At 39.3% G+C, this 144,179-nt stretch overlaps 4 protein-coding genes across 4 annotated transcripts; 1 reads left to right on the forward strand and 3 right to left on the reverse strand.

Moving 5' to 3' along the window:
* The first annotated feature begins 8,370 nt into the window (after positions 1-8,370).
* On the forward strand, positions 8,371-66,021 carry LOC137287655 (uncharacterized). Its single transcript, XM_067820035.1, has 4 exons — positions 8,371-8,977; positions 36,473-36,514; positions 53,667-53,899; positions 64,675-66,021. The coding sequence occupies exons 1-4, from the start codon at positions 8,902-8,904 to the stop codon at positions 64,717-64,719; spliced, it is 396 nt and encodes a 131-aa protein (XP_067676136.1). The 5' UTR covers positions 8,371-8,901; the 3' UTR covers positions 64,720-66,021.
* A 15,212-nt stretch (positions 66,022-81,233) lies between these two features.
* Positions 81,234-88,490, reverse strand: LOC137286732 (uncharacterized). Its single transcript, XM_067818714.1, has 6 exons — positions 88,436-88,490; positions 87,262-87,630; positions 86,410-86,772; positions 83,448-83,537; positions 82,411-82,507; positions 81,234-81,624 (listed from the first exon to the last, which is right to left on the reverse strand). The coding sequence occupies exons 1-6, from the start codon at positions 88,488-88,490 to the stop codon at positions 81,234-81,236; spliced, it is 1,365 nt and encodes a 454-aa protein (XP_067674815.1).
* Positions 88,491-104,674: 16,184 nt separating this feature from the next.
* Positions 104,675-109,888, reverse strand: LOC137286361 (uncharacterized). The gene is made up of 4 exons (XM_067818171.1): positions 109,785-109,888; positions 108,038-108,119; positions 106,463-106,599; positions 104,675-105,104 (listed from the first exon to the last, which is right to left on the reverse strand). The coding sequence occupies exons 1-4, from the start codon at positions 109,813-109,815 to the stop codon at positions 105,028-105,030; spliced, it is 327 nt and encodes a 108-aa protein (XP_067674272.1). The 5' UTR covers positions 109,816-109,888; the 3' UTR covers positions 104,675-105,027.
* A 6,708-nt stretch (positions 109,889-116,596) lies between these two features.
* On the reverse strand, positions 116,597-128,269 carry LOC137288266 (uncharacterized). The gene is made up of 6 exons (XM_067820737.1): positions 128,181-128,269; positions 127,346-127,427; positions 126,462-126,598; positions 119,470-119,551; positions 118,764-118,900; positions 116,597-116,762 (listed from the first exon to the last, which is right to left on the reverse strand). The coding sequence occupies exons 1-6, from the start codon at positions 128,209-128,211 to the stop codon at positions 116,683-116,685; spliced, it is 549 nt and encodes a 182-aa protein (XP_067676838.1). The 5' UTR covers positions 128,212-128,269; the 3' UTR covers positions 116,597-116,682.
* Between the last annotated feature and the right edge of the window lie 15,910 nt (positions 128,270-144,179).

A 144,179-nucleotide genomic window follows, 5' to 3' on the forward strand; every position in this document is an offset into this window, starting at 1 on the left:
TTTTGTAAAATACTTTCACAGTTTTCATTGTTTCTTGTTCTTAATGTAGTCATTAAATTACATCGTCAGTTGACAATAACTATCCTTAACGTATCATACCTTTTGTGTGAAAGTATTGACTCCCCAACTGAAACATCGACCATCCAAACACCTACTTTAAGAACTGGCTAGCCATAATATGAGAACCGGGCGTTATAGAGATCCCCTGATTCGTTTCACGTCTGGAATAATAATTGATCATCACGAAAACTACTAACAGAAGAGAGATATGTCTAGTGCAACAGATACCAGCCGACGTGTAGTATATTTCTGTCTAAACAAATCATTAGACATTTAACTCCAGTAAATCAAAAAGTGGGCGATGAATATCATATGCACCATGCGATTGACATCGCTAATCTCCCGTAGACAGACAATGACCTTCTCAGATAAAATGAAACGGTCGTTTCGCTTCAGATAAGTGCGTGTATATTATATCTGTGTACGATTACTGTGACCCTGGGGTATCTTATGAATACATTCCACCTTCCGTTAGTATTGTATGTTAGTGTTGGTGTTAGGTATACTCAGGTGGACTTGCCGTTAATACAAGTTGTTTAAATTGTCGACATTGTATGTTAGTGCTGGTGTTAGGTATACTCAGGTGGACTTGCTGTTAATACAAGTTGTTTAAGTTGTCGACATTGTATGTTACTGTTGGTGTTAGGTATACACAGGTGAACTTGCCGTTAATACAGGTTGTTTAAGTTGTCGACATTGTATGTTAGTGTTGGTGTTAGGTATACTCAGGTGGACTTGCCGTTAATACAGGTTGTTTAAGTTGTCGACATTGTATGTTAGTGCTGGTGTAAGGTAAACTCAGGTGAATTTGACGTTAATACAAGTTGTTTAAGTTGTCGACATTGTATGTTAGTGTTGGTGTTAGGTATACACAGGTGAATGTGACGTTAATACAAGTTGTTTAAGTTGTCGACATTGTATGTTAGTGTTGGTGTTAGGTATACACAGGTGAACTTGCCGTTAATACAGGTTGTTTAAGTTGTCGACATTGTATGTTAGTGCTGGTGTTAGGTATACTCAGGTGAACTTGCCGTTAATACAGGTTGTTTAAGTTGTCGACATTGTATGTTAGTGTTGGTGTTAGGTATACTCAGGTGAACTTGCCGTTAATACAGGTTGTTTAAGTTGTCGACATTGTATGTTAGTGCTGGTGTTAGGTATACTCAGGTGGACTTGCCGTTAATACAAGTTGTTTAAGTTGTCGACATTGTATGTTAGTGTTGGTGTTAGGTATACTCAGGTGAACTTGCTGTTAATACAAGTTGTTTAAGTTGTCGACATTGTATGTTAGTGTTGGTGTTAGGTATACTCAGGTGAACTTGCCGTTAATACAGGTTGTTTAAGTTGTCGACATTGTATGTTAGTGCTGGTGTTAGGTATACTCAGGTGGACTTGCCGTTAATACAAGTTGTTTAAGTTGTCGACATTGTATGTTAGTGTTGGTGTTAGGTATACTCAGGTGAACTTGCTGTTAATACAAGTTGTTTAAGTTGTCGACATTGTATGTTAGTGTTGGTGTTAGGTATACTCAGGTGAACTTGCCGTTAATACAGGTTGTTTAAGTTGTCGACATTGTATGTTAGTGCTGGTGTTAGGTATACTCAGGTGGACTTGCCGTTAATACAAGTTGTTTAAGTTGTCGACATTGTATGTTAGTGTTGGTGTTAGGTATACTCAGGTGAACTTGCTGTTAATACAAGTTGTTTAAGTTGTCGACATTGTATGTTAGTGTTGGTGTTAGGTATACTCAGGTGAACTTGCCGTTAATACAGGTTGTTTAAGTTGTCGACATTGTATGTTAGTGCTGGTGTTAGGTATACTCAGGTGGACTTGCCGTTAATACAAGTTGTTTAAGTTGTCGACATTGTATGTTAGTGTTGGTGTTAGGTATACTCAGGTGAACTTGCTGTTAATACAAGTTGTTTAAGTTGTCGACATTGTATGTTAGTGTTGGTGTTAGGTATACTCAGGTGAACTTGCCGTTAATACAGGTTGTTTAAGTTGTCGACATTGTATGTTAGTGCTGGTGTTAGGTATACTCAGGTGGACTTGCCGTTAATACAAGTTGTTTAAGTTGTCGACATTGTATGTTAGTGTTGGTGTTAGGTATACTCAGGTGAACTTGCTGTTAATACAAGTTGTTTAAGTTGTCGACATTGTATGTTAGTGTTGGTGTTAGGTATACTCAGGTGGACTTGCCGTTAATACAGGTTGTTTAAGTTGTCGACATTGTATGTTAGTGTTGGTGTTAGGTATACTCAGGTGAACTTGCCGTTAATACAGGTTGTTTAAATTGTCGACATTGTATGTTAGTGTTGGTGTTAGGTATACTCAGGTGAACTTGCTGTTAATACAGGTTGTTTAAGTTGTCGACATTGTATGTTAGTGTTGGTGTTAGGTATACTCAGGTGAACTTGCCGTTAATACAGGTTGTTTAAGTTGTCGACATTGTATGTTAGTGTTGGTGTTAGGTATACTCAGGTGAACTTGCCGTTAATACAGGTTGTTTAAGTTGTCGACATTGTATGTTAGTGTTGGTGTTAGGTATACTCAGGTGAACTTGCTGTTAATACAGGTTGTTTAAGTTGTCGACATTGTATGTTAGTGTTGGTGTTAGGTATACTCAGGTGAACTTGCCGTTAATACAGGTTGTTTAAGTTGTCGACATTGTATGTTAGTGCTGGTGTTCGGTATACTCAGTTGGACTTGCCGTTAATACAAGTTGTTTAAGTTGTCGACATTGTATGTTAGTGTTGGTGTTAGGTATACTCAGGTGAACTTGCTGTTAATACAAGTTGTTTAAGTTGTCGACATTGTATGTTAGTGGTGGTGTTAGGTATACTCAGGTGGACTTGCCGTTAATACAAGTTATTTAAGTTGTCGACATTGTATGTTATGAGTTAACTTACATCAAACCATTCGCTAGAAAAAAATGACACGTTTTAATAGTAAAACTGAGGGGTTAAATCATTTCCATGAACAGTGAGTGAGTGCAGGCTTACACCGCTGTTAGCAATATTCCAGCAATATCACGGCGGGGGACAGCAGAAATTGGCTTCACATTTAACCCCTTTGGGAATCGAACCAGGGTCTTCGGCGTGAAGAGCGAACGCTTTAACCACTGGGCTATCCCCCCACCCCCTCATTTTATGATCATTCTCTTGTAATCATGAATCACTACCACAGAGCGAGTTCTGAAATCAGGTTTTCGCGAAGAGATGTGCGCATTCTGTATATTGTGTCACCTGCGATAGTTGACATCGTATTGTCACCGATGGGTTCGCAACATGTTCACCATAACACGGTGTGAACGGTTCACACCAAAACCTATTTCGCGCAACTCGAGGAGGTCATTGAAGTCAGCACTAGTGTCATACAATCTTGCGGATCCGAAATAGAACTGGTCTTCAGTAATCCATGTTTTGTCGTAAGAGGCGACTGGCTGACTTGGTTGACTTATGTCATTGTATCCCATTCGCGTAGATCGATGCTCACGTTGTTTGGTCCAGACACGAGAATGTAGAGACCACCGACATACAGCTGGAATATAACTGAAAGCGCATTAGATACCCAACCATCCAACGAGCCAACCAACGAGCCAACCAACCAATCAACCAACCAACCAACCAACCAACCAACCAACCAACCAGCCAATCGTGTGGATAGTTGTGCTAGAAATGATGCACCCGTCTCTTTTATTCACCTGAATAAATCCGTCGAATGGTTTTCGTCCGTCGAGGCCAAAATTCTTGTCCAAATTCACTTTCAGTTCATTTTAGCAATCCAGCATGACAGGACAGACCAGTACATTGGGTATCCATTGGGTACCCACTTCATGCTTTAATGTCCGTAGGCCATGCATTTCATGTACTGTTTTCTTTGTAAACTTCAAATGTCATTTGCTTTCTTTTACTGGCAAATCGCCTCCTCCTTTGTAGAAAGAGATGTAGTCATAATGTGCTGACGCGTACCCATAATGGTTACTATGTTTCTTGAGGTGTTACAAGTGAACAAATACAATCTACATATATGGGTCAAGCAGACAGGGTGATTGCTGCATGGAAAGGTAACAATTCTGCCGACCCATTTTAATTCATTTTTGTATTCGACAAATCATTTCTTCCAAGCGACAGAATAATTACTCGCTTGATGGAGTGGCTCACACGCGGGTGGTAGAGTATGTGCGTGCGTGTGTGCGCGCGTGTGTGCGCGCGTGTGTGATTATTTGTTTTGGGAAGTGATATTGATCCTTACGTGTGATTGACATACATAAACTGTCTATATTATATTTTCATCGCTCGATCTACATTACACTTAAGAGGTCAGATAACAAATATTCTTATGAAAACATGCTTTGTGTTGTTTCGTCCACACACTTCTGTTAGCCACGACTATAAATTATATCTCAACAATAGGTAAATCGTCATGGCAAAAAAATTATCTCTCTGAGTGAGGTTAGTTTTACGCTGTTAGGGTGTAAAGCAATGCAAATCAATGGTAACCTTGAAGTGTAATACACATTTAGTGCTGCAGAAAAGAACTGTTATTTAACTGTTTACAGCAAATTGGGTGTTTGAATCTCTTACTTTCTGTTAAATTCTATACCCTGAAAATGTGTCGCAGTTTGAAGACGGTTTGATAAATGTCAAACGCACATCGAGTTTGATCAGTCTGTTGTGATCACCGCCTCGAGGTGTCGAATTGATATCTTGGATTTCTTAGTTGCTGCATGGGCAAGTTAACAGAAAAGACTTAACATAAAGTTTCAAGGAGAGTACTGACACTATCGATACAATTTAGCAAAACATTCTGGTATATTTAAACATTTGAAAAGTAGAGAATTCGTGGCGGGCATTTTCCCCGTCACATTTTAATGTCAAGCCAGCATTAGATATATCGTCACGTCTAGACCCCATAAGTGCCGTTAGACGTATCACGATATGTTCAGGTTACATAAAATGGGGCACACGTAATACGACACACGTTATGTCGACTTTCGCCTGGCATTCTTATAAATTATTGCAATACACAACATCGTCAACCTACATGGTTGCTCTCTTCCCGAATCAGACCGTTAAAGTCCCCTCAGCAGGAATACAGTGAGTCGTATCTCTTCTGTAACCACTGACTCACGATCATGCATATTCCCCTTCAAACACAGAGACCACTCCTTTTTCCAAAGGAAATGCTTCCTTTAAATGCTTGATACTACGCAAGACAGAGACAGGGATTAAGCAGAACAAAAGTAGGGTCTGAGTAAAACAGAGGCAGGATAAAGCAGAGCAAAAGTGTGGACTAAGCAAGACAGAGAAAGGGATTAAGCAGAGCAAAGGTAGGGTCTGAGTAAGACAGACGCAGGATAAAGCAGAGCGAGGTGTAGTCTAAGCAAGACAGAGACAGGGATTAAGCAGAACAAAAGTAGGGTCTGAGTAAGACAGAGGCAGGATAAAGCAGAGCAAAGGTATGGACTAAGCAAGACAGAGACAGGGATTAAGCAGAACAAAAGTAGGGTCTGAGTAAAACAGAGGCAGGATAAAGCAGAGCAAAAGTGTGGACTAAGCAAGACAGAGACAGGGATTAAGCAGAGCAAAGGTAGGGTCTGAGTAAGACAGACGCAGGATAAAGCAGAGCGAGGTGTAGTCTAAGCAAGACAGAGACAGGGATTAAGCAGAACAAAAGTAGGGTCTGAGTAAGACAGAGGCAGGATAAAGCAGAGCAAAGGTATGGACTAAGCAAGACAGAGACAGGGATTAAGCAGAACAAAAGTAGGGTCTGAGTAAGACAGAGGCAGGATAAAGCAGAGCAAAGGTATGGACTAAGCAAGACAGAGACAGGGATTAAGCAGAACAAAAGTAGGGTCTGAGTAAAACAGAGGCAGGATAAAGCAGAGCAAAAGTGTGGACTAAGCAAGACAGAGACAGGGATTAAGCAGAGCAAAGGTAGGGTCTGAGTAAGACAGAGACAGGGATTAAGCAGAGCAAAAGTAGGGTCTGAGTAACACAGAGGCAGGATAAAGCAGAGCAAAGGTATGGACTAAGCAAGACAGAGACAGGGATTAAGCAGAACAAAAGTAGGGACTGAGTAAGTCAGATATGGGGGTAAAACAGGCAGAGCAAAAGTAGGGACTAGGCAAAACAAAAAGAGACTAAGCAAGACTGAGACGAGGAATAAGCAAGATAAAGGCAGGGAGCAAGCAGTACTGACTAAGACAGGGCCGCTATGAAGCAGAGCAAACGTGGGTACTAAACAAGACAGGGATTCAGCAGAGCAAAAGTCGGGACCGGGCAAGACGATAACGGAGATTAAGCAGAGCAAAAGTGGAGACTAAGCAAGACAAAAACAGGGACTAAGCACGAGAGACGAGGAATAAGCAAGACGAAGCAGGGACTAAGCAAGGTTGAGGCTTGGATAAAACAAGGAGTAAGCATGGATAATTCAGGAAAAAGTGACAACTTGGAATGAACAGTTTTCCCTGACACGAACGTACAAAGTACAAGTGCAGACACTGGAGCTGGCTAATTTAAGTTCTGTTATTCAATATTTATTCGTTAACTTTGAAAAAAAGAGAATGAAATGCGCACACGCCGTAATGTCTCCACCGACGCTTTCCTCAGTGTGAACAAAACAAAACACAATATAATTTTATTTATATTGTCAATTTTGCAAAAAATAAACATTTATGCCTTTACGTTTTTATCCCGAGAAGGGTAAAACGGACCAACCTTTAAGTACTGGTCATGATAGTGAACACCGGTTCTTTGAAATAAATTAGTATGATAAATTTTGAAATACGATTGAAACATCGTACAGCGTACAAATCTGATTGAATGGCCTCTTAGTGATCTAGACGAGTTTGTAAACGAGATGCAAGAAATGTCTGAGACGCCAGAATCAATTGCATATGCTACATTTAACTCATAACAAACAATTGTCACGAAGATGGTATTTTTTCGTGTAGGCTGAAACGAATATGGTTACAAAAGTAGTCTGATTTACTTTTAACGTTGTTAGACAGTTGAGTGCGTGACTTCCAAGTGTTAATTTGTAGTCACTGTGTGTCACATTCCAACAGTATAATGTTACCCAGCCTTTCTTCGCATTTCATCAAACTTTGTTTCTCACGAATTTGTATTGAGGATCGATATATGTATGTAATGAATATAATGGCCACTGCGTACGGTTAGAATTAAGTGTACGGCAGTACATTAGTTCCCAGGGGTATGAAAACAACCTGTGAAGACAAAACGTGTGAAAGACAAAGTGCATTCTCCTGAGGACGTTGTTCATGAGAATGCAAATTATATAATATTTCTATCAATAACGGTTGGGCATGTATGATTTGAGTTTAGGACGATTGGAATCGAATCTCGTTTATGCCAAATATTCCCTGTACTAACGTTGCTGCTACACAACTCATACAAAACGACAGAATAATTACACCCAAGTGTATCTTATCCACGAAAGCTCATCATAGCCCAGATTAAAAAAACAGTTTCACCAATAATCAATATTTCTTGGCCATAATGTTGCATTACAAAACATCAAAAGCGGACATCTCTGTTGGTCAGACAATATACACTTCAACATATACCGTTGTAATAAATATAGTTCCATACGGCCTCGTCCAATCTCCAGCTCAATGAGTTTTCTGGGAACATCACTTTGGCCACCATGCCTCGACTACGTGTACTTGTTTCAATTTGCACCATGTGTGTAAAATATAAACTATAACATTTAAATAGCAGACATACATGGTGGAGAAAACACGAGGCCTTTCAGAAAGTGGCCAAATATGACATATGTTGAATAACGGGAAAGTCTAGCATGACGTATGTTATCATATACAAGGAAGTATTTGAAAGATGTCAGTCTAACTTACTGGGACTACCAATTAACGTGAACATACTTGCCCATTATGAAACTTCGTTGGGGTGGAATTTAATATGTACAAAAACAGGGGTTATTTATTTCGAATGAAATGGTAGTACCATCGTAATCAGAGAGTTTGAGTTCCCGGTAATGGCTCGCTTCTCAGTATGACACATTGGTTGAAGTCCATGCGCTTCGGGGTAATATGTTATGAGATGCTTAAAAGCCGACAGTTTTACCTTCCGGCACCCCGGGTGTCCCCGACCTGTCTCTTCTGTACTATCGATCTTATGTTCGTGTTATCAGCCTTGAAGTAAGCGCCAGAGTGACTTTGAAGCGTTACAATACGTCGCTGGACGATAAAGAATGAGAAATGACAATTTGGTGACCGGTGCTAACGTCAGGCAGTAACAAAGTCCAATCAGGTAATCTCCACCGAGTAAACACTTCAATATTGTACAGTAGAGGGCGGAATACGAACAGTACCTTTTTGAAAACTAGTCGCTTTATTGAACAGTTTGATAAAACGCCATCATTTGGAAGTATCGATAGATTCATCAGCGGGTGTTTGAGACGGGCGTTCTTGATGACGCAACGCGCCGGCTGGACATTGCCGGGCGGCCAATAAGCTGGCTGTGAGTGGGAAGTGTGGGCTGGCCTAGTCTTAAAGGAAGGCACTCCAGCTTCCGAGAGTTGTGCTAAGCCTATGCTGTGTTATGGACTTGCTCGCCCGCTCTTAACACTGCATCAATACTATCGCACAGACCGGGGGCGGCCGTGTTAAACAACCCAGCTTGGGTGCCTTGCTCAGTGACGGAACGATAAGGCTTGAACGAACCTTGTAAGAGCTGGGCTGGCACATATATATAATAAAGTCGGAAAAAACTTAAAGACGTATTAGGCAGTTCTGTGATAGCGAACAAGGAGTTTAAGTGAAAAGACAGTAAAGATCAAAGAAACTTGATTACAGGTATGGATTCTCAACATTCGTGGTGCATCTCCTTCACAGCATTGATCTACCTGGCGCTCCTCCTTCAACCTGCAACAGGTAAGACTTGTATTCTTGTAACCATAAAGTAGGCTGATACCTGACAGTGTTAAAACTTTGCATAGATGTTACTGCAAAACATAAAGGAATGAACCTTTCCGATAGAGGTTCTTGACATATTTTGTTAGACTTGGTATGTACTACATCAGGAACTAACTTTGAGCTTTAAATAAAGTATGTTTCATTTAAAAAATAAAAAAAACCCCAAAACAAATACACCTATATGTTAAAAAAGGGGCTGAATATTTTTGTTGAGCACATTATCTCATAGGCCCATTGATCAGCCCATGGATACATTCTCTGTTTTACTGTCAAGGAATGTACTAAATACCACCAAGTCGCGATTGTCTCATCACCTTGAGGGGATATTGTGCTGTTCGCGTTACCAGATTAGTTCCTTGTAAAGTCCCGACTGAAAACATTCAACCAATGCAAATTACCTTGGTGAAATGTATATTTCTATTTATTGATTTCTTCTAAGTACCCCGAAACGGAGTAAGTAAAACGGTGTATAAACTATTTTGAAGATATATTCCGATATATTCATAAAGTTATACATGGTTGCAATATGATCTCAGTAGCAAAACTAATGCAAAATCCTAAAAAAATAACAATGAGTAATAGGCAGAGTCATAATGCCAAGCACGTCTTCAGCGACGTGATGACTGACAGGTTCGTGAAACTCATGCCATTTCTCATGTATTTCCACAAACTGACCCTGGAAGGATTTTTAATAGATGCTTCAAAGATGTATAATCTCTATCTGACATTGCAGTCACCAACAACACCATTTTGATACACACGGGATGGTATTAGTATAAGATAATACCCACAAATCTACGTACATAGCACTTGCAGGTATGCTAATCTAGGTATAAACAAAGCAAACTATAGAAGATGTCACTTAAAATACTACGCGTATACTTCAGAAAAACGTTTGTAACAAGAATTCATTAAACGAGAACGTTTTTAACACATAAAGCCGGAAAACGTCACAGCCAAACCGTTTTCGTGTTTAAATGATGGTAACAGGTAACTGATTTTACGTAAGTAGGTAATATGCAACGTGTGCATCAAATCGTATTTACATTGAGAGCTCCTGAATCCGTTTCTATGGACACGTGGTCCATACTGAGGTCAAATATAGTAATGAGGCATTTTTTTAAACAAAATATATTTGATTTTACAATCTGTTAATGAAAATTATTTTCGGATTACCTTGATCTGCTAATGTCGCTGATATTGGGCCATTGAGATTTGAACGTTTCACGAACGTATTTCACTACGACCGGAATCCTTGCTCAGCATTCGTATCATGGTTTCAAAGATACGTGTGTATTTCGGTGTCGGCAAAATTCCAGTGGTACTATAGCAATATAGCTTCAATTAAACCGTCAGTAAACTACTGTGAGGTTTTGTTTAATGAAACATTAGAAAGCACCATTTAATTGGATAGGCAGATTATTGCCTAATGCTGGTGTTATTTGAAAACATCATTATGAAATCAACTGAAATCATAAACACGAGCAAAAAATGCTCTTGGGTTTTCACGATGTAGTTTAAATTGACAGATTGGTTTATCCACTTGTCAGGTTGTCTAAGGAGGGGATTGACTTGTGGATTTTACAATTAAAGGACACTTCCAGTTTGGTGTGTAACGCCAACACGTTCACTAATATTACGAAGTTCTCTTCTTTCGCTTTCCCATATACAGTCAAGTCCTTCAGCACGACGTTTGATGTAAAATGACATCCAAAATTATAAGCATGCTCGAAATAGTTAATTTATCATATGACCATATGATCAATGTCACAGAATATGATCAACGTCACAGAGTGACCAGCCTTGCTTTTCCGCTTGAAAAAATGCCTTTGGATGTAAAATGCAGGACACGACTCAAAAGTTCATGAACAGATGATTGAAAATCAGTGATGTCACATGGGTAAACAGACACACAAACACACAGTCACACACAGACACACGCACACAACCACATATAAAATGATTTAATGAAATTTACAACTCTGTCTAGTTATACGTCATCAGGGCAGGACGGATTAGTGTCAAGGATCGAGTATTTGACGAGAAGGTTAATGACTTAGAGAAGGTTCCTGAAGGGATAGAATAATGACAAATACGTCATATCACGTCAAAATGATGACACGAATGTCTCTTCATGATAACATGGAAACTGACGACACAGAGTAACGACATGTGGACAACTTCATGATGGGTTAGGGTAATGACATGTCTACTGGCCGTCAGACCGTCTTCCGCATGCAGCATAACAGAGACTGACACGGTACGTTCAAATCCTCCGAGGTATGAAACAACACACTTTCTGACCACATGTGTCATGGCTGAGACGTAATCAACATGATATCGTCTTTGTCAGCGGCCTTATATCCTACTAATGGCCATTTGGCCATTCCGGAGTCACACCAGGACATGCCCCAGACAACAATGATTGCCCACTTGGGGAACATCTCGGACACTCTGTTTTGAATATATCTCATTTCACGCATGTGTTACCCGTCATCGAATTGCGACGTTAAGCCTGTCCGATAATAATATAGCGGGCCACTCATTCATCAACCATGGACAAACACACAGACTTAGGTTGCACTTTGTGACGTTTGTGTTTGACATCATCAGATGTGTTTTTTGCCATCTGAGCAGATCATGTCATAATAGTCACGATCATATCCTTAAGGTTCTGTTTAAAGGAGAAGGTTGTCTCCTTCAGTTGACCCACCATTAGGCACTATCCCTTTAAGATCTCGATCTGCTTTAGCAAAATGGAACTGTCAAAGTGTAAAACGGTATGGCAAGCTTCCAGTCTCATTGCGAGCACTCCTCCTTCCAGCGTATCTATGTTCCACAGGGGAGATTCACACGCAGAGAGACCATGTCTATTTAACAAACACTGGAACAAACCATGCTACTCTATTATGCTGGCTAACTTTCACAGCTTGTTGAACACACGGATGGAGACTCTGGTATGAGAATAACTGACACACTGATTGAATTTTTGATTGTCTTTCATCACTCCATTATTGTTGTTTCATGGTATAACTCCATTCAACCATGAAGTGCTTTCTTTTCCACGCCTATCAATGTGTTTCTATGTTTAAAACAGAATAATGGCAATCAATAGTCAATTTCCAGTTTGAATACAACCCCTCCCCATTAGCTTTAGCCCATCCCGTTTGTCAAATACATGTAACCGTTCCAGACCCGACCCAGCGGGGGTACTAGGTGCACGGGGCGCCAGTACTAAAGGTCATCAGATAGAGCATAGGTCCAGTTGGTTGCAACAGTCAAATGAGTCTGCTGTCGTGGGCGATAGGTCTATTGAGTAGTAGTGGAATGTCAAAGACATTTTCAGTATATCAAATCTTCAGACAATGATTTATTTATTACATATTTAAATCCTTTAGGCCTTTAACTTATTCCTTTCAAACATCCTGTCGTTGCATCAAATAATTATCAAAACGTCGTCAAGTCTTCATCTACTCACTACCTGTACGCTACCAGTGTCACTATCTACTGACTACCCATACGTCGTCACGAAATCATGTACTTACTACACGTGTATCGTCACGTCATCATCTACTGACTACCCGTACATCGTCACATCATCATCTAATTACTACCCGTACATCGTCACGTCATCATCTACTGACTACCCGTACATCGTCACGTCATCATCTACTTACTACCCGTATATCATCACGTTATTATCTACTGACTATCTATGCATCGTCACGTCCTTATTCACTGACTACCCGTACATCGTCATGTCATCATCTACTGCCAAAATGCGCCGTCACGTCACCATCCACTGACTATCCGTACATTGCCACATCATCATCCACTGACTATCCGTACATCGTCACGTCATCATTTACTGATTATCCCCACATCGAAACGTCATGATCTACTGATTATCCGCACGTCTTCACGCCATCATCTACTGACTACACATACGTCATAACGTCATCATCTACTTTCTACTACCCATACATTGCCACGTCATCATCTATTGACTACGAGTGCATCGCCACGTCATCATATATCGTCCCACGTGGACACGTCATTATGTACTGACTATTCGTACGTCTTCGGGTCATTTTCAACTGAATATGTCGCCACTATCTTCCTCTACGGTATATACGTGTTTTGTCACTGTGCTCTAGCAGATATCCGTACGACGTCACTGTCGTCATCCGCTGCCTACTCATACGTGGTCATTGTTTACCATCCAGTATACGACGGCATTACCAGCCTGACAATAGATCATCATCACATCAGTCCTAATAAAGCGCTAACAGTGAAAAGTGCCTCTATACCGTGACGATAACTTCGTAAACCCACCACAAATACAGTCTCTTCAGTGCATTTTAGATAATCAATATTAACAGTTCGATTGGAGGTAATCAACTGTGTTTTGCTATAATCAATCACATGCGCATTGATGTAAGATTAGATACGTCAACAGATCTGCCTTGTGACAAGATGACAAGGTCTCCAGACCGTACGAGGTTGCCTAAGAGATTAGCGGTCTTTACGCGAGATTACTGACACAGTCAAATCCCAGTTGCATGCCTGTCTGATGAAATGTCAGCATCGCGAGGGAGGCGATATTCTCTCAGAAGATTAAATACAATTTTGAGGACATGTGAAACGCATTACCGCATTCCTTATTCCATTTCATTTTGCGCAAATCCTGGTATGAGCCCATCACAAAGGTAGACATCGACCCATACCACAAGACTGGAAGTCCCGAAGTAGTACGTGGTCTAAATACGTAACAATGGCATCCTCTTTAAGCATTCATCATCAGCACATTGCTTTAAACTTGTCGCGCAACTATTCAGCGTCAGTGCTAAAGTGAGCGACTACGCTTTCAGCGATATTCCAGCAACATCACGGTCTTCACGGTCTTCACGGTCATGGGCTTCACATATTGCACCCATGTGGGGAATCGAACCCGGTGTTTCAGCGTGATTAGCGAACTCATTGACCATTAATCTGCCCCACCACCTTTCAGTGATAAAGAATATTCCACATTGACGACATCAGAACAGATGACTGTTGGTGCACACAGCAAATGAGCTGTGCCAATAGCATGAACAGACCGTGCGTTGTTGTGATAGCGAAGTTGTTAAAGAGCTTGTCACACCAAAGACCCCGGTTCGATTCTCCAGTTGGGTACAATGTGTGAAGCCTATTTATGGCGCCCCCTTCGTGATATTGCTGGAACATTGCGAAACGGCGCAAAACCATACTCACTCACCCGGATGTTCGTGAAAAGGTCAAGCATACGCTGCCCTATTGGTGGCTGTCACTACTCACACAATTTGCCATGAATGTAAGTATTTACAGTCCCGCCCCACATAGTACTCCTGTCATGCAAAAGGTGACCCGTAAACAAACCAAAGAAGTGATGGTCCAGTAATGTTGAATTACAATACCAAACAAAAAACACGCATTCTTGTATTTTTGTCCTTACTTTCGTGCCAAGCTATAACCTTCAGAATTCCTTTCTCACAGGAAGTAATAAACTCACTGTATACTTCTTGTTCCTTTGGGTGGCATTGTATTTACTACGTGAGACGGTCATTTCATTAATATATGATGTTTTTTGAAAGATGACTTGTTAACACCCACATTCCTGCCAAGTTATCAATCAATACGTTCTTCTATCAATAATTGCAATGTCATGGTGACAGGTACTTGATACAGCATTTACAATTAAATTTTCAAAAGTTGCCCGTGATCTGAATATATAAAACAGTGCTCAGTATTGTCCTTTTTTACAGCGAGATTAACTATTAGAATGGAACAATGGACATTCGAGCAGCAAATCAAAGTCGCTTAACCTTATCTTTCGAAAAGCTGCTACAACGCATGGCATTATAACGAGATTCTTCCTCTGTCTCACACTGACTCATTACACAATTCCACGGTTTCAAATTAAATTTAAGCTTCAGCGCACAAACTGCAAACGTATCACATGATAACATATTTGGCGAAATCTTGAGGGAGAGATTTGTCTCCCTTTATTTCTTCCCTTGCATAAAACTAAGCTGGCAGCAGCGCGATATCAGATGAAATGCTCAAATTTGAGAGGTTGTAACCCTTTATGACGCGTGATCATCAGAAGTAAAGGTTTTCATTTTTTGTCAGTGAGGCGTTTCTTGGCTTTCATTTTATCTTTCTCGTTTTTATCAATCTAATTTATCCGAAATTAAAACCAGTCATCCAGTGGAGAGGGGGTTGATGAAAGAAGAGAACATTTGTCACAATGAACAGTCCTTTCCAGTTTGTGGTTCCACCCTTTTCGCAGAACCGGACGCTTGTGTATGACGAAGAATTGTTCATTAAGCTCTTCAAGGAGACGTTTGTTTCACTGGGTTGTTTTACTGGTGTCTGCACAGGACGTCGACATTTGTGTGAAATATCACGGTTCAGGTAAGTAAAAAAGGTCGACGTCCTGTCTATTTGACATGATACCAATTAACATGGAATTAAAACTGGACAGAGCAATAATCCAGTGTTTACACAAAGTGATAACCCGGATTATGTGGTTGAAAGCACAGACAACAGAAAAATACTATATTTCGTCCATTTCATCCCACATAAAGCAGGTGAGTCTGCAGAATCTATTGTGTTGATGTGTCCGTTCCTAAGATCATGTCTTTGGACGCGCAGGCGACGTTCTAAATCCCTGTACTTCTTTTTCTGTAAGGGCCATTTTGGCCACCACCGAACTGCAATGGTCGGACTTCAGTGTGGGTTTGCTCCTTTGTTGATTCGTTTGGCAGTTCCGTCGTTGCCCAGGAGGAAATCCTCACCAGGATCGGTCGTCTGGAAATCTTCTTGCAGTTCCGTCGTTGCCCAGGAGGAAATCCTCACCAGGTTCGGTCGTCTGGAAATCTTCTTGGATGACAATGTCGTCTCGTCTGATGGGAAGTCGAGGCAGGACGGGACTCTCCTGACACGGTAGAGGAGGTTTCTGCTACTATCAAATGTTGGCATTGGTGAAATTAGGGCTTTGGTGTCATCAGTCCAGGAACCTTTCCTTAAAATGCCTATTTCTTCTTCAGAACGGGAAGGCATCGCGGCGAGAGTGCATGCTGCTTTCACTTGCAATTTTGCAAGGCTTTCCTTCACCTGTGAACAAATATCAAATGCTAGATATGCAAAACATGGCTTAGATCAAATGTATTTTCTTTTTCTTTTTGATATTAGGCATTGGCGAAATGTTAACCTGTATGTTTACTTCGACAATGAGATGACTATGGTCACCTTTTACCTTCGTGATTGTGTTATTGACGCAGTCGAGTTACAGTGCTTCTTTGTAATTGTGCACTTCCACGATATCCATTCTCGCTTTCTCTTATTCACACGGTACCTGACACCACCAACACGCACATAGGAAGAAATCGCTGATTCAACTGTGCATTGGTTATTTCGAAACTGAACTTAATCTACCTCAAGTTCAAAATTGAATGAAATGTGTTCATGAAAATGAAAATTGAAATGAAAATCACTCTCATACGATAACCTTGATGATATTGATGACTTTGATGACATTGGACAACGTGTGAACTATGTGCACGCCTTAATGTGATGACCAAGTTATCGACAATCTTCAGCGTGACTCTAAAACCACCTTTGAGATCAAAGTTCGACTTCGTGTCCATAGCAAAATGTCAAAAGGTCGACTTTGTGTCCACAAACCGGTTTATTACACCACAGTCAACGTTGTTTCTACACGTGTTTAGATTACCCTTTGAAAGGACAGATTACAGCTGTATCATGAGCAGGTAGTCACTATGATATTGTGATAATGAAGTCTGGATATTGCCCTGATTCTCATTTTGCTATATATTGAAATAATGTAAGAGATATTGCAATACATATTGTGATATACTGACTGGAAGGTTTCTGCCCAAGTACACAATAAATTTACAACAGCTCTTTGTATGCCACATCATATTCTTAGTGACTATTCCATCATACTTTCAGACTCCCCGTCCCCATTGTGTTTGACTTTATTCCAGTGGTTTACATATGAATAACATGATATTGAGCCTTAATTTGGAATACCTAACTGAAGTTTTGCAAACATAATGATACATAGTGTTGTTTGCTTCAACAGAATGCACTTCATTACAGTATGTAATTGTTGCTATTGCATGTCCATGATTCATTCGGATTCAGCTTCAATATAAACATTTGTTAAAATGAACTATTGCAAACGTGTAATCTCATGTAACCTCCAGTAACTAAGGTGACTGACTAAAGTACTCACAGAAATTGAAATAAAACGGTTAGGGGCGTTTATTGGATTACTTCATGAAAATAGGTAGTATTTTTAAAAACTTTATAATAACTATGTTTTTCCGAACTCGGCCTTTTAATGTGATCTTCTAATCGCCACCCAAAATACTATTTTACAGGTAAAGACAACACAAAGTTGCATGTTTTCAGCAAATTTAGAATTATGTTATATACTACATCTCAATCAACAATGGTGGTTACACTTACCTGCTGCTCTCTTTAGACGGGAAGATGCATTTGCACGATTGTGCAAATGACAATCAAAGCAGGGAATAGTTTGCTTTTACGAAGAGTACATGCATGAAAAATGTACTGAGAAAATCCTCATATCAACTATTTTGTATGCCAATAATGGTAAAAGAAATATAGGATGAATGGTATATGCGTTTTCATTAAACATATTATGCACGAAAACCTCATTTACATATAATTTGCATTGCATACTATATCTTGCAGTATAAACTACGTTTTCATTGAAGAAATTTCAAGGGGTAAAATGACACTATTTGTACCCCCGTAAATTTACCAATTTCGGATGATTAACAAAATGTGTTAAAAATAAAATTTGGGAAGAGCGATAGTCATAGAATGTTGAACAATCAAACTTTATCTGTCTTCAGAACTGCGAATTAAAACCATTTTATTCTATTTTCACTGAGTACTTTAGAATGACTTAAGCCTTTATGTGAAATTGATAACATATATCCCATTATGAAACAAATAAAATTACGAAATAATATGAATTGTTAAATGGTCACTCAGAACCTGAGGTTCTACAAATATGTCCAAACAGAAACTTGTTCCATTTCAGGTCACTTAGTTCCTCCAAATGTTACATATGAACCATTCGAACGCAGGCAAGTAGGATCTATATATTTATAACCAAATTATGTATTCCGGTGAAGCAACGGTTTGATACAGGTTCTTGTATCGTTAGGCAAATAAGCGACGGATAACCCGAATAAAGAAACATCCATAATGTTTCTCCTTATCCGATTTACCATCTTCTGCATATGTCACTCAAAGAAGGCATTCAGACCCACAAAATTGAAAGCATTCAGTAGTAAATTTGGCACTTTGGGAGCCATTTGTAAAGATACTTCCACTTGTAACATGTTACATGAAACGAACAGAAGTAAAAGTATCGTGGGGTCTTTCAGATGACATGTTGTTGCTATGGAAATCGGTCGGCAGATAATTCGAAGGGAGCTAACTCAGGATGACCCAATATATTGCAGAGTTTGTTCCATCCCGCTATATTCGTATCGCGAGACACTGTACACGGTTGTATTGCACAGCCCTAATGATTATGGCACGAGTTCGTGAAAAAAGGAGCATATCCTGACACACTTGTGGCATCTGAGGGCGGTCGGATAGCTGCGTTGGTAAAGCGTTCGCTCGTCCGGGTTCGATGGGTGTGAAAGCTTTTCTGCTGTCTCCGTGATATTGCTAAAAGCGACGTAAAATCATACTCACTCACTCACTCACCAGTCACAAACACGATCACAAAGACATGTCAATTGTTCACCTAAAACAAAAACGACACCTGGTGCAGTGAAATGGGATGGTTAAGGAGAATGTTCTTCACGAAACATTTTGATAATCATGTAAATTGTTATGAGCAAAACGAGAACATCCCAGAAACACTGTAGCTTCTGGGCGAATAAATAAGATCCTATGTAAATCCTAAGCTTGGCAAAAAGTCAAGTCCGAGCTGCAGCAGTAGCGATAATGTGTATTACCTGTTGAAAGACCAGGGAAGGTCCCGGGGTAGAATAGGCCTTCAGCAACCCATGCTTGCCATAAAAGGCGACTGTGCTTGTCGTAAGAGGCGAGTAATGGGATCAGGCTCGATGACTTGGTTGACACATGTCATCGGTTCCCAACTGCGCAGATCGATGCTCGTGGTGTTGATCACTGGATTGTCTGGTCCAGACTCGATTATTTACAGACCGCCGCCATATAGCTGGAATATTGCTGAGTGCGGCGTAAAACTAAACTCACTCCCTCACCTTTTGAAAAACCAAAGGCTCGCGACACTAATGGAAACTGGACACAATACATTTGGCTGCAGATTTCCAATCTACCCTCAATAGGTATGTAAGTAACAAGATACAATAAGTATCTCGTGGACTGGAAATAGGGGTTTTTGCCTATACGCTGTTCTCATATTGCCCAGACAGAAACCATGATCACACATTTTCCCGTCTTTAGACATGATGATAATGCTCTTATTAGTTAGTCCAATGTCAGCTGTTTATTGTCTCTGGTAGCCCTGTGGTTAAAGCGTGCGCTAGTCATTACCTACATATGTTTCATAGGGGTGTATTGTGTGAAGCTGGTGTTGTCACCAGCCGTGATATTGGTGGATTATTGCTAACATCCAACACATTTGTCTCCAGCAGTTATAGTCAAACCAAGGAAAGTAGGGTGGAATGTCCTGCCAGCGTTTGCTGACAGTTGCTGGTGTGTCATATTCTGCCAGACTTCGTAATACTCCGACTTCATGAATCCAGTCTGTAAATAATCAACCCAAGATACGACATTCCTGTGATTGACGTCATGAGCACCGACCTAAGGGAAATGTTTGAACCAGACCGTAGCCCCCGTTCATCCAATCCCATTAGTCGATTAAGAAGTGTATATGCCTGGTGTCCATGATATTGCTGGAATATTGCTAAAAGCGACGCAAAACGAAACTCAGTCACTTACTCTGAGCAGATTAGTGATTGGGACTGAACAAAGACCGTGTGTATACGAGTGTGTGTGTGTGTGTGTGTGTGTGTGTGTGTGTGTTGTGAGAGAGAGAGAGAGAGAGTGAGTGTGTGTGTGTGTGTGTGTGCGCGCACATACAAGTGTGTGTTTGTGCGTCCATGGCTTCATAACAATGCTTTTCATGATGACACTATGAAGTAACTTCCCCACATGATAAAAATTTCTTCAGGAAGTCATTCTGTTATCAGTAGTCGTAAGAGCTTCTGGTCATCTCCTATTAAGCACCTCTATTTTCATCAGAAAATAACTCCACATACCGTCTCAATTAGCTAGAAACTAGAACAGGGACATTATTCATTACATTTATACCATAAACTGCATTTATGTCTGGCTCATCATCACTACGAACTCAGGGCGAAGCTCCAGTTTACAAAGTAATTACGAGACTTTGGACATAAATCTGTAAACCCTGTCCATGTAAATACACATCTCCAGTCTGTATAATAAGTTGGAATCGCAGTCATACTGGTCATTTAGATATGGAGGTGGAGGGCTGGAGGCGGGGTAAGGTTCCAGTGCTATCACAGGAGTCATGCAAAATGCCTCAGAAAGGGTGATGTAGAAAAAGTTATAGTCTCAGCTATGAAGTAGGGGTGGAGGAGGACAATTGGCAGACCTCCTTGATTGTTTTCCAACTTTATATTTGATCACTAAGTCTTTTGGAACTGGTAATTTAGTAGAAGGGCGTCGTTGACATGTTCCATGAGGAAGCGAAAAATATGGGGGTCGGTAAAATATGGTACATCTACATGTAAAACCGCTCACCAGGAACATAAACAAACTGGGCCAGATATCCAGACGTTTTCACATTCATGGTAACAAGACAGTAACAAGACATAAAAGGACGTACTTTCACTGATATCTTGTTTTTGCGCCTAATTAAATTTCTTTTGTAGCATATACGAGACTGGCTATTCTCTGGCGTTGACTCTTCATGTGACAATTATATCTATGTTCTACATTTTCGCTTTCATAGTTAAGGAATAATATGTGTATACTGAAGTTCTGATTGACATGTATTCCCGGCCGGGACTTAACAGGTTTTTAAACTTCGTGCATCAACACATATTCTCACTTGGAACAACAGTGACGCGACAGGGGATTAGATGAACGAGACTTAGTTTTGTACTTTGATGTTTTGTACTTTTTGGCAGGCGAGAGGTCGTAAGAAATCTTGACTTAACACAGTGTTCATGATGTAATACCGAATAAACCATGAGCATGCATGCATTGAATAAAACCCTGAGCATACATCCACTGAATACACCCTGAGCATGCATGTATTGAATAAAACCCTGAGCATACATCCACTGAATACACCCTGAGCATGCATGTATGGAATAGTGATGACACCTGGTGGTCATGGAAAGGTGAGCATATCCTGGTGTTGATTATCTACCGTCATCGGTTTCATTGGAAATGACAGATAAAATAGCACTCAATATCAAAAAGATGGTGGAATAGTGCTCGACATAAACCCGACGATGACATTTTGGAAAGTTGAGTAAGTGAGTGAGTAAGAGAGTGATTGTTGTTTCGACAGTTATGAAACTGAAACAGGTGATATGAGAAACATGGTGTACCATGGCATCCCATTTAACATTAGTGCGTAGCCTTTGACTGAATGTTGTTAATGTGATCCCCGCAAATGCATTTCTTCTAGTAAACAAGAAAATGATCACTTTGCTATAGAAGCGACGAATACTACTGACTTATGTTGTTTATCCCGTCACCATGGTTTGTTTCTAGTAGAAAAGAGCAATAGATAAAACAGCATTCTAACGTATCCACTGCTACCATATGATTACTTTGGGATTATTTTCAGATTCTGGGCAGACGAGAAGGTCACGCAGAAATCAGATTTTGAGAAAACGATGATGATTCATATAAGTTGACTTTATTGGCAAATGGTATTTGTGCAGATTTATCAACACATTGATCAATATTGCAATATATCTAATACAAGACAAATTTCGATATTCTGTCTTGTAAATGAGAACATTCAGTCATGTTTGTCGGGAATTAATGGAACTACGCAACTAAAAATATAGACATCTGCCGCCAAGTTATATATATATTTCATCTCGATGAATTACGAATGACCTATGCTATTTGGTCGGTACTTTGACTGGAAGATTTGATTGCTTTTAAACCGTGAACAACTCCAGCAACAGTGATTTGTAATCTGGCTCGTTATAGAAATTGCATCGATCTGCTTGTACACACATGCTTTATAAAGCGGGATACAAAACAATCAATGGTCAATTGATTACTGCTAATCTGGATTTGGATCGTACCAGTGTTGGTGGAACAAACATATAATATCCCGCTGTTCCTACTAAGCATGTAGACAAAAGGAAATTAAGTTAAATAGTGCAAATGTGTATTTAAAAGGGAACTGTGACTACAAAAGGGAGACTTGGCGATTTCTGTAATGGATTGCTCGCGTATGAAAATATTGATAGCGTTCCCTAATGGGGGTGCTGCTATATCTCCATCAATATATAGCCCGGCTTAGATTTGACACTCTTTTCGTCTTTCATTGACTATTAAGGCCCAGTGATGTGGTCAATAACTTAATCCTTTATTGAACATGGGTTTTGAACAAGCATAACATGTTTTTCATTCCTGATTCTCCATACGGTGTTGGGATAATTTTCCGAAGGTCGACATTAATGAAAGTTATCAGGATAAACGGAATGTAGTGTCTAAAATCTGGTGCTTTTAGGTGTCCTAATGCATTGTCTTCATCATTTGCTGTGTCCGTTTATTGGTGAGATGAATGAAAGCAAACGCAAAGAGGAGATGAAGTGCTGTGGCATTTAATGTCATGTTCAAGACTATTGCACTAATATATTTGTGTGTGTGTGTGTGTGTGTGTGTGTGTGTGTGTGTGTGTTTGTGTATTTGCGTGGGAACAAAAACAAGAATAAAGGTGAAATCAAGACTTAGTGCTTCTGATGAGTGCCGGGATGAGGTATATTCCACTTATGTACACGTGTAAGTATGTCGTTTGTTTGTTTTTTGCGTGTGTGATTGTTGTTTGTTTGCGTATGTGTGTGCTTGTTTGTGTGTGTGTTGCTTGTTCACATGTGTGAGCATGTTTGTTGACTGCTTGTACTAATACGGACTGTGAGCACCGAACTGTATTCAGTATACTTACCAACCAAGAGTAAGGCAATAACAAGTAGCAAAAAGGACCATCATTTAACCTCTTTTTGTATGACGCGTCCCTCCGCAACCAAAGCAAAAGACGTGTACCACGGCTGTGTCGAAGGAAAGAGAGCGCGTAAATACTACGCGACGACTATGCCACCTAATTTCTAAAATTAATCAGGTTTTACAGTCACGCAAGAAAAATACCCCATGTAATCAGATGAAGACGACTGCCAGTTAGATAAATATTGCTAACGAAAGGAATGACATGCCTTGTCACCTTTGTCTGATTTGAACGTTCATAATACTTAAGTACAGAAATACATTAAGTGTTCCAGATAATGCTGAGATGACTCCCCAGGGCGTCTCTCGGCACACAGGTACTTATTTACTGAGAAATGATTTGCCGTTTACAGTGCTCATACCGTTGACCAGAATGGGAAAGCGCCATACCAGAGTAAATTGACTTTAGATAATTTAACTTGTGATTTTCTCTTTAATGAGAGTACGAGTCTCATGGGTATGTTTCTCATGTTGAACATGTGTTAACTTTCAACTGCGTTTTCGGCTTTAAACTTCTCGAGCTCGCAAGTCTGTTGGTAATAACATTACAAGGACATACGTCTGTCCGGCATACGCGGCTTTAAGAATAGGAAAATAGGCAGAATATAACCAGAAATAGATTTTATACGTTGTACTCATGTAAGGAATGTGTGTGTGCGTGTGTGTGTGTGTGTGTGTGTGTGTGTGTGTGTGTGTGATAGAGAGAGAGAGAGAGAGAGAGACAGAGTGTGTGGAAGAGTGTGCATGTATGTATGTACGTATGTATGTGTGTGTGTTGCGTGTTAGTGAATAACTATTTATGAGGTTAATAGGTTAACCTCGACATATTATTAATTCGTGTTATATATGGACAGTGTTATGATGGGATATCTCGTTTCACTTATTTCAAGGAACTAGTGCTGTGTATTTTATGTCAGGCATTAGAAACTCTTAGTGCCCACATATCTCGTGCCATGTGCACGAGCTACAAACGTGTTTCCTGATTATATCAACTCTCCCAAGCCAGGACTGATGTGTTTCACAAATGTATTTCTCTGACACTGATGTTTCAAACTAATTACTCATGTGTCCAAAACACGTGTGGCAATGTCAGTTTGCGACTCATCTGAAACATGAACAACAATATCATGTTCATGGTGTGATCGTATCATTCTGTCCATAGATAGGACTAACTACCATTAGTGCCTCGACAATGCTCTCTAGATTTCCTATCTGGGACAAAGAGACTTCTGGAACGGACCGGTTTCAATATTCAAGCGGCAGTTGCCTCATAAATATGATCCCTAAAGACATCCGTTCCACTTTTTGCAGAGTTGTGTCATACATTTAAAATCTCGAGTATATTGTCCTGTGGCTGTGGATCTATAATGCATGAATACATGATATGTCTCACTATACCGAATGTCCTGGTATCTCGACATTATATATGGTGGATGTTGTTCCACAGTAAGTCAGTTCTACATGTTTTAGAGATATTTACATAATACACACATATCTGTCTTCTGCTGTTTTGCAATAATGCACAGAAAAGGATATATTTTATTTCAATATCCAACTTCCTGAATTGATACATCCTGTATTCGATTTAATAAATCATATTTGATAATATCCTCAATCCTAACAAGTAAACAACTCTATCACACTTCTGCCATTATGTATTTTATTTAAAGTGTTATCTAAAATGTTATCTTTACAACTCAGACTGAGAAGTTAAGGCTTCTGTTGCTTTCCTGTGTCACGAAAATTGGTTGACATATTGGATTACGATATAAGGCTACCTTTGACCTGTTAGATGACAATGGTCTCCACTGAAACAGACACATTTCATACAATGGCCCCGAGTATAAAACGTCATCACATTACCAATGCAGAATCCCATTTCTCATGCAATGGTATGGCTTATAGGACATAAGAAGGTGGGGAAGGTTACCTGTATGGCGCGAAGCAATGTATGAAGCAATATACTGTAGCTAGTATGAGTGTATTTGTTTTTACTGAATTGTTTCACATGTTTAACATGTTGCTGAGCATGAGCTTTATCTAGGTGTGTCTAAGATGACATTTTGAATTATCTATAGTTTGATCCGAGAGGCGTTTCAAAACGAAGCCATATTCTTATCAACGTACAGGTAGGCTGCCCTAAAAGATATATCCAGTAAATAGAGTTTCTAGTGGTGTGGCCGTACTGCATGTCAGTGTGAAGTGGATCTTATATGTAAATATGGATTGACATGTTTCAGTGTGTCGTTGATTGAGTACCAGGACATGCGAACTATAGCTTACCTCGCAATAAGCTTCTACATATGTACAGGTTACAGCTATAATTGACAGGGAAGTTTTAAGACGTCTAGCTCTGATGACAAGCATTCTGCTGGTGCTTTCGTTACACTTCAATAGGCACCTGCTGATGATATATTGAGTTCACTGAAAGACTAAATGCTGTTTGATTGATAACACATATGTCGTCCACATGGGATGAAAGGTATACAAGGAAAAATGTTCTGATTTATTCATTTTTTTGCTGATGAGACGATCAGGGTAGGATAAAAGATGAATACCCATATGGCTGCTTGATAACTTGCAGTAGATCAGCTCCCCCGTTCACCATGACTACCAGTAAATATACCTCTTAGATGTACAATGATGTTCTTAAGGGTTGTGCAAGAAACGTGACATTAAGCTTACACAGCTGCTGAATATAACTACACGTACACTATGCAAGTTAAGCACGGATGGAAGGATCAATCTGTGTACATGACTCCATTACATTGTCCAGACTTCAGACTTCATCATCATGGCATCAGCACGCCTCTGCAGCCTCAGCTTCAATCCAAGTCTCCGGATAATGCTGGTCGTTAATACCAATCTACTCGGCGAGTGTAATGTATAACTTAGATATCTGTGCTCAGTGAGGCTGTAACTTCCTAAAGGAAACAATAGATATATAGATGGTGATTGGTGTCCTGGGAGCGGTTCGAAGAAACACTGCACCTACTAAGCTCGGGAGATTGAAAAGTAAAATGTTGAAAGTGACTTATATTTTCTCGCCTGACGGATTCATCACCATGGCAATCCATCACTTCACTCAACCGATTGACACCACACAACAGTGATGCTTAATTTTCACAAACCAACTGACGAACGTACACCTGTTTTTGCTCTTTTTATTGTTGCTTAATGATTAGTTATTAAGTAAAAATACAAATATTGAAATATGCGACGGTGGCCTTATCCCTTAAGGGGTCTGTAGAATGTATATTCTAGGTTAACGTTTGCATATTCCCTCAAGGGAATGACGAATACGGAACTTTAGACGTTCTTTATTCATCCTGGTGTATGCTTTGTGATCTGAATATAGGGAACGGCGAGTTTAAAGTTCAGCAATTCAATGGTTCCGTTGACAATAATTGTGTTTTCATTTCTGTTGAAGGCAATAATTATGTTTAGGTGGTTATCGTTGCACAGTAATATGCAAGTGTAATGACGAGTGTGGCCAAGAAAAGAAAAGACTCACTGATATTATTACATGACATATGAACATGATATTTTCACATTAATATGCACATAAATATACAAGAAACAGGCACTGTGAACGTCTTATATTTCTTTGAACACTGATTTAATCACACTGGTGCAGAAAGTATTAAAGTGACCATTTGGGAAAAGGCAATAAAAGCGTAATGCTGCAAAATCAAAGTTTCAATTCAATTTGTTTTCTAATGAGTTCCAGTTGATATGAGGAACAATTTCCCAAATGGATTATTTTTTTCCCGTGTCTTGTACGGTGCACTGGACATTAAACCGAAGAGTAATCTTAAACGGGCTGTTAGCATGTAAGATCCATCGAAATAGATGAAAAATGAAGTCTTCATTGAAGATTGTAACACACTGTGACATGATACTGCTTGAAACTTTGCAATACGATGAAAGAATTCACAATCAGTGGTATCCGTGATGTTATCTATCAGGGTAGGCCTGCTTATCGTCGTTTTACTGCAACTCTGTACTTTCTTATCTCTGTATTACTATATAAGGATGCATGGCTTATTATGATCACGTTTTCATTGATACAGGTAAAATCAATTTCATGTGTCATACGCATGACAAATAGATATTTCAAGTATTAACGCTAATAATATTTGACACGATTCAAGAACAGCTTGGTCAATATGCAGGCCTCGCGTTTGAAATGTCTCGTTTTCATCCCTAGTACACTGTCGTCAGGCTCCTAATTGTTCTCGGTTCTCTTGGTTTGGTACCTCCTGATCTTATGGCGCAGATCAGGAGAGGGTCTAGCTTCTCCACCGGGAGCGTATCCCATCCGACACTCTGTGTAATGCAGAAGGCTGCAGTGTTGTGGAGCCTACATATTCTCCGGAAAGTTCTTGGTGGGTTCGACTAGGCAGACTGTGCTCTCTAGCATACTATCTTTGATCTGTAATTCATCATGATACTAATACTATGCGTATTTCTAACGAGCTGGAGTTCATGCAAAAGTGTATGCTCCAAGTCCTGCACATGAAGGTGATTTGAGTGCTACAAGACATATAACATTTGACATAAAACGGTTGAAAACTTTAGTATTTTTTCACGAGAAATGTCAGTCATTAAATAAATAAACTTCCATTAAGACATAAAGATTTTGCACAGTATCTATGTTAAGGTGACGTGTTCTAATATCTTGACTAGTAGTTATGGGGGAGAAGAATCACCAGGATGGATATCAACAGTAATATGATGCTACCGATTGATATTTTTGATTGATATTGAGATGAAAAGTAAGCACGGTTTTAATGTACCTTCATCTTTGTCAAGGTTTTAGTATCAGTGGATTTTGCGTGGGTAATATAGAATAGGTTTTTAGGCTGGTAATGACAAAGGAGGCTACTTGTGAGTCCTAACGAGATTGAGAACACATTAAGAATATCATCTTTCAAAGTAAAAACTAAACACTGGTATGATTTACGTTTTCTTTCAAACCGTACTACTATTTTTGACGTTTGTTATTGTTGTACACCTGTATGAAGATGTGTTTCCTCCCTGACATTTTGGAGGGTATCAAGTTTCTGCTACTAGTGAGTGAGTGAAGTGGGGTTTACGTCGAGCTTAGCAATATACTAGTAATGTCATGGCGCGAGGCACCAAAAATTGTCTTCACTCAATGTACTTATGAAAGTATTCGAACCTGTGTCTTTGAGGTGACGACCGAAAGTCTTAGCCACTGAGACCATCTCACCGCCCCTCTGCTACTAGTAGTATAAAGCGATACCAAACGTAAATGTTTCATGATCGTGTTTCTGAAGTTATATAACTCATACACCTGTAAATGACACCCCTGAGGAGAAAACGGTTATTGCCAACCAGTTTATAGAGCTTACAGTTACATTGTCCATTGTGGCTCTGAAACCAAACAACTCACACACAGTGAAATACAAACTAGTATCTTGACAACTGATTCTTCCAATGGACAGATCTCAGCTGGATCGGTATAAACTTTCAAAGTGACCTGCTTTCTGTCCGGTGTCGTGTGTCGACTTGCAGTGATCGATAAGCTGCATCTGACAAATATGAAGGTTCTACCGTTACTAGGGCTTCTGTTTAGTCTGTGATATGTGCCCACAATGAAAGTCTTCATCATGTATTTGCCGCGACAGAGGTGGATAGACAATGTTCTGCTTGTCCTTTGCTGCAATGAAACTAGTTAATTTGAACTGTACTGTTCAAAACATGCCCTTTCATACATGATGTGAACACATTTTCATCTTAAAATTCGAAATAATTCAATTTGGCTAATGCAGAAGATGAAATGGATAATAAAGGGTGGCATAAAAGGTTGAATGATGGATTACGAAGCATACTTTCGTATGACTGAAATTCTCTCCTTTACGCATGGCCATAGCGAGGACGCAACTTCCTGGTTTAAGAAAAGGCTCTCCGGGAGATTCATATTGATGTTAGTCAATGTAGACATTCTTATTAAGGGCAAAACCATTCCTTTCATCTTTGTGGTTTGCTTTATCAAGTGATCAATGTTCCAATAAAACTGTCCGAGAATCTTCTCTCGTGATGAAAAGTCATGTTGAGGCTATCCCTCATGACAGTAAATTTGCTTTGCGAACATTTCCTATATATCATGCAAACTACATGTATATCGATACATAAACATGATTAGAACAGTTCGGAAATAGATAAAACATCGTTACAGTTTTCAAAATGTATTACATGTTACTGTTGCCGTATGTTCTTGATAGAGTTATAAATTTCACCTTGTACTCGAACCTATTTTCTCCATGGATTTCCATACATTTTCAGCAATACACTGTTTTGAAAAAGAAGTGGTGAGTTTTAGTATTTGGTAATGAGTGACTGTTCTGTAACATGGTGTTAGATTCGTAGGAAATAGAACACAGAGCAGAGCAAATTGCAACGCTATTGGATGCCATGGATATTGGAAAATAAGACAAGGTAACGTTAAACAAATAAGTAATTTAAATTCAGTTTAACGTCATACAAAGACAAGACAGTTTAACGTTATAAAAAGGTAACGGGTTAACGTGATACAAAAGATCACAGGTTAACTTCATACAAGACCAACATAGGTTAACATCATAAAAGAGCAACACAATTTAACGTCATACAAAAATAACAATATAACGTCAATCACGAGCAACACAGTTTCACACCGTACAAAGGTACTACAGTATAACGTCATACAACAGCAACACGTGTTAACGTCATACCAACATAACACTGTATAAACGTCATACAAGAGCACCACAGTTTAACGTCTTGCAGTAACAATATAACGCCATGCGAGGGTAACACGTCGAACAATAGAAATGTAACGTCATACAAAGGCAACCAACACAGATTCAGGTTGTACAACAGAAATACATGTATAACGGCATACAAAGGCAACACAGTTTAACGTCGTACAACAGTAATATAATATAACGTCGTGGAAACGCAACAAAAGTAACGCATTGTTTCATGACATCTCACAGGGTAATTGCCCAAGGTCTTACACAGGTATCACACTATAGTAATCCAGCTAGCGCCTGGCAAAGGAAACACAGTGTGTTGTATGCAAAGTTAAGGCAGTTTGATGTTACATGGAAAGGCGTTCAATGTCGTGATTTGTTAGGTCGTGCAGTGTGTAAGATATTCGCATCAGTGTGGCCACACTTAACGTAGACCGTGCAAAACGTTAAAGGCATGTTGCACGTACACATTTACATACATGTTTATAACAGACACGATACAGATCGTACTACTGCACAGTATCAAGCTGTGTTCCCATAGAATCACGTTACATATTGTAGCCTTTTTTCCACGTTAACTGTTCAACGTAATACCGTGTTATTTTGTGTGAGATGTTACACCTGTAGAATGTTAACTTTCTGTCGTACATTGGTACATTGCATTCTTTTGTTCATGTACCATGTTCATCTCACGGCCGATGCAGATAGATCAAGATAAAAATCTGTGGATACCCGAGCTGGAATACATGACATCGTTCACGAATCAATGTAGTTCTTTTTCGAATTCTCGCCTCAAAAGAAGCTGTTTCTGCAGCAACAATATGGCCGCTCAATACACGTCTCTTGATCCCTGGAGCTATCACTCGATCTGGCCTGTGGCAGCATGTTCTTTGTGTGCAAACATGATGAATTACTCAAGTACACACACGTGACTCTAATAATGAGATACTGAAGATCGGTAGCTATTAAGCATGGCACAAGTTCCGTTCTTTGATAAAATAATTTGAGTTCTGTAATCACGTTCAGCTTTTCACCTGAAAGTGAAAATTCTTTTTCACAACCATCATTTTTATATTGCTGAAACGATTACTCTATTACGTAGTAGGAGTCACTAATGCAGACATTATCAATGCATCTGCGAATATAGCTTATAGTAATGGAAGCGACAGAGCATTGGCCTATTGCATGTATTATCACGTATACACCCCCGCATACTTGACAACTGCCTCTGACAAAGGGTACCAGGAAGAAAGGAATTTTCAAGTGTTTCGCATCATTTATTTCTGATGGTTATGTAAATGATATGGAATATGAGAGTACCTCTATCGAAATATCAGATGACATACCAAATTGCAAACACTCTTTGTTTCAGACCTTACTTGAATTTTAGAGGTTTGGTCTAACCGACCATATGTTAAATCTGGGATTACACCTTTTGTGTAAAACACAGAATCAATGCCTTCTTTGGGCTATGTTCAAAATGTGTAATTTCAACTATAACATACGCTACATTTCACCACTTACTGAATGACATTGAGTAATCAAGGTTTTTGTCGCTTGCATTCATCTGAACATCTTACGAGACTCTATAAATGAGTGAACACTTTCAGGGGCACAATGGGATCGTGGTAGAAGGCACAGAGCTTGCAACATAAGACAAGACAATCTGTTATCGTGTTTCACATCACTTGATTTGGCTCATATACTTTTACGCCTGGAGTCGTAGGAAAGAAGCATTAATCCTCGATCAATCTTCTTGAGTTGGCAGAACTTCTGCTAGTTTAACTGACACCGTATGTGTAGAGGTCTGAGCCAGGCAACGAGGCTCTACTTTGTAACATGTCTTAAAACAATTAATTTCAATGAAAACCCTGACATGAAAGATTATTTCTTCTTCGACGATAATTCTGCAGCAATTTATTGGTGAAATACTCCACAGAGACGAAAGAATGTTGCTGTCACGAAAGGGCGAACGTGAGGCGGAACTGCGAACAATGATTGTGCCTCCCAAGGTAGTGAGTGCTTTTCTCCATTAGGCTGATTTATCTTCCTGATATCAACACCGCAATATATGACACTAATACTAAAGGGGAGTGTTTCTATGTGATAAATGACGCCAAAACTGATTACGAGGGTCAATTTGTTTGTTCCGATAATTACAGATCATGGCAAGCGGCTGTCTTTTTCTGCCACAACTAGGCATAGCCTAGAATTCCCAAGATAGCGAGTGCTTCTATCCATCTGACACTTTCATCTTACTGACATCAACGCCGCGAAATATGAAAATCCCTAAGTGATACAGGTGTTGTAAATGATTTCGTTGGTAGATTCATTTGTGTTGAAAACTCAAAATCCATTCCAGCGATTAACTGCATTTCTCTCGCAACTAAGGACACTAAGCCGGTCAATTATAAATGATATGTAGACCTTGTATGAAATTCGAACTGATTAATGCCTAAAGAGAGGAATGTGGAATATTGTGGAATATTCATCTTATTCTGGCAGTATCAGGAACGGCAGCTAACTCACGTGAACGTGAATTCTAGCTTAATAGAAGAAAACATCATGTAGTCAGATATAAAAGACATCATTAGGTCTGACATAACGGAGTCAGATATAAACAATGCATATGGTGTACTTTAATAATGTCGTTTATCGATGTCATTAGAACTGTAAGATACATACAATTAGGCGGGTTATATCAAAGATAAATTATACAGACATCATAAGCCCTGCATAACGAAGTGGATGTGATTTAGTGGCTATAATGAAGTCCTATATAATGGATGTGGAATAACGAGGTGAGATATAATTTCATGGATGTAATGACGTTCTATATAATGGGTGAGGTATAAAAAAGTGAGATATAGTGTAGTAGATATAACGACGTCCTATAATGGTGAGGTTATAACCAGGTAAGATATAATATCATGAATGTAACGACATCCTGTATTCTGGATGGGGTATAACAGAGTGAAATATGATGTAGAGGGTGTAACTACGGCCGTTCATCCCCGTTCATCTCAAAGCTAATATAGGAAAAATTAACACTGTAAGTAAAATCTCTGGAGTCAAATTTGGATGTTTGTTATCATCAATATGTGAACGGCGAATCGTGAATCAAGTTGTCAAAATTATATCTTTCCCAACCCGTTGCTTAAATTTGGAATACAATCTCCTCCCCTCAGGGAACACAATCTCCTCCCCTCAGGGAACACAATCTCCTCCCTTCAGGGAATACAATCTCATCCCCTCAGGGAACACAATCTCCTCCCCTCAGGGAACACAATCTCCTCCCTTCAGGGAATACAATTTCTTTTCTTAAGGCCGCCGCTACAAAGTTCCAAGTGTGAAAATTACATAGTCCATTCCAAGTACCATTTTTCTTTAAAACAAATATGAGGATGTGTAAATCAATGAAATTATGTAAATACATTAGGTATAAATTGTATTTCTCTGATGTGTCAGTAGCTCTGGTGATGTAACACAAGTTTCTGAAAAGGCAGTAAAGTATATTTTATTCTATTCTGTTCTAAAGAGATAATAGAAGCCAAATGTTAAGAATCGTCGGCTATCGCATCATCCAGCATCCTTTACCAGGAATGGATGATAATATTGACGTCAGCAACGTCCTTGGGACATTTGTGTTGGTTTGGCAAAAATGTGTCCTTCCCGAGAGACAAGATCCGTGTTTCATTCACTGTTCTCTAGTACTACACCTTATATCATGTAGGGAGTAATCATTATATCTCTCGTCACACGAATGATATAGCGCCTAAAGGTTCTATATTGCAAACTATAAATTCCACATGCCCTTATAAAAGACACGCACTAGTGTATCTAAATATTTGAAAAGAAAGTGCGATAATTTAAAAGTCACATTCACCTATAATTCTAATCCTATAACAACCAACAATGGGTGTTTTTGTCATATATCCCCTTTCTGATTACAGTCCCTACTGGCAATATTCCAAGAAACCTTATATCACAATTGTAAAAATCAAATTAAATCTATCTGCCCACGTTTTATGCTCTCATATTTAAAACCGAGTACCATAGATATTGAGAATTCAGGCCTCATTATATATTGTTTCTACTTGATGGCTATTCTTTACACGATGTTATGTTTGAATGTTTTCGTTGGTGAATCATCAAGTATTTGCATTGTAAGCACATTCATGGACGTCATTAAGTTGATGGCTTAGTGTCGGATATCACATCTGAGAATTGCTTTAGATAAAACATTTTGATTGTATTTTCACCTGTTAAAATTCTATTGTTATGTGCAGTTATATGACGAGACTGTAAATAGTTAACTTTGCAAATCCTTTGTATAAACTTCTGGTGACTTAACATGTAACTGAATCTATGGAATCTATCACAGTTGTGATATATACAGCTTGTATTGCACGTCTTTACGAATGCAAAGATTGCTCTAGAAAACCGTGAACATTGTACATATCGCCCCATTTGTAAAATATGTCGCGCAGCTTTCGTGTAAAGATATCGGTAATTATATCTGGGATATGTACGCGGCACTCTATTTACATACTACTGAACATAATTAATTGCATTTGATGCCCTTGGCCCGTTGGCAATACCATACAGGAGGTATAAAGAATTTGTTGAAGGAACATTTGGCTCCTACACTGTGGTGTATAACGTACATGGCATCCAGACATACTGACCATAATTATTGTGTTGAATCCTCGCAGAATTACGGTCATATCGCTGCAGGATTTCGGATAGTATAAAAAGACTTTTGCAATGCTTTCCTCTTCTTTTTCAACGTAGGAAGTTGTTGCTATCGCGAACCGCGGACAATATCGCTCGACGGCTGAAACAGAAAGTCGTACAGATAATAGTCCCGTCGTTAAAATGCATTGTGTATATGAAGTGAGTAAATGAGTTTGGGTTTTGGCAAAATTCCAGCGATATCGCGGCAGGCTACACCAGATATGGGCTTCGCACATTGTACCCATGTGGAGAATGGAACCTGGATCTTAAGCGTGACAAGCGAACGCCTTAACCAACAGGCTACCCCATCGCTCCCACTGTGTATAAAGACTCATTTCGTATGGTTTATGACTTCGGTTTCCTGTAGCTATGGATGGGCGTTTTTGATCATTAGTACAACCGTCCAATGTCCAGTTTGCTATATGCTTTAGTGATTGTTCAGCAGCTAAAGCCTTTGGTGTCCTCATTTCACAATATTTGAGGTGCAGACGAAGTCGTTTCCCATATGCGTAGATGGATGTTATTCGTGTTGATCACTGATTGTTTGGTCCAGACTGGATAATGTATAGTCCACCGCCATATATCTGGAACACTGCTGAGTGCAACGTTAAGGAAACTTACCAGCATGTCATCAGTAATGCTTTCAGAAGGTCAAATGGATAGGCGCGTAGCAAGCCATTTTTTCGTGTAACCCGATAGGTTGGAAAGCTTTATATTTGGATAGTATTTAGAGTTTGCCCAACATATAGAGCAACAATTATGTATATGCCCGCTTTTTATCATGGTAGCTGCACCTCTGATGGAGTATTATGGAAACAAATTACATATTAGATGATCCACTGACATAAGTCCGATACAATACTTAATCTGACTTGTGCGTTTCTTCACATGAATGATTGACCAGCTTTTACATGTGTTTGTGACATGATTTAAGCGGAGATTTATTCGGATGACGAATAGGATTTTGACCCAGTTATGACCAGTATTAATGCAGTACCTTTACAAAACATCAATTTAACCATGACTGACGCCCACTATCCACCCGTTTGTTTCTGTGTGGCTTGCGCAATGATAAATTAGGTATTACACGAACCATTAGTTTTTAATGACTGTTATTTTCATCACGCATGCCTGTGTCGTGTACAATTATATCTCGTCTACTTGATGTCCTCGGTGGGGCTGTCACATCTACATCAAGAAGTCGTTAGTTCCAATTAAGAATCATCATAAATGATCACTAGACAAATATCGACTCTGTTAGCGTTGAGATGCACAATCACAAGCTCCAAGCAATATGCATAGCTATTTTGCGAAAAATACAAGAAATTAAAACACCTTGTCATTTAGAAACAGGTCATATGTAACCCTGAGACGGTGGGTGCGAATACTAGATGGGATTCAAAACAGTACTAGGATCTGTATTTTACAGATGTGTAATCCAAAATATTACAGATGTTATATACCAGATGGTTTTGTCCAGTGTGTATGTATTTGACACATTTATCACAGTAGTGATTGGTATCACGTTTTGCAGTGTTTCGATCTATGATTATATTACCCAGATGGAACGTTTCACAGTTCCTCTCTGTCACCTTCATCAAGTGCAAATTTTTGAAATGCACATTAATATATATTTCTTTTATGTTTCCAGGGAAATGCGTTGGAAAATGGGCGATACATTCATGTTTTGGCGGTGAGTACTCACGTATTACATGTTTAAGATCAAACGTATTAAGCATATTAACACATATCTACTTGTAAAGGAGACTGATTATTATGGTGGGGCAGTAAGACAAGGCTATATAATCACACTTGTCTTTTATCGCCACAGTCCGCAGGATTCAGGACGAGTGTTTGATCCCATAAAAATCGTATTTTATTTTTAAAATGCAACACATAACATATTATCCGTAAACCTTACAGAAACTAAGTATCTAGTTGGGTGTACGAAAACGTTTTGGACAGATTTTGTGCGAAAACGTTGTCATCCAGATACCTTAATGTTGCCATCTTGAGCTGCTCAGCTCTTGCTTCTAATAGGGTTGATTGATACTGTCTTAGCCTCTAACAGTAACCTTTCCTATGTTGATGATGTCGTAAAGGTGTGTCTAGAAAGACCTTCCGTGCGATGATCAAGAAATCAGATTAGGACATGTAGAAAAACAGCTTAATGCCCATACGCAATCCATTAGGTTGTGATCCCAAAGTTGGATATAGAATCCTTTTTAACTCCAAGAGATGAATACAGATTGTATGTCATGAGGTTCACCATGTCAAGAAATGCCTGTCACGTCAGCCATACTAGACACGATCCAAAAACGCACCGATGTGGCGATGCCCGATATGCCTCGCGTCATATTCGTGATAGTTCAAGAGGCATTTACCAGATAGTACGTTTTTTGAGAAAAGTTGGTATCAGCTTGTTGAGTCCCAAAGATTCACCCATCTGATCATGAAATGTCTCGTAATAATTAGCTTTGTTTGAAACTGGTCCAGAAAGGTTTTTGCAACGATTTGTGACTATGGCTGATTGTCAAACACCGTCAAACAGCAACCAGTCAAACAATACAATAAAAGCATTAAACAATAGCAAAAAAGACTATCACATCAGCACCTGGAAATGTTATGGCATCTCGTTTTCTTGGAGGCCGTGGGTGTACTCCCTGTGTACTGTCTTTCAAGAACAGACAATACACTAAAATGTGTGCCGCACATTTGAGACAACTACAGGACCAAGATTTTCCATTAGAACACTGCGCAGATCAGTTACACTCCTGGCTACAATCAGCACCTGACCCAGCTTCAGTCAGTTCCCGAAACAGGAAGAGATATCGCCAGACGAAACCCGTTTCGAAGCGAATGTTATATCAGTTGTGGAGAACGTTGTGAACATCCACACGATAAGGACTTCCGCGAAATAACACCGTTGACAAAGTCTATGAAGTAAGTGTGGAAGGGGATTATTTGAAAAAGATATAAATTTATTGTCTCTCGTTCCTGTCTGCCTATATATGTCTCAGAACGTACCAATAAGCCCACGTACGAACGTATTTAGACAATGCATGCCCAAGGACAAATAAACTTATAAACAGATCATTTCATGTTTGAATACAACAAGTATGTGATGGAGTCTGACGTCTGAACTGACAAAGAGTTTGATAAATCAATGTATCCCGATCAAATAACAGAGTCCTGTCACGTCCAGAGTGCGGTGATAGAGTGGCGTGATGATGATTGTCAGTGTCGCCTCTGATTGACGGTTTCTAGGCCAATTGCTTGACGCCAATTACATGCAAGCCCTGGCCCTTAAAGGCGTTAGTTAGCATGATTGAAATAGTGTTGTCCTACTACTAATCTCATGTCATCAGAGTTCGATACAAGATAGAAGGTACGACTAACGATTTAGGAACTATAAGATTTCAGTTTTAGATTTGATAAGGAAGGCATAGCTGTACAGGATTAAAGATGTCCTGACGCATCTTTCATTTCCCTTAACTAGTATTACTCTTGTCTGATGTCGGATTATGCTCCATTTAGAGGATTTACTTTACAAAAAGTTACATTAATGATGAATAGCATTGATATTATGTTTTGGAGAGATGCCGGGGGAAAGATATCGACACACCTTTTATACGAAAGCCAAAAAAATGAAGCTGAGGAGAGTTCCTTGCTCGATGCCGACGGGATCGTGTGCATGCGTTTACGAATTAAAATCAGATTGTGATGACACCGAGACGTCGCGAACAGGTTAACGTATTCTGCCGTGTCGGTACACACGTCGTCAAATCAAATATGTTTCTTTACAAACATAGAAACATTGGTATGGTACAAGATAGCGAACTGAATATTAAATCTGAGCTTACACAAAAGAACCACTAAACCTGAAATCGTCTCGACTAACCCAATAAATATCATATATACCATTTTGAACTTTGTCTTCAAAATAATTTAACATTTTTAATGATATATATAACATACACTGTAGGTCACTGCATTTCTAAAAGCTAAGTACGTTTATATATTTAAATAAATGTTAATTAGAGACGTCAGTGTAAACTTTTATTTAACTAAGCATGAATCACAAAATAGCTCTATTTTTAGATTTTTAGCTCACATGTTTAGATTCTTCCCAGAAATCGTTCATTTGTTAATTATATACAAAGATAGCGTAATCCTTCCCGCTCGTTACACCCGCGATGCACCCGTGTCTCTATGAAATCTGTCTGAAACACTGAAACACTGGTAATACTTATCATGACAAAAAACATTCTCTATGTTTTTTGTTGAGTTTCCCTTCTGAAAAAAACGTAGGAACCATAACATGTCACAACGTTTGCGAAGTAAGATGCTTATATGAAAAACCTATTGCCTGTAAATAAATATTTGATTCCATCAGCAACTTCCTGATCAAAGGTAGCTTCAAAGTTGCTGTCGGGCTCATCACAATAAAAGATTCTAAATTGTCACGATAGAGTATCAATTTTGTCGGAGTGAAAACGTTGATGTGTATTCGTGTTTCACAGATCCTTACGTAAATATCAAAGCATGAACATACTGGTACTGTGGTACTTCCTTGGGATTATTTGCAAGAACATCCACCAAAAGTCTCGACGTTAATGTAACGTCCCATGGCAATAATACACAGTCATTCTGACACCAGTAATATGTTCCCACGACCTTTCAGTCACCAACTTAGTCTGAACACACGATTGCCCTAGTAAATGAAGTATGTTGAACTCACGGGTTCCCTGGAGAGGCTTGTACATTGTCAGCAAGAACATTCAGACAATAGAACTTCAGTGAATGCCCTGTTGAAGCTATTTCCTGAATTACCATCGGAATAGCTCCGACAGTCCTTAACGATATGTGAATTAGTCCATCTTGTAGCATACATAATCATATGGACCTTTTAACTTCTTCAATGAGGCAAAACTGTGTCTTTCTATCTTTCTAGTTTTCAATATTCTCCCCAGATCACAAATTCACACCGTTTTGCAATATCAGCTACTGACATGATCTTTCCTGTTAAATGGATTTTGGAAAACGAAATAAAACTAAATGATCACAGTGCACATTTTGTTCCACAAAGATGAGTTATCAGCTGCAGTTTCCAACATAACGATGTAAATATAGTATAGAGCATATCAACACTGTAAATAAAGTGTCACGTATGATCAACGATGTACATAAAGTGTCACGTATAATGAACGATGAAAATATAATATTATGTATAATGAACGATGTAAACAAAGTATAAAGTATAATGAACGATGTAAATAAGTATCAAGTATGATCAACGATGTAAATAAAGTGTCACGTATCATCAACGATGTAAATAAAGCATCAAGTGTAATCAACGATGTAAACAAATGTCACGCATGACGCATAATGAGCCTATGAGTGAGTCAATGCAGATGCTGTAAGCAGTTATGTAAGGATGAATCTCGGGGCTTTTTCTTGTCGGACGTCAGAAAGGTGAGGTGAAATGGGGTTTCACGGCGCACTTACAGAATTGTCCGACATAGGAAAAGAACTGTTCTAGACTGTTACTCTGTATCCCTAACATTTACACAATTCTAAAACGTATATGTCGAAATACATCAACTGCCTAACTGGGCGTTCAGTGGGATGGGTAATAGTATAGCCTGAAAAGCATGTTTTCTGGTTAAATCTCGAAAAAATACGAATTGCTGCTGAAAACAGATCAGACTATAGACGGCAATTACATCGCTCAGACATGTATGAAGGCGGACCTGACATGAAATGCATGTGCTGCCTACCGGCACAAGGGACCATCTCAAAGATATATCATGCTTTTTCCATGTGTGTGGAATATATCTTTCTTGAATGTGTCTTTCTTTCATAAAGTTTATGCTGAGATATGTAAAAGAGACGGAAAATCTCAAATCAGCCATCGTATGAAATGTTTAAAAATACATGTGGAATGACCATCCGAAGATCGACAGGACTGTGTATTATGTTGTAAATCGTTATGAGATGCTTCTCCACTTTAATTCCCCTAAAGTAGTATCTTACCTCAGCTGATGGCATTATCGCCCACAGGAGCTTGTAACGCTAAACAGTCCCATCAAGGTATGTCACTAAGAAAGTGCAAAGAGTCATCGTTTTGAGGGGAGATATTTTCATTTATAGATAGTGAGGTCCTCTTTTTAGTGCGGGGCAGGCAAAGGCCAAGGTCGTCAGTGGCGAAAGGGCACGGCGCAATCCTGTTTGCGATGAATAAATGCACGTAAACTCATTAGAGCATAAGCGTCTCCGAAAGAATGGCGATTAGCACGCTGACAGGTGCCACAAATTCTGTATGTTCCGGTGCATGTCGTGTTTCCATACTGTGAAATAAAAAAGAAAATAGATGAGTTACCGCTACAAATTCTGAGCAGGGATTTTGGCTCCGAATGGAGAAATCGCGATTTTTTAGACTCCCGAAGACCATAGCTCCCAAAGTACTGCTTAGATTGACTTTGTTGCATCTCTTTCCTTTTACTTAGTACAAAGACCCCGTTAATGTCAGTCCATATCTTGACGGCTGTTTCAGCGTTACAAGCCCCTGTGCCCAGTCTGAGACACCCGTCCTAGTGTTGCTTTTGAGACGATCCCACCTACCTATTTCTTTTTATAGTGATGGTAAGACTCTCTGGTAGTTACATCCTTTATAGTTTCAGTATATGTAGATATAAATGCGACCCCCCCCACACACACACATTGTACCTATTATGGGAATCGAACCCGGGTCTTCGGCGTGATGTGCGAACGATGTAACCACTAGGCTGTCCTACCATCCCCTTTTGGTATGACACAGCCGGGTCTCCGCACAGATCAAGGACTGTTTATTGATTAGCTGTAGAGTCCTTTCCGTCTAATGAATTAAAGAACTAATTAATAACACGGATAAAATTTCAGAGCCACTGGCATCGTAACTGAGACCGGCAGGCCGGGCGAATTAATTACACCCGACAGAGATATCCTGATTGCTGACTACTAACTGCGTCGTGTCTGCGCCCTTTACATTGATAATTGTAATCTTATTCTGATATTTTAAATATTAGAGCCCTTTATACCGGAAATAGTAGGCGTCATTAAACTCTAATTGTTTCAGTTTATCTGAGCCAGAAATTGAATATCAGAAGTTAACTGTTAGCATCTTTGGTGCTGGCTTTACCTCTTTGGCGTCTGTCTGGAAGGAATCGGTAATCGCAGACAATGATTGATCTATTTTCTTGATCACAGCAAATGGAACTATCGAAATATGGTTGTCCGCTGTTTATAATATGTAGTAAGAGTGAGTGAGTGAGTTTAGTTTTACGCCGCACTCAGCAATATTCCAGCTATATGGCGGCGGTCTGTAAATAATCGAGTCTGGACCAGACAATCCAGTGATCAACAACATGAGCATCGATCTGCGCAATTGGGGTACGAGGAAAATGTTGACTTTTAAAAGCCTGGTCATACATATGATAATCTACCTTCCGAAATGACAGTGTTTGTTAAGGTACGTACTATTTGTTTGAAGTCAAACACCGCACTCAGCAACATATCAGCTGTATGGCGGCGATCCGTATAAACAAGGTGTTGGTGAGCATGGACCCATGATAATTGGATACGATCCAATGCATCAGGCAACATTTGGATCAACAACACTCTCATTACCTAATAATGGACATTTGAAAAACACTTTGCATGCACAAAGCGCCTTATTACCCCCATTAACCCAAGCTGCGTTTGAGGCTCTAGAGGGTTAACAATCATATGACTTGTTCCACCGGGTGTCCATTCACTGCTGGGTAAACAGCTGCAATTGTGAACAAAATCACTTGCCTTAGGTGGGACCACATGTTTCACATGTGTTTCGTTTAGGGGCAGAACTAAAGTCTTAGAAACTCCGAGGAGTCAAGCTGTCGAACATGATCACCCGCCCATCCATGAATTTCCGTAACCAGCTTTGGTCAACTTACACTATACACAGGACCACACATCACCACAAGTAAGACTACTTGTATTTTGTAGTTGTAGGTATTTAAAATCAAAGGTTTAATACTCAATTTAGTGCTTTCACTAAGCAAGCTCTCCATTGAAAACACAGTATCTTTAACTCCAGTATCAATTTTTCATCAACAGTACCACGAGTGCTGTTTTATAAGACCTGTATTGGTTCGAACTGGTATAATTAAAGCTGACATGTAAACAGTATCTACATCGATGAAAAAATGTAACAAACTGGGATGAGTAGACATTTACGTAGATTAAACGTCTGTAAGTGTTTATGCTCATTTAATCCTTTATCGCATCTACAATACTTTTGATGCCTTCACTTACGCAATTAAAGATGACGAAAGTAATCTTTGTATTCCGAAACGCCAAACACAGTAAATGTATTATTCCACGATTTTAACAAAGCTGACTGAAAGAGAAGAAAGAAACTGTTTAGGTCTTATGAGTGTGTTTTGATCAAGAGTCCTGATCTTGATTCCTCGTATCAACTGGTGTTTTAGACACACCACGCAACCGCTTCTCGGGAAGGCTCTGCCTGCAAGTGCTGGTTTTTCGACTCGGAGCCATAGGGGATGCATCAGCTACGAATCAGCTCAAGGCACAAGCTTCATTTTTTGCACAATTTAATTCGCAAAAGCCAATAAAATGGACACCACACTCACCAGAAACTGTCTAATTACATCGCAATTTCTCTATAATGGTATCTTTTTTTATCCTCACCGATCCCTTAGAAAAACGTTCCAGCATTTAAAATGGCATTGTGTAGCGGGGGGTATCGATAAAGTATCTTGCAAATGACTTTTAACAGAATTCAAGATGATTAAATTTTGCTGGATATGAGGATTTGCCTGTGTCAATTACATGGCAATGTTTTTTTGTAAAGACGACAAAGACGTTCTCATGAAAATGTTGTCACGTTCTGAGACTCGAAGGATCTTTTCAATTGAGATGAGACAGTTTAGTCACTGAAGGATACAGTATACATCACAAGACAGAATTTCACCCACACTTAAGGCAAACATTGAGTTAGAAGAAGAAAAAAACATCAAATACTAGTCATCAAAAACAAATTAAGGTGAAGTAACCTCAAAAGGAAATGTAGAAACTTGATCCGATACAGGCACTTAGCTTACTTGACTACAGACAACAACCTTAAACAGTATGGAAATAAACATAATCACAAAATTGAACAATTATCGATTTTCTGTTTTACCTAATACCAACCATACGTTGTTAAAATGCTTCTGGGCTCTTATTCTCGAAGCACTAAGTATTCTTAACTTTGATCGCAAGCAACGTGTCAATTATGGGCTTAGGAAGTTCGTAGGGCTACGAACGTTTCGAGAGTAGCTACCCGGTTCATTATACCATTTAATATTTCAACCAGATACTGTTTGGAGGTCATGTCACATCACATGATTTGTTGCCAACTCTTGTAGTTGTCGCTTAAAGCACATTGTGAAAACACAACCATGTAGGCCCTAAGAAAGTTAGAAAGCAAGATAGAATGAGAAAAGTATTTCATTTCCTGGTCCTCGGACAGGTGAGCAACATACACACATTCTTTGTGACATTCAGTTTATGTTTTAGTCGTCTTCCCTATCGCACAATAATACGTTTGGTGTGTACCTCTTCGTCTACGCATAGGGGGCGGTGCGGGTAGCCTAGTGGTTAAAACGTTTGCTCGTCAAGCAAGACCCGATCCTTCTAGTGGGTACAATGTGTGATGTCCATTTCTGGTGTTCTCGTCTTGATATTACTGGAATATTGGTGAAAGCGGCGTAAAACCATACTGACTCAATCACTCAGATTGACAAAACTGGGTTTGGGATATACCTCCTCACCGAAGTATAGAATAATAGGAATCAGTTTGTTATATACAACTTAAACTAAATTAATTCAAAGTAAGCTCCTTCAACAAGGTGAGCGACTGACGAGATGAATGTACCTCTTCATCAAGGCGTAGACTGACAAACTGAACCAGCTGCATGCCTCTTTAACATGGCACAGAATGAGAAGAATGTGTTAGTTGTGTGTTTCTTCAACAAGGTGTAAACTGACAAACGTGTTATTTGTATGCCTCTTCATCACGGTAAAGATCGACAATGCTTCTTCATCAAGGCATAGACGGCCAACATGAGTTAGATGTATCTTCCACAGGGCAATAGAATGGGAAGAGCGTGTTAGCCGTATGCCTCTTCAGTAAGGTGTAAACTGACAAAATGTTTAGTTGCGTGCATCGTCAACAAAACAAAGGCTGACAAAATGTGTTAGTTGTATGTCTCTTCAACAAGACATCAAGCAACGACATGAGAATCTATCTGGAAACGTCGTCTATGTAGACTAAAGAAGTCGTATATCCATACAAAGTGTCCCTATTCATCATCTTCTCAACTTCTAGAATGCCAGTCAAAGAAATGTCCAGAAGCTGACGATGACCCTTAGAAAACAGACGAAGTAATATTTATGACAGTTTCGAGGAAAGACGGATGATATCACAATGCATGAGATTCAAGACGGATGATATCACAATGCATGAGATTCATGTGTTTCATTATAAATGCCTCTCCAACAGATGAAAAACGTTGTTCTTAAATGGCGGTAACATTTACAGTTGACGAGGACAGTGTTTAGTGGACACGAGGCTGTCACACGCAGTGTTAGTACAGATTCCTATTCGTTGCTTCTCAGCGGCCAGCTAATCAAATGACCTTTAGATACAAGGGGTCAGATTCGAGGATGCACCTCCGGCATCGGGTCAGCTTTAGATGGCGACCGTTTAATTGGCGGCCTTTGGCCAATTGTCATGCTTAGTCTCCTGTAGTTTTCTTTATTTGCAAAGTCCGAAAAACCCTAGAGCAGAGTGGCCAGCTTGTGAACACACATCAACCGAAGGCTGTGAGTAGCTTATTGAAACTAACAGGTCTGTCTAGGATGTCCTCCAGATACACATATGGTGTGCTAGTGGTCAGATGACCCATGTATGTGTCAGTGAAGACCTGAAATATTTTCCAATTATTATAATTTTATTCTGGCTTTTGATCCTGGAAGAACAGAGTAACCCATCACTTCGACTTACATACAGAAGGAAGTTTAACTTCAGAAAGTTACATTCATAGTTAGCACCTGCAGAAGATACAATGGGTATTAACCCTGGGTAGTAACAACCCATCGAAGCTGAAAGATGACTATTGACTTAAATTCTGAAATGTATTGATGTGGTGAATTCTGTAAACTACGTGAAGGATAACTTGTCTTTTGTAATGTTGCTTTTGATATGACATGTTCACTGAAGTGATGCTTAGTGATATATATCTTGGTGGAGTGTGTAGGCTATAAATTCATATGATATACACCAGTTTTGCCTTTTAAGACCACTGGAATCGGCAGATATATTAGATCGATTGTTCTCTGGTATTGGCATTAATGGTTAATATCTCGGTATACGTTTCTGACTATTCCCTGAAAACCTATTGCCGCAGTGGTAAATTAAAAGCCTGTGTTGAGAGCAGGTCAACCGAACTGGTGTTACAGTAGACATGTCACATCGATTGTAACCGTATGTCAAGACGAACATGGTAAACGATAAACACATTTTGTTTGATATGATACAGTCGTTAGGATTTCTCGTAATCACCTATTAGTTTTATCTGCTCTTGAAAAATAGACCCTTTTAAATCTCGCTACATGGCTTATGAACTTTAAATGGCTTATGAACTTTGGTGTCTTTTTTGTGTGTGTTGTATTTTTTAAAACAAAAAAACAAACAAACATGATTTCAGTGGCCATATCATTCTTTGATGTAGAAGACATCGCAATGGTTTTGAAAAAAAAACCTCTTAAGAGATTAAGACAGAAAAAATGAACCATTTACACTACACGAAGATTCTCTTATTTTTTTTTAAAACTCTACCATCAACTTATGTTCACATATAGTCAATATACGAACAGTTACTGATATAAGTCCCTAAATAAACATGTTGTCTTCCCTATTCAAGTTAACTACCAAACACAAGATGTACACTCGCACTTTCGTCTTGTCTCCTAAACTCAGACATGAATCTGAACAAGGTACGCGTTGTTATATTTAAATAATTAGTTTCTATTTTGGCAACATTAGTGCATGTAGTTTATTTCAACCAGACAGTATTTGAGGTATTTTCAACTGTGGGAACTATCGGATTTAGGTAATAACTATGTTTTTATTAGTGCTGCACCCTTAGGAACATACCGACTTATTAACAAAACGCGAATTCACTAGACTAGTAATAAGGTAGATGTAATTAAGATAAAGCTGGTACTGCACAGAATCTCCGCAAAAAGCTCTGATACAATGTACTCTTTAGGATTTCACGCTGTATATTTGAAGCGATTAACGTAATAATGTAAGGCATCAAAGTTAGAATCAGTTAAGACCAGCTTTGACAAGGCAATCGGTACATCAAGGCCTTTCAGATCTTTGTAAAGGTGCGTTGTCACGGTGCAACTTGCAGTAACAACCTGTAGCACATATCCTGTAGTGACAACAAAAATCGCAACTGTATCCGAAAACATGTTAATACTGAATATTGTTGAGATTCTGATGCTTAATATTTCTAAACTGTTACATAAATTCCTCAGATTCAGAACTCAGATAAAAGAACAACAAAATGAATAAAGAAGTTACCTAAAATACTTCTACATTGTTCATGTGATGTATGTAATGTACTTACGACCCACTCATACTTGTTAAGTTCTTTTCTTCATCCTACACAATTCCACGTACGAAAATAACGCAGTATATTCAGTACCATGCTTCCTAATGATCTCACGTTTATAAACGTTCTGATAAAGCTTGTACATGTATGCTTATATGACTGTACTATTTACATGACCAGAGAGGAAAGCAGCGATACATCCCTATCAAATCATGTTTAAACGAACCTTTTTAGTTTTCAAAACGTTATATGCTTATATGACTTTACTATTCAAATATTCAAGGTAGAAAATACCGATATATATTTTCTCAAATCAAGTATATACACAAACCTTTTAAGTTTTCAAACTTTTCGGCGGTGTGAGGCAATTACACCACCCACGGTAAGCACTAAGGAGATATCGATTCTTCATAGAATTCTACAAGGAGTCGTACGCGTTAGGACGTTACAGCGGTAATTACCCACGCGTACGCTCTTCCCGACCGAAACCTATTTTTCGCTATGATCAGCCTATTCACTAAGTCATGCTTTACTCACAACGTTTGCGAAGGACCACAGACGAATAACAGAGATAGAGCTACTGTATACACCGGAAAACTATTTTGTCCCAAATCGATACCTGCTTATTTGTCAAGACTAACAGCTTTTGTACATTCTAAGAGATGCTACCCATTGCACAACAGAAATCAACCTTGTAAGAACTCCACTGATTACGTATTGGCATATATGGTGAATCAATCATTGTGGAAGAGCATGTAAAGGCGTCACAACTCTCACACAGCATGAAATAATTGCAGTTGTAAGAAATGGGGATATGAGGGGAGTCGACCTGCATACAACCAGTGGCCCCGTATGTCAATGGTAACGATCGTTTACTCCTATATTAAGGGGAAATTATCTGTTTTATTGAGATGGAGTCATGGTGGGGAGAATTCATCAAGCGTCTAACGTAGGGCAGGCCATCATGGGAGCTTGAAAGTAGAACATTGTCATACAAGCGGGAGGGCGCTCGTGTCGTTCCAGCATCATATTCTGTCTCATTCATGTTGTATTGGTCGGTCTTCTGGGGGCCTTAATGCACCTCTTAAATCTGAGACAAGGAATTGGCTGATTATCGTCGTGTGAATGAGCGCCACTTTAGACGATACATCTTACATCTTGCCCAGACTGATGGCACGTTGATAGGAATATCTGTATATGTCCCGTACAATCCAAGACACTCTGGGTAGCGTCGTGCAGATGGACAGATAACTGATTGCTTGACTGTCTCGAGTTTATAGACTTTCTTGTTGAGTCCAGTAATCACGCGATGTCAGTCGATATTTTGCTTGGCTGGATTAATATAGCGACCCAGCTTAATGTTTAAGGAAAGCCCAAGGTTAGATATACATACAGGTGTAATGTTAACAAGCCAATGTGAACCTGGTACTCTGATTCAGTATCAGCAGATCCTTCCATGGCTAGGGAACATAATTCGCCACATTGAAATCCGGTTCTTAAATCAGAGAACTAGTGTCAGCCATGAAAATATTCCTTTGAAATTGATGCGACCGAAGGTGAGTAATATCAACACCTATGTTACAGTAACTTAATTACCATTGCTCTACCAAATGTGTTGGTATAAACATTAATTAACAGCGATGATTATGTCTTTTCCATTTCAAAGGGTGATGGGCATTACCTCCCTTTGCTTGGTATGCTATGCTTAATACATGACGTAATAAAGACTTGATTTGAATTATGTGCGCTGTAAGTGTAACTGTACAGGAATCACCGAAGGAAACACAGCTCCCTGTTCGTTAAGTGACCGCTGCTTAGAGTCGATCTGTACATTCAGCTCATGTCGCCTCTTACAGCGCCTTCTTCATTGTCGTAAGCATCTGATCTTCAGCTCCTTTAAGTAAAGCACTGGGGATCATGGATTCATCTGAGTGTTGATGAATTTAAAGACAATGTGTCAATATATTAAGCCAATGGCTCAGGTTTATCGAGTGTTAGTCTGAGCGGCAGCACAACACTGACGAAAGGGACTGTTTGTGACAGCGCACGATATGGTTATTAAGATACAAAACTGCTCAGGAAATTAATTGAAAGTATTCGACTCTGTCGCCTTTGTGTTTGTGACGGCTGCCATCGGCTGAGCAGGAATCGTCCACCTTTTCGTCGTTCCATCATCCTTTGACAGTGGTTCATAAGTGAGTGAATCGACATGGTATACAGACATCTAATCGGGAAGGGTTTAGAAGATGTTTGGGAGGAATAACAGCACTTCTTTAGAAACAAACTCAGACATCATGTGTCGTTAAGAATGAGTATGTCAAAGAATTGGGGCTTACCCTCTTCGCGAAAACCTGGTATCATCACCTCATTTCAGTGATCATACTACACAGCTATTTTTTCCCTTCACACCAAACGGAACATATTTCTGTGTTTAGTTAAGACTGGCTATTCTTTTGTACTAACCTTCAATATTTAAAGCCCTTTTTTCTCTTCACTCACAAGTATAACACGGCGTTTTTCAGTTCCTAGACGTCTACTCATTCTGTGCAACTCACGAGCACAGGCATGGTGTCAAGAAACATTATGGGTGGGACCGGGATTTGAAACCACGGTCAAAGTGTCCAGCTGCAAATCTGCTACAAAAGACGCGCAAATCTGCATACACGAGTTAAAGCCCTTTTTTCTCTTCACTCACAAGTATAACACGGCGTTTTTCAGTTCCTAGACGTCTACTCATTCTGTGCAACTCACGAGCACAGGCATGGTGTCAAGAAACATTATGGGTGGGACCGGGATTTGAAACCACGGTCAAAGTGTCCAGCTGCAAATCTGCTACAAAAGACGCGCAAATCTGCATACACGAGTTGTCCAACCGTGAACTCATGTCGTTAGGAGACGTGCATAATTTGTGAATTATAGAACACACATGTTGTCAACATTATCAAAGTTATTTCTAAAAAGAACATTTCTTTTTAATTACATCAAATACTGATACTGATGTCACTGAAATCCAAAATTTAAGTAATGGCTGTGTCCTTAATGCTCTAGGGTTCGCTCCAGCAAGAAGTTCACGTTGCGAAACATAACTTTTCAGCAGACCATTAAACCAAACTACCGCCCCCACTCTCACTTCTCGTTACGCCTTGGCAGATTAAGACACACCGTAGTATGAGCAAAGCAGACAGTCCTGCATTCTGCCGTGTTAGCTCAGTTCAAACCCGTCTTTGTGTGAACTATTTTTACCCATCGTTAAGGAATCCACTTCATCATAGTCAGGCACAGAGTGTTCTTTAAGTGACTAACAGTACTCACTGGACATTGTGTTGATAATAGTAAGTGAAGAATACATTTGCGCCTCTGAATAGCAAGTCTTCCAAATATTTTCTTCTTCTGAACTTGGTAGTTAGGCTGGGGCATGAACCCCTCTTTCGTCCCACACATCTAGTGATGAAGATTACACACATTAACCCTTTGACGATGTCTTGGCGGCGCTTGGCACATTAACTTCATAAACTAGGGCTTATTATACCGGCTGTGATTCGTAAATATCTCCCGAAATGATTGCAGTGAGTTTGTGAGGAGGGAAATCGGTTCAGGATTGAGAAGATGTTTATTACCAAACTTTCCCTTGAGCATTTGATTGTGTAATCTCACGAAGTAAGACAAATCGACGTCCCGACTCCAGAAGCGTCTGTGCGTATAATGTAACGGGTGTATGCTGACCCGATTGGCGACCTGCCAACCGTAACATTTAACGCTTGCTTTTTAACTGCACTTTTTAACACTGTGTGTTCCCCTAATTTCAAGGTTACTCGTTATTGCTGCTCATTTTAGATAAAAGTACCAATTTCTTCTGAATTACTTGATAAAATACACACTCATATTAGATTCTTTCGTTTTAAGGTATTTGGTTTAGCGATTGAATGACATTTTATGTTTTCCAACCCAAAGTGAAAACGTTCCTCTCAACGTTTACAGCCAAGCACTGGTCATGGGCGTAGTAAATGTTCCAGTCGTGAAAAAAGAGAGTCATTGTCGAATATCAATTTCATTTTTTGCAAATGTACGTGACGTGTTAAAAAGAATTGCAAAATAACACTGCTGGTTGCCTCGGTGGTATTGTTGTTCGAATGTTAAAGGTACGTCGTTTTCGAACATAAAAACATGGTATTATTTGCATGCCTTCATTATGAAATCATGCTACTTAGCTCTCACGTCAGATGCTCGAACTAACTGTCTGGGAGTACATTTTTTGTTTTAAAAACATAAAGAATACTCGAGAGAAAAGAAATATGATAAATGCTTTTCTCCAAGGAAAAACGGGCTATTCGTTCGTTTAACTTTCCAAGCCGATGTCGCTTACATTAAAATAATGTCCTTTTTTATTTTTATCTCAGTTTCTTTTGTAAAAAAAACACACTCCCCACTTGACCAAGAATGATATTAGTGTTGTCACCAGCTCCATTCCAGACACTTTCTTTCAAAATTGAAATTGCTTTTCCCCTACCTTTTACTTGTCCAATTTAAACTGTTTTAATGCCACGCTCGGAACACAATCCTCGCTGTCAATTGGATTAAAACGACAGATTGTTTACGTATTAGAGGGCTTTTGCAAACATTATTTGCAAGTTTCCAATTACAAACATATACCCTGTAAAATGACAGTCTTATAATGTGTCAATTGACCTTTGAGGTGATCCACTTAACATTCTATTTAATTATACTTGGAGATGATAAGAGAATCGTACTTGTGCATCAGATTCTACCAGGCAGTCCTGCGAGGGTTCTATTGGACGAGTGTGTGGGAGCTTGCCAGAATCTCATTGAAGAAAGCTTTCCTATAACGCGTTCAGACCTCCATTGACTTCAGTGGGGAAATGACATTGACATGAAACTCTCGACTGGTATTTACCATGCCCTAGCGAAACTAGAAGGGCACTTAATATTAGCGAAAAGATCGAAACAGGGAATAAAATGCTTAAAAATGGAAATTAAGATGTTAAGGAGAATAAGAAAAACATCCTGCGATTTCCCATTAGTTGAGAGACAATATTGTCATCCTTGTGTTCCAAGTTCCCGCACTTTATGTCTTTTACAACATTCTATAGAGCGATTCCGATTTGAAAGCCTTCGGCGAGCATAAGTGAAGCTTTTAGGGCATAATTACTTCAACATTATTAGTTTCTTGCTCAAATGGTCCAGGACACGTTTAGCAAACATTGGGAATACGAGGTTAAAATTCGTGGAAGCGTTTTCCCCATTTAAACATATCCTTTTGAGCATTAAATAATGTCATTTCGGTACAGTAATATGACAACAAAGGTCATTGCTCTTCCACGGATGGTTATCTTTATTTAGCGACATCCTATCATGAATTGCATCAAGCTTGACCGCTCTATAAGGGACTCCTCAAGGAACGTGTTCTTTATTCAGGTAAATGGACCTATTTATACATGATGGCATATATATCTGTATGGGACCTTTTAGAAATACGCCACACATTTACAGCGTCGATAAGGGTGGTTATGCAGACGACACTAAGCAATATATTGTATCATTGTTACGCAATAATTGGTAATACGTGTTAACTAGTTATAATTCGATTTAGACGCCATGGATAAGCCGAACCATGACAGAAAATTTTAAATTCGCTGTGACGAAGCATATCTAGTTACCTTGTAAGAAGTGCTTTGTCAGAGTTGCCATTCAACTACCACCTAGTGCCCTTTTATTTCTCCAGATGTGAGATTGTTTTTTTTCTATTTCTCTTCCTCTCCAGTGGAATCTTTCAAGGAACGATATTTGAAACTGAGTGTTCTCGGATCCTTACGTTTGATATTTCTACTTTTGTTGATTTCGTTTATGCGGGGCTTGAAACCTTTACTAGTAACGTGTTTAGATTAAAAAAACCCACCCCATCAATATGCATCGCGTTTCAAATTTACATCAGCGTTATCCATATTCTTATAAAACCGTGTACGGCTTAACCGTCTGTAATTATTTTAAAAGCATCATTGAAGGAACACGTTCTTTCTACTTCAACCAAATGTGCAGCTCTTATCCTTTCAAAGGAAATTTCCCATTATTGAGGCAACCTACAACCTTCAGGTGAATTTACCCTTTCTTGTGTTGTTTCAGGCAATGGCAAGAGGTCGGACCCAAACATCGCCCAGACAATAGACACCCGGAAACAGAGCAACTTGTTAAGGCAGCTTCTTTTACGTGAACGGTTTCCTTCCTCCGTTGGATTAGATATGAACGAAGAACAGAATGGAGATGACTTAGACAGTTTTCAGGGGGGCATTCCACAAAGATCCCTCGCGGAGAGACAGAACGATATTGATAGACTTAACATCATGTTGAGGACTTTGGTAGGTGTTTGATACTCTGAAACAGGGTTCACCCATGTATACATGCATTGGTGTCAAACGTTGTGTTTAGTACACCAACGGTTGGATGGAATGCTTATATGGGTGAATCGATGAGGTTTGTGGGTGTGTTATATATGTATACAAAACATCGGGTTCGTGAATAGGCGACTAAACGTTTGATACTGAATTTCTTAGTTTTAGGTTACATATTTTAGTTTTCGTTTCGTAAAGATTTTCGATGGTGTCAGTTTCAAGTTTTCTGGTTTAGTGAATGGACGTTGCCTCAAGTTGCAGTTGGCAATATTCAAACTTTATCATGGTGACCTAGATTTGATCTAGCAGTGCTTGATAACTCGAACTACGTCTGCAGTCGGTTCAAACATTATTATTCACTCAGTTGTTCTATAGTTAGTATTTAAGGCATCCATAGTTATCCTACATTTCTGGGAAATGTTATGCTTACAATGACCTATTGCTGTTTTAGTACATGAAAGTTATTGGCACAACATTCGTATATAGACATCGATATGTTCTCATGCAATCAGTAAATATCATAGAAATACAATTCTTAGCTGTAGGTTGATAAGCTGTCTTGCCCTTATTCCTACAATTATCATACTGTATTGATCCCGCACCATTGTCAACCATGTCGACATGAGAACTAGCTCACAATTAAGACGAAGAAATACGATGAGTTCAACCGTCTTTAGTTGTTATACAGTACATGATAAGATGATATACAGATAAGGCAATGAGTTTGAAAATCAAACACATGTGTTGAACTGCGTTCCAGCTCAACCTCGTAACGTTTTGTGCGAGCCGCATATCCTGCTCAAGGGCGGTTAGTTTTAACATATGGGGAGCGCTTTATTAAATTAAATGCAATATTTTCATCATTTACAAGGTTTACACTAAAGAAATCACAGACACCCAGCTGTCAGCCTAGTACCTTATGATCGCATATTTCCAGTCCTCATCGCATTGGCCAAGTTCGTGTCCCGTGTAAGGGCTCGTAGGAAAACACCTTTTATGGAACCTATCATAGCGTATTAGCGAGATACTAAACAATGTTAGAAATGTCAAAACTAAAGAACACCAAGAAGGCATCGTTTATCATAGTGGCGAGGTGTTCCGATTATAATCCTTGGGTAACCGAACCATTATTCAGACAGTAAACGCTTACGACCAAACACGTGGCATCAATAAGTATGTTTCGCAGTCAATATTTTGTCTTTTACACCAAATGGCATCTCTTTCGACAGGTAATAGAAACCGATTGCTCGCTGACATTTACGATTTCTCTCCATCTGTGCTGACGCGCCATGATTTAAGTGAAATATTACTCCCGGGAGTGTGCAGTAATGACGTGCAAATTTGTGAAGGTGATAGAGATGACTTTATGGCGTGGGTTGCCCCATTAACCCGTTGACCTGCTCCTTCAGGTAAAATATCCGATGTGTGATACTTTTATGTGGCGTTGACTCTTCAGGGTGTCGTTGAGGATGGGAGGGCAGTTAATGTCTCCGAGTGGACAATCTCCAATGTTCACAGACTTGTCAGTGACGTATATTTACCACCAGAGTCATTTATGATTCTCTGACTTGTATGCTTTTCTAGGAACAACAGGCGATATTTCAAGACCAACATTCTAGTGGTAACGGATGTGAGGCTACTTAATTCTGACCTGTCCTCGAAAACAGATGAAATCTTTCGCAAAGAGGCTATTGTTGAATGAGTGTTAATTTGAATTGATTGTGGCTGAGAATGGTCAATAACGTCACTTGTAATAGCATTCCAATCGATTGTGTTTGCATCCGTCGACTACAGTATTTACACGATGCACTTGCGCGCTTCCATGGCAAACACAAGAACACATTAAAGTTCATTATGAGTAATTGTGCCCGGGAAGGTATTGTTTTGGATATTTCAAGGCAGAATACATATTTGGGTGCAGAAGAACCCCTTTAACATGGAAACTTCATTTATGTAACATATAGGTGTTACTTGTTATCGTATATTTACAGATTAAAACAAACGAATGCAAGCAGAACGGGTTCAGGGCTACTGTCCCAGGCGGCGAATGGTAGTTCCAGGAGGCGCTGCCTGGTCGAACCCAACACGATTGGGTCGGAAATTGTGTAGACACCCCAACACTGCATCATTCTACATTACCCCTTATTGTCTGAAGGGCTGGGTACTCCCAGTGTTAGTCAAAAGATTGGGATGTACCAAACCTAGGACACAAAGAACAGTTGAGTTCTGCTTGGTTCTTGTTATGAAAGCATAACGGTTCGTAAGCGAGGTCCGCATGTACATTTACGATATTCTCTCACATTGTGTTAAATGGCACATGGAATTTCATAATATAACAAGGTTCATATGCTTTTTTCAAAGTGGACACTGTCAGTTTGGCTGATTTTAGTTACGTCTGAGGCCGTGTTCGGGCTTATTCCAAGCTGTTTTATGATTTTCATATTCCTCGATGTCCCCTACTTATTTTGGGTCGTGCCATGGATTCACCTCTGTGTCAAAACCACAAACATGGAGAAGACGGACCGAGAATCGCTATCATATCGCTTATGATACTGTGTTCATCCACTGACAATGTGTGGACATCTTCGTTAATTTCATTCATAACTTACATTTCATATTTACAATGTGATGCAAAATAAGACATTGATGATTCTGCTGGGAAGTGACTGAATTGACGACATGTTCCATTGATGACAAATTCTTTTCATACGACTGATTCTTGCTCAGTCATCAGGTGAAGTGACTGGTCCTGAACAGCAGAGTAGCCTTCTGTTTCACTTTTCAGGCTCTTCGACTTCATTGGAGCCGAGGCCTCACTGGTATTGCTCTTCTCCGCAGCACACTGCCCATAATGTGATCAATTAAAAGCGTTTACGTTTGGGCTGATTTGATATTTCACGTGACTGATAATCATTGATAAATCGCAATCCTCAAGAAAATCAACATTGTTAATTAGACTGTAGCCAACATGCTTGTTTCCGAAGTCTGTGTAATACCTTGCTTTCATCATTCCGCCTAACGAAAGGATAATCAGACAAACAGATCGCTTACAATATAATTGATAGATATAAACTGATGGAAGATCTAGGGTTGTGGCATATATTTTTTGACACGAGTCTTCGCGTGAGGTGGTCAGTGGTCCAAATATCTCATTCAATTAACAACATCAAAAGAATAGAAGTCAGGCACAGTGTCAATGTTTGTGTCTTTGAATTTATTATCGGGGTTCAGCTCTGTTCAGCTAGAAATGATTCAGTCTATGTTTGTTACTGCCTCTTAAAGACAATTCTTTTAAACTAACGGAGGATCTATGCAGCTCCAAAATCCCTTTTTGGTTCCTTCTTTACACACCAAAACTGGAGATGTAGAATGACGACACAAGGTTTGTAAGACATGCAGTAGGGCGTTTTTTTCCTGATAGTCAGATCACCTCGCTTTGGGAGAAGTATAACAAAATGTCCAGGAATTGAAACGATGGACAGTTTCCAATACCGGTTTCGGACACCGTATTTGATTTGAACTTTCAATTACTTTTAGGCAATCAGGTGTTATGAAACACACCACAGGCGACCTTATGTGTTCACGCACATTATCATTACGCTCATCTACTACGGTTCCTCAAGGTTGTATTTGCAGGGTAATGACTGTTTCCAAAACCTTTCAATGGAATTCATGGTTCATCCTTTCTCATCAATGTCATTGGATGCATTTAGTTGTTGGTAAAATAGTTTCCAACCACATTTGAACATTTTATTTTGTTTTACGAAATCACATTAACTGACCCACTTTTCTTTCCAAATCTTTAACTTTGCCTTCCAACGAATCATAATCTGATTTAAAATTCTTTCTTTTGATCTCTTGTATCTTTTTCGAAATCGAATTTTTGATGTTTTGACATTGAGGACTTCGACGAACGTAAGTTTAAGTAAAATTCTATCTAAGCGGTATCTTGACTTGGTTTAGTATCTTTGGTACAAGTTTGCTCCTGATATTTTGTATACTACTTTGTTCTTTGTTTTTGAAAACTACAGGAGTTTGTCCTGTGTTTGGGGTGCTCCATAAATGTGATAGTTAATGTCCTACCGTCTCTCAACAGGTAAATCATGAAATGACATAAAGAAATATACAGTGGATCATCAATGGTTTCATTGAGGGTATGGTTGGAACTGTCAAAGTTTTCTATATCGACATAAAGGCCTCCTTTCATAAAGCACTGAGGTGATCGTAAGTCACTAAGTTAACCTTAGTGCAATGTTAAAGAATGGGAGTTAAGGTTGGCCTTAGTAAAAGATACTTCGTGAAAGGAACCCCTGGGTGTTAAATGTATTTGGCTCCCCTGTGCATACACAGCTATGGACGCCATGGCTGGTGACGAATGTATTCTCGGTACGCAAACACTGGCATGGCACGATCGGAATGCAGCTCCAATTTTCACTTGTGAGATTTCTGGCCAGTTTAACCTGAAAATGTAAATCGGTGTGTCCAAAATACCCATGGATGGGTTGTATGTCGCTGGCTGTAGAAGGTCCGTCGCGGGATTGGTTTGTATAGTGCATGTTGGTGGTTTTTCAAATGGTATTCGGTGTTAAATACGCCACTTTCATTACCCGTGAAGATCCGGATTAGAAGTGTTCTTCAGCGACGCAGCGGCGTAGAGACGACTATTGTCAGGCTTGCTGACAGATGTCATGGTAACCCAGATGAGTTGATCATGCTGTTGGTCACTGTACTGGCCGGTCAAAACTCAGTTATATAGTTGGAATACTGCTGATGGTGGTGAAACAACAAACACACAAACAGCACTGGAGGCCAGGGTTTTGGTCAGGGTTATATATCATGCCCATCTTTGCCCACCACGAAAGTACACGAATGCGCCAACAGACCGAGTTCTCATTCTGGTTCTTTCTTCATTCTGCTTTTTCTTTTTGGCGCAAAGCCTTAAGGTGTTTTAAACAAAACCTTTACGTATCAGAAACATGGTCTTTTCACAATGAAAATGCCTGTCATCTCCGCCAAATAACCACACTCGGATAAAAGCAATGACGTCTGTATCATCCAGACTGTGTCACGAGTATGTGTTCCGCGGCATCAGACAAAACGTGAGAGAGTCGTTGACGACTAGCCCTATACGTGGTACCTGACATAAAAACGTGCGAACAGTGAACTGGAAGACACGGTAAGGTATGTTATTCTTCAAAAGTAGGAAGTGTGTGTTACCGTGTACCATGTGACCTCGGGCATATTGTTATGTAAGGGCAAAGGTGCTGGAACACAACGTTGAGCCTGTTTCCCCGAAGCACCAATATGACCGCAGAAACACTATTCAGTAGATGATATTTCCTAATGATACATTCCAGTCCTTGAATGAAGATGGTTTAGGTTACATTGGACGCGACATTATGGCTATAACTCACTTGAATAATAGTTTGCTGTAATTGAAATGTGCGTGCACATGTGTAATAATCTGTGGTCATCACTCCATGGGGCATTTGGTAATTATTACAGAAAAACGTGTGGCTCTCACAACTGAAGTTCTACCCTGTGTAGAGATAATTTAGCTTCTTGAAAGAAAAATATATATGTGTCTCAGTCGGAACGGATAGTTGACCTCATGCCTCACAACAGAACCATCACGGAATTCAAAAGACACGTACTTGTTACTTTCAAACACATCAACCGCCAATATGTACGTTTATTCATTATTGGCACATACAGACATCATACTGAATACAAGGACCATGTTGTTAATAAGCATCCAGCCACGATCGTATTGCACTAAATGTGATAACATAGAATCTCTACTCAAAGTGGAATCCATTGTGTGATTTCGATTCTGGTAATTTAAGACGATCAACTGGACACAATACCACCTGCAGCTCCCGTCACATTCGTCTGATGCGTTTGAATTTTTATCGAAATAAGCAGCCATTCGACATATGGGCAATTCGTAATGAGCGTTTACGATATGTTATTCTTGAAGTCTGCTCAGAATTACTTTCCAGTGAGAGGTGTTACTTTCAATAGTAACCTATAGTAATCCAGCCCAGTGCGCCAACATCATTTTTTTATCTGATAGGCACCGCAGTTATCTATGTAAAATAACATTAAGACTCAATTTATTATGGTTCAAATATCAGTCATGATTCTCGGCTTCGTTGTACCTCATCCATGATCGAGGGTTTTAATAACGTGATGCACCTGCATGACCTTGGGCTTTCCGCTCACATCATAACCATTCAGTAAGTTGTTTCGTTGAACCCAGCTCACTCACTAGATTACAGGATTGGGTGGCCTAGTGGTGACAGCGTTCGCTCTTCTCATCGAAGACCCGGGTTCAATTCCCTGCATGGGTAGAATATATGTAGCTCATTCCTGGTGTCCCAATATTGCTGGGAATGGCTAACAGGAGCATGAAACCATACTCGCCCACTCATTCATGTTCCTTGGCCACGCTGTGATATGACGGAAATATTGTCCAAAGTAGTTTAACCAAACTTATTCATTAACCAGTTACCAATTCACTTATGTAGGAACACCTGGTGTGCTATGACGGGCAGTGTGAGAAGCCAAATCGTCATATTAGCAATTATCACCCTTTGACATTCCTGTCTTAGTCGAATTCGAATCTGTATGGCACAACTACTATGCATAACACATAAACCCATTACGGGAAACGAACTCTGAACCTGATTTGCTTGTGATTTCCTGTCTCATCTACCCTATGGCGCCATCATCGTTTTTATCAGATAGTTGCCTTATTCTCCGTCGTGTGTTTGTTAAGCAGTGTGGAAAGTCAATATTCGGTTTTAAGCGTATACGTTTCATACACTGACTACATTACTGGTCTAAAAGGTTCCTGTTTATCTAGCTAATGTGACACATAATCAGACGCAATGAAACCTAAACAAACAGGCCAGGCTATAGTTGGATTGTCAACTCTCTGCCACATAAAAAACAACGCTCAAAGAGACCTAAATGTAAACTTTTCAATTGATTCTAATTTGCTATTTTGAAAGTAATTATTGGGTATCTTTGAAAGGCTAAAGTTCAGTGAGATCCAGACTGAGGTATGCACTTAACACACAGAACAATAGTTCAAAGATAGTACATGTTGTTATAAGATGGATTTGTTTACACCGCTGAAATGTCTTCTATTGAACAGATTTGTACTCCTGAAGCACCCACGATGCAATGCTATCTTTGGCACAATGTAAACTGAGTAATGTTTATAGTGTTGAATGTTTTCAACGATTTCGACTAAATGAAAGATACTTGTAGGTGAGGCTTATTGTGAAAACACCATAGAAATACCACAATGAATCCATGTCGTTTTCATAAATGGGATCTCTGATATACATAAGGACTGATCAGATGGAGAGTAGAATACTCACTGGTATACACTGTCACTCATCAAATAAAGAATTAGGGTCTCATAACGTGACTTATGAGATAGGTGATAGGCAAAGAGCTATGATCACCATATATATCAGATGGACAATAGATAGAGAGTTCTGATTACCATTATATATTGTGACATCAGATGGACAACAGTTCTGATCACTTTTATATAATGTGACTCATCAGATGGGCAATAGACAGAGTTATGATCACTATTATATATTGTGACTTATCAGGCGGACAATAGACAGATTCATGATCACTATTATATATTGTGACTTATCAGACGGACAATAGACAGAGTTATGATCACTATTATCTATTGTAACTTTTCAGATGGGCAATAGGCAGAGAGTTGGGATGATTTGTTGATAAGTAGACAGTAAACAAGGAATGTGTATCTAAAAAATGCTTCTAGGAAAGATTTTGCTGGGGTGAAATTAAGGGACATTTTTTTAAGATACTATTATTACCAGGCCTTTGACCCAAGCGGTTACCGTGGCATCACAATTAATTGAACAGTCTCTGGTTAGCTGAACCTTTGAACTTAAAGAACCTAACTGTGTACACGCTGAAAAGTGGAAGGAGTGATTTTGATGATAAATATTATCTCACCATCGTATCTGTTGACTTCAAATATGTCAACAACCGCCCATAAAAGTTAAAAGCTCATCAACAACCCTCGGAGTTTGAAACCTTTATTGACTCTTGTTGATATATTTGATTTCAAACACGTTCGATTCTCTCTTCTTTAGACAGAGCTCGAGAGTAAGAGGATATTATTTGAACAACATAAGACACGCCTAATGTCCTAAACATTACTGTAATTATTCTGAGTTTGACCTGCACACGCACTGTGAACGTTGAGACTTCAGTGTACTTAAACAACGGTACTTTAGACATACATAAGATACTCTGCAAAAGAGTGGCATTTACGCTGGCTAAACATATGCCCTTTTATAATCCCTGAAACTTGCATCAAGTAATAGATATCCCCAGGACTTTCAATGTGGACAGCTCACCTCGTTATTGTGAAACATAGCAGTGATAATGGGCAATTTAGGACTTCTTAACTCTTTAGTGACTGGAACATGTAAGAAGGATGGGATTTGCACTACCGAGGGATGTATGTATATGCAGGCGAACGTAAATCGTTTTAAACTGGTTATACTTTTTGGTATTAAGTTCCAAATCTCCCACCAGGAGCAATTAGATTACGGTTGACGTTATGACAGAAAAAGCTTGGGTATGGGTGTACAACTGGACCTTCTCCCGTGTATTTGAGCCTTCGTCATTGACACTAAGACCATTAAAGTTAAAAGCATGTCTACATGAATTTAAAAAATGACTCACCTTTGGCATATATCAATTCCACTTGTTTTGCGTGCATTTAAACATTATATAGTGTTGACGTTAGACGTTAGAGCAGACTACCACTCAGACCAAAATCAATTTTATGCCCATGTCTCCCCGTGGCCAATAATTGATCTCCCATCAAATAATACGGAATACTAACCTTACTAATGTTAGTTTTTCCTTGGGATAATGCGCGTTTGTTAAACACAACATAGAGCACGTTCTACGCAGTCATCAATCATGTGTATACTCACTGATGGTTTAAGCTGTTTATTAAGTCTCAAAGATACACAGCTTAGGGCTTAATCTTATTTGGCGTTTCGGACCATGGCTCGAGCTGATTAGTAACATAGTATTTCATAATTACATGTCGATTTTGCCCAAGGATCCCTATCTGTGATTCCGCCTATCACTAATGTTGTTAGTGACGAAGTGTCTTGTTTGATTCCCCATTGGAAGGGCATCGCTGGCCCCACTACCGCGCTCGCCAAATGAATCCATAGTGCATGGCGGATTCTAAAAAGGGTATTTATTTGATGTTCTAAGATGATTTACTTGGGATAATACCACAGATGCCTTTGTTGGCTGAGGCTGTTTTTAGATCATATTGCCGTCATGGGGAGTGCTTAGTGGAGGATGCGAGCCCTTTCGATTGGCGTGTTAACTGTGTTGGTATGGAATAAAAGACGATTTCGTTTGTAGTACCATTTGATTATACATATTTTTATATGGAAAGATTCGATGTGATCACAGAACTATGATCTGTGGACTACTGCTCGTAGCTGAAAACGGCAACGAAGGTATATGAGAATAATTTGGGATGGTTCTGATGAGCTTCTAGTGATATCACGGCTTAGGAGGAACCCCCGAAGTGACATAGGTCGTGGGATTATCAGGTTTAGTGAAACAAAGAAGTAATGGTAACATATCAGTCACAACCAGGACTGTTATGGGATGGATTCGAACCCCAAATCAGTTAAACATAGGTTTGATACTTAAATAGACCAACGACCAACATGAGAAATACATTGTACAAAGCTCTAAGAAAACAGTGTCCAATAGGGCTACCTTTCTTCCGTATTTACTTTATCGAGTATTTTTGACTATTGATTCCCTTGCTAAACACTTCCAGAATAATTGTCATTTCTTTTTCTGTTTTCTGGTATTCATTTACAAAAATATCCCTGGGTTTACTTTCCAATTCATTAGCAGCTGAGTTTGTGAATGTGCATAAACAAGGAGCGGTTCATAAACGCCCTTTCATGTTTTCTTTGTGTATACGTGGGATATTAATCTACATCAAAGACAACGTACTTAAGGTCAGCTGCCATCGAGACGTATGGCCCCGAAGGAAATGTCCTGTGTATGATCATATCCGTGGAACCGTTCTCGTCAGCGGTCAAACCTTTTCCCCTCAGCCCGACGGATTCAGTTCGAATGTGAGGGATATTGGTGCATTCCCTGAACTTCATCCAGGAACAAGAACGCCAAATGTATGAAATAGTGTAGCCCATATAATGAGAACTTTCTTTTGTACACATATAGAGATTCGTGGTCCATATATGTAGTACAAGCAGTTATACTTGTGTAATTCGACAAACGTTTTAACATGTGGATTTTTGTGTTGTAGTAGAGGTGTCTAATATATTCCAATATGTATTCAACTATTAAATATTTTCAAAATGAACTAATCAGTTCTATCTAAGAAATTTTATGTCCATATCCTGAGTTTTGTTTAAGCTTTGAATAGTATATATTTTAAGACGATTACGTAACAGAGACCAGATTCCTCAGCTGCTCAAAGCGGAGTCACTCACTTACTCTTAGTAGCCGTGAGACCAAATGCGAATATCCTTCCCAGTTCACACATACAGGATCCTACAAGAGTTGTTTTATGTTTAATTTTATCAATCTCATTTAAGACTGCATAGGAAATAATAGCTTTTTCTACACCTTTATATAAATGGCGTTTTTGTATGTTTTTATAGATGCTTCAAAGAAAGCTGCGCCTGGCCGCTGAGGGTCTTGCCTAGGGCCCGAATCTCGCCAACCAAGAGCACAGCGTCACGAAATCTCGGTCCGTTTCAAAAGCAAGTGCACTTTTTGAAAGAAAACGATGATGCCTATGAACAGCTGAAGTCGGAACGAATTTGAAAATCAATACTTCTTTTCATTTTAACTCCTCACCACTAACGACCTGAGAAGCCGAATCTTGCAAACTTTAAAAGTCAGATTTGAACAATACCCGTGACTGACTTTCTAACTCGACCAGCATGAGAACTTTCAGAAAGGTTCATCAAGGGAAATTAGAATGTGCGTTTGATTTGATCATCAATTATTACAATATCAGAGTCTCTAACATGGCTACACGTGTTCTAGCTGGTATTCAAATGAGCGATCAAAGGATTCTCCGAGGAAGCACCACTGACAAGACAGGATAAAGATGGCTCATGGCGGATATGAGGACACAATTACAACACGAAGCGGGGGCCACCTATTTGATGTTGCAACATTTATCATGTCATTTACCTTCAGATTTATGAACTATTTTCAGTTCGTTTCTTGACGTTATTACATTCAGAGGTGAACATTTTCAACAAAACGGAACTGGCATACAGAAAGATGAGCAATTCTGAACAACGTCTGCAGAAGGATCCATATAATTCGAGAACCTGTTCCCAGTATAACTCTAATCAACTTTTTATTCCGGAATCACAAGGGAGGAGAAAGTTATTATAATATAGTTTCTCTTTCCTAGTTTAACCATTGAGATTCATAATTGCTGAAGAGAAAGTAATCGAAATATTAACATAATAATGCCTTAAGTTCAGACACAACTGCACACACAACTGCAATCATCACCTATATGTATTCACAAAACATACCAGCTATTTTGACGCATTCAAAACAGAAAAAATACACAAATAATTTGCTAACACAAGTACACTGGTGTATAAGGAAGCCTGTATACTGAACGAAATTAAACTTTATGCATTGCTATTTTATATGCTCTTTTATCCATTTACTTTGCAAAACTTTTAATTCTGAAGTTTGATATTCGGTAACGTCTTTCTTTCGGCTTTGTTCCAAATGGTGTGACTGTTCTATATTTTTTATCAACGGCTGTTCAAGTGACGATGTCCAGAGGCAGTGGTTATTTTATATATCAGTATATATCCATACCGTTCTTTGTTTAAAGGCTCAAATGATATGATATAGATTTAACTGTCACTTGAATGGCCGTTTATAGATGTCCTTGTGGTGGATCTTGTATGGATATCGTTGGAGGATGAAATAAACAGTTCATCTGGGACGGATCGAGCCATGTGACGTCATCTCCTGTATCTGTTGTTTTTCGCCCGCTATTACATTATTATAACCGCGACTTTATGGTCACGATGGTTGGAAATGTGTTCCCCACAACCGAAACAGTTTCGGCCATTTGTAAAGCTTAGTAAGGGTTTAACACCTTAAGCTTGACATATCCATTGAATTGTTTAAGCACATTCTCGCCATAGTTTTACTTACAATGTTAACCGAATGAGGGTGTCTAGACGTCGAACACACATACAGTTATTCCAAAGAAACTACCAAAGGGCGCTAAACTATAGAATATGTACATACAGTCTTATTTACAATCGAATAACCGATTGTTTCCATAAATTGATCAATGTCATGATTAAAAGGGGCAATTGTTACAGTGTACCTCGATAGAATCCGAGAACATGCTTGTTCCGAGTCCATGCAATACTGCCACTGTCTGGTGCCACTGGAAATGTGGCTGTTGTAATTGGTGGGTTGTAATCAATGGTCGTAGCAACAAAAGAGAGAACGTCTAACCATGAACACAAGCACGTACACACATTCTCGTAATAAAACTGACGACGTATGACATTAGCGAGACGGGATAAACATGCCGTTCCCTAACGTTCAGCAGTTAGGAATATTGATCACAAGAGGACTCTCTCCTTTCAGGAGTGTTTGATCCTTGGCTCGCAGAAGTAATTAGGCAGCTGGAAATGCGCATCGTGTTAGGTGAAGCAATCAGTTGTTCAGGGACCTCTTCAGTCAGGATCCGAAGATTATGGGTTTGAATCCCAGAAGATGATTCTGGCTTTTACGAGGTTTGGGTTTGACCAAAAAGCTATTTCCAATTGTTGTATAGTTTATTGCATGTCAAGGTAAATTATGAAATCAACGAATTATGGGTGACATCAGTTGACAAATTATAAAATACAGCTTGTTCAGCTTGAAAATGCTAAATGCATTTCGTGGCCGTGTCACAACTGATGTGGTCTATTATTGTGAAGGGGTGCACCTTTGTCAGTTGATTGTCAGCATGTCCGAACAGCCGAGACAAAGTCGCCGTTTAACATTCTCTTTCAAATACTGTTTCTGTCATTTGAGCTCCCGGTTCATGCATATGTAGTGTGTGCAGCTCTGGTCACGCTGAACAAGCTGTACACCCTCTCAAGAGGACATTAGTATGACGACTCATAGACTTAACTGCTCCTTTGTTTGTTTTTCGGCGCAACACTCAACAATATTAATAACGGCGGTCTTTAAATAATCAAAGCCAGAGCAGACAATCCATTGATGTTATCAGGACAACACTGAACGTCTGATCGATGTATAGACCAGACCAGGAGTTGACTCATGTTAGTAGACGTATAATTGTACTTGAGGAATACATAATGGGTTACTCGGATGTGATACAGGCGCTTTATGTCAGTAGCGATAATAAGCCCAGCTACGGTCAGGTTCATGGTACATAGGCACCTGTGTACAAGATCGTGTTGGGATGCGGGAGTCACGAGTCATATAGTTATGTTTGGTATACTTCGTGCAGATCAATGTGAAGAATAGGAAGGTACGTCGGTACATGAACACGCTGGGCGCATGTTTGTTTGTTTGTTTGTTTGTGTGTGTGTGTGTGTGCGTGCGTGTGTGTGCGTATGTCCGTGCCCGTGTGTATGCAGGTCAACATTCACTTATGAAGGCACATGTGGGTATACAGCGGTTATTACATTTCTGTAGAAGATGCTGCGGTGTATTCCATAACGTATATTCCTAATGCAAGCTGTTTACCTTCACAAAACACACAGGCGTTACATAAAGTAGTCATCATATGTAACACTTCAGAATTGTGTCGTCAAAACATCTTATTTGTCACAAACATCACCAAACATTGCAAGTTTGCCTGACTGTAATGTAATCTTTAGTGTGTTCCCGTGGGAACCTGTCAGTGTTTCGAAACCGAACCTGTTATATAAACTGCTTAATAATACAATCTTCAAAAAGAAACGCATAATCTAACTTTGAATGTGGTATTTTCTGTGTTAAACAGAATTTGCATGTGTCTTTTGCTTTGACTGATACATTGCTGGAACGTCGCATGGTGACAGTGACAGGTGCTGCCGACACAATGGCACAACCGACTGTCTTGTCGCAAAATCCATACGTCACTGGTGTAACGATATGTCTGGTCTGGCGTTGTAAAGAAATCAGCTCCCTCTGTCGGCTGATAATCGGAAGAAAGTGACGCTGAATAATTTGGTAGATGTACCGATGCACTGTCAGATGCAACCACAGAATCAGATGTCCGAGTGTACTCCCATCATTACATTTCCTCCCTGACTTGTGGAAGGCAGTTCCGACAATGGGCAGATCCGTGAATACCGCCCATGTCGATGTCGGCGAATACGGTGCATTCCATCGCAGCGCTGGAGAAGATATAGCGTCCTGAATCGGACTCCGCGACATTTTCTGAGATTCCATACAGCACGGTGCCGTACAAGGCTACGCTCTCATACAGACACCAAAAGGGAAGAAGGAAAAGGTTTTGATGCGATCTGAAGCAGGGACAGGGTTCTTTGGGTTCTTTGTCTACCAATACTGCTGAGTTGCAATGAAGCAGATGTACTGATCACGTACACACAATATGCTCCGCTGATGTATGACATTCATCCGCAGATTGTTACGTTCCTGTTTCACCACTTCAATATTTTGTCCAATTTTACCACTTCCATTGTAGTCATTGCCACACCATGATATTTCCTTATTTACAACTCCTTTTTCGTGCAGTTTTATATAAATTAAAAGTCGCTTTAAAACGGTAGCGTCTATGCACTCACAATTTAACAAACATGTGACTAACGTTTAATAAAAAATACTGAATTTGTATTAAATGCCTCATGAATAAACAAAATCAATATTCTATGTTTGAGTCTAACTACAGGTAAAGTAACTTTTGCAAACAGTTATCGTTTCCACAATCCACCGGTCTCGCTATAGTGCCCAAGGGGAAACTACTACATTGTACGTCGATCCGTTTAGATGCATGTCCTACTCTCCCTGTCCTACTGCTGGTTGGTGCAGAGTTAACTGCACACTCAGAGACACAACGAAACAAAGTAACAATTAGAACTTATTTCGACCTAATCAACAGAGATATCATTGGTGATAGGCCTCAAGTCTCAGTAGTCTACATGCACGGATCCCAACCAATCCAGCTCGGAAGATATGCTACACGGGGGACAACTGTGAGGAAGGAACTGGACATACATCACGTGGTATAGATTTGTACAAACACGGGGTAAATCCCTTATGTAGAATCATGTTGCCAAAAAAGCATGTCAGCACATGTTAGTTTTGGGTAATTCAGGCCAGATGAACTGTAATGCTAGCACGCGACTGCTCAAATAAATGTGGCTGATCTCTGATGTTTGGTTTGACAATGAAATTCTCTTCCATCAAACCAAGCACAAGGATTAGTGAAGGATTATTCAAACCTGAACACGACTGTGCATAACCGGACTACTTGAAAGTTGTTATTATCTCCGCTAAATCTACAGATGGTATTGGTCTTCATCCTGGAGAGCGCTTGGTGACCTGTAGTCATTTAAAATGTCATGTAATAGACCGATCCACTCTGTCAATCACAGCTGGCGCATGCGTCGATTTCGGCCAATCAGAAGGCTGGGCGCGCATTGTGTATTTGTCAGACTTATTTCCGGGGTCAAACGAAGACTCCGAAGCGATGTGCTTCGAATCATGCCACTCACACTCACAGTATCTATTATACATTGATGCGATTTGATCAGTACCTTCACCATTTGGTGAAGACAAAAAAAAAAAAGAAAAAAAAAGAAAAAAGAAACCGAGGTGGATCAAACAATGCGATAGGCCTCAAGATCAGTTAATTGTCGGCACCATCGTTCTCGAAACCTACGTCTGCTTGAAGCTGAGAATTTGCATGAATTTCCACACTTTAGCACATGTGCAAACCCATTACCAATTAGAGGACAACAACTAACAGTTTAAGGCTACGCAAGTATTATAAACACGGATGTCTTCTGTAACTACAACACTGTTTTTACATAACGGTTTAGTCAATACTGGGCATTGATTCGGTAGACCATAAAGCTGAAACGAGACAGGCGAGAAGGCCGTGACACAATGTAAACAAATCTGACAGCGATAGATTTCGGTTAGGGACGACCAGAATTGCAAAACATGTTATAATAAAGTACAAAGTGATGGATATAGTTGCCTTCGATCTTACATATTCTTAGATTTGTCACAAATCTTTTGATGTTGTCAAGTGTCAAAAGCACAATCTGAATGGCTACTGTGCAGTACACTATCTGTTTATAGCGCAAAATATTTGAGGAGTAATATTTTTTAATCAAAGAGACAGTGTAAGCAGATGCCTATCACGCAATATCCAAAATATGAAAAGCATTTCAAATGAGTGTCTATAAAACCATGCCTTAAATATTTTGGAATTTCTATAAACAGATGTGGGTCGAGAAGAAAACTATGCGAGAAGAATAGTGACTTTCTGGAATATTGGAGGGAATTAAATAAAATTGTATTTCTTAACTAAGAGAATATTATTTGTTTTTAATTTTTGTTACAAAATAATTTTTTTTCAAGCAGAAACAGGCATGCTTAGGCAACACTATCGACATGTCATGGCAGAGAAATAACATGGCACTAACTTAGTTTCTTGGCTCCTGCTTTGCGATGGTTTTTTTTAGAAAATAATATATTCGCTAGTGAGATTCGTCTGAAAGTGATTACTTGTATCGTAACTCATATAAAAGTTATTTCAACATCCAGAGAGTTTGAAAAAAAGACAACAACAAATGCTACGGTTTGGCCACACCCTGGTCTGGCATTATTCAGTCTTGGAACAGAATAACTTACAAGCTCACAGTTGACTATTCATATAACTGGAATGAATATTGAAACATACATTTAACTCAGATTTGATGTAATGTTTCTTAGAAATCACCTTTTTGGGACTTACCAATGTTTCATGACTGAGCCAAAGTGTTGTTTATTAAGATGGACAAAATGTTCAAGTTTTCTGATACTCGGTTATTTGGAAAATTAGCTTCATATTAAATTGCACACTGGTTTACAGGATGTGAAGGTTTTAGGGCATTTTCCTAAAGTGTGTTAAGACTTTTCCCACATTTTGAAACAACTTTACTATGTTTTTGATGACATTAGTAAGTACTCAAGAAAAGGAAATAGATCAGATTTCGTGTCATGTCCTCCAAGGATATGTTCTCTGATATAATAAAACAAAGGTCATCATTGTTTAAGAAGCAATGATGTCCAGATGTAATGTTATTGACAAAAGCTTTGAACTTTTGAGATATTCTCTGCACCTTATGTCTATTAGTAATTATCTTTGAAGAAACCTAGTTAATTGTTTTGGTAACTGGGGATCCTCTGTTCAGAGATTTCCAGAGATTGTTTGTGCAAGATGGGTGCAGAATGTATCTTGGATCTTCTTTGTGTTATAGTGGTGTTATATGCCTGAGCATAAAATCTGGCAGTTCATGAAGTCCAGTATTGTGGAAGTTTATACATTAGGATTCCACAACAAAGTACACACAGAAAAATAAATTGAAGATGATGATAAAAAAAATATATTTCCATATACTCAGTGTCATTTTAGGATGGTGTATAGATTTGAAGAGGGAAATTTTACTGAGATTTTCTGAAGATTAGCTGCTGAATATTTGCTTCTGGGTATGTTCAGATACATGGAAATATTTTTTCTGCTTTGTTAGTCAAAGGTATGAACTCATTATTTCACATAAATGATTGAACTGAATTTGAACATCGGATAAAAGGTCGAACTGAAGGCTCCTCGCTCAGTGTTGACAATCTATACACCTGGAAATTAATCAAGCAACACCCCAATTTTTTCTATTGGAGCAACTTTGAAGTGTTCTGACAATCAAAATATGCCGGGTTGATATAGTTTGACACTTTTTTATTCAACAGACGATCTCTGACAAACAACTTAAAGGGAAAAAGTATCAAGACTTTGCTTTATTGCAACGAAATCCAAATTCTTAAAACTGTCTTAAATTCATGAAAAAATGGACACAATTTACTATTCATCCACAGACGTTGTTGTCAGGTGTATTAACACAAATGTCACATGGAAAGAAAGAACAGTCATCTGAGAGTCTGCACACCGACTTTCATCAATATCTAGTGTGTCCTCCCTGCGCACGCACCACCGATTCCAGACGCCTCCTCATTCCTTGGATGAGTCTCCGGATCTGATTCTGGGGGATCCTGTTCCACTCCTCATGCAGGGCAGCCGTCAATTCGTTGAGATTATGGACTGGTGGGTCTCTCTGCCTCACACGACGGCCAATAAAGTCCCACAAATGTTCAATGGGGTTGAGGTCAGGGCTCATGGCAGGCCATGGAATTCTGTCAATTGCATTTTGCCGCAAAAAATCATTTACAGCATGCGCCCTGTGAGGTCTAGCATTGTCGTCCATAAATATGGGTCTCGTTGCCAGAGGATGGTTCTCAAAATGAGGTACCACAGCCCTGTCAAGAACCTCCTGTTGGTAACGAACACCGTTAAGGTTGCCACGGATGGTAATGATATCCAACTTGCAGTTCATGGAAATGCACCCCCATACCATAACGGAACCTCCCCCAAAGGCCACAGTCTCCTGGATGTTCCGTGGAGCCATTGCTGTGTTCCTCTGCCTCCAGACCCGAGTACGACCGTCCACCATGTGCAGCAAGAACCGGCTCTCATCTGAGAAATGGACCTTCCTCCAAGAGGCAATGTTCCAGTGCAAACGGTCATTACACCAGGCCAGTCGGGCTGCCTTATGGGCTGGAGACAGTCTGGGTCGCTTGATTGGCCTCCTTGCCCGGTATCCTGCAGCTTTCAGACGATTCCGAACAGTCCTGTTCGAGATGGGTCTCCCTGGAAGCCACTCCTGTCTCAACCGAGAGCTCGAGTCGAAGGACCTGCGCCGTACAAGTCTCAGTAAAGCTCTGTCCTCCCGGACTGTGGTCTTCCTGGGTCTTCCTGGTCTAGGCAGGTCTTTAACTTCATTAGTGGCCCGGTATTTTTTCAAAAGTTTTGAAATTATGGAATGATGTCGTCCGATTTGAGTCCCGATTTGTCTTAGAGACATACCAGCATTCCTCATGCCGATTATTTGCCAACGAGTGGCCTCTGATAATTTCCTACGTGCCATGACATTGAAATGAATGAAAAACCGAATGCAATCGACAACCTGCGCTTGTAAACACCCCAGGGAAAAAGTGCATTTTTCGAAAGTTGAGGTTAAAGCAATGCACATGCGCTGTGCAAGCTTCACGCGCGTCATATCAACCCATGAAAAGCTCATGCTGTATGTCAATACATCAAAATTGAATAATCAATCATCAAAATTACTTCGTTAAACTTTGTTAAGTTTTTATGTGTCTTTGAATTTGGTGTTGCTTAATTAATTTCCATATGTATATTTATAGATACCGAAACGATCAGCAGCTTGAACATGTGGTTGTGTTCACGGTTATTGTAAAATTACGATGGGAATCTAGGAATAAAAAAAACCAAACAAAATATTTCAGTTTACCTGCTAGTATCGTAGACGGACGTGGAATGCCAGTTCATTTCGAAAGAAAATGCGCTTCCTACATGCAGCCGCTGGCCGAGGCGATTTTTCATAGGGCATGTAACTCATTTTCACTCGCTAATTACAGTCTGACAAATAAGATACATTAAATAATATACGCAAATCTTTCCTATTTAAATATCATTCATAACCTACGGATACCAAAGTACCAAAAGCAGAATTCATCAACACCATTCTCAATGTACATACGTTTCGCCGGCGGTGAAGCCATTGTCAGAGGTTGTCCCCCTAAACGTCTAAAAACGAAGTGGGCGGGGCTTATCGGCCCGGACTGGATTGGTCTATTAGTATAACGTTTTTATTAGATAACGTTTGTGTATTTTAAGGGTTCATGAATGCTATGTATACTTGTGTAGCTTAAAGGGTTGGTGTTTGTTGTCTAGCTTTAAGGGTTGGTGTGTTTTGTAATGAGTGTAGCTTTAAGGGTTTGTGTGGTGTATTACCTTGATAGCGTAGCTTTAAGGGTGATGTATGTTATTGGTGTTACTTTAAGGGTTTGGTGCATCTTTTTAGTGTAGCTTTAAGGGTTTGATGTATGTTACTTGTGTAGCATTAAGGTCTGAGGTGTTGTTGTATCTACTTTGTGTTGCTCTAAGGTAATGGAAGCCGGTTTTAGAGAATTGTGTTCTGAGATGGAGCATTTAGTAAGTTGTGTTCTTTCAAAAGTAAAACCCAATTGATTAACTATGGAAACATACACATTTACTTATTTCTTTTTTCTACCATTCCGTTGTTTTACATCAAACTAGTGCAGTACACTGGCAGCGTATTGTGGAAGACCACCAGACCTTGAACATATACTTACTTGCAACCGTGGTGCTTTGTTTTCGCTCCCGACTCTACATCGTGGGAACTAGCCTTGACGGCGGATGAGAACTATGACGGCTGAAAGGGACTTGGAAGGGAAAGCTGAAGGGAAATAGCCTTGATGGCGGATGAATCCACCTAGACGGTGGATATGTGAACTAACCTTGACAGCGTATTGTAGCTAACCTTGTGTATGGCAGCTAATTTTGACGGCGAGGTGTGAACTAACCTTGACAGCGGGTTTGAGCTAACCTTGAAAGGGAAAGCTGATGGGACCTCTCAATGACGGAATATATGGAACGAAACCTCAGCACCGGATGAAAACTAACCTTGATGGTGTATTCAAGTTTGTGAACCAGCCATGACGACGGATGTGAAAACAGTCTCCAATACATTGCAAACCATTGGTTTCCATAAATATGTACTTGTAGAAATGGTGTAACGTGCATTTGACATTTGCAAAAACAGCATGGCAAAAAATACTTCGAAATACAGCAGACTCTGTCAATATCGGCCTCTGTAAACATCGGCACTCTGTCTACCTCGGCACAAAGTTTCAGTCCGCGGTAGAAATACACTTAATTATCATTTAGAAACACCTATAAACATCGGCTTATGTCTACTCAGGGTATCGGCATTGTTTTCCAATCCCAACAAACAAATTGTTGCATTTTAACCACTTCAGTGTCAGAGAACACCCAGTCCCGATCATCTCCAAAATCAGATCCAACCTACTGATGCCTGAATCAGACATAATGTGACCTTGGGTAATGTTTCCAATGCGATCTTAGGTTTAATGCTGCGCTTGCGTGAATGCTACGACTGTGTGCAGTGCCGAGATCGTGTGGCGCTGCAGTGCAAAATTATCGCCAGTTTGGCTATCCTCAGAAACATATTTAATTTGCTAAAGGTCAGAATACCTGTGGAAATTATAGAAATGGACCACTGACGGTCTGTAAATTCACAAGGTTGATGCAAGCGATCAACGCCAGTTGTAGCGTTACCTGGGCCCTGGGCCCCGATCGAGACCATGTTCGTATCGTTACGTTTATCTTAAACTAACGAATGATGTAATACTACAAACGCATTTGAGATCAGTAACAGGGTCTTTTAACTGTCTCATGGATTGTTACGAACACACTCGGTGTTGACGTGCGATCAAAAAACTTGGTTTGTATCATTGAACGTATAAGTTCTGCAAAACGTCCCATAACTATATATCTCCGTTCAGGTTAGGACGTTCGATCTCACCTCGGTTTAATACGTCAAGATGTCAGTTTGAGATCTGGAATTATGCTTAGTTTTCAGTTTACAGCCAATCAAGATGTCAAGTTAAGACAAGATATCTTATTCCGGTACAAGAAATCTAGATGTAATTTTCAAATCAGGAATATTGCCAGTTTGAAACAGTAAGTCGAAATGTACTGAACAGCAGAAGAAACGTAACTCTGGCTTTTATGAATTTTGTTACCGGAAGACATGAACACGAACCCTAACGTTTATAGGATTTCAATGTTTCGAAAAGTGCGAGTTTTTTCTGTTCGGTTTAGTTGTAGATATGCTTGCTTATACGAACAGGGAGTGCCTTTATAAGGAATAACCTTGATACTGTCATGTCATGTGTCTTTCAGTTGTGGGGTGGGATGGTGGGCGGGATGGGCTGGGTGGGATGGTGGGTGGTAGGTGGGGCATCGCTCGTTGCGGTACTTTTACCCATCATTCATTCATAGATTTAACGCAATACGGATATTCAGCAATACCCCAGCTTCAGTAAAGTAAATAAATTTATTTTAACTTTGAAATGTGGAAGAAAGTACATCTTGTGATGCTATCGAATTACAATATACCACGTAATCATACTGTTATGATCTGGAACAGTTTATTGACTTGACATCATATGGCTCTCGGTGATACCAAGTTACTTATTTTTTATCCTGATAGGGACAGTGTTACAAGTCGTTATGACTCACAATATCAGGTGCCCAATGTCCATGCTAGTACATTGTACATCAACCATAAACATAATCGACACTACCTTTAAGACATCTCCACTGAATAAACGAGCGTCGTGTGATGCTGTAGTCGAAACAGTTTAATCATATAGGTCATTACGGTCTCTGCTTACTTTATCGTAGTCTGGGAATTGCATTGTGACTGCAGTTGGCGTGTTGATTGACAGTAAAAAAACATCATTTCTCTAATTTGATAGTGTTTCCTTGGATTTAAGGTTAAGGATCGAAGTGCTTGGGAACCGATTGTGCAGGTGGCTTCCCCAGGAACATGGGAAGGAACTTTGAGCACGTACAAGCGTCCTTGAAGTTGCACCTTGTCTGGTATAATTTGTTCATTGGCGTTGAATATCAACTCAGCTCCGTGCTGTGGCATAAATGTAAGTAAGTTGATATTCTCCCAGAGAGATGTCCTAAATGCCTCACACTTGAACCCGAATAAATTTGCTAAAGAATTTTGAAAGTTGTGCTCTTCTAAGTTGTTTAAAGTTGGTGTTTATTAACAGCTAATTAGTATATTGATACATTATGTGATAATACTTACTATCCCAACACCGAACTCCGGATAAAATCACGCTTGTATAATCTGAACATGGTGATTTATGGATTTACACGTTAATCAGTTTAAAGTTCTCTTTCTTTCTTATTATAACTTTAAGTCTTAATTGTAATGATGGTGCGATGTTTCAATCCAGTGAAGTATATACATTAGCTCAACGTTCCCTTTGTTAGAATATGCGAGTGAGTTGGATTAAACGTCCTGCTAAATGAGGAAGGAAGCCCGAAGTAGCGCAAGTATCAACTATTTACCAGTTATGTGAAACACATAAGCACGGGAATAGTTCTAACAATCCCAGAACTATACTCGACCTGAACCGGGTTTCCAACTTCAAATCTCAGGTTTGCGTGTCAGCCAAATCCGCTGAGACAGTGGATACTGAGTTGTCAAGACTCAGCGAATCGTTTGACGGCGTTATCGGATCCAGGAAGCGTAGGTAGTTGTTCTTGATATCGGTCACTAGTCTGTCTTGGCAAATCTCATAAACATCTGTTTACGTAAGCATACAGAAACCCATTCATAATAAGTCTGGCGCACCCTCGTCCCAATGTGTACCAACTAAGCTGTTTTCCTCGCGTCTGACAACAGGTTCGGTCCTTTAGGGTGACACGAGTTGCCTCCCTTCAGTATGGAGGCCTCTTTCCCTTTGAAAGCGTTATTCCATTTGCATGTTAATGGACGTCCGTCGATCTCTGCTCGGCGTTATTATTTATTTGTGAAATATGATTTTCTTACATCTTTGGAATATGATCCATGTTTCCATGTACAGAGTTCTTGTCCACTGTACTGCCCACGGCACACGGCACACCTGTAAATCTCACATTCTGCTTGGTTACCGTTTACTTTAGCAAATCCCAATTGGCTGCCGAACAGTTGTCACCATATTTTAGGGGTATTTACAAAATTACTCCGTGGTTCGTTAAATTCATGAGAGAAAATTAATTATGATACCTAATTAGCTATTCACCTGTGTACTGCCGCCGATCGTGTTTTTGAGGGCAATACAAATAGATGTCTTCTCACAACTAATATATAAGTGCAACAGTTATCACCATTTCAGAATAATACATATTTATATCATAAAGTAGCCTCGACTAATTGATTGTGAGACTAGTTGTGTGTTTACAACAGAAGGGAAAGAAAACAATCCATAGCTTCTCTGAACTTGAACTTGCTATTATACAGATCGTGTGATATACCCCTGGCTAAGGTAAAATAGATCTGTAGGGTTCATAACTTTATTTTAATTTTTCTTACCTACCTTGAAGAATTTTCTTCTGCTGTCCTTTTTTGTTTTCAAATACTGTGGGGAAAAATACTGGAATTGTATCTGACCTGAACTGCGCATGCGTGACACAATGCGTGCATTGGCGATAAGTTTCGCGGCGATAACTGTTCCGCTGCCAGTACAGTTACGAATATTGAGATGACACATGGTTATACGTTCCCCATGACAATAATAAACGGACTAGTCTTCACAGGTTTGTGCAAATTTATAAACATATGCGCATATTTACGCATGTGTCTCTAGTTCTATCAAGCAGTGGCATTTCAATTATGACTTCATACAGAGCTGTTCCCAGTCGCACGTTGTTTGTGCTGATGTGGTGACATTATGGTTTAATGGATGTTTCAGCGCCACATCTACCACAACACAGAGCTGTTCCCAGTCGCACGTTGTTTGTGCTGATGTGGTGACATTATGGTTTAATGGATGTTTCAGCGCCACATCTACCACAACACAGAGCTGTTCCCAGTCGCACGTTGTTTGTGCTGATGTGGTGACATTATGGTTTAATGGATGTTTCAGCGCCACTTCTACCACAACACAGAGCTGTTCCCAGTCGCACGTTGTTTGTGCTGATGTGGTGACATTATGGTTTAATGGATGTTTCAGCGCCACATCTACCACAACACAGAGCTGTTCCCAGTCGCACGTTGTTTGTGCTGATGTGGTGACATTATGGTTTAATGGATGTTTCAGCGCTACATCTACCACAGCAAAATGTAATCTGGTTTCTTTGGCAAATAGTTACCGCACGTAATGTATATTTGGCGACTTTACCTGCGTTTGGTTATTATAGTTTGGCCAAATATAATTGGACGTTTTGTTCGCCGGGTTGACTTGAGATAAACAGAGTCAGTCACGCATTTGGTACTACATGTAGGATGCCCTCCATAACATTCCTGCCATTAACCTTGTACAGTGTCAAAAGAATACACTGAAAACTGTACTGTACTAAGGAATCATAGAAGCACCAGACTAATTCGCCCGAGGTAAACATAATGTAAAGTGTTTAAGATTAAAGTTGATTAGTTATATAGAGATGTATTGTTTTGTAAACACGAAGCCCGCTACAAATAAATTGTTAAAATGTCGGCAAGATCACGTATAATCATCAACAAGCCAGCAAGATCGTTAGAGAAATCACGCAGTGGGATACATGAGCGATTACTGGAATGAATCTACATTCTAACGTATGTTAATTAAATATGAGCACTGATCTACACATTTAGTGTACAATGAAAACATAAAAAAGTCAGCAAGCTAAACCAACTGCCACAGGCATGACTAGCTGGTAACAACAACTTCACGGGTATGTAAGCCGTAGCTATTATCACAGGGGTTACATGCAGTTTCATGCGGCCCTTACAGGTTTAATACCGCCAGCAGTGAATACCATAAGACCTAAATACCTCCCCCAGCATGATATTGTGGTAACTGAAACACGCAACCTGCAGCTCCTACTGGTAAAGGGATTTATCATCCCACATAGAAATCCAATTGCAGCCTGTAACATGTACGGGACGTACTCTCCCGGCCTGTAAAGTTTCCAGTTGTGGTATGCCTTCAATGTCACATGAATCAGTCAAGTGTCAATAACCTGAGTTTGAGGTAAGATAAGATCATTAAAGGTTAGTTACCGACATTCATACCATAACCGATATCAGCCGAGGACCATCATAACATACCGCAACATCCAAGAGTATCTATTTGCAAGTATTTTTTCACCTTGTTGACTCAGGAAAACTAACCGAGTAAACAACACAGTAAACAACTTACGGTCTCCAATTACCAACATCTCAGGCTGATAATGCCATTCAGTATTCATTGAGAAAGCAGATATCCCGGCAGGGGGCTGATCGTGTTGGATTCACTCCTTATGTCATCCCCGGGCCCCATGTTGCCTGTATCACACACCAGGACGTAAAATGCCTCCTATAATGTATATGTACAGGGTAATATCTATTCTCCCATGTATTATATGTAAATTTGACCTGCTTCTTAAATAATATATTTATTATAAATCTAGCTTGTCCCCCGTTTGAAGCATATGACAGTATAGAAACCGCCCAGTCAAATGCTACTATTCTACTTGGTGACACAAAAGGGGATTGTGGCGTCATTTATATACTCTTAAAACAGTAGGGGATCTTCATTTTCTTATTTCCGATTAAAAATATTTAGGAGATTTATCGGAGTCAATCAATGTTGATTATGATATTATTGAATGTTTTGAAAGTGCATCGCCATTTGCACTTCCTTACAACCATAGTTATTTGGAATGTAGTCGCTTTTGAAAGATGACTGGTGTATGGCAGGTAATTTGCATGTATACGATTTTCATTTTCAAACAAACGGCTAGAAACATATACTAACAAATGTGTGAAGCAAGATGAATGTCAAAATTAATGTTCTAAGTGATTTCTCGACCTTCTTGAAAAAAACCCGGTCAAAATCAAGAATGGGACCCAATGCACGTGTTGTGCAACTGCACTTCATGCGTTGTGTTTAGGGGTGGTAATACAAGGAAATGGTGGTGCGTTCATAAAATGTCTGTCCTCAAAACGTATGTTAACGTTTACACTTCCTCTCCAAACTGAAAGTTCATTATCCCCTACCGTTTTTGAGGAGTATATGTAAACGTAGGTATGTGTGTGTTAATAAGTCATGCGTGGCTGCCTCTGTGAAGACATATTCTCTAGGACGAGATACTGTGAAATATGTATGTCCAAATCTAATGACATATTTGCATATAGCTATTATAGATCCCATTTCTTTACCATAGACGTACTCCGGAGTGGTATACACCGCTCACATTCAGCAAACAAAATCATGATTGAGTACATATGTTATTAACAAAATATTTGTGTTCCAGATCCGAAAATTCCTTCATCCAAGTATGTGTTTAAACAGCCACAGAAGTTCTGTCATATTCACTTTTAAACACAACCTGTCTGTTTTCATTCAGGCGGTTGTATCTGGGATCTGACGCCGTCGCGCCAAGACGCCCATAGTTCGGAGCCACTGAGGAGCCCTTCTCGCTCTTCAGACGAAGATGATCGTAACCGGAAGCAAGGTATGTATTTGGCGCATGCGCCGAATGTTTGAGCCGTTCTAGACTTTCGGCGGTGGAGTAGTAATGGTCCGTGACTGGCATAGTAGGCTCGTTGTCCCTGATTTCATAATAATCATTGGACTCTGCAGCTGTTTCCACAGAAAACACACCAGGGGGTTCAATTTCAAAATATTCGTGCGGCTCTTTCGTATTATCAACTGTCTTCTTCTGACGATGTTTCCTATAAAGAGTAAATTAGTTTATGAGTGAGTGAGTTTAGTTTACGCCGCTTTTAGCAATATTCCAGCAATATCACGGCGGGGGACACCAGAAAATGGGCTTCACACATTGTACCCATGTGGGGAATCGAACCCGGGTCATCGGCGTGACGAGCGAACGCTTTAACCACAAGGCTACCCCACCGCCCAATTAGTTTATGAAGTCACGAACCCAAATAACTAAATGTATGTACATAACTGTTTCATTCGTATTTCTTTGTGTTTCAATCAAAACGTGTGACATATTTATCTTTCAAAACCTGAGTTTAGATAGAAACAGTAGGCCAGTGTAAATGCCACCTATCATGCTGAGCAAATAGTATACTGACAATTATAGTTTCACTCTTCTCAAAACATTCCAGGGCTGAAAACGGTAATTGGAACTCTGCTAACTTGGATCCAAGCTTATAAATGCATAGAACAACTGTTTCTAGTTTGTTTTAATTTTAGCCCCCATCAACGTGGATATACAACATATTTTTTCATCAGTTTAGGAATGTTACTTACATGTTCAAACACATTATTGATAAACCATAAAACGTATGGCAGATGTTGCTCTAATATTAAAATAGCAAGAACGGTTTCCAAAACAAAACAATATAACTGATAGTCCATTAGTGTATGAGTTTAGTTTTAGCGATATCCCAGCAACATCATGACAAGAAAATGTTTCACAACCATTAGGCTACCCTGTCACCCCTCTTGCAATTAGTTGCAAACCACTGTAAGAAGGTGTTCCATCCACCCACCTTATACAGCAAATTGAGAAAATGCAGACTACAGCGACGAGCACGATGCCCCCAGCACTGCCACCAATGATCATCCAAATGTTTTTCTCTAGAGAAGCTGAAAGAACGGCAATACACCGTTATGTGCAAATTCAGGAAACAGGAACATATTAGATGCATGTTACGGACACGGAAACCATGAATAAGTGTTTGGAGACCGATATTTCTATCAGTTTTGTATAGTGCACAAGATATTGAACTATAAAAGACAATCCTACTCGAGACAATCTACATAACAGATGCCCTTATGAATTTCAGGTTAAAATATGTTCAGATTAGGAGTGAGTTTTGTTTCACGCCGCACTTAGCAATATTCCAGCTATATGACAGCGGTCTGTAAATAATCGTGTCTGGACCAGACAATAAAGTGATCGAACTGCGCAATTGGAAACCGATGACATGTGTAAACCAAGTCAGCGAGCTTGACCACCCGACCCTGTAAGTCACATCTTACGAGAATCATGGTCGTATTTTATGGCAAGCATGGGTTGCTGAAGGCCTATTCTACCCCGGGACCTTCACTGGTCTTTCAACAGGTAATAAACATTATCGCTACTGCTGCTACTGTTGCTGCTTTGACATTGGGACTTTTTGTTGGTGTGTTAGTGTGTGTGTGTGTGTGTGTGTGTGTGTGTTAGTGTTGGTGTGTGTTAGTGCGTGTGAGTGTGGCTTACTTTTTACGTATATGTTAGGGTGGGGAGGGGCGGGTTGTCATTCACATTATAAATTTTCACCATAATAATCCTCCTCCTGCCCTCCTACAATGTTGACTGTTGACTTGATTGAATTGATCACGTGGTACTTAAATTGGTTGGAATGTTCCTCATACTATCATCCCTTGGTCACGTGTTTCCAGATTGCAGATTATTTTAAATACGCTTTGGTATATACCATTCCCCATCTCTTTATAACATTCCTTGAAATAAAGCAGAGTACGTAGAATATTATATGTGGCACAACTTTCAGAAACATATAGAAGTAATATAAAATTAGCTTACTTTTGGCAATGGATGCACCAGTCTGGTTGATGTGAACTTCTGGCTGTTGATTGGTCAATATCTGACACGTGACCATGATAGGTGTCTTAGCTGTAGAAGATGTTTTCCAGATGATATTGATGATACATAAAATATAAACAGAAATCGTAATGCTATGCAGACCCTCCTAAATGGCAAGTTATATCATTATTATATATGCATAATAATTTCCTAACATTTCTCGAAATCTAAGAATAACCGACATTACTACATAAAAATAAATAAATAAATAATAATAATTATGAACTAGGTCGTTTGTCTGTTATATTTCACCAGAATGCCTGAAAAGTGTCATTAAAAAGTCCAAATCTAATACAGCTCCAGGGCCTGATGGCATTCGAAACCGGTATTGGAAACTGTTTCCCTGTGTCCAAGCACCACTTCTTCACTGTTTCAATTCTCTTGTGGACACAGGTGATGTTCTTCCATGGTTCTGCAAAGGTCGCACAATAATCCTTCCCCCAAAAAGGAGACTTGACTGATCCCAAAAACTTCCACCCTATCACATGTCTAAATACTCAAAGCAAATTATTCACAGGGTGTTTCACAAACCTCGTGTCATCTTACTGCTCTTCTAATGAGATAATTTACAAAGAGCAGATGGGGGCGAGAAAGGGATGTTGGGGGTGCAAGGATCAACTTCTTGTGCAGAAAATGATTTTGGAAGAGGCTATAACGTACTACCGCAACCTCTTCATGTGCTGGATAGACTACAAAAGGCATATGACTCTGTCCCTCACGAATGGATTCTGAAGTCTCTTCAGGGTATTGACCTCCCTGAGCGACTACATGATTTACTCAAGTCTTTAATGAGTTGCTGGTCGACTCAACTTGAGATGTTCTCGCAAGGGCAGGTGAAGACTTCGGAATCTATTCCAATCAGAAGGGGAATATATCAGGGGGACTCTTTCACTCCTTTGCTTTGTTGTCTGTCTCTAAATCCGTTGCGTTTTTTGCTCAATGGGGAGGAGGGCTACCATCCCGGGCCTCCTCAGCACAGATCCCCAACACCTCTTACTCATCTCCTCTACATGGATGACATCGAGCTCCTTGTCAAAGGAGAGACCAATTTGAAAGAACAGGTTCTCCTTGTTGAGTCCTTCTCTAATGATATTGACATGACTTTTGGGCTCGACAAATGCAGCACTCTTCATCTGAAATATGGCAAGGTAACTAATGACGGATCGGTCAACTTACAAGGCGGAGGAGTTATTGAGCATCTTGTGGAAGATCAGGCCTACACCTATCTTGGAATGCAAGTTCGAGACAAGCTCCTGAATGCCCAAATTCAAGATAAACTTCGGGCCGAGTATAAATCTCGTTTAAAGAAAATTTGGAGTTCCGAGCTAAATGCTCGAAACGAAGTCAAAGCCACCAATACTTTTGCTGTGCCAGTCCTCTCCTACTCCTTTGGAGTAGTTGATTGGATAAAACAAGACATCCAGGGTATTGACCGCCTGACCAGAAGGAGTAAACCAGGTAAAGTCCTTTACCAAATCTACACAGAGTCGGTCCTTTGTGGAGAAGCTGTCTGAGAGACCATTCATCGTGTGTACATGCAGTGCGTGGAACAGGACAGCAATCCAACTGACTCCTTCGCCTTGATGAAGTTGTCTGGTCTCAAATGTGAAACTGAGGGCTTCCTTTTTGCTGCTCAGGACCAGTCACTTCCCACCCGCAATCGCCAGAATATGATTCTTAATCAAAATGTGAACATGAGATGTCGTCTTAGCAATGAATTCACAGAGACTGTCCAACACCTTGTCAGTGGATGCCCTTCCTTGGCACAGACAGCATATCTTAAAAGACATGATGACATGGTTCGCTACTTTTACTATCGTCTCGGCCATGCTCTACGACCCTGAACATGTCCAGGGAGTACTGGAAAATGATGCTTTTAAGCTTCTATGGAATAGGCCAATATACATCCTGAGACGAATTCCAGCCAACAAACCTGATCTTGTTCTTTTTGATAAAACCAATGAAATTATTTATATCATTGAATTTTTTCTGTCCCTTTTGACAGCGATGTGATAGGCAAGATTCAGGAAAAGCATGATAAATATGCGGACCTCGCCTTTGAAATGTCTCGCCTGTATCCCAAGTACACGGTCGTCAGGATCCCCATTGTTCTCGGTGCCCTTGGTTTGGTACCTCCTGATCTCTTGGCGCAGATCAGGAGAGTGCCCGGGTTCTCCACCGAGAGCACAGCCCTTCTGACAATCTGGGTAATGGAGAAGGCTGCAGTGTTGGGGAGCCTCCATATTCTCCGGAAAGTTCTTGGTGGGTTCGACTAGGCAGTGTTTCCTGGGAGAAGTCCCATTTGGTGTCTGGGCTGCGTGTAGAGGGACCTGAGCTGATGATGAGCTTTTATAATTACGAACTTGTGCCAGGAACACCCAAACCCTCTCTGCCGCATTTCAATTCTAATCTGTAAAATAATAACCCAAAACAACATAAAAACAAACAAAAAAAACCCCCCAAAACCCCCCAAAAACCAAAAAAAACCCAAAACACAGACACACACACAAAAAAAACAAAAAACAAAACAAAACAAAAAACCCCAACAAATAATAAACAAAGCTTAAAGTGATCACAAAGCAGTGGACTCAAGGGTTAGTATTTAATCAGCTCTTCAAAAATCAACTATCTCATGTGTCTAGGGGAATATTGAAAGGGTGAAAATGTCACGTTTATCACTTTACGAATTGGCAGATAAATCATATTACACAATATTATGTGCATAACAGAATAGCTCTATGCTTCTAACAATAAAAATCCGAGAAAATTCGATTAACGAAGTACAGTTTCTTTTTCGAATGTAAACGAAAGACATTTATTTCACTTCTTCGGTCAAGCAAATGAAACGTTTTTCGGCTTTCAAATAAATGTTCTCAAGTTATTTTTTGCCAAGTACAGTTACCTTGAATACGCATCCACACCCTTTGTGGAGGATTTATCTTCGCAATTCTGAGTTCTGATGTCATGGGGAGGGTTCCGTTGACCGATATCAAAATCTGCGAGGGGTGGATGCCGTAAGAGTTGCAGTCATAAACGCTGTTCCCGTCGTGAGCGTTCAGCAATAATGACGAACAGCCTACGGAGGAGTTATTTCCAAGATGGACGTCCAGAGCTTCTATGAAGAGAGGCGTTTGACCTTGACCTGTACCGGAAGTCCTACACGAACAGGTAGTGTCCGTGGCAACGGAATCTCGCATTTGGTCGTACATGATAGAAACAGAGGTTCCGGTGATAGAGCCACTGCAGAAGTTTACGATGTGTGCCTCTGAAACACACCCATTTCTACCACATGCATCAACATTGTTAAAACAGCTACATCAAGATGTCCTCCAGAACGATGACGCGAAGTCCAGATTTGTGCGAATTATGGCTCCCAATTATACTCTTAGCAAACTGTTATGGTGTACGATGTGTTAAATCATTGTTAAAGCGGGGAATCTAACGCAGGTCTTTGTATGCAACTATGCATTAAATTATTGCAAAAGCACTGTGTTGATTTAAAACGGCTTTGAGTTGTTAGGCTATGTCCCTTTGAGAGTCTGACAGATTTTCCATGAGCTGGTCATACAATGATATAGTGGTGAGCTTTTTCTGGGCAGTGTAACTTACAGTATTCACAATAAGGAGCGAGGTCTTTATCTAAAATACTTATATATGCCTGGTTCAGAGTGTTCTGTACTCAAAAGGTAAGTTCTATGTTTCAGGGTAGGTGCAACGGGGCAATCTCACAAAACATATTTCGACTGGACCATACCTTTGATGCACTCATAGAAGATCACCGAGTAGCTGGAAAACTGTACGAGGTGATTGTTAGCAACACATTTGTGGGTACTCCAAGGAGTCTTGAAGATGCATGGCTGGTGTCTGAGACAGAGTTTGAGTCGCTCCAGGTCCGCATGGGTATAGGGAAGGGAACAGTCGTCCTGATGGGGAGTGCAACACGTTTGTTGGTGGGAGTGGCAATTTCCCACCCCAGTGCCACACCTGGGACTGTCCTTGTATAGGTATTCCGCCCCATTCACAGCCACGTGGTCAGTGTCTGCACACAGGAAGTGGTGGAAGGAACAGTTGAGGCCGTCATTGCCGTAACACCCTGTGGAGATCCTCCAGGCTTGGGAAGACGCTGCAATACCCAGCTACGGTTAAAAAAGGTTTAGCTCCAGTGAGGTGTATCTTTAAGCCCTGCGTCCTAAGTCCTTCGGTTTTTGTGTGAATTTTATGTTAAGTGAAGTTAGCAAACCGTTCTGTTAAAGCAAATAACTATGGAGGTGTATGTCTGTATGGAACAGGTGACTGAGTGAGGGAGTGAATTACGAAATGGTTATATTCATAATCCACGTGAAGCAATAATCCAGCAATGTTGTAATGAGTAATTGATCAGAAAGCGAAAGTTTGCAACACATATTTATATTTGGGAATACAATTTCTCAGTTAGCTTTTTCAGCTGTTATCCTCTTTAAGCCAAAATGATTTTTCCGAGGGTAAATACACCAAAGCTAAAACAGAATTTTAATAAGCAATACCAATTATAAATACTTTACTTTACTAAGAGAATATCAATATGCTTCACTACGTATGGATACTTTACTGGCAGGATATTAATATGCTTTACTGTACACGAATACTTTACTAACAGATATCCATGTGCATTACTGTACACGAATACCTTACTAAAAGGAAATTCATACACTTTACGATATAGTCATACGCTACTGAAAGGATATTAATGTTTTGCTGTGCACGAATACCTTGCTAGAGGGATATTGATATGCTTTACTGTACACGGATACGTTACTAAAAGGATCATACTACTACGCTTTCGTATTCATGAATACTTTAATAAAAGAAAGAAGTTGCAAATAGATTCTAAACAAATATTGAATAAAATATGGAATATAATACAACACATTTTTTTTGTAATGATTTACCTTCAGGGCAGAGTGTCCAAAGTGCAAGAAAAATCCCATATTTGAAATGATCCATGCTCACAGTGCATCTGTTGATGAAGCTGACTGTACCTGCTCTGTTCAGTCGGGAAGTCACAGGTCGACCCAGGAGGAAGTAAGGGAAGGCCGCACACATCTTCACATTTGTGTTTTGTCTTATAGGACCAGGATGAACCAATTGAGAACATGTCACCGGACAAGGACGCCTTGCGGAGACAGGCATCTCGGGGGTAATGATATCTCGAGTGGGAAGGGAAACTAACCTGACATCTCACTGGATGAAGACCCGATGCGTAAAAGGACATGGATGACATGATCTCAATACAAGATTTTTCTTTAAATGCAGACTAGATAGATTAATTTTTTGTTTCTGTTGTGATGTTGCTATAAGCAGCTGTGATTGAGGAACTGGTTCTTTCTGGTCTTTTCTTAGTTAACACCACAATCAGCACTAATCCATCTATGTGGCGGCGGCCTGTATATATGCGAGTTTGTGCCAGACACATGATTAATATCATGAGCATCGACCTACGCAACCAGGATACGATGAAACGCGTCAATTTTCTCAGTGAGCCTGGCCACACGATCCCGTTAGTTGTACTCAGTATGAAAATCAAATATGTTTAATCCGTAAAAGAATCTTTTTATACGGATTACTTAATTTTACTTTTATTATTTGGTACGAATTATTATTATCATGACCACAAAACGAATATTCCCTGGCTTGGCCTATCTAGTTACCTGTTACGACAGGTGTCCCGGGCTTAGCTGAAGGATAAACTGAGTGCATTCTATGATCACATGTTTGCTTTAGCTGAGTTGGTGAGACAACGAAGCCTGCTTGGTCACACGGACGTGCCGCGAGAGGGGGTCCCGGGTTTGCGTGACCACTAACAGGCAGTCCGTATCCATCACACTTCCCAGCACACGAATCAAGCGAGTTGTACCACTACTTCCTGCATGAAACCAAGTTTTCGTGTCAGAAGGAGTAATGGGATGTTTTTCCCACCATTTACTAGTTGACAATTTGAATGAATGAAGGACGTTTTCAAGTGAAAAATGTATGCTATTCAATGATCGAGAGAAGGGAGGAGGGGAGAGAGCGGAAGAGTGAAAATGTATGTTATTGAAGGGGAGAGCGAGCGAGACAGAGAGTGAAGGGAGAATATTTCTTTTTCAAAGAGAGGGAGTGAGTGAAAGAAAGTGAAATATGTATGTTACGTATTCGAGGAGAGAGAGAGAACAGAAGAGTGAAAGTGTATGTTGTTTGTATGTTGTTGAAGGAGAGAATATATCCTTTTCAAAAAGAGGGAGAGAGAAAGCGAATTTGTATGTTTTTAAAGGAGAAAGGGAAAGTTGAAGGAGAGAAAGAGAGGGGAAGAGTGAAAACGTATGTTGTTGATGGCGAGAGAAAGAAAGAATGAAAATGTATGCTATTGATGGAGAAAGAAAGAAAGAAAGGAACAGTGAAAATGTGGTGGTGGAGAGAGAGAGAGAGAGAGAGAGAGAGAGAGAGAGAGAGAGAGAATATAAATGTATAAATGTTTTTCAAGAAGAGATAGTTAGTGACGATGTATGACGTTCAAGAAGTGAGTCATTTGGACATATTCGTGTCTTAGACTGAGACTGCTAACACACCCATTTATGCTCTTCGTGTTTCCGATATAGGGTTAAGTGAAGATGAAACGATTAGTTTAAAAACAAGGTTTCGAGAGATTTTACACGATGGTACACGCGAATCCAACCATTTCTCGTCATTCTAAACTTGTGGATTATATATATCAGTGTCACCAAAGCTTTGTTACATTCTGTATGTGTTTCGCGTTGTCACAGCGACAGGATGATCATGTGATTGTATCACGCAGGGTGGTTTCCTGAAGGAGACATGTGGCTGTACCTTGTCACGATAAAGCTTGTACAATAGGAATAAACACGTCACAATTTAATTCTGGACTCACAAAAGTCCAGAAACTCTCAGCACTGTGGCCACTCTCTCACAAGGGATTTCGCAAAATTAAACATACAGCTGTTATGTATATGTGCTAAGGATGAAAAAATGAAAAAAAATTTTTTCGAAAACTCAAAATTTAAACTCGCTCGCCCATGGGCACGCCCATGGGCGAACAGTGGCCAATGGGTAGGCCCATGGGCAGGCCCATGGGTGAAAGTGTTTAATTTCATCCAGAATAAATGTTTTGGAGGTTGTAAATGAATGAAAAAAAGTTCATAAGTATCATGACACAAATTTCAGCTTGTTGTGACTTGACTCTGCTAACTGACAGCGATTTTAAAAAATCTCGCCCATGGGTGAAAAACATATTGGCCCATGGACGAGAATAATTAATTTCATTGAAACTACATGCTTTTTTTCAAGCTTTGCAGCTTTTCAATGAATGAACTTGTATTTATTATTGTCTTGACACGAAATTAAGCTTATTTTGACTTAATTCGGCTAATTTAGAGTGATTTTTCAAAATGTCTCGCCCATGGGCGAAAACCATTTGGTCCATGGGTGAGAATATTTACTTTTACTCAAAATTTACCTTTTCCCGTGTTTTGGAGGTTGTGAATGGATGAAAGTATGTTCATAAGTATCATGTCACAAAATTCGACACATTTTGAATTAATTCCGTTAATGTAGAGCTATTTAACAAAATCTCACTCATGGGCGAAAAACATTTTGGCCCATGGGTGAGAATATTTCCTTTTACCCCCAAACCCATCTTTTCCAATATTTGGAGGGTGTAAATGAATGAAAGTACATTTATGAGTATCATGAGAGAAATTTCAACTCATTTTGACTTAATTCCTCTAAATGAGAGCAATTTTGAAAACTCTCGCCCATGGGAGAAAGACATTTTGGCCCATGGGCGAGAGTATTTGCCTTCACTCAAAATACATCTTTTCCTGTGGTTTGGAGGTTGTAAATGAATGAGGATATATTTATGAGTATCATGGCACAAAATCCAACTCATTATGACTTAATTCTGCTAATTGAGACCGATTTTCAAAAACATCTCGCCCATGGGCGAAAAACATTGGGCCCATGAGCGAAAATATTTCCTTTTTACTCCAAATACATCTTTTCTAATGTTTTGGAGGATGTAAATGAATGAAAGTGCCATTGTGAGTATCATGACACAAAATTCAACTGATTTTGACTTAATTTTGCGAATTCAGGAAGATTTTTAAAAATATGCCAGAATAATCACTTTACTCAAAATACATCTTTTCCTGTGTTTTGGATGTTGTAAATGAATGAACATATATTTATATGTATCATGGCACAAAATTCAACTCATTTTGACTTAATTCTGCTAATTTGTAACAAGTACAAGAATCTGGACTTCCACTTAAATTTTCATAGCTTTTTTTTATTGTCTTGGGGGTTGTAAATTTATGAATGAAAGTGTGTTTATAAGTATCACGACAAAAAAATGAAATCATTCCGGTCTTAATTCGACTAATCTCGCTCGTGGACGAAAATATTTTCGTTTGCTTCTTTTCTTTATTTTGCAAACATATGGTTTAAAAATAGATGCAATTCGAATGAAAATTCAGTTTAATTTCGTGAGTTTAGTTTTATGTCGCACTCAGTAATATCCCAACAATATGGCGGCGGTTTGTAGATAATCGAGTTTAGATCAGACAATCCAGTGATCAACAGCATGAGCATCGACCTGCACAATTGGGAACTGATGACATTTGTCAACCAAGTAATCGAGTCTGACCACCTGATCCTGTTAGTCGCCTCTTACGACACGCATAGTCACCTTTTATGGCAAGCATGGGTTGTTGAAGCCCTTTACTTCCAGCAACATATAACAGTACACTTAGAATGCTAAGCCTTGAGATTCTTTTGAATTTAGGTATTCTATAAATATAACAAAATTCAACCTATATCTATGAAGTTGAAGTTATTTGTGAAAGCCCTAATCAAGAGTGACCAAACTCCAGTGACTATGCTGGGACACATTAATAAACGGTGTTGTGAGATCTTTAAACTGTATTGAAATATGTCTTGTCAATTCCACTGACATTCACCAAATGTACCCACCTAGTAGTTTTAAGTGTACCTACCCAGTTTAGCATGTTTCGTTTTAATAGTGTGGTCTCCATTTTTAGTAATTCCCGTTTGCCCGTCCCGGCTTTTCTTCGTCCGAGGTTTTATGGGGTATTCTCCTATTTGTCAGACCAGAAATAATCTACAACAGGGGTAGGTCACTCCCTTGTTTTCTTTACCATTTGTACTAATTAGTATGCGCCTCCTCATGCTCCAATGCACACAGTGACCTGATTCGTCTCCATCGCAACTTAGGCTGCGTTTAACAGTACTTCAGCCAGTTTACTGTATCAGTCGAAATCTTACAATGAATGAATGAATGAAGAGCAAGAAGTATATGTGAATGAATGAAAGAAATGATAAAAGAAAGAAGTGCATATGTGAATGAATGAAAGAATAAATGATACACCACGGCCATTCCTTCCAAAACATGCTAAAAAACGCAAAACTAACGTTAGATCACATGTGTTAACATCAGCTTGTTATTGTCTAACTGGTCAGACGTAACAATTGTCAGACAGATTAAAACAACAAACTATCTGGTTGACTGCACAGCTGCCTGTTGACGTAGTCTACCCACATCACCTACTTTTCCTGCGTAACCTTCATCTACATCACCACCCTTAATATTTTGAGCAGAGAGCACAGAAGGCCCTATAGCTGTAACCACTGAACCGTGGCGTCTCTCTGCTCCCAAGTTCCCAAGTGGGGGTGTCCTTCTCTACCTCTTCCATTATGACAGACATGTACTTTTGTACTGTGAGTACTATGTAACTGAACGAAATGAATTCTTCTCCACCCTCATTGACCAACTGGATGTTGACAGTTATGTTAAAATTGAACTTTTGGATGAAAATGAAATGCTTGCATTATTCTGGGGAGCGGCTCAAACATTACCTGGAATTGTTAGCTTGACCACTTGGGACAATGTGTCACTATTATTTTGTAAATATGTATTTCATCTCAAGAATGTGTTGGACAGTCCTCTCTTTTCTGTGCAGCAATAACCGGCAGTCTGTGTACGTATGTTATTGAATAGTTATTTACACAGCTTATGACGTTAGCATTCATATTTCTATTCTAGCATTCATATTCTATATATTAACATTATGTGTTTGCTCTGAGTAACATCAGAGATGCTGTAAATCTTCGGATGTAAATTCTGGAGGAAATAAAGAAATTCATTCATTCATTCATTCATTCATTCATCACCACCCTTAATATATTGAGCAGAGAGCGCAGAAGGCCCTATGGCTGTAACCACTGAACCGTGGCGTCTCTCTGCTCCCAAGTTCCCAAGTGGGTGTGTCCTTCACAACCTCTTCCATTAATCTTAAAACATCTAACAAGCTCAACGCATGCATCTTTTTATTAAAATGTGATGTTATACATAATCATAAGAGTATTTGTATGTATTATTCAGCTGATAAATTATTATTTTATGATATGTATATATATATATATGTATGACACGCTGGACAGGTCTAGGGCATTTTGTGTTAATTTACCATTCCCATTTTCATAATGCTTAAAAAAGACACTCATTAATCTATCACAGAGTTGTCATTCCTTCACTCCAACATGGTTGCTAAATCCCCTATGATCATAGTATATCGACTCTGCCATACCCAATTCACCTTATCCTGAGAAATCAACCAGTCATGACATACCCACATCGCATAATTAATTTTCCGTACCTATCGAGTAAAAAATACATAAATTGGGAGGACGCCTTGTTAACTAATGGGAGTGAGCCTTGTAGGGAGTACCCTCACTCTCACAAACCCACATATTGAGGAGAAGCGGCCGTGTTTGTCGGGGATTTTTCTGGCTTTGCTAAATAAATCGTACATAAACATGTAAAATATTTTGCTTTGATTCTGTAACTACCCACATTGTGACATTGAGACCATTTTGATTTATTGAGTAAAATACGATTGAATAGTTTTGAGTTTGAATCTTGCCACTTTAGCGCTCTATCTTTTTAAATGGGGCGTGCATACTAATATTTAGGTGGTTTTTAGTATTCCATCTATTTGTTTAAATTAATTGATTTATCTGTTTTAGCTTTGTTTGGGTTTTTTTATTGCTAATGGCCCAGCGAGTGAGTCTGCTTTGATACCTGTAAATTTATTCTGACGTTTGACGAGCGGGACGTAAACAAGAACATATATGGAGCCCCTGCATCAATACGTATTAAAGTGTTTGAAACATTATTCTAGACCAGTATTTGTACACAACTGATGAAGTGTACCTGAAAGATCAAGGTTCATAAGCACTACAGGGCACATTTCTCCTACCCCATTTAAGAATGTCCATTTCTGATTGGTTCACGTGGCCTTGCGATCATTAGGTTTTATCCCGCCACGTGGGAAAAGCCTGCATCCACGGCAGTCAGTGAACTGTAAAGCAGTGGTTCGAATCGACTATAGTTAGTACCATGTTAATATAATACATGGTTTCAGCTTCTTTTGATGCTCTATTTACATAAAGTGCTATTTAAACATCCGTTATGGTAAATACGGTGTAGCAATGTGATGAAGAGTATGCGGGTTTTCTTCATCCCATTTCATCCACCGATGAGAATGGTGGTATCCTCTTTTGGTTCACACCCGGATTGTCGATTGCTTTATCAAATACACAACAGGACTGTCGAAAAGCAGTGGAGTGTGACAGTGCTCAACACTGTTCTAATGACACTCGGAGCGTCGACGACCTTGGAGAACTTGTGCCCGAGAATAGCAGGACCTGTCTCTACGCTAATTAACGAGCTAAAACACATACACAAAGACATCGGTGAAAGAATGAGCTGTGGAACCAGTTCCTGATAGTCGTCGCACGAACAGTAGTCGAGAAAGTTGGCGTCATCGTGAATCGAGGGTCTGTGAGCATGTAAACTGCATATTGTGACACAGTGGCCACAATAAAGAATAAAGAAGAACTTGACAGAAGGCTTCAGCGTCTCAACGAGCAGCTCCAAAGACAAGAGATTTCCGTAATGAACTGTGCTCATCAGACTGTCTGCCTCGCTCATAGTGACCACATTACTGTACTTTATAACGTATTTGGTTTTCCTTCATGTCCGGAGCGTCGAACGCCATAGTGTTGACACCTGATTACCTCCGTACGTAATACCCGAAACATCGAATTTACAAAAAAATTCAATTCAATTTTAGACAGCTCAGGCAAGTCGTTTGTTTAAGGAGTAAGAGGATTAGGAGGCATGGTCGACTAGATTTCTTTGTTTAACTAATCCCACACGGCCTTCACCAATAGAGGGAATGATTTCTGTTCAGTTATGACATTGCTGTTCTCCATATGTCTCTATTTTCTCCACACATCTCCATGTTGTTGTATATTTGTGTGTTTTGTAACTCTGATTGGGACTGGTGAACAAGCTTTACTGTACCTCACCCATACAGCATATAATACAAAATATAAATGAAGCATGTGTCGTCATCCATATGAACTATCATATAATAACATATGCATACATATCATTACATCAAATACAACAATCATATAGGTAAACATGAAAAATAGAGTTATGGTTTGTTGTGTCTGACTAGCTCTTTGTAGAAACACTGAACATTTGTGAGAAAGTTTTTAACAAGTTAATTAGTTTCCTGTTAAAAAATTAAAAATCAAGTTTTGTGTTTTATGATAAAATCGTGGACGGATTCAACTATTTTCTGGTTTTCACAGTGAATAAGTTCTTTTCCGTTCACCGAAGTCATCATAGACCACAGTGAGAAAAGGTCGATCTTCAAGCAGTAAGGAAGACCATGATAGCGTATGGAGTACGTGTGTCTTGGTCATCTCCTCCGTTACCCCCTCCCCGAATCCACACCCCACCAGGGCGTGTAGGACTTGTCTCGGTGGATAAAAAGGGACTCCTATAACTCCATATACCCTTAATCACAATGCTATAATTTGTCGTTTTTGTGTATCCGGTATTGTGTATTCTGTAATATTGTATGGTACTGGTGAAGTGTTAATCAAAGCAATATTTTGCTTGCTAAACGAACCACATTCTTTGAGAATCAAAATATGTTTTAAGCACATTTCCAAAATTGAAATGCAGCATGCACACAATAACTAAATTGGAAGGAATATCGTGCCGGACAAGGTTTTCCAGAGCACCTGCACATAAATGTCAATGTCTTTCAAAGACTACTATGTGCAGGTCTTGCAAAAGGACAAAGCAGGTATGCTTGACAAAGTTCTTGCAAAGGGGGTTTATACACAACACCAAAACCAACTGGTCAGCTCGACGCCTTATAAAACAATCAATTCGAGATTTCCTTTGAATGTGAGATATTTGGCTGCGCGTCTTGCGCAATCAGTCTTTTTCATCCATATACACTCACGAACACCTGTTCATTTCAAAGCTGGTGTCCCCTAATGACCTAATGTGATCCATGGATGAATTTTGTATATGACAAGTAAAATACACTTGAAAGCGGCAGCTGTTTTACTCCAATAAACAAGACCAGCGGACGAGACATGACTTTTTCGGCGCAAATTGTCGTAGGCGCTTTGCGGAAATTACTTAAGTGAACGCGGAAGAAACAGAAGTGTCATCGTTCCGCTCAGTTTCCATTGTCTTTGCGAGTTATGCTGAGATACTCAGCAAACTGAGATAAAAGTAAAAATGATGAAAAAGTGGAAATCAGTGTGTGGATTAGAACTTGAAAATCACTCATGAAGTCTCTGACAAAGTAATATCTGTTCAGGTCATGATCATTTGGAAAAAAACACGGAAGTTCTATGGATGTACAACTTCTTATAAGGTAAGCAGCATTTCGGCGTAGCTGTTAAACTCGTTATCAAGAAAGGGATATCTTACAGGTAGTCCTGTAAGTTAAACCTTTGTTTTGGGTCGTGGTCAAAATCGTTTGGTGTAGTGACAACGGTGTTGTTTTATGGGATTAGATTACGGATTATACGGATTTTCTATAAAAAAAAGTAAAATGTGTGTCCTCAGAAAACGAAATAAGACACGTGTACAGGATTGTAAGTGAATCGATGTTGGCGAGTTCAATCAGTGACTTCAGTTAATAAAATGGGCTTTCAGTTCACTCCTTCCATTAGTAATGAGTTATTTAGTTTCTTGATAAAACTGCCTGCAAAGCAAGGTGAATGTTGAAAATGACAGTTTTCAGGATCATTTTAGCAACTTCAGTTATGGCAAATGCGCTGCTATGCTTCACATTTCGTCCTACTTATTTTACGGGAAGATACCTTTATGTAAACAGCTATATGTTCATTTTGAGAACTGGTAAAAAGGGAGAATATATCTCGTGAAAAGGAATTTTGAAAGACTGCAGATCAACAGTTCCAGTTGTCTCAACAACATAATTTCTAAAATACTTAGAGACCACAAGCACGAAATCCAAAGTAAATCTTTTCGAGTGAAGCAAAAATAGTGAAAATTTATTTAAAAAATAGAAAAGTAAATGCAAAGTCAATCTTGATTACATTACGTATTCCTCATAGCCCGATATAATGATTACACATTAATAGTATGGATACGTTAATCTATAGTTTAAACCAATCTCCTCAAGTAATCGGGACTGGATTGGCAAGCATAAACATACATATCAATGCCGCTCCATACCAATAATATAATTACATAACACACATGATAACAACACTTCATGTTCCGCTCGTCAAACGTCAGAATAAATTTACAGTTATCAAAGCAGACTAACAGGTCCGCTAGCAGTAAAAAACAAAACAAAACAAAAGAAAAACAAATAAATTAATAAATCCAAATGAATAGATGGAATACTAAAAAACACCAAAATATGCACGCCCCCTTTAAACAGGTAGAGTGCAAAAGTGGCAAACCGGTAAAACATGCCAAGATTCAAACTCAAAACTATACAATCGTATTTTACTCGATAAATCAGAATGGTCTCAATGTCATAATGTGGGTAGTTACAGAATCGAAGCAAAATATTGTACATATATGTATCATGAAATAATAATTTATCAACTGAATAATACATAAAAAATACTCTTATGCATGCGTTGAGCTTGTTAGATGTTGGGAACTTGGGAGCAGAGAGACGCCACGGTTCAGTGGTTACAGCTATAGGGCCTTCTGTGCTCTCTGCTCAATATATTAAGGATGGTGATGTAGATGAAGGTTACGCAGGAAAAGTAGGTGATGTGGGTAGACTACGTCAACAGGCAGCTGTGCAGTCAACCAGATAGTTTGTTGTTTTAACCTGTCTGACAATTGTTACGTCTGACCAGTTAGACAGTAACAAGCTGATGTTAACACATGTGATCTAACGATAGTTTTGCGTTCTTTAGCATGTTTTGGAAGGAATGGCCGTGGTGTATCATTTATTCTTTCATTCATTCACATATGTACTTCTTTCTTTTATTATATCTTTCTCATTCATTCACATATGCACTTCTTTCTTTTATCATTTCTTTCATTCATTCACATATACTTCTTGCTCTTCATTCATTCATTCATTCATTCATTGTAAGATTTCGACTGATACAGTAAACTGGCTGAAGTACTGTTAAACGCAGCCTAAGTTGCGATGGAGACGAATCAGGTCACTGTGTGCATTGGAGCATGAGGAGGCGCATACTAATTAGTACAAATGGTAAAGAAAACAAGGGAGTGACCTACCCCTGTTGTAGATTATTTCTGGTCTGACAAATAGGACAATACCCCATAAAACCTCGGACGAAGAAACGCCGGGACGGGCAAACGGGAATTACTGAAAATGGGGACCACACTATTAAAACGAAACATGCTAAACTGGGTAGGTACACTTAAAACTACTAGGTGGGTACATTTGGTGAATGTCAGTGGAATTGACAAGACATATTTCAATACAGTTTAAAGATCTCACAACACCGTTTATTAATGTGTCCCAGCATAGTCACTGGAGTTTGGTCACTCTTGATTAGGGCTTTCACAAATAACTTCAACTTCATAGATATAGGTTGAATTTTGTTATATTTATAGAATACCTAAATTCAAAAGAATCTCAAGGCTTAGCATTCTAAGTGTACTGTTATATGTTGCTGGAAGTAAAGCTCTGTGCTCGGGACCCGTGAAGATCTGGAGTAGAAGAGGGCTTCAACAACCCACGCTTGCCATAAAAGGCGACTATGCTTGTCGTAAGAGGTGACTAACGGGATCGGGTGGTCAGACTCGCTGACGTTTGCTGACACATGTCATCAGTTCCCAGTTGTGCAGGTCGATGCTCATGCTGTCGATCACTGGATTGTCTGATCTAAACTCGATTATCTACAAACCGCCGCCATATTGTTGGGATATTACTGAGTGCGACATAAAACTAAACTCACGAAATTAAACTGAATTTTCATTCGAATTGCATCTATTTTTAAACCATATGTTTGCAAAATAAAGAAAAGAAGCAAACGAAAATATTTTCGTCCACGAGCGAGATTAGTCGAATTAAGACCGGAAGGATTTCATTTTTTTTGTCGTGATACTTATAAACACACTTTCATTCATAAATTTACAACCCCCAAGACAATAAAAAAAAGCTATGAAAATTTAAGTGGAAGTCCAGATTCTTGTACTTGTTACAAAATTAGCAGAATTAAGTCAAAATGAGTTGAATTTTGTGCCATGATACTTACAAATATATCGTCATTCATTTACAACCTCCAAAACGCAGGAAAAGATGTATTTTGAGTAAAAGTAATTATTCTGGCATATTTTAAAAAATCTTCCTGAATTCGCAAAATTAAGTCAAAATCAGTTGAATTTTGTGTCATGATACTCACAATGGCACTTTCATTCATTTACATCCTCCAAAACATTAGAAAAGATGTATTTGGAGTGAAAAGGAAATATTTTCGCTCATGAGCCCAATGTTTTTCGCCCATGGGCGAGATGTTTTTGAAAATCGGTCTCAATTAGCAGAATTAAGTCATAATGAGTTGGATTTTGTGCCATGATACTCATAAATATATCCTCATTCATTTACAACCTCCAAACCACAGGAAAAGATGTATTTTGAGTGAAGGCAAATACTCTCGCCCATGGGCCAAAATGTCTTTCTCCCATGGGCGAGAGTTTTCAAAATTGCTCTCATTTAGAGGAATTAAGTGAAAATGAGTTGAAATTTCTCTCATGATACTCATAAATGTACTTTCATTCATTTACACCCTCCAAATATTGGAAAAGATGGGTTTGGGGGTAAAAGGAAATATTCTCACCCATGGGCCAAAATGTTTTTCACCCATGAGTGAGATTTTGTTAAATAGCTCTAAATTAGCGGAATTAATTCAAAATGGGTAGAATTTTGTGACATGATACTTATGAACATACTTTCATCCATTCACAACCTCCAAAACACGGGAAAAGGTAAATTTTGAGTAAAAGTAAATATTCTCACCCATGGGCCAAATGGTTTTCGCCCATGGGCGAGGCGTTTTGAAAAATCACTCTAAATTAGCCGAATTAAGTCAAAATAAGCTTAATTTCGTGTCAAGACAATAATAAATACACGTTCATTCATTGAAAAGCTGCAAAGCCTGGGAAAAAACATGTAGTTTCAATGAAATTAATTATTCTCGTTCATGGGCCAATATGTTTTTCACCCATGGGTGAGATTTTTAAAAATCGCTGTCAGTTAGCAGAGTCAAGTCACAACAAGCTGAAATTTGTGTCATGATACTTATCAACATTTTTTCATTCATTTACAACCTCCAAAACATTTATTCTGGATGAAATTAAACACTTTCGCCCATGGGCCTGCCCATGGGCCTACCCATTGGCCACTGTTCGCCCATGGGCGTGCCCATGGGCGAGCGAGTTTAAATTTTGAGTTTTCGAAAAAAATTTTTTTCATTTTTTTATCCTTAGTACATATACATAACAGCTGTATGTTTAATTTTGCGAAATCCCTTGTGAGAGAGTGGCCACAGTGCTGAGAGTTTCTGGACTTTTGTGAGTCCAGAATTAAATTGTGACGTGTTAATATCATATTCTTGCTCTGGGCCATTCAGTATGTCGAAACTCCAAACTTATATTATTGTACAAATAATCAACGTAGTTCAAAGGCCGACAAGGGTTTTGCTGTGGACAAGAAGTGGTCGTTAGTGTGCTACTTCACGCTTATCTTAATGTGTTTGAGAGGTTATCGTTGTGCACTGACGTATCTATCCCACTGGCATATGGTGCGCAATGATACTACTTATATTACTTATATAATGCGTGTACTGTTGTTCAGCTTTCTTCCACATAAAAAGAACATGCTCGAATATCTTACTCGATGACCAGAACAGAACAGAAGTTAATTGTATTCCAGGGCCAGGAGACCTGACTACAGTATAAGAAGTAAGATGATATATATAATTATAGAGTGCTATGATGTTACGGTACATAATATACAATGCCACTGAGAATGTGGGCAAATGCAACACGTTTTGTTTGGGACTACACCCTCCCAGTAAGGTACAGACTCTCGCACCCCTACCGGACCGAGTTCCTTCCAGGACCCGAGCCCATACCCTCACAGCTCGGCACTCAACCGCCAGTGCACAATCAGCCGCCCACTCAGTGGCTGAGCGACCTAGGGGTGCGGGCCCGACTCCGGGGGACCCAACCTAACATTTGCAGGAGAATCTGCGTCCCACCAAGTGGGCGCAATCTCAAACACAACATACGTTACTCTATAATCCTGCTTTAAATACTTATACAAGTAAGTGGCGGTGCACAAGATTGCTATCTGCTGTTGATAACAAAGTAATAAAATGTGCAGTACATGGATGACTACAGTAACAAATAGGTAGAAAATGTTCATGAATATGCGCTAATTCGGACATATAAAAAGATTTGAACATGTTATTCATCTTCTTAACGTTCTACGCAGTACGGGAATAACAAATCAGCAGTGATACAATTGTGAAGATGCTCGTATTTCGTAACCATAAAGTTAGCTGCACGGCATCTGAACTTATGCAAGTTAAATATCTTTGAGCATTAAGCTGTGACATAAATGCACAATATGCTGACAGTAAGTAGAACTGCTAACATCTTGATGCCACTGTTGCTTATAGATGTCTAAGGCACTTGCTTAAATTCTAATATAAATGATTTACTATTTCCATGTTCTTGACAAATCCATACAAACCCGAAGTCATGAGAAAAAGAAGTAAGTCTATCTGCTGATGTCCAGTTTATATAGCTCATATCATCATGACGCTTCATGAGTATATAAAATGTTTAACATACCTATTACAATTAATACCGAGTATCCTTCGCGAGAAGCCGATAACTGTTAATGAATTAGACAAAGTACGGCGTCCACATTCGCCCAAAGTTGCTGTGTTCCCTGTGCGGTAACCAACTCTTAAAATACATTTACAGACTTTTGTGTGGATAAATTCTAAAACTCTTCTCTCTTTTGTTCCCCAGATTTCCGAACCGTACATTAAAACTGGCTGAAGTTTCCAGTCAAGGATGCCAAAACATGTATTGACACACACATTTTCATATCTATGAATCATTCACAGGAACTAATTTACAAAAAGCTTTTTTTGCCTGTTTGGTCAAATTTTACAAGCTACTGTTAACAGGTTTCTACATGAACGTATAATACACAAGTATTTGTAATGAGAAACAGTCTCTATAGGTTTTGATAATTTTCCACCTTTTTCAAAAATCATGATTTTTGTTTTGTCTAAATTTACTGTAAAACCCCACTTTTCACAATTTTCTTCTAAAATATCTTATTTTCTCTGGAGGCTGATTATTGTATCGCCAAACAATGAAATCATCAGCAAATAAAATCCGACAAATTTCTCCATTATCAATATTTATTTCCGCTTGGACAATAGTTGTAGCTAACGTTTCAATAAACATTAAAAACAAAATTGTCGACAACTTACACCCTTGTCTAACACCACAAGCAGAAGAAAACATTTCTGTAAACTGACATGGTGTACACCTCACACATGCTTTCAAATTGCAATAAGTACTTTGTAACAATTTTTATAACTTGCCACGATTTACTTTTCTCAGTAACTTGGAGAGACGCTTCCCTCGATCGACACAATCAAACCGAAATCGGTTGCGGGCTGCCAATCTCCATTCTCAACGTCCATATCGTGGGCCATCTTGGCGCTGCCTTGCAAAAGCAATGGCGCAACATCCCCAACCACGTGTTCACAAGCACCAGGCAGTCGATGAGGAGACGTTATGTGGCAGTGGTGAATACGCGAGGCGGCCATACACAAGATTGAGCTGAGAAATTTCGAATTTATATTCTTGTGACTTGACATTCTGTATACACATGTTTTGAACGGCGGTGTAGCCTAATGGAACTGACTGTGGCACTGTCAGTGTATCGAGTACATCACACAGATCTCAGCAATGAAATTGTAACAATTTAACCATCTTACCAACTCTTGTTCTTTTATAGTGTCCTGAAGAAAGAATGTTTCTTTTTTGACTCAGTACATTTATGAGGAGTTTCAAGGTTTGCAGAATTATTGTGATTATATTTACCTATATGTATTTGTTGTTCTAGTCGTTCGTCTTGTAGGTTTTCAGAGGTAGTTATTTGTTGATGAGAAACTCCAGTCGGTTGATTTCCGACTGTTGATTGTTTAAAATCTGTAGCCTGTTTACTCTCTTACCCTTGTCAATAGATTCAGTCGATGGTCTGTGATGGTTTACAGCAATATTACCATGTCATTCTACCGGGTACCCAAACACAGCTAGGTGAACAGAGGTACATTCCAATCAAGCCGGAATCTGCATGTTTCTGTGTTGGACACACCTCTCGATGTTAGAGAAATAGGTGCTGATGCCGATACTTTTTCAAAGTCATAAACTCTAACTTGACTACATGAACAACAACTGTTAGGCGTGGCAATGCATTTGTAGAAGTACCACAGAGTGAACGAGTTCGTTGGGTTTTACCCAGTTTCAGCAGTATTCCTTCAACACGGGGGACACCAGAAATAGGCTTCCCCACAGTGTGCCCAGGTGAGAATTCGAACCTAGGTCTTCGGCGTGAGGAGTGAACGCTGTAATCACTAGGCTACCCCACAAGCCTTAAAGATTCAAGACGGATAACACAATAAAACAAATTAAATTGGTAACATAATCGGTTTCTATAAGAGGAAAAAGAACGAACACTACGTCAACACTACGTTTTTATGTTACTCGAAGAATATATTTCAGCAATTTCACAACAACAGCATTCCATTAGTATTATATAAAATGTCCACGTCAGGAACCTTGTGATCAGGTATCTACTTCAACGCCAAGTCAGGAAGGTACTATGACCGATTCTTTTATGCTAACATACAACAATATGGTGCCATCATTTCCGGAACAATGTTTGAACAATATTAACCACTGCACATTCATACATCTACACAATCATTCGATCAGTGACATTGTTGGTTACAAAAAACAGCAAACAAATGTTCGATGTAGTCCAATAAAACACGCAGGAAGATAGGCATTTAGTTGTTCTTAGAGCATTTCGGATTAAAGGTGAATTTTGATCAGCGTTACCACTACGGACAGGATGAGCACAATGCTCGAGATACTGGCGAGGGAGGCACCTGGAACAGAAAGAAGTAATACTTTCGTCAGTTGATGAACACAAACATGCAAACATGTTCAGCACTCTGAATAATCATCCAAGTCACACAAGCCTGGTTTATAGTGAATCACACAGTGAAAATCTACAACTCTTGCCTCTTCGTATATATTTATTGTTTTTACTCTGTCTCTATAACACTGTTCTGCCACATTCAGCATCTGTTTATTGAAGTAGTGGCCGTTTCATTAACAGACCTGATTCAAGTCTTTTTTGACGGTTATGAGGCTGTGCTTCAGGAGTTGAATATTTTCCAAAACTTCTTTGGACACATAACACAACACACCACAACATAACATGACGATGTTCTAATGGTGGTAACAATTTGTCCAAATCCCCACATGCGCACACAGAGCTTTATTTGCAGTATCCGTTGGCAGAACTTCAGATGAATACTATCCATATCTCTACAGTTGGTGAATCCCTATATCACACTTCCATAATCCATGGTGGATGCAACTAATGAATCAAATACTTTGCACTAGGTTTGTGGAGTGAAATAAAACTCGCTTCAACAGCACATTTAAAAATTTCAACCCCGTCTTTGTATTAAGGTGTTTTTGGTCATACTGATAGAACCATTATATTTGAAAATAATCCCGGAATGGTTAAAATGATCTACTACTTCGAGTTCTTGATTCTTCATTTGATTTTATCTTCCACCATTTCGAAAAACAACAATCTTTGTCAATTTGATTGACTTGATGTCCTTACTGCGTACAATATCGCCCTACGTTATTCAGTGACAGTTGTAATCCTTTAGGTGTTTCCGACAGCAAGATCATGTCACCAGTGAATAAGATCAAAAAGACGTTTATATATTAAAAAAGGAGACAGTTGTTTATATTTTCCTTAAGAGCAGGTTTTAGGTCCTCGGTGTACAATGAAAATAGTATCTAAATAGTATCTTAGTATATTACACGTTCAGTATCCACTTGAGCAAATTTTAATTTCACTTGACCACAATCAACAGTTGGGTTTCTTTTGCCAATAATATTTATTAGTTAGTATGAATTGCAGTTTTACTTCATCATCAAAATACATATATCAAAACGCTTCAGTAGTTTGGCACTACTGTACCACGGTAAAGTTTAATGTTGATATTTACTTGACCGAAAGGAGAATTCCACTTGACTCGGGAGTCGGGCAATGGTATTTTTCACCCTCTCAGACTACTTGTGTTCGTGATTACGGATAGATTGCTGGGTATCACTATCTTACTTGGAATATAATCACTAAAGTAAGGATGATTTCAGTCCCCGAAGACGATGTAAATAAATAAAAAAACCCCCCGTATATGTTAATTTCATCGGTACTTACCGCAGGGCAAAGCCGCTCTTAAAATTGTGTTGGTGGTGATGGCAGCGTCGATCAATCCCTTGTCAATTAAATCTGACGCACTGCTGGTACAGGTGCCGGACTGGGTGGTGAGACAATCGATATAGTTCTTGTAACTCCTGTGTGCAGATAAGACTAAAGTAAATCACTGCATCTCCAGCGCAATGGCTTCTATGCACTAGCTATGATTTCTGTTTGCAAAAATGAATGGGATTGAGAATGTCAATGATTGTGAAAAAGACGTGCTTCACGAGTTTGGAAATCCTGAAATCTTTCCAGTTTTGCACACAGGAAAATATCAAATCTCAACAAAGAATACAAAAGAATAAATTGAGTATCTCAAGCTGATGATTTTAATACTACCTATGGAAATAACGTGTAGAATATATTTTATCTGAGCTGGCAAATGCTACCTCTGTGCTAAAATGACTTCATCGATCCCAGATTTGAGTCACTTTTAGGATGGAATAACCGAATCAAATTAATAACCACAGACTTGTCCTGTTGACACTGGACGGTGGATTAGCCGTCTAGTTTAGGCATTCGTCCTCTATTTACGGTAAAATCTGCAACAGTATTGCCGGACTATCGCTAAATACTGGTTAAACCCTGAAATGTGTGACGTTACGAGAGTGTGTTTTCGGTAAATTGTATCATGAATTAAGTAATAATTGTTATTGGGTCACAAAGTTTAGTGTTTTAAGTGATACTTATTATAGGTCACATTTCGTATCATAAATGTTCATTACTTTTCGCAGCAGGCTTTAAGGAAGCGCTTTAGAGTTACCTCTCATTGACCTACATGTTTTGATTATTTGTGTTACTTCCGGGAGACTGCTAGAATATGTTACGGTGATGGCAATTAGCAATGGTTGTATGTGCTCGAACTTTCAGAAAATGTTGACTATACACACAGATTACTGGAGTTTATATATCTTCCTGCCTCCGGCAATGCTTGATCTTCATAACCGCCGCCTAACCGCTGTCTTTGTTACACTCTACATAACTGTTTCTCACTCTAACATTAAGACTTCGGTGAGTTGACATTATATTTGTGACCCACTACTTTATATTTGATTCAGCTGTATTGTACATGAAACCTCACTTGTGAATCTGTATATTTTTGCCTTTGTTTTGATCAATATAAAGAATTATTGAAAATATCAAACTTCTCAGTATTATATATTTTGCCGGTTCTGAGAGGATTTCTTACACATTTTGTCACTGCAATTTTTTAACCGTAACAGTGATGACGCATTGCATTAGCATCTATCTCAGATTTGAACCATAATGGCCAAAACAAAAGGATACTCAATATACATTTAGACAGTTACATGTATATTTCAACAGGGTTCCATGAAACTAAGTAATTATAAAAAAGAAAACGATACGCGGAAATCGTACAGGAAATAGATAGATGTTTTTTGTTCCAGCTACCTTCCACATGTGGCGAATGGAGTAACCCACACGTATTCCCAATGGTAGTACCGTCGACCTGTCTCTACCATCAAAGCACCTAAGCCTGGGCTCAATATAAAATCTAAGTGTATTACGTACGTGCATCCGTCTATCCCCGTCAGCGTACCCGTCAGGGTGCATGAACTAAGGCTACAGGTGGACACTGATCCGAGCATGGTACCTGAAACAGAAGCAAATCTTCATTGTAATAGACCGGTGAAGATCCGAGTTAGAATAGGTCTTCAGAAACCCATGTTTCCAACAAAAGGCGGCTATGCTTGTCGCAAGGGGTGACTAACGGGATCCTGTGGTCACATGCCACTTGGTTTACACATGTCATCGGTTCCCAATTGCGCAGATAATTGGTCATGCTGCTGATCACTGGATTGTCTGGTCCAGACTCGATCATTTACAGACTACCACCATATAGCTGGAATATTGTTGCGGCGTAAAACTAGACTCACTTTCTGACTGTCATATAATTCCGCCCCCGTTGAGAACTATTACTCCATTTCCACTCATTTATTAATAGTGGTTTTAGTTAGACAGTCCGGATATGTTGAGTAAAGGGATATGTAAATGAAAATAGTTCTTTGACATGTAGCCAAAGCCAATGAGCAAGCCTTACACTGAAAACACAAGGATTATCGTGAACTTTCCCACACCATTGTTTCATGCATACGGACTGTGTTAATACTAATAAGAGTGCTTGTAAAGCGCACAATTCCACGTGCTAGGCACATGATTAACATGCATGACAGAAACGTGAAATATATTAAGTAAACAACAGAAAATTTACAAATATGTAAAAGCAATGGGGTAAAAGTACTAATGGTACGCAGTGAAGATGAAATGAATATATTAAAGACAGCGTTTGAAAAGATGTGTTTTAAGACATGACGTGAAGAGATCGAAAGATCAAGCTGTTTTCACATCGACAGGTAGAGAGTTCCAGAGCACTGCAGAACTGTGAGAGAAAGAGCGTCCTCCAAAGACTTTTAGATTGATTCTTGTGATGTCGAGCTATAAGTTGCTACCAAAACGAAGACGACGAGATGGGATGTGTGGCTTGACAAGACTGTGTTGCTGTGTTTGTGTTCAGGATCAATATCAACAGAGTGTAAACGTCCTTCGTTCAGTTGATAATATACACGTAGATACATAAGAATCAATCAACTCAAGAAAGTGAAGTTACATTTATAGCATGATGGCCGTATGTTCTTGATGACAGAAGAAGGAAAATCAAAATCAACCAAAAATATGGAAGGTACAGAGCAAAACGGATGGCATATGTATTATGTTTTATTACGTAGGGAATAATTAAAATCATTGTAGTATTAATTAGCTTTTCGACCCAGGAAAACTAAAATCAAGTAGAAATGTACCGTAACGATATGAAATATAGAAAGTATACAACAAAACGGGTAGCATTTTGACTGTTTAGGGAGTAACATTAATATTACATCTTCGACCGAGGAGCGATTATGACGGGAACATTTGTAATAGTTGTAGCGACTTCTAAGAAAAATAATCACGCGTTGTACCTTTGAATAAGAAAGAAACGGTGGAAGTCGTGTGCATTACAACATCAAAGAGAGGAGTTTTGCGAACCCCCAAACCAAGATAAATGGATTTCAAATAAAACTTTACTCCCCTTTCAGTAACGACTCTCACACAGAGTAAGAAAGGAAAAATACAAATTAATTATATAATCAATTTACACTAAATGGCATATAGTATTGCTGGAAGCAGGAATAGCACTGTCATAATTCATTTCATTGTTCACTGTTGAATTTATATTATTAGCATGAAAAGAGTTTACACCTGTATAAGTTCCGATACTTACCAAGCAAGAGGATTGCTATCGTAACCTTCATGGTCGCAGGCTGACTGTTTTGTTAAGATCGCACTAGTAACTAGACAGGAGGTATCTGTGAAAATAGGTGTAATGTTTCGCAAATCCTCCAGATATGGGTCTTATACCTGTGTACGTGTCGCCATGGTGATGCCGGCCATTGTGAACTGAAGTTCACCAAGAAACATAACTCATTTGACCTCTGACATCGTCAGCTGACGTTCAACAGACGTATACCCTATCTCCTACTTCATTTCCTGCATGCCCCTTCACATCCATACAAATGCTGATCTGCCTTTTGACTTTCCACAGTACACAAAAATATGAAACAAATAAGAAAAACCGGTAAAGTTTTGGGTAGGAGGGAGGCTATGCTTTAAATTCAAAGCAAGAGAAAATTGAAAGAAAGACAACATTTCATAAATCGGTAAATAACATATGATGTTTCTCCCAAATGCTGTGTTTATCACTCTTTCTTAGGAATCATCAGAAGTGATTCAAAATCACTGATTGTCCTAGTCGCACAAAAGGCAACGAATGGACAATGATGTTAAAAGGGGTTACTCATGACTGTGTTTTATGTCTTACATGTAATATACTTGGATCAAGAGTCCAAATATCTCATTACAAATCGCAATACCAATCCTTAAGTCATTACAAACTATACTCTAACAGAGAGATAAAATTAGTTTTTGATAGTTTTGACGTATACGATAAACCCCTACACCGATTCATTTTGATTGCATGAGAGATATTTGTTTGATTTATCAATCAAGCAGGTAGGTGCTTGTATTAATGAGATTATATTCAGATATATATTTGTACACTGTGATTTCGAAAGCAAACATTTCATGCGCAGGATTTACAAATTCGGGTTGGAGAACGCACATATCGGCCTCCTTTGTTTCAAAATCTTAAACCTGAAGCATAATCCACCTTCAACGTACACACATAATGTGTGAACCGTCCCGTGACTTTCTCTCATATCAGCAATGCGCCGAGTTGTTCAAATTCCAGAATACTTGGCTACTCTCCAAGTCTCTTGTGACTGAAACGTGGCTATTAGTAGTAATATGACAACCTGCACGTAATAAATATTCCAAGGCGTCTTGCGTGACCACCCGATCCCGTTGATCGCCACTTATGCCTTTTATGGCAAGCATGGGTTGCTGAAGGCCTATTCTACCCCCGGGACCTTCACGGGTCAGATACATATATATATTTAGACAATTACATGCATATTGCAACAGGGTTTTCTGCTAAAACGATGTGCGAACAAGGCTTTTCGTAGCTACACTCGTATTTCTACAATCAAAACAAGGCTCAATATAAAACATAAATATATCACATAGATCCATCCTGTACAACGCGTATCCGCCCGGAAGCATGACGTAATGCTGCAGATGGCCACTGACCCGACCAGGGCAGCAGAAGCAAAAGTAAGTCTTTATTGTACATAAACTGTGATATATTCGGCAATGTGTTAATCTGGGCGGTTTTAGTGAGGGAGTCCGCTTTTACTGAACTTGAGTAATTATGTAAATGAAAAAAATAGTTGACTTGCTATAAAGCAAACATAATTCGAAAATTAGCAATTGAGTGATAGTTTGTTATTTCGCCGTTTTCGTTATTGCATGTGTATTTTTATTTAAAGAAATATGTAAGAATTAAGATCTGGACCATCGATCAGTTGGTTTGGAAAACATTGCACTTAAAAAAAGGTACATCCATACAGACTGAACGATGCTGGCATAGTGAGTAAAACAATGACTGTTGATAAAACATATCGACTGAGCATGTGCTAGTAATGGACCAAATAATACAAAGAAGGCGCAGCGCCCTTTGTTCAGTTGATAACAGATCGATATGAAGAGTACGATGGGTTATATGTAACGAGTGTGGAAATACTGACTATTGAAACAAAATAAAAGGAATATGCTATAGTTTACTTAGTAGGGAAAAATGGAAGTCATGAAGCTGAAAAATTAGATCTCACGTATTCGTCACCATTCGATACTTCTGTAACGTTCAAGAAGGCACCTCCCCTTGTTCAATGAATGTTATGCGCATAAATATGATAAACCAATCAGAATGCGCATAAGGATTAAGATAATTTGGTAAATAATATCCCGAGTACGGCTTATGAAATTATGACAATGGTTAAAAAATTTTTGAAACACGTATATCGTCATTGTGACGTTACAAAGAACATAGTTTAAATATACATGTTGTCTAATTTGAAGTTTTTGATAAAGATAAGGCAGTGAACAGTGAGAGATTTTCCTTTTGTATAACTGTTTCCGGTCCAACTGAGTGTGTCCTCGGACGATCTTGCGGACTTACTTTGAAGATTTTATGTGCGCTTTCCAACGCTTACCGGCATTTACAGCTATCAGTTTCCAAAGAAAATATCATTCATTAGTAATCAACTTTAAATTTAAACACTGTGGTGGCATTCCACCTCACTGACGATGTATCGGTCTGACATTTATGAGATCCTTCGTATTTTCTAAGCGTATTTTTTATAATCCCACTAGTGGTATGGCAGTAATGCCACATGCAGGTTCCGAGAACTGGTAGACTGATACTCTCTGCAAGTTCGTCTGTTTGGGATATTAGCCATGGTGGGCGAGCTGGCTAAAGTGCCATGCTAGCGATCTAGCGAGCTTGAGGTACGGGATCGAGCCCACCTGTGACCGGGTGTAGAAACCTTCCAGTCTCCTTTAGAATTGTCACAACCCCTAGTGTACAGTACACAACACTGTACGACCCATATACCGCTGGAATATAACCAGATAGTGGGTACATGAATATGTGCAAACGCGTAGTTCCAAGTACAGCAACGTTCAGTAAACAGGGACAAAGTGCTGTGACTATGAGTCCCAGGCCATTCAACTGTGAATGAGAACCTCGTAAGGATGAAAAGTCACAATAACTCGTTCGCCTAGTGGCTGCAAGAGTTGCATGATTCCAAGAGAGCTGAGATTGATAATTGTGCCTTTTGAGACTGACATCCAGTGGTCGACAGGAAAACAAAACACATAGGTGATGTGGATAATGGCACTATATAAATAAATAAGTAAATAAATAAATAAATAAATAAATAAATAAATTATGTGTATTTTGTTTTCAAACTTAGAGCTATAATAGACCTGCATTTCCATTGTCTATGCAGCTGGTAATATACAGATTAGAATATGATTGTCGTCATCAATACGTGATTGTCTAAAGTAGGCAGGTAAAAAAGTCAAATAAAAGCAACGAGTTAAGACTGTTTCAGTCCAATACTGATAGAATTAAACAGAAAGGGTGTTATCGTTTTCGTTCTGATATGGAATCCTTCCAGAGAGAATGCGTCGGTAACATGGGTTCGTCAAGAATGCACCTCACGAAGATGGCGTTCAATTAAGTAGAAATGTCATGAAAACGAGTAGCATATGGTTTTCGTTTGACTAAATCGGGGTATAATGGAAGTCATGTAGCACGCAATCAAAACCTGTGAACAAGAAGCCCGTGTGAATAATTTAGTATGGACGGGACATTGATAATCGTGAAGTGTTGACATACAATTTCAGAACGAGTGTCATTTATTGTATTTCATGAATAACACCAAGTGAATAGTTTAAGGGGCATTCTAGAAATTTTAGGCAATAGCAGTGACATAAGAATGACGTTCAAGGAATGACTCCTCATTCACTGTGTACTAGTGATTCACCAAAAACAGTGAGTGAGTGAGTTTAGTTTTACGCAGCACTCAGCAATATTCCAGCTATATGGCGGCGGTCTGTAAATAATCGAGTCTGGACCAGACTATCCAGTGATCAACAGCATGAGCATCGATCTGCGCAATTGGGAACCGATGACATGTGTAAACCAAGCCAGCGAGCCTGACCACCCGATCCCGTTAGTCGCCTCTTACGACAAGCACAGTCGCCTTTTATGGCAAACATGGGTTGCTGAAGGCCTATTCTACCCCGGGACCTTCATGGGTCTCATCACCACATGTTTCAATGGTTTTATTGTAAATATCTCAGGAGAGGGGTAATATAAGTTGAAAGAACTTGTCCCCAATCCTTTTCACATTGTGAATAAAATATGTTTAAACTAACTAACACTTTAAGTATCTACATGGAAATGTCGCCATTGTACAATAAAGAAGTATTGAAATAACACCATAGCACCACAGGTTACAATTATCACGATATAACTGCAATATATCAAGAACGATCTCTTTCCGAATTCAACCATCGAAACATTGTTGATTAGGGTTTTTTGGACAAGGGAAACCATCGCCTTGTCATCACACCTTTCCGCTTCTGGAATACCAGGTGTCATGAGTTGTGACTCAAACTCACACACACACACAAATTGTATGTATGGATGGAAATGAACACTGTTTAAAGCGGTTACTCGTGATTGAAGAAAGGCCTTTTGTGCCTAACATATATTTGATATCAGTATATGAAGCACAACGTACTTTAACCAAATATAAAACATTGTAACACAAATCACACTTAACTGTTAAACCTGAGAAATCTTATAGCTAAATGAACCGTAATCAAACTGTGGGATAAATTATGCAGTTTGTGAGTTACAGAAGTATACTTCCCTAACCCCAACCCTCACCCCTCCCTGTCTCACATCGTTCAAAGCCCTATACCGTAAACATTATGTGTGCACATGCATTATGTATAAACCACCTCGTGACTGTCTCTGATATCGGCAGTAAGTCATGATGTCCTCATGGTGTTTGAAATTGAACCGGGGTTTTTCATTCTTGCGTTAAAAATGACATTTGCGCAATAAAATACTTTGATATTTCAAAGCTCACGTTGACATAAACATGTTAAGGCCCTCTCTCTATATATATTAGTTGTTCGTGAACAGAGGAGTGTATCTTGCCCATCTGTGGTGTGCGCCACAAGCCAACGTAACGGCAAGATACATTTTGACAGTTACCGCACTGATTGTTAATATCGTTGACAGCGTCAAATCCATAAATGTCGCTCACATGTCTGTCATGAACCTTGCTGAAAATTGAGTACCTGAATGCTACCACCTTTGGGCACACATGAGCGAAAGTTTATGCCCGATTGTTCCTCAAATGTTTTGAAATGTAGGCTCGAGCTAGAGAAACTTTGCTTGATTTCAAAGGGAAATTGCAAGTTGTTGAACGGGGACATTATAGTTGTGCATCAATTACGCAATAAAACAGCTGCGCAGTAAAACACTTTCAAAAGCGTATTGCGTGTCAAATGTGGTCGATTCATCAATTCGTACCCTGAAGAAGGGTTGATGTTGCAATTCTCCCTTTGACATGGCCATGTTTCAAAGAACCACAAGGCAAATATGATGATATTAGTTGAGTGAGTGAATCGTGCTCACCTGTTGTTTCCGCTTATACGCATAAAACACCTCTTCGCTTCACATTTTGCAAGCATTTGGATAATTATATATTTCTAGTCTCCTCTAGCCTCCTTTTATACTTGATCATATGTTATACTGGATTGTATTTCGCCATATTTGCAAAGGTATGATGAAGTCACAAGTTATTTCAGATAATTAACTGAGGTAATACTGTCAATAACCATTGTCTCTACCTCATCAATGAAGGACGTTTTTCCACAAAAATAAAAATAAAAAGATTTCAAAGTGAATGTTTAACCAATCTGACCATTTTTACAGACATGGTGTAGCAACTGCAGGCGCTTTGGCTCACTATCGTCAACCTTGACCTACAGTGAAGAAGGCTCGGATGTTTGATTTCAAAGTCTCGCATGTACTCATAAATAATCCAACACGTGTCACGGTGTGAGTCCATCAACGCTGGTTTTGAAAGGTGTGTTGGATTGAAATACACGATACAGTTGGAGACACGATCGCGACCTGCATGGGCAGTCGTCCTTTAGACTAAAGTGACCCTCGGGTAAGAAGATAGTTGTTTCTGCACTGACCCTCGTCGCATTGCCACACCAATAGAAATAACAAAGCAAGCGTTGATTTTGTGAAAGAAACACAATACTATAATAATGCATGTAATCGTATGGCGCTTGTTTCTGCTCAAAGCTCTGACATTATTTCCCCTGTCAACAGATGAAAACAGTTTTCATTCTAATCATGTAGAGGCTAACAGGAATATTACCATGTCAATCTACCGGCAAAATATTCATTGCAAGGTGAACAGCGGTACATTCCAAACAAAGTTATTTGTTTAAGAAACGGAGCTCCTTGATTCCGCGAAGGACAACACCGAAGCCCAAGAAACATTCGACAAGAGCTTAGTGACAAGATGCTGCAACTGGGTACTGATTCCGATAGCCTTTCAAGAGGTCATCAACTCTGTATGCAACAGCTCCTACTAGCTACTGACTGCATAGAAAATACTTTTAAGGGTGTCGAGATGCGTTCCTACAGAGTCAAGCAACCACATTAGACTAAACTCCCAAGTCACTGAGTATTACAAAACCCACTAAATCAAACAAAAGGAAAATAAAAACACAATAAATTCGCAAAATAATAATTTATTCATCATAACAAAGTCAAGGAACTCGTCAACGTACAAATATGGTTTGGGGCTACTCGGAAAATTCCCAGCAATTTTACAACAAAGGCATAGCCAAATTATTTTATATAAACCTTGTGTTTAAGCATGGTGTATCGAATTGAGCAACGGCAAGTCAAAGATGGTTGTATGCACAACTATTTTATGCTATCTAAATCATAAATACAAATAAAGTGTGATCATTTTACAATTTATGGAACAAGTTTTGAACAATGTTCCTCACCGAACGCTCATACATCCACGTATTGCTATCTGTGATATGATAACTCAAAGCCAAAGTTTTTCGAAGCAGTCCGACGAAACACTGAGGAAGAAATGCCTTCAGGATTAAAGGTGAGTTTTCATCAGCGTTACCACAATAGACAGGATGAGTGCTATGCTGGAGATGGTTGTGAGGCTGGCGCCACCTGGGAAAGAATGAAAATGATATTTGACAGAATCGATGTACACAAAACATCACTGAAAGCTTCATTGCGAATCGCTATCTCAAAAAGTCCGAAATCTCTCCAAACCCATAAATAAAGGTTATTTTAAGAGCAATAAAGCTGCATAAAAATGTTTCTCGGGCACATATTTTTTTCAAAAGTAACAGGAGGGTAGGACTTTTTAAAACTTTTGATATAAGAAATTGCCGTGGGAGGAACACAATTTTATTTTTGTACTCTAATAAATACAGTTGGGGGAGTTTTGCATGCATTACTGAGTTGTAGATTCAGCCACACTTGTTCTTATTCTTATTGTGGAGAAATGGATGATCGGGACGCGTTCAAGTCAAAATAATCTTTTTAAATAGCAATCAAAATTTTTTACGCGCACAAATAATGTGACGCGCCGATGCCCGAGAAACAATTCACTTTTTAATTTGTCTTATTATTGTTAGACAAAAGGACATCTCATGTGAAAAGGCATGTACGTCTCATGATCAAGGAATTCGTGCCGCACAATGACAGTAAGACTGCAGCAGACAGTAGGACAATAAGCTCTTACTAGGGACGAATGCATCACTAAACAAGAATCTATCACGTCTGTCGGGACGGGGGCATCTGTGATTCAAGTGTATCTCAGAGAACAAGGACGTCTCAGGTCAGAAGGGCATCTCGGAAAAGGACAACGGTATCAAAGGTGAATCGGGGTTATGACCGGACAAAGGATATCTTAGGTGATTACATGTTATCACAGGACAAGGAAATCTTAGGTGATTACAGGACTAGGACACTTTCGATGATTAGGGGTTATCAGAGAGCAAGGACATCTTAGGTGATTAGGGGTTATCAAAGGGCAAGGACATCTTAGATGATTACAGGTAATCACAGGACAGGGACATCTTAAGTTATTACAGGTTATCACCGCACTACGACATCTTAGGTGATTAGTGGTTATCACAGGACAAGGACATCTTACGTGATTAGTGGTTGTCACAGGACAAGGACATCTTAGGTCCTTAGGTGAATAGGGGTTGTCACAGGGCAAAGGCATCTTACGTGATTACAGGTTATCACATCACGAGGACGTCTAAGGTGATTTGGGGTCATCACAGGGCAAGACATCTTAGATGAATAGGGTTATCACAGGACTGGGACGTTTTAGTTCCTTAGGTAAATAGGGGTTATCACAGTGCAAAAACATCTTAGGTGAATAGGTGTTTTCACAGGGCAGGAACATCTTAGGTCCTTAGGTGAATAGGGGTTATCACAAGGCAGGGGCATCTTAGGTGACTAGGGGTCATCACGGGGTAAGAACATCCTAGGTGACTTAGGGTTATCACTGGGCAAGGACATCATGGATAATAAGGGCGAATCGGAGGAAAATGTCATCTTCGGTGATGAAGGACATTTGTAATGATAAGGACATCACATATGGGAAGGACGCTTTGGTGATAACGCCGTAGCTCTGCCAGCAACGCATTATTCAATATATATAATGTATTCTTGTTTTGTATTTACATTATTTCGTTGTGAATAAACAAATCGAATAACACAGTGACTGCTCTAGGCTCTATTCCAGCTATGTTTACATATGTCAGATAGCAAGTGATTGCAAACATCTTCAACAATGTGAGCGGGTCACCGAAGTCATCGATCATACCTGACCTTTGGCGAAAACTACATAACATTGCCACTTCGCCATTAGATCTTGTCACATACTGTATATGTGTAGATGAATACTAACATTAACAGAGCCAATCATTAGTGAACTGATTTCGATCTACTCTGAGGCTGCGGTGTCATGGAATAATTAATTAATTATGGATCAATAGTCGGATATCATGATCGTTAGTATATTTCGAATATAATCACCAAAAGTGATGCTTATGGTGGTGATCTGGAAATTTAACCAAATGCCAAGATTTTGGTAAGACATATATTTTTCTCCTCTTAAACAAAAAATCCATTTTCCTCGGTACTTACTGCAACCTAAAGCTGCTCTTAAAACTGTATTGGTGGAAATGGCACTGTCGATGACTCGCTTAGAAGCTTCGTCTATTAGACTGCTGGTACAGGTACCGGACTGGGTAGTCAGACAGTTGATATAGTCCTGGTAGTTCCTGCATGCAGATAAGACAAGACGTCACACACTGGGGGTCCAGGGGTATTGCTGATAATGGCTCGTTTAAGTCTTGTTATAATTTCAATTTGCACAAACGAATGGGATAATGACGATCAATGAAACACAGACTATGTTTAAATTAGAGATTTATATAAAATTTAGATCGATTTATATCAATTTCTGCATTAATCATGAAGTAAAGCGGGACAATTATTTTGGATTTCCTACATGGTCACCTGGCTTCTAATTTGGCACGGTTATGTTGACTGGTCATTTGGAATTGCCAAAATGCAAAGAAGCTAATTTTGAATAATCCACGTGTACATTATATGGAGTCATTTCTTCCGAGAGACAATTTCAGCCTGGTGAACAGGTTGTTTGCACCTCCACCAAATCGGGATGTTTGTTTTAGCAATCTGATCGAAGCTGCAGTTGTGGCGAATCGAATAAACCAAAGTCTATACACAACACAGCTTCTGTCGATCTATCTCTATGATGAAATCTATCTCTATGATGAAAGCCTCTATGGCATGCCTCGATATCAAATCTGAGTATGTGGTTACGTACGTGCATCCGTCTACTCCCGTCAGCGTACCCGTCAGGGAGCATGAACCAAGATTACAGGTGGCCTCTGATCCAAGCAGGGCACCTGAAACAACAGGATTTTTTTATTTGGTAGTCACTGTAATGTACTCTTCTTAAAAAAGTAGGGAACACGCACTTCCAGTTTATGCAGGAAATATAAGCGTTGAAAAAGTTTTCAAAGACAGACATGTTATGGGCGCACCGCCAGGGGTGCACATGCACCGGACAGCAGCCACATACACCTGCATGGGGTGTTATTCTTCATTATGACGGTTTTCAAGAAGGTCGATAAATCACTGTGGACCAATAATTTTGACCATCACCTTGCATCACACTGTTGTTTGTGTTTGTTCAAAAATGGATTCGAAAAATGTTTTGGGTTCGAAGATGAAAATCGTACACGTGGAAATTTTACCTCACACACCAAGCATCTTTCCAGAGTGATTTCTTTACACTATATGACTATGGCCATGAGGAAGGGCAAGTGGTGATGCACACTCAAAACAGTCATTATTATCATGTCAACAACGACTCCGCTATATCTCCCAGTTTTTCAAATGGTAACTTAAAAATGAAGTTCCCTTACTTTTTTTAAAAAATTTTTTTAGTGATTTACTATTTCGTCCCCGTTGAGAACCATTACTTCTTGCCCGCACATTTGGCAATATGTTAATCATAGCGGTTTTAGTTGGGAGTCCGGAAATTGTACACACAGAGTCAGAAGGGCAAATAAATATTATACATAGATTAAGCATTATATTATATTATATTATATTATTATATTATATTATATTATATTATATTATATTATATTATATTATATTATAATTCATTGTTACCACGTAAAAACAGCATGAACACATTTTACACCTGTATACGTTGAGATAACTTACCTAGCAAAAGGATTGCGATCATAAATTTCATGGTCGCAGGCTGACTGTTTGCTACGGTCCTCCTAGTGACTGGCCGACGGTTAGCGGTGAAGATAGGTGAAGTGTTTCGCAAGCACTCTCGTTTTGAGTCTTATACCCGTGTATTTGTCGTCATGGCGATGTCGCAATTGTGAAATTCACCCATCAAACAAAGTTCATTTGATCCCTTTCAGGACTAAGCCAGCCGTCGTACACACACCCCCTATCTCATACTCCCTCCGCGCACCCCCTCCCCTTCCGTCGCAATGCTGACCTGCATTTTGATATTGTTTGTTTATCGCACAGTACTCAAATCCGTAAATATTTGTGTAAACCGAGGAAGGAGATCCTGCGCTCTGGATTGAAGCCAACAGAAAATTAAAAGAGACTCAGCATGTGTTTAATTTAGTAAATTAAGACTCATATTTGTGTTTTGTATCTGTGTTATCAAGCTCACTTACATATCAAATGTCAATTTCACTCACACTGACGAGAATTTCGTGAAGAGGAGAGACCTTAATTACCACAGGTTGAAACGTTGCGAGGTTACACAATTTCATCAGCAAAATCATTTTTTCGGAACTGGACAATGAAACCGCCAATGAGCTGTTTTATTTGGTGTTGGGCAGTGTGGACACTCTTAACTCTTAGAACACCAGGAATCAGGAGTGATTCAAAATTTACTTGCAGAAAATACAGTCCGAATCACAAGCAATAAATGGACAATGCTGTTGATAGCGGTTACTTATGACTGAGGAAATGTCTTTGATGGCCTACATGCATTTGATATTAGAAGCTGAATATAATTTACTCAGGAGTGAAAATATCTTAATGTCCAACCTACCCTTACCCACGCCGACGTATCTCGGTAGTACTGATCCCATTCGTGTGGCTTTAAAAACAATCATTCAGGTGCCTGTATTATTCAGATTATATTTAGATATGTTTATATATATTGGTCTTTTTTCGGGGCAAAGGGTCGGTTAACTGACTATTCATACACAGGATTTACAATTCTGTTTAGGAGAACGCACAAAGTTTCTTATTGTTCAAAGTCTTAAGCCTAAATCGTAATTCACTTCCTATGTGTTCACGTGCTCTATGTGTGAACAACTGCCTGGATTTCTCTCACATGTATGGCTGTATATTCAATCATATTTGGTTACTCGTCAGTACGTTTGAAACCAAACCGGGGCATTATAGTTGCACAATGAGTCTACAGTTACGCAATAAAACAGTATGAAAAGTGTGTTGCTTGATTACACAATTCGTCCTGCGAGATAGAGTTTATTGTGCAATTCTATCCATGGCATGAACACATTTTAAGGGATCATTGTATACAAGTGATGACATCAGTTGTTTGCATTTCCTGATTAACTGTCGCACCTGCCACTATCAAATACAAAGGCACGTGAATGTTCAACGGTCACACCGATTCGTTCGGAAGAGCAGCAGGCCACTGTGAAAATATTTTTGGGTGTCACTATCTCCAACGTAGGGTTTACTATCTCCTACGTAGTATTTAACATATCCTTTCTAAGGTGCAGAATATGAAGTATGACTAGTAAGTTGAGAAATGTTAGGTTATGCAGGACGTTAGATAGTAGACATGCGAGTCAGTGAATATCCATGACACTAACGCAATGTTACTATACAGTGTTATTGGGCGTTATCGTGACGTGGTCCTTGATCTAACTGCAGTTAAGGAGTTTTGGGTATTCACATACATTTCTCTCTCTCTCTCTCTCTCCCACACTCACATACTTTCTCTCTCTCTCTCTCACACACTCACATACTTTCTCTCTCTCTCTCTCTCCCACACTCACATACTTTCTCTCTCTCTTTCTCTCTCTCTCTCCCACACTCACATACTTTCTCTCTCTCTCCCACACTCACATACTTTCTCTCTCTCTCTCTCTTTCTCTCTCTCTCTCTCTCACACACACACAGACGGGGTGGGGAGGCTAGAGCTCTGATATGACGTTCTGGTTATAACACGTTCTCCTCAAGTTTTTGCTTGTCTTCAGATGGTTCTATGCGGGTTCGAAAGCCCGCTTTCGGTTTGTTTTATTTTGTGATTGTTTACAAGGTGGCTTGAAGTGCAGAAATGTAAAAGTGTTGAATGTGGCGTAAAACAATACGAAATTCAAAAAGGCAAAAGACTATCACTACAGGTGATTGTTTGTTTGTATGAGTATCGTCTGTGGACGCAGATAATGGCTCATGTGCAAGGCATAATAGTATAGTGTAGACTCTAACAGTGAACGAAACACATGACCCTAGACTCTAACAGTGACAGATAGAGTGAATCAGGAGATTATTTGGGGATTTAAGTCGACCATTTCAGATTAATGTGTATTAACATACATCGATCATCTCCTACAGGAGATACTAAGTCCTACGTAGGCGATATTATTTCCTACGTAGAAGATGACCTATGTGGGAAATACTAAGAGCTACGTATTAGATATTAAGTCCGACATTGGGATACTATGACTTACGTGGGAAACATTAAGTACTACGTGGGTGATACTAAGTCCTACTTAGGTGATAGTAAGTATTGCGTAGGAGACAATATGTCCAACGTAGGGGACACTAAGTCATACGTAGCAGATATTAAGTACTACGGAGATATTATTCCCTATTATCTACGTAGGAATCCTTGAGTACCACTAAGGAGCTATTAAGTACTACGTGGCAGATATTAAGTACTACGGAGATATTATTACCTATTATCTACGTAGGAATCCTTGAGTACCACTAAGGAGGTATTAAGCACTACGTGGCAGATATTAAGTACTACGGAGATATTATTACCTATTATCTACGTAGGAATCCTTGAGTACCACTAAGGAGGTATTAAGTCCTACGTGGGAGATATTAAGTACTACGAAGGAGATATTAAATCCTACGTATTAGATACTAAGCAGTACATAGAAAATAATTAAGTCTAATACGTAGGAGATACTATGACCTACTTTGGAAATATAAGTACTAACTAGGAGACACTGTGCCCTACATAGGAGATACTGTAACTTACGTAGGAAATACTAAGTACTACGTAGGAGATAGTAAGGCCTACACAGGAGATAGTATAACCTTCGTAGGAAATATTAACCACGTAACATAAGATAGCACGTCCCATGCAGAAGTCATACGTAGGAGCCCAGGTGAACTATGTAATTATAGGACATTAAACGAGCTTCCCCTTTCATATCAAGTTTATGTCCCGAGTGAAATAATTTTGGTTTGTCACTCGCTAAAGCTCGGGACATAAACTTGATATGAAAGGGGAACGAGTTTTGTATCCTATTTGTTACCCACGTTCTAAAAATTGAAAATATCGATAACATAAAGCAATATTTTGCTTTCCTATATAGAACCATGTAACGCAGATTAATACACCATATTGGTGATTGGAATGTCAACCGCTTCACTCCAGGAAAACGTACGCTGCGAAGAGGCAATGTATTTCCTGTACGGCGCCTAATCACAAGAAAATAAACAAATTAAGACAGAATCAAGTCGCAATCAAAATTTAATTCTTTTCAGTTGAGGATTTGTTTTCAAAAGCAATAATGTAATTCATCCAAACACTTGTGAAGTGTAAATATTTTGAACTTGACTACGTGACGTAAATCTTGCCTGAACGTCAGTCGGCCATCACTGTCGGGCTAGACTTCATGTTGAGAAGTGTTCACAAAGAAGAAGATTATAGGGAGCATTTAATCAGGATTGGCAAACTCAACAGCAAAGATGAATGTGAACAACAGGGAATTGTATGTCTCAAATAGTTGAGCTTAATGTTCTTCATCGGAGGACGAGTTACTGACAGTGTAAATAATTCGGCGACGCTTTGCGCCGGATGCCAGTGACGCCTTCTCATCTCGGCTTGGAATTCCCACTTATCGAGATTCGATGTTTATATTGAAGACTCCACCGAAAATTGGGCCTGAAAACACAGCCTACATCCCCGTACGAAGACGATTTCAAGCCTATTGTGTTCAGATTCTGGGAAGTGCCTTTGACTCCTACATACGAAACCACGGGAGGAATGGCAATGGTGACAATATGTTTGTGAGGGAGGACGCGCACTTTGACTCACTCTCTTGAACCTTGACTCAAAGGGAAGGGCATTCTCGTGTTTGACTTCACAGACTCCCATACACAGACCAACAAGTTTCATCATGTGTATATCGAGTTTACTCATCAATCCTGGTATTGACAAGGGTGTTGGAATGGATTACGCGTTTCAGTTCGAGACACGTGTCGTCTTTGCATTGCCATACCCATAGAAATACCAAAGAAAGAGATGATTTTGTTATAGAGACCTAATGTGATGAAGTGCCATTAATAATGCATGTGCTTCGCTTCGTTTCACAATAAAGGTGCATGCTCAAAGCTCTGACATTATTTCCCCTGTGAACAGATGAACTCGGTTTTCATTCTTATGATGTGATAGTTAATAGTAATATCACCATGTCAGACTACCCGGTACCTATTCTGTGCAAGATGAAAATATGTACATTCCACAGACAGGCATTTGTCTAGAAAGACAACATTTGCAGAGCTACTTGTTTCCGTCAGGAACAACACCGAAGCGCAAGAAACTAACTTGAACGGTAGACCTCGCCGGTAATTGGGTACTGATGTCGATTCCAGTAGTCTTTCAAAAGGTCATCAGTTCTGTCTGTATCAGCTCTTACGAACCCTTACGTAAGTGAGCGCCAAACTGAAAGTTGTTGATTGCATGAAAATCAAGTTTAAGGGCGTGGCAATGCCTTTCATGCAACGGTACAGACTCAAACAACCTAAATTAGATTGACGGTTGACCCTTTAAACAAACTACCAAACACAACAAAACAGAGTGAATTGGTAAAATAGTCATTTTTATCAGAAAAAAGACAACGACAGAACAAGTTTCTCGAGTTTGGCTTTACGCCCACAAATGTTTAAGCAGTCAGCACCCCATCTGGGTGTTATTAATGACCTACATGCCAGCAATCAAATCTCGTATACCAACTTGGCGAACACATGGACGAAGAAAATGGTATGCATCGAATATTTTATGCAGCCTAACATACAACGAAAACCACTGTTGACAAGAAAAACGATCACCTAAGAAACAAATTTTGCCCAATATTTTCCTGTGCACATTCATACATCTACAAATCTAAATTCTTCGATCATATTAGTGTACCAAAACGTAAGAAAAAGTTTTACGAATCAAGGCAATAAAACACTGAGGAAAATAGGCCCTGAGTTGTTCTTAGAACAGCCTTTCGGATTAAAAGTGAGTTTTCAACAGTGCTACCACCACGGACAGGATGAGAGCCATGCCGGAGATGCTTGCGAGGCTAGCGCCACCTGGAAAAGAAAGAAAAACATTTTGCTAGAATCGTTGTACACTCGCGTAACAAAGTCAATTCGAGCGGCACAACAGCAATAAGATTAGATCAGGATAATAAGGTATAACTGGACACGGACATTTCACATTACAAGTGGCAATTCATGTAAGGGCCCTTTGGTGGCCAAGGCTCTCTCAGGTGACAAGGGCATTTGGAAGGATTATCGCATCTCAGGTGATAATGGCATCTCGAAAGGCAGGGTCATTGGTGTGGTATGGATATCTGACGAATACGAAAGGCACTTTGTTGCAGTCAAATAACTGTTTTCATGGAAACTTCATACTCTGCATCTTTGATACTTAGTCTTGACATATCATATATCTATTTCTGTAAATACGTACAATAACGGAACATTTCATTAGAATTGATGTGAGGCTATTTGGCCTTTGAGACAGTGCTTCTGCATTCTTAATCAGGCATCAATATTACGAGCTGAATTCGAATGTAATCACAAAAAGAGATTATTTCACTGACCTTTAGTGGATAGATACTTTACGTATTGTTACAGGGGAAGTGTCCAGATAAAGCTAAAGTTCAAGAATGTGGCATATGGAAATATAACAGCTAACGGACACCTAGCTTCAGATAGGAAACATAATTTGCTCTCCCTTTAAAAATAATCCAGTTGTAATGTTTCCATTTCATCGGCACTTACTGCAACTCAAAGCTGCTCTTAAAGCTGTGTTGGAGGTGATGGCAGCTTCAATGATTGGCTTAGCAACCATATCCGTAGCACTGCTGGTACAGCTGTTCTTCTGGGTGTTCAGACAGTTGATATAGGTCTGGTAGTTCCTGTATGCAGATGATACAAAACGTAACACACTTGGCCTCTAGCGGTATTGCTGCTGAGGTGTCGTTATAGTTTTGTTAAGATTTCAATTTGCACAAACGAACTGAGTGTCAAAAAGGCGTTGTAAACGATTTGGATATCCCTACTTCTTTAGAGAATCTGACCCTAAAACGTAAATCTCCGGAAAATAATATTTCAGTACTTCATGCAGATATAGCAGCGTAGAATAAGGTGTAAGGTCAGAGTTGGGTAATTTTGCGAATGATAATTGCGACATAACTTCCAAATTGGCCAATCCATGTACACCGTTGATCGCAATTCAAGGAACGGGATCTGAGTCACTTTTATGATGGGTTAACCAAATGCACATTTCATAACCACATACTCATCCATGATCCAACTCGACCACGTTGGGCGGTAGTGGAGCATGTTACGGGCGTTTAATCGATACACCCTACTACAATAGTATTAGACTATTGCTACATACAGGGTAAAATTCGTTATAATTGATAAAGCATCGCCTTATGATTTCAGATTGAATTACGTCGGTTATTTATCAACAAGGTTGTTTGAAAGAATGTCATTAGCTGTTGAAATCATGTCGAAAAATGATTGTTGTTTCAGTCAGATTGCAACTACATTCCAGATTATGGCGAATCAAGGGTTCCCAATGTAAGTGCTGTCGATCTGTCTCTAGCATCAAAACACCTAGGCTAGGGCCACTTATAAAATCTAGGTACATTACTTACGTGCATCCGGCTGTCCCCGTCAGCGTACCCGTCAGGGTGCATGAAGCAATGTTACATGCGGCCACAGACCCAATCAGGGTACCTGAAGCAAAAGCAAGTCTCCATTTGACATTTACTGTAATGAATTTCGGTCTCAACTGTGAATCATCACTCCTCATCCTCACATTTGGTAACATGTTATTCCTGGCGGGTTTAATTAGAGGAATAGATCGGAAATGCGGGTTTCACTGTTCATTAAGGTGGATCATCGCTTAAGAGACAAAAGCCCAGTTCACGCTGATGACGTGCCCCTTTAACACTATTCCATATGTTTGTTTGACTGAAGATGGACGATTAAAATCACGTATAATATTTAAAAAAAAACATAACATAAGAGGAACATAACTTGAACAAGGATGGAAGAATGAAAAAATGCTGTACCACTAAGATATAATCTTCAAATGAGAAGCGTCTGGCTTTGACTGCTGACGTTTGACTAAAGCAGAGCATGTATAACAGTGACAGCAAGATCTCAGAGCTGGTGTTATGTTCTGTACTTTTTTCTAAAGAAGGAAACATTTTGTTCATGTGTATTAAACTATTTAAGCATCGTATGAACAACATATACTTCTCCTCAAACCAAGAACAAACGGATTGCATATTTATAACAACGTCCCTCCTCTATCAGGTGCAACACGCACACTGAGTAAGAAAGGAAAACATCGATAATCGTTTCACGTTGAGCACCATATGAAATTCCTCTAATAAGAAAAATCGGTATTATAAACTCAGATCATGGTTAATGTAAAATTAGTAGCATGAACAATTTCTATAGCTGTATAATTGTCGTACTTACCCATCAAGAGGATTGCTATCGTAATTTTCATGGTGGCAGACTGCTTGTTTGCTGAGAGCGTTCTAGTGACTGACTGAAAGTTAGCTAAAATGATGGATGCTGTGTTTTGCAAGGACTCTCGCAATCGGTCTTAAACATGTGTACGTGTTGTCATGGCGATGCTGACAATCCATAAAACAAAACTCGTTTCATCCCTGTCAGAACATCCACTGAAGAGAATCATCATACCTCCCCCCTCCCACCAACCCATCGCCCCACCCCACCCACCACCCCTCACTCCCCTTCACTCTCCGCCTTCCTGTATCCCCCTCCCCTCTCCATTCCCAATGCTGACCTGCATTATGACAATGTTGGGTTATCGCTATGGTGATAGTATAAATCGATAAATGTTTGAGACAATTACAAAAGACAAAAAAGACAATGGTTGGCAAGGCAATCCACAAACATAAATAATAAGATGCTCAAAGGAAAAGAATCATGTTTCAGTAATATTGTGGATGGTTCCGTGTATGTTTGTGAAAAGTTCATTTATTTCAACAAATAGTTCATATCGGGGATATAATTAACATGTATGTTTGACGTGTATACCTCTTAAGGGACAAGCATGGTTCCAGTATACAGTTAGAATAAATACGAACTTGTCAGACAGACAGTTTAATAATACATATAAGATGTTATAAAATAAATAATTATAAATGAACCACTGCTGTTAGAGTTATAGAAAAGATGTGAACCTGTTGCTTTGTTTGTTATCAGAAGAGTTTTGTTTGCTAGTTGTTTAACGACTCGCAGAGCTCTATTCCAGCTGTATGACGGCGTGCTGTATATAATAAAGTCTTCACCAGACAATCCTTGCCGCCTATTACAAGCAAGAGTTGCTAAACATCAATTCTAAACAGGTATGATTACACAATTCCATTTAGAAAGTGGTCAAATGTAACATATGTTATATTTGGGATCACACTTTCTTAGCAAAAGTACATCATCGGTCGAGTGTCAGCCGGGATTCAAATCCGCACCCTCAGAGTGAGGCACAGCACATAAAATCAGCTGCCCAACCCGCTCAGCCATTACGACTTCCACAAAAATGGAAGTCGGACAACTGGTAGTCTAGACTGCGTACTTTGTGTACCCCTCTGATAAGTGTAAAGTGCAATTTACACTTGTCAGAGGGATATAAACACGTGTGAATTTACACTTATCAGAAAGTGTAATCCCTGATATAACATGTTAAACTCTAAACAGAATGGTATAGAAAATATAGCACAACAAATCAAATCCAAGACCGACCAGCTTGTAAAGACTGAGGTGAATAAATAAATAAATAAATAAATAAATAAATAAATAAATAAATAAATAAATAAATAAATAAATGAAATGGACATCTGCATTGAAGATATTATTAATAAATGATTAGGCACGTTGATCATTGGAAGATCCGTGTAAAGGCGGGAGGAATGTGTGGAAAAATGATTTTTTTCAAGAATACACTAAACATAGAATTTGCCTCAGTTCCTAAAGTACTATGCAAAACATGTTCGGTTCCAAACAGAGCAAAATAGGATATGTTCCATCAAAGTCAGTTTGGTATAGAAATGTATTGATCATAAGCATTTATTTATAGCTATACATGATAAAAGCATCAAATGACCTTTAAGTCAATAGCAATTGTTCAAATCGTTTCGACCTACGTGATGAAATGTGTATTAATTTGGCGCTCTCTAGGTTTTGCTCGACTGAAAATATGACTGACATATATAGGGCATATTTACTGATGGTAACTAATTTATGTACATTACGTTTCACTCCCTGTCTGATTCAGAAATTCTGAAACACCACAACACAGCGCCAGAAATCGATATACACGTAAAGTATCACGATTCGTTGATGTTGTACGGCCCAGGACGTTTTGCAATAGCTTCAAATATTTCGCAATCCCTTCTTTCGCCATACAGTGTAACGTTTTATCTATCTGACCTCTCGGGTATATAGGACAATGGTTGCTAAGGCAAGCGACAAACAAAAATATTTAGCAGTTCATGGAAAAAACCCAACAATGTCTGGGCTCACTAAAACATGATAGAAACTAGAAATCTATGAATCAATTGTTTTGATGCGATAATGAATATGTGAAATATCCACATTCGTCTGATATGATTCCAGCATAAGTGACTCAGTTGTGGTTACACATACACCAAAACCAAATATCTACTATAATAATTACTAAAATGACCTAATGATTTCTTTTTTGAAAACATACATCCAACCTATTTAAAACAAAGATATCACTCACAAGATATTTATGGTTTTCGAGATATGCCACGTCCAAATATGCCTTCGTAATCTTCTGTTACGGGGGTGAGAATTATTCTATATATTTAATCTCTTCTTATCATGATAAGCCAGTTAAATATTTGTCGTATTAAAGAGGAATATGTATTCTGTTGAAGCACAATAAACTTCGCTTACCTCGAGCTTTTATAATCAGATACTGTAGAGTGAAAACATTCATGTCTGATGAATAATTTACACGGAATATAAATGTTTCATTCCAAATGTGTTTATATAAAACATACACCATAATCAGTCCAAACAACAACTGTATCAATATTTCACTTGTTTGAACTTTAGGAATACCACAACTTAGTTACTTGAAAAGAAACAACATGATCAGTAATACCAAATTTACATAGGCGTCTCCCTGTTACTGAGATTATAATTTGACATGGAGTCCGCAAATATAAGCATAAACATGAAACAATACCATTAGTATCAATATGATTCAGAAAATTCAATATCACTCTAATTTTAAAAGCTATAAAGCAATACATGCTGAACCCTTGCAACTGTTCATGGAGGTAACACTAGAATTTGAACTTGATACATATATTCAAGTTGTCTGTTTTATCAAAACCAAACAAATGTAAAAATCCATCATGTGTCCATAGGACACGTGAAACACGTGAAGAACTCCATGAAGAACTCCGTGAAGTAATGTCCGCTTTGCTATGTATACCACAAACAAAAAGTATGGGAACACCCTAAAATCCAATAATCACACATAAACGTAAATGTGGCGATCATATTTATACTCTAATTAAGGTAAAAGGATTTTTCTGTTTGCTTAGTGGCATGTTGGAACATACAGTGAAGTAAATTATGCAATATTCAGTGTGTTTGAGTGAAATGAAACACGGTGAAAACCGTAAAAAACAAGGGTGCTGAAACATGGATAAACATCCATTGGGCGTAATGACTGTACTGACCTATTACCATTTAACACAACCCGCAAGGATAATGTTTCACATAGAAATATGATTCATATCATGTTATATTTAGGACACATGAAGAAATAGTGGAAGACATCCTATTGGTCAAGTGAGTTTGAACAAGGATCATTATCAGAAAAGAAACAGTATATTACTCTCTTTTTAAGTCATGTATGTTCTCATTTAATTATTGCATTCTTAAAAGAATAAGATTTGTTAAATGAGTTATAAATATATATATTTTCTACTATTGGTAGTCTAGATTAATAACTAAGATTGGAAGTGGCTGTACCCTCAACGGCGGTTGAAGTATTGTAAAATTATTGCCCTCCAGAGAGGGTACGTAAGTCCCAAAACACTACATGTAAACTTAGAAGGGCCAAACGTGTAATCGTAGTAAACTTGTTGTTTTTAATAATGGCTAAATTTCAGTGTAATCGCCAATGCGTGAAAGGATGGTGTAAATCCAGGTAGGGCCCATGCAGGTTGCAAAGGTACTGTAAGTCCCCATGGTACCTAGTATGTTGATCTATCTTCAGTTGTTGGCGATCTACAGTCCGTATTTTATATTGTATTGTCCAAATAGTGATATTAGTTTTAACTTTTCACACTAGGTTTAATTGTGATATTCTAGTTGTTTTACTGTCCTGTTTTTATAATGTATACATATTTTATTTCAATATCAAACATATTTTCGTCACGATATGACTGAAATATTTCCGATGAGACGTTAAATATTAACTCCCTCACTTCCTCACTCTGTTTAAGTCATTCCACCCCCTTGACACGTAGGCATGTATCAAAGGAAATGAGTTGTTTCTTCGTTTTTCTTCGCATATGTCGGCACTTTCGTAATAGTACCGTGTGGATATGACTGAGAATTTTTATTATCCCCTTTGTCGTTCTGGTGTATTTACCCAGTGGTTTGACATTTACCCGTGCAGTGGAAAAATCCGACACACGTCTTATCACGTCTTCATTCAAGTAGAAAACTAGATTGCAACATTCTACCTGAACTCATATTTGAAGCTCCACATCGATGCCCATACGGTATTTTGTACAATGTTTACAAATGAAATATATAGAAAAAAACGATATTTTATCAATTTAGGCATTTAAGGCATTTAGACAGCACCCTTATGTGTGAAGTAGGACTTAGTTCGCAGTATGCCTTATGAAACATTCAAAGCCTGCCATGCTATTATCGCGATTATTCAGATTCTAGTTATTAGGGTGTTCCAGTTGGTATCATTCACACGCATGACTTGAGGGTCATCAGGTACCATGTTCTCGTCACACTTTCTTCTTATTGCTCCACGTGGAGCACGTGGGTATGTGGTTCGTTGTTCATTTATAAATCTGACCGACTTATCGAATTTTGGAAACTGGAAAGCACTCAGGTGTCAGCTAAATATATGACATAGAAGATTCATGCTATTTTTGTGTAAGATAAGTGTGTAGTGTATCAGCAACACATTGTGAAAAATGAAACATGGAATCATGTCAATATATATGTCATTGAACTAAATTCCGATATATGCATGTTTCAGAACCACGTGTAGGAACCACGTAACATAAAGGATGTCCGGTTCATAGGTTGTATAGGGTTTTCAGAATCAAAGAGCTCTGTCAGCAATATATTTCTGTCTGTGAAAGAAGAAAACGAGGAGTTCTTTCCGTTTCATTATCTCATAAAACTAATGTTTCATCAAACAACCAAAAATACACACCTGACATCTACATGATGTATGTATACATCTAATCTAATGACATTTAAGAAAGACATTATGCTAGGCGTCCGATTTAACAGTGTTAAATTATATTTCTAACGCGTGTTCAACATTCTGTTGACCTGTATGCGAAATGAGGTCGTTGCTGTGTGACGGACTTTATCATCGATCATATGTGTTTGTTTTTGCCTTAATGCGCTGTACAACAGTAGATTGTCTGGCCAAATCTATATCAGTTGTAAGTGATTTAGTACGTGGTGCCACATCATATGGCATTGTTTAGTCCGTGAACAAAGCGTTTGATATACTCACACTGCAACACAATTCCCTGGTGGATAAAACACGTTTTCGGCTTTCTGTGGAAAGAAAAGAACGGAACAAGACCAAATGTGTATTTACAAAAGACACACAAAGTGACAGAGTGGCCGTGTTGCTATTATATCTCTGTTTACATGTACATTTCTTGAAACGGTAGAAAGAGGTGTAGACCATTTGTTTTACAAATTTTCAAATCTTACATAATGAAGGAACATCATTACTGGTTTCGGGAACGTCTCAATGCTTGGATACTTCAGAAATAGTTTGGAACAGACACTTAATGATCGTTATTCAGAAAAGAGCAGACAAACATAAAATAATACTCATCACAGACAACATTTACATTACATAAAGGACAGAGTCGTGTGTCAACAGGAATAGTTTGACAACGACCAGATTCTGTTAGGAGTCTATAATTTTTAGTTAATATTTTCGTTAACCACCTTCGAAGATTGAAGGGTAAATTCAACATATAGGAGTAAGTTTTCGAAATTTCTTTACAGTGATAACCGAGGTCGCGTGGATTTTCACCTGAGGAGTGTTTCGACGGTTGATCACTAACCATTTCTTTATTCTTAAACACGCCAGCTGACACAGCGGAATTATCGTGGTAATTGCAACATTACTTGTTTTATGCGTTGAAAGGTTCTAAAGTTGAAGCTGAGCTGTAATTTATAATTACTAATGTTTTAAACGATACCCAGAACAGTCCACGCGGTTAGATACTGATGGCAATAGGACTTTGCACTGTGTTAATTTGTCCTAAAAAGGCTTCAAATGACAGATCATGGAGAGGACAGAGGGTTATAGGGGTGCGGTAGGCTCTTAGTTAGCACGCTACTGCTTGTTGTTAAACACGGTCGACTGCGTGAGAAGTCGACTCGATCGATTACTGGCAGTGCTGGTTTCGTTTCTTTGTGGGCAGATATGTATGTATATCACATAAGCTGTAAGAAACAGAAGGTAAATGTTTTTGCGTGACACCCGAATAATATGTTCCAATCCTTCGTAATTACTCATTCAGAGTTATCAACTACGGTTAACATCGCGCGAGTCTTTCATCAAGTGGTCAGTAACATCATGTATATCATGGTGGCCAGTAACATCAATTATATCTCGGTGGTCAGCAAAGTCAAGTATATCACGGTGGTCACTAACATCAGGTACATCACAGTGGTCAGTAACATCGGGTATATCATGGTGGTCAGTAGCATCAGATATATCACGGTGGTGAGAAACATCATATACATCAGATGTATCACAACAGGTATATCACAATGGCCAGTAGGTCAGATATACCACGGTGGCCAGTAACATCAGATATATTATGGTGGCCAGTAGCATCAGGTATATCATGGTGGTCAGTAGCACCAGGTATATCATGGTGGTCAGTAGCATCAGGTATATCACGGTGGCCAGTAACATCAGATATATTATGGTGGCCAGAAGCATCAGGTATATCATGGTGGTCAGTAGCATCAGATATATTATGGTGGTCAGTAGCATCAGGTATATCACGGTGGTCAGTAACATGAGTTATATCACGGTGGTCAGTAACATGAGTTATATCACGGTGGTCAGTAGCATCAATTATATCGCGGTGGTCAGCATCATCAAGAGATCACGATGGTCAGTAATATCAGGTACATCACGGTGGCCAATAACATCGGATATACCACGGTTGTCAGTAACATTAATTATTGTGCGCTAGTCAGTAACATCAGGTATATCGCGGTGATCAGTAACACTGGGTATATCACAGTGGTCATTACGTCAGATTTATCAGTAACATCAGATATATTATGGTGGTCAGTGGCATCAGGTATATCACGGTGGTCGGTAACATGAGTTAAATTACAACAACAAGTATTGCGGGTGATATAACCTCAGGCCTGGCGGTCAGTAAATAACATTAATATGAGTGAGTGAGTGACTGGGTGACTGAGTGAGTGAGTGTTTCTGAAACAAGAAATATTTGTTATTCTTGAGGTTATTTCTAGATCAGATTTCAAAGTGGCACAATAACGCTGACATCGTTCGCGTTGCTTGTACAGGCTTTCTATTACAAGAAAGTGATCCCCAACCTTTTCTCTTAGACCCTGGTATAATGGGGCAACCCTTTGACATAAGCTAGTTTGAAATGTAATGTCTTGCCACCAACCGTTTGTAACTAACCCGGGATAGCTCAGCAGGGTTGAGCTCACGATGACTGACGTGTTGTGCTGCAAGGATATTTTTTGTGTACTATGTTACTAGTTTGAACAGCCACGAACATGACTCCCGTGTAACTGGTAAAGAAGTGTAACAATGCAAAAGTGGCATGTTTGAAAATTTAATGTCTTGATCACGACTTTCCTAAACGCGTGTCTGTCCTAACGGAGAAGTGTTGTCGTGGTGCTGTAGGTCACCGATCAATATGTACTGTGCGTGTAAATAATGTATGATGTCAGTATATATTACATGAACCATCAGCACCTTCACTCTCCTCTCACCCCGCCCTCATCTCTCCCCTCCCCTCCCTCTCCACCCCAATGCTGACGTGCATTATGACAATGTTTTGTTATCGTTATGGTGATGGTATCAATCGATAAATGTTTGGGTCAATTGCAAAAGACAAAATGACAATGGTTGACAAGGCAGTCCACAAACTGAAATAATAAGATGCTGCAAGAAAAAAAAACCAATGTTACAATTACATTCTTGCTGGTAGTGTGTATTTTTTCATTTATTTAAAAAATGTTCAGAAAGAGACATAATTAGAAGTTTTACTACAAACAAAACATAACGGAACGCCCTAAAATTTGATAGGCACATATATGCATGTAAACTTAATCGTGGTAATGTACTCTAAGGTATATGCAGCTTTTTGTGTGCTTAATGGGAACTTCAAACATCATGTTAAGACATACTGTGAAGCAACTGACTGAATATCCGTTGGGTATGAGTGAAGTGAAACATTGTCAAAAACAGTGAAAAGCAAGGGTGTTGAAGCACATCAGCACCACGTTTGATTCAAACTCCAAAACAACATTCCAGTGCATGTGCAAGACAGACGTTCCATGTAGCTTGTGGCGATACGCGATATACGACTGGATCATTAATGGCCCAATCGTTTTTCAGAGTTTGACATGAAATGTGGTTGCCTGGGAAACCTTGAAGACTCTGTCACAAAACACTAAACATACTGGCCACAGACAAGTCAATGTATACAAGGACGTGTCTGCTGCTGCAGGATAGTGTCCATCTGCAAACTACAATGCCACCTGGGTCAACCTTGACCACCCTCTCCAACCAGAGCCTAATCGTTTCCACAAAGACGCCAAAGTCACTGCCACGTTACTATATAACAGCTACAACATATTCAAGATGTTATATCTATTTTACAAATATGATACCATCTCAGTTTCTTATACCGCCGATCCGTGAAGATTCGATCAGAAGGGATCTTTAGCAACAAATTCTTGTCGTAACGCGGGAATATTACAAAGTGTGGCGTTAAACAAAACACAAACTGCGGATACACGATGCCATTTTGAAAGTGGTCAAATGTAACACAGGTTGTATTTGTGATTACACTTTTGTGGAAGTGGCTGGGTTTGCTGGCGATTGTGTGCCTGATACCCCAGTACAGTAGTATTGTGAGCTCTCTCTTCTGCCTGCAGGGGTGATCGAGAACGTGTAATATAGTAACGGCTGCTTTGATCACGTTTTACCATGAACCAGCTTGTAATGTAATGTTATGCCACCATCCGTTTGTCCGGGATACCTCGGTAGCCTTGAACGTACGAACTTGTGTGCCGCAAGGATATTTTTCTTGTAATTTACTAGTTTCTTATTCAGAATAAATGTTCCCTATGAACTTTTTGAACTTTCATCCTTTGGACAGTCACGCGTGGGACTCTCATGTAACTAAGAAACGGGGGAAACATTATTGTGTACCAATGTGACATTGGAATGTTTTGAAAATTTAATTTCTTGATCACGACTCTTCCCAAATGCGTATCTGCCCTGATGGAGAAGTGTTGCTGTGTTCGTTGGGGCGAGGGATCAATATGTACTGTGCGTATAAATGATGTACAATGTCAATACATATTGACCATCAACCACAGGAAGGATAAGTCGGTCACACATCACTGAAATTCCCTGTCCATCGCTTTAGAGAAAAATACATCAATCACTCCACATAGATCGATTGCCACAACACCATAGCTACAGTCCGCTTGGCTCAAAGTGAGTGAGTGAGCGAGTGAGTTTGGCTTTACGCCGCTTTTAGCAATATTCCAGCGACATCACAAAATGGGCCTCACACATTGTACCCATGTGGGGAATCGAAGCCGGGTCTTCGGCGTGACGAGCGAACGCTTTAACCACTAGGCTACCCCACTGCCCCGCTTGGCTCAAATACGAACCGATGAATGTTGCAGTGTAACTCGAAAAATAATGAGCATAAAATACTCAATGAAACGCTGATCATCATCAAAACACCATACCAACTCAGTGATTGTTTTTTGCAGAATTAAGGAAAAAGAAAAATATTCTGCAAAAGACTCACAGAGTTGGTATGATGTTCTGATTATGATTGGCGTTTGATTGAGTATGTTATGTTTATTAGTTTTCGAGCTAGACTGCAATTTATCGGTCCGTTTTTGATCCAAACGGACTATAGTAGGCGTGCAGCTGATGAAGGAGCATTAATTAATTATTATATTGGACAATTAAGTAGTGCCGATATCCAGTTCACCAGTTCAACTGCGCAAGGGCGCTTTGTTAAAATCATGGCTTGTATTAATTTTTGAACGAATACCTTGTGCTTTACAAAGAAGGGATCAATAAATATCATGTAGCATGAAAACACGATCTTCGAAAAAATAGATATTGCTTCGACTGCGGAGGGAACAGTGAAATGCATGAATAATATCTTAAACCCTGTAGCCTGTGGTATAGCTTTATCAAGGGGCTTATGTTAGCATTTATGGGTTATTTGATTATGGGTTTTGTTTTGGGTTGATGACAAGTTTACCTGTTGTCTGTTAGGATTTCGTCACTTAGTGCTTGTAATGAGATGACTGGAGTTCAGTGGTGTGCGTGTGCGTGTGCGTGTGCGTGTGGGTGTGTGTACGTGCGCGCGTGTGTGATTAATAATAATATTAGGGTCTCCTTCGAAGTTCCTCGGTGAGACCCAACCAAGCATCGAAATTAGTTTAAATACTTTGAACACATATTTATTAATTTTTAAAAGTAGTTTTTATTATATATCGGGTAAGATGTTTATCAAACAAAAGCCTAGAAATTTAGTTTGGGTCGAAGGGGCTTTCTGTATATTCAGAGGAGTAAAGCGTTTACGTTTTAGAACGATTTCAAGGTTTTCTATGAGTTTCATGAAACACCCAACTCTTCCAAAGCTTGGACTTTGTGTAGTGCTCACCAAAGTAGCTTAGAGGATCCCATGCTTGTCGTAAGAGCTACTGACGGGATCGGATGGTCAGGCTCACTGGCTTGTTTGACACATGTCAGCTTATCCCAAATGCGGAGATCGATGCTCATGCTGTTGCCTGCATTACTTACAGACTCGAACCATACAGCTAGAATATTGCTAAATATTACTCACTCATCAGAGAAAACGTGTTTCTCTTAGCCTGCATTACATGTGTGTTTTAATTTGAAATAACGATAATTCGTTTGACGGTGAAATGTGAAACTGGGTAATGAAACATGATATATGGAGTCCCCGAAGGAAACTACTGTGTAATGCATTGCAGGAACATAACTGCATGATTGTCTCACTGTCCAAACACAAATGGTTGCTAATGGTAACCATTGAGTCTCGGGTGCCAGCTTGTGTGTCGTTTTCTAATTCATAACTGTGAGTTCAAACAACACTGACCATTAACAATAGATTATAACAGGAAATATTTCAACAAAATACAGTGCAAATCTTTGAAGGGCACCTGATGAAGGAGCAAGCTTGCGCTCTGAAAAGTTGCTATCCAGAAGTATCCAAAGAGCTGACATCCATAAATCCATATTTTTTTTTCAAACTGCAGTGCACTTATATACGCGTGTATAATGAAATGTGACAGGTAACGGGGTGATACGAATAATTACATGTCAGGTTTAGTTTGCATCTGAAGGGCGGTATGTTCAAATCATAGATTCTGTTCATGTTTGTACACATGGAACGCAATAACAGACAGTAGAGATACGGGGAACATGTGAGTGAGTGCGTTTAGTGTTACGCCGCTCTCAGTAATATTCCGGATATATGGCGGCGGTCTGCAGATAATCGAGTCTGGATCATACAATCCAGTGAACAACAGCATGATCTGCGCATTTGGGAACCGATGACGTGTGTCATCCAGGTCAGCGAGCTTGACCACCCGATCCAGTTAGTCGCCTTATACGACAAACATGGGTTACTGACGATAAATATTCTAACGCGAACCATGTACTTTTGTCTCATAATATCAATTAAACATAAACATACCAGGAAGATAAGGCTAAAAACGATGACCAGAAAATACCACTAGTCCATTGCATCATCTCTAATATTGTTGAAAGATGCTTCAGCAATAGCATATCTGTCCTTGACTGTTCCTACATTGAAGGATTGCCATCAGGTTTTAGTGGAAAGGCAGTTTGCCTGGAGAGTAGTGGTCGGTGTACTAATACGATACTTGTCAGAATTAATGGTAGTTAAGTTCTGCGGTAGAATCGCAACTATCGTAAAAAACTTCAGAATTTGCCAATGGGGCGCACTTTCAGACAGCACGAAAAATATCCAAAAACTACTAAATGAGTGAGTGAGTTATTGCACCCAGCAATATTCCAGTTATATTGTGGCGGTATGTAAATAATCGAGTCTGGACCAGACAACCTAGTGATCAACAGCAATATCTGCGCTTTTGGGAACCGATGACATGTGTCAACCTAGTCAGCGATCCTGACCACGAGATCCCGTCAGTCGCCTCTTACGACAGTATGGGTTCCTGAAGATCGCCTCTTAATCGGATCTTCACCGTCTGTAAATAAGCTACTTTGGTAGGCACTACACAAAGTCCAAGCTCTGGAAGAGTTGGGTTTTTCATTAAATGCTGAAAAAAACTCGGGAATCGTTCTAATATGCGTCAAATCTTAAAAACAACGAACATCGATCGCGCAACAATCATGCTCAGTTACAGGTTACAATAAATTATTGTGTTTCACACACATCCATAACTCGTATTCTACGAAAGTTTCTTCATTTAATAATATTCTTCACTGTTTTCTTCCACTATGGGAAGACAAGATCCGTGGACGCGCAGCACCTCTGTCGACAAAGTAACGCAGAGTTGGACTGAGAGTGGTCGCTGTTACTGTAATAAATAAATCACCCAAAAGAGTCAGGATAAAATATTCCCACAGATGTGAAATATATGCCATATGTTAAAGATTAAAGTTGATTTGTTATATACGGATATAATATTATTGTTTTGTAACCCGTAGCGCTGTTTTAATTGCATGTGCTCAGACTGTTGGAAACGCACTTAGAATCATCACAACAAGTCTTCACGATCGTCAGAAAAACATTCAGTTGGACCAGTAATAGCCGAAATGACAAAAACACACGTGCGTGTATTTGAATCTCTCGCAGTCAGTCGCATGATTTTTATAAAAAAAACTCACATTAGACGGTGCAGTTCTGTTAGCTGCTTTCCTAGCACTTTCGATATGGCGATATATATTTTTTCATGACTTTTAAACAATAACATAATACCATAAAGGATTTAAGTAGTCGGGATTATTTTTATCAAAGCACCACTGATTTGTTTGTCGTAGTTTCGCGTAGGGGACGAGTCTTCTTGGATACAGAAAGGGGCGAGTGGTGACGAATTGTATCTAGGGTTTATTTACATCACCATAGCAAAACAACGGAGATCAGGGATTCCTCGGATAACGTTTGCAGAAGACACTCCAGTTATTGCCATCTCTGTCGATCTGAAGATAACAATTGGGTAAGTTAATATATTACACCCAGCGACACTACTGAACAAGCGCACGTAAAATCTTCCTTTTAACAGTTACTGTAATTGCACCATCAATTTATTAGTTGGAGAGTACCATTTTGGCAGCGTGATTGTGTATCGTATTTACTGTTAGAAGTTGATTTATGTATGTGATCAATTTTATCGTTCGTCATTTTAATATCTTGTTATGAAATTATTTACTACTTATATTGTTGCGTTGCTGTGACTGAATGAGAGATCCAAATGCCCACAATGTCCTAGTACATATTTCTCCAGTCACCCAGTACATGGTAGATTTATGGAAAAATATTACATTTGAATAAAAGATTTCGAAATTGCATGTTTGAGCAGAATACATAAGAACAGACAACAGCGGCACATGGCAGAGGGTGACTAAAATGTATAAACGGTGTATAAGAAGTGATGTCTCATATACATATATAGTTACATTGGAAGCGCTGTCTCGTCTCATTCCACAAACATAAGATATGTCACGGAACCATTTATCATTTTTTGTGTAATATTTTTTGTATCTTGCTTATACTATCCTATAGTTATACTGTGGTTTGCCTAAAACTAACGGGATATGGTGGTCAGACACCCTGACTTGATTGACATATGTCCTCGTATCCCAGCAGCTTGGATAGATGACAACGCTGTTAGTCACTGGATTGTATGGTCCAGACTCCTTTATGTTCAGACCGCCGCCATATAGCCGAGGTACTGCTGAGTGCGGCGTAAAACTAAACACACTGATATCAGATGACGTCCTTGATAAGGCCGCAGGGAGTGGAACGCCAGGTTAGGAATTCCCAGCCATGATCGGCAACCCATGCTTGCCATAAAAGGCGATTATGCTGGTAGTAAGAGGCGACTAACGGGATCGGGTGGTCAGGCTCGCTGATTCGGTTGACACATGTCATCGGTTCCCAGTTGCGCAGATCGATGTTCATGTTGTTGATCACTATATTGTCTGGTCTTGACTATTATTTAAAGACCAACGCCATATAGCTGTGATATTGCTGAGTGCGGCGTAAAACTAAAGTCACTAACCATAATTGGCATGGGGGCGGTAGTGTCATAGTGTATGACAACATCGGGCATGACTTACGAATCGAGAGACAAACATGTTCCCAACAGAGCACCCGTTGGATCTCCTCTGACGGAGAGTGAACGTCTGACACATAGCATTGACATTACCAACGTGGTTCAGTTCAAGCGGAATGGCGTCCAGTATATACGTTGATAAGCACTCATAAATAAATTCATCCACAGTATGCCATCAAGTGTAAGTACATGTACACCTTTCACTAAACATGATGGACTCAGCAGGACATTTTTGTGGGTAGTGAATATACCACCACTGTGTTGCCACAAGGAACTATATGTCGCTGAGATTTGTATAAAACTACAGTAGATGTGCAACATTAGTAAATGGTAAAATAAACTTATGGGCAAAAGAAAGTGAACACCTTTTTATTTTCAAGTTTTAACAAAGTTGTTCAAGTTAGAAAAATTATTTGTCCACACACGTTCGATCATGCGCCCAGATGCAACATGCTATGGAGAAGGTTGTGAATATTCGAAAAAAGCAAAATGTGTATCACGGAGATTTTGCAAAATGCATGTCGAGAACTGGTATAAAAAGGTAGCGAATCGGTGAACATATATCTCAGATGACAGAAAACCACCGAAATTATGTCAGGGCTAACTGCGCAATAGAGACAGAGACGGCCAGAGGTATGCAAGTACTATGAGGCAGATGGGCGCCAAAAACAGCCATATTAATATTGCAAGGGACCTGAACTAAACACGTGGTACCATCGTCAGGCTGTTCCAGCGTTACAGGCAGAATCACAGCACCCAAGACAGGCCACGATCTGCGAACTCTTCATATTCGCAAACAGGTCATAACGTTAACGGAACCAGCGGCAACAGCTTTAGGGCATGTCATCAGTCGACGTACCATGCTACGACGTCCATGTACAGCATTTATCACAGCGAGCTCGACGCTGAATGGCATTGACCAAGGAACCCTTCTTCGTAGGTAACAGTGGGCAAGGACTTGCGTCGCTGGCAGCGAGTGGTTTTTACAGACGAAAGACGATTCACCCTGTTCCATGATGAAGGCCGTGTGCCACTATACCGTCGCAGGGAAGAAAGACTAGCGCCGAACTGCGACCAAGGAGTGCATCTTTGTGGAGGAATCGTTGTGGTGTGGGGAGGAATTTTTGGGAATCAACGTACACGACTGGTCGTAATACGTGGAAACCTGAACGCTCAGAGATACAGAGATGACATACTTCCACCCGTGGAAATACCATTTCTGTGCCAGCAACAGCAGGGAGCACTTCTTGCAGCACGGCAACGCCAGGTCCCACACTGCATGATAGGATTCCGAATGACGCTATTCGTCGGCTGACGACATCCATGAGACGTCGAGCCTGGGCGTGTATTGCTGCCAGAGGTGGTGACACTAGTTACTAAGGATGTGTATACGTGACCTGACACTTGAAATGACTGGGACATTCCATGACTCCATGACATGACACGTGCTCTTCATCAGTGATGTGTTCTTATAGACACTGTTGGGACATTGTCCCAAATGCTGGCTTCATTAAATGTACTATACCTTAAAAACATTGTATGTTTGCTTTGATTTCATCGAACGGTAATGGG

This window comes from Haliotis asinina, chromosome 6 (genome assembly GCF_037392515.1).
Source record: "Haliotis asinina isolate JCU_RB_2024 chromosome 6, JCU_Hal_asi_v2, whole genome shotgun sequence".
Taxonomy (NCBI): Eukaryota; Metazoa; Mollusca; class Gastropoda; order Lepetellida; family Haliotidae; genus Haliotis; species Haliotis asinina.

Coding starts and splice junctions, on each gene's coding strand:
- LOC137286361 (XM_067818171.1), bottom strand. CDS start 109,815: ATGAAGGTTACGATAGCAATCCTCTTGCTTG. Junction 108,120..109,784: donor GATAGCAATCCTCTTGCTTG/GTAAGTATCGGA, acceptor CTTCTGTTTCAG/GTACCATGCTCGGATCAGTG. Junction 106,600..108,037: donor ACGGGGATAGACGGATGCAC/GTACGTAATACA, acceptor ATCTGCACACAG/GAGTTACAAGAACTATATCG.
- LOC137288266 (XM_067820737.1), bottom strand. CDS start 128,211: ATGAAAATTACGATAGCAATCCTCTTGATGG. Junction 119,552..126,461: donor AAGAGCAGCTTTGAGTTGCA/GTAAGTGCCGAT, acceptor CTGTTGTTTCAG/GTGCCCTGCTTGGATCAGAG. Junction 116,763..118,763: donor AAGAGCAGCTTTAGGTTGCA/GTAAGTACCGAG, acceptor ATTCTTTCCCAG/GTGGCGCCAGCCTCACAACC.
- LOC137287655 (XM_067820035.1), top strand. CDS start 8,902: ATGGATTCTCAACATTCGTGGTGCATCTCCTTCACAGCATTGATCTAC. Junction 8,978..36,472: donor CCTCCTTCAACCTGCAACAG/GTAAGACTTGTA, acceptor TTATGTTTCCAG/GGAAATGCGTTGGAAAATGG. Junction 36,515..53,666: donor GATACATTCATGTTTTGGCG/GTGAGTACTCAC, acceptor GTGTTGTTTCAG/GCAATGGCAAGAGGTCGGAC.
- LOC137286732 (XM_067818714.1), bottom strand. CDS start 88,490: ATGGATCATTTCAAATATGGGATTTTTCTTGCACTTTGGACACTCTGC. Junction 86,773..87,261: donor CTTCTATGAGTGCATCAAAG/GTATGGTCCAGT, acceptor GGTGTGTTTCAG/AGGCACACATCGTAAACTTC. Junction 82,508..83,447: donor TGGTGCATCCATTGCCAAAA/GTAAGCTAATTT, acceptor CCGTTCTTTCAG/CTTCTCTAGAGAAAAACATT.